The sequence below is a fragment of the Simochromis diagramma genome, unplaced genomic scaffold, assembly GCF_900408965.1.
Source record: "Simochromis diagramma unplaced genomic scaffold, fSimDia1.1 OVJJ01000732.1, whole genome shotgun sequence".
NCBI lineage: Eukaryota > Metazoa > Chordata > Actinopteri > Cichliformes > Cichlidae > Simochromis > Simochromis diagramma.
In genome coordinates, this window is record NW_024387183.1 from 144,628 (window position 1) to 268,222 (window position 123,595).

Below are 123,595 nucleotides of genomic sequence, written 5' to 3' on the forward strand. Positions count from 1 at the left end.
ACAGGTGATTCTTTCCCCACAAATGTGTTTTAATATTGTTGTCCTATATAACCCACCATCACATAGTGTCTCATTTTATGATCAGTTACAAGATGCAGTAAAAGAATTGAATTGTTGTAGAGAAACAATATTTTATGGTGACTTTAACATCAACTGGCTGGATAAAACTAATAACCAAAAATTAAAAATTATTATGTCAAAATTTCAATTTAAGCAAATAATTAAAGGACCCACAAGAGTCACCAAAAATAGTAGAACTCTAATTGATATGGTATTCACTAACAAAATAGATCGGATAACAAAAACATATAATTTATTAACTGGTCTGTCTGATCATAATATGATTTTAACTGTTAGGAAATTGACTACAAATCGATTGCAGTATTATAGTACAAATAGCGCTGACCACGTAAAGACATTTATTCCCAAGTCTGAAATTGGAAAGTTTGAACAGGAGCTTGCAAATTGCAACTGCACAGCAAATCCAGCATGTCCAAATTAACACTGTCGGATTTGATTTCAACACTATTAAAGTGTCTATATGGGTCCACACCAGAGAGTGTTAATTTAACTCCTTTTGGAGAGTTGGTACGTTAACTCTGATTTAGTGTTAAACACCAAATCTGTCTGGAGTTGATAATTTAACACTTGGTGTTAAGAGTTTATATATTAACTCTCAAAGAGTATTTTAGTTTAACTACGTAAGAGTTATCTTCTAATTCATTCTAAAAAGCGGGAATTTTACTGTTCTGAACTTCTAGAAATTTCTTTTTGGAAATAAACATTTACTAAAAAGATGCAATGGTTTTTGAAAAACATTTATTCTGAACTGTGCACCACAATTTCAAAACATTTTCTGAAAGATGTAACAGTATACATGTTCTCACTTTCATTAGAATTTTGTTTATCAAAAGGTCTGACATAAATAACAGCATTCTCAACACTTATTTCTTCAATACAATATGCATGTCCTTCATTCATCCCTTTGTGGAACTTCAACGCACTTCTGCTCTCCCCCATATTCCATCTTCACAAGCATATCCTGTGCGGAGATTGAATAAAAATTAGTTGACACTAATTAATGGCACAAATAATCCAGTAAACAATTGCAGCACAGTAAAAAAAAAGAAAAAAGGAATCCTCTTTGAGCCATTACTTGTGTAAAGTATTTTCCCAAAAGACAAAGACACAGGCAACAGATAATACTGAACTAAATGTAAAACCTCAACCTTTTTAATTTTTACCTAAACCATGTGCACAAAACTCTGGAGGGATCTAATATAGAATCCAGTCAGGACGTCAGCTACTGCTGTTTGCTCGTTTTTTTTTTTTTTTTTTTTTTTTTTTTTTATGGGCGATCGTTTTCAGGCTTCAAGTAGCACCATTATACCAACATTTCACATTCTAGACATTGTTTTAGGTGTATTTGACCAAAAGTTTGACTGAAAATTCACATGCAAGCTTTTTTTTCAAGGCTGTGGTATTTGCCCGCAAACAATACCTTTCAGCTAGCTAAAACAGAATATTATGCTATCACCGAGCAACATGGCTAATGCCTTTCACACAGCTTTGTCTCAACTCCAAAGAGCCACAGAAGTAAAAGCTCATAATAATAATTGAAACAATCTTTGAAAAAATGACTTACCAAGCATGGCAAACAACTCAAATATGTAAAGCAAAATGTTCTGAAACGGCTTCACTTCAGCTTCGATTGGAGCCGTGCTGGGGGCGGAGTCTGTGAATTTACTCTATTGGTGTCATAGCCCCTCTAGGAGTTCAGAGTTAAGAGGTCAAGAGTTAATGTTTCCATTGTAACACCTCCAGATTTGACAGAGAAACACTCATTTTTAACACTCGATTTTAACTACTATCATTTTACACCTCAGAGTTACATTAAAAGAATGTGACTCTGCTTAGAGTAAAATTAACTCTACTTTTGCAAGAAGACTATTAACACCAAAACATTTAACACTTTTGAATTTGCTGTGTGGGATCATCTTATAAAAATAGATGATTTGGAGTTGTGTTGCAATTCCATGACTAGCTCTTTGACTGAAGTAATATCTAAATATACCAAAAGTATCAAATCTAAGCAAAGGAAGCGAAATCTACCATGGTTAAATAGTGAAATGCATAAACTTATGAAAAAACGAGATTTGGCTTTAAAAACAGCCTTAACTACTAAAGGTAATACGGATTATATGATCTATAAAGGCTTAAGAAATAAAGTAGTCATGGAATTGCGTAAAGCTAAGGCTTTATATTACACTCACATTATAGAAAATGCTAAAGGTCATAATGTCTCCCTCTGGAAGCATTTAAACGATTTAATTAACAGATCATCTAGCAGGAAGGAAATTGAGCATGTCAGTATAAATGGCACAATTATTATCGACAAGGGTTCCATGGCATACGAATTTAACAAATATTTTATACAATCTGTAGAAGAACTAATGCAAAATTTCAGCTCTCCAGTTGTAACTATTAAAAATAGCCCTATCGATTCATCAGACTCATTTTTTATTCAAGAGGTAAATGAAGCAGAGATCACAGAGGTTATTAAGAAATTATCAGATTCTAGGGCAAAGGATATTTATGGCTTGGATACTTGTTTTATTAAAAAATATAGAGTTTTATTGACAAAACCATTAACACATCTTATAAATTTATCGATAAGAAATAGGACGTTCCCAAATGACTGGAAAAGGGCTGTAGTTACTCCAGTCTTTAAAGGAGGCGAGTGTGATTTGATATGTAATTATTGTCCAATTTCCATACTCCCTGTTCCTTCGAAGGTGCTTGAGAAGGTTGTGGCAGCACAGTTAATTGATTATTTAGAGACTAATCAACTGCTTCATCCAATGCAGTTTGGTTTCAGACCAAAATTTTCCACAGAAATGGCAAATTGCTATTTTGTTGAAAATATTAAGTGTAATTTGGATAATGGTAATGTTGTGGGTGCAGTGTTCCTTGACCTAAAAAAGGCTTTTGACACTGTCAGCCATGACATACTTCTTTCCAAGTTGATAAAATTTGACTTTTCAAAGCAAGCAGTTGATTGGTTTGAGTCCTATCTTCACAAAAGAGAACAGTGTGTGAGGGTTGATAAAGACAAGTCGTCTGTGTTGGAAAACAGAATCGGTATTCCCCAGGGATCTGTTCTTGGCCCATTGCTATTTAGTTTGTTTATAAATGATTTGCCTGCCAGTTGTCCAAAAGCTAACTGCCAACTTTATGCAGATAATGCAGTTATACACGTACCAGCTAAGTCACCTGGTGAAGCAGCAGACACCTTAACGGTACATCTAAATGATGTCCAAAAATGGCTGGAAGAAAATCCTCTTGTATTGAACTTAAAGAAAAACTGTTTCTATGTGTTTTTTGATTAGGAAACAAAGTTCATCTGATAATTTTAAAATCAACCTAGGGAACGAAGAAATAAAGGAGGTCAAAGATTTTAAGTTTTTAGGAATAATCTTAGATCCACATCTTAAATTTGACAAGCATGTAAAGAAGATCTCTAATCACCTATTTCCCTATCCATCCACAAACAACACTGTCTATTTCTACATGCTCACTCTGCACGATCACGCACACACATGCGTTTAAAGGCAACACATTTACAACAGCCACACAGCGCACACAGATATAGGACACACCCACACGTTTGCTCATTTTAATTATTATGCACACACATAGTCAAACCTATGGAGCTTCTCGCCGCACATTTTCTTCTCTTTATTTACAAAAAAAAATGATGTGTTTCCATTTTCCTCACCCGTCTAAGCGAGACACACAGCGTACATCATTACACACAACTATGGACACGCTAAGGTTTGTCACATGGAATGTGCATGGAGCTGGCTCTAGGGAAAAAAGGTTAAAAATACTTAACCAACTTAAAAAATTGCAGGCAGACGTTGTTTTATTACAAGAGACTCACATGCCTGTCACAGGTTTGAATAAACTTAAAACACCTGAGTTTCCCAATGTGTTCTCAGCCTGTTATAATTCTAGACAAAGAGGAGTAGCAATTTTAATACATAAAAATATTAATTTCACAGTACTCGATACAGTTATAGATCCAGAGGGCAGATTCCTAATCGTCAAACTATCTATACTTAACCAAAAGCTATGTATTGTAAGTATATATGGTCCAAATGTTGATGACTCCTCATTCTTCCACAGTTTTTTTAGTACACTCTCCAAACACCTAGATTGCACAATTGTTCTTGGGGGAGACCTCAACCTGGGACTAAATGAAGAAATGGATAGGCTCAATACAGCAGGAACTCAGCGTAATTGGCAGTCCACAAATATAATCAAACAGTATATGAGCGATTTTGGTCTTTGCGATGCATGGCGCTCCCTTCACCCCAACAGTAAGGAATATTCTTTCTTCTCACATGTTCATCACTCCTACTCTCGTCTGGATTATTTTCTGGTCAGCAGCTCACTGCTGAGTAACATTTCAGACACTGAGATTCATCCTATAGCTGTCAGCGATCATGCTCCTGTATCTTTAACACTAATACAGAAGAATAATACTACACCAAGTAAAAACTGGAGATTTAATACATCACTACTTAAAGATGAAGAGTTTATCAAATATTTTAAAAAAGAATGGACTCTATATTTAGGCTTTAATGACATTCCTGGAACATCAGCATCTGTCCTCTGGGAAGCAGGGAAAGCCGTGATGAGAGGTAAAATAATCTCTTTCTCATCACATAAGAAGAAAGAAGAAAACAAAAATATTCAGGAACTAGAAAAAACACATCAAATTCTTAGAAAAAGCCTATGTGTCACACCAAGATCAAGAAATATTAAACAAAATACGCAAGACAAAACTAGAATTAAATGAAATTATTAATAAAAAGACTAAATTCTTAGTACAAAGACTTCGCCTGCAAAATTATGAACACGGTAACAACAACTATATCTGCTGTTAAAGATTTATCTGGGAATACAATATATGATCTTAAAAAAATAAACAACATTTTTAGGGATTTCTATGAAACTTTATATACACCACAAATAAACCCATCTAAAAACGAAATTAATCAATTTCTCGACAACATAACTCTTCCAAAATTATTAGACACCCAAGCAATGGCACTGGATTCGCCACTGATGCCAGGTGAACTCCAGGAAGCTCTGATAAGTATGCCCAATTATAAGGCTCCAGGTCCAGACGGTTTTCCAATAGATTTTTACAAAGAATTCTCGACGATTCTGGCACCAGTTTTTCACAGGATGTTGCAGGAAATCAAAGAAAATAGTAGACTACCACCAAATATAAACTCTGTAAATATCAGTCTCTTACTAAAATCCGGCAAAGACCCTGTATTTCCTTCAAGCTATCGTCCAATATCCCTTATAAATGTAGACCTTAAAATAATCTGCAAAGCTCTCTCAAAAAGATTAGAGAAAACAACCCCCCTTTTAATTCATCCTGACCAAACTGGTTTCATAAAAGGTAGGCACTCATCAACAAATACACGTAGATTACTTAATTTAATAGACTACTCATGCAGTAAAAACATTGAAACCATAATATTTTCTTTAGATGCAGAAAAAGCATTTGACAGAGTTAACTGGAAATTTTTATTTGCAACTTTACACAAATTTGGTTTTGGATCCTCTTTCATAAACTGGTTAAAAATATTATATAATTCCCCAACAGCTTGTGTCAGAACAAATGACCAAACATCCTCCAGCTTCTCTCTCCTGAGGGGCACCAGACAGGGATGCCCACTCTCCCCTTCACTGAGCCACTAGCAGCAGCAATTAGACAGGCTACAACAATTAAGGGCATAAAATGTAAGAATGTAGAACATAAAATCAGCCTTTATGCGGATGATGTGTTACTTTTTCTCCAAAATTCACAAACCAATCTCTCTGGGGTAATTGCATTGATAAATTCTTTCTCAAGCGTCTCAGATTATTCAATTAACTGGTCAAAATCTACAGTTCTTCCGATTAATTGCTCCTTCCATAATTCTTCTCCTTTCCCACTGCAATCTGGAAATATAAAATATTTAGGTATTAATGTCTCTCCTAAGCTTTCAGAATTAACTAAATTAAACCACATCCCACTTCTAAAGACAGTAGAAGGCGATCTGGCTAGATGGAAATCTTTACCCATTTCACTCATGGGAAGGGTAGCCGCTATAAAAATGATGGTCTTGCCAAAAATAAACTATTTATTTTCAATGATCCCAAATAAGCCATCACAAGATTGGTTCAGATCTCTAGACTCGTATATTTCTAAATTCCTTTGGAAAGATAAACCCCCACGTATCAGCTTAAAAACACTACAAAAGACCAAGGATAAAGGAGGATTAGATCTGCCTAACTTTAATCACTATTTTTTAGCCAACAGGCTTCAGTTCATCTCTAGATGGTTTAAACACACCCTCTTAGATGAACCTTGGATAGATGTAGAACTGGCACTATGTAATAATCTAGAGATTTTAGGCCTACCATTTATCAGCTCAAACATCAAACGACATGAATGCTTTAAAAGCATCAACATCAGCTCTTCTCTGACAGCATGGTGGGAGTTTCTAAAAATGGCAGTCTTTTATTAATCCCATGCAAACGTACACCTATCTGGAACAATCCGGACATATTACAAAACATCCATCCATCCATCCATCCATCCATTCGCTTCCGCTTATCCTTTTCAGGGTCGCGGGGGGCGCTGGAGCCTATCCCAGCTGTCATAGGGCGAAAGGCGGGGTACACCCTGGACAGGTCGCCAGTCTGTCGCAGGGCTAACACATATTACAAAACAATAATATGATAAACTTTCCAGATTGGAGTTGCAAAGGAATTAAATACTTGGAACATATATTGGAAGGAACAGACTTTATTTCGTTTGACAGACTAGTTACACAATATGGGATCAACAAGAAACGATTTTTGGAATATCAACAAATTAAATCCATAGTAAAAAAGAAATTTAATCCCAGTGAAGCTGAATTACAAACACCACCAAGTTTGGTACAATTTTTTAATCTAAAACACCCCAAATTATTGTCTAAAATATACAGAACACTTTCTAAAATAGATGAATCAATATCCCTTCCTATTGCAAAATGGGAAGCAGATTTATCGATCAGCTTAGACAAAACCTTTGGTCTCAGATATGCTTAAAAACCTTTCAATGGATCAGAAATCCCAGTTTGCAATTAATACAATACAAAATATTACATAGAGTGCACTATACTGGTCATAGGATGTTCAAGATGGGCTATACGCCTTCCAACAACTGCTCACACTGTCTAGCAAATACACCGGACAATTACATCCACGCTCTTTGGTTCTGTCCACCAGTTCAGAAGTAGGGATGGGTATCGTTTAGGTTTTATCTGATACCGGTGCCAAATCGGTACTTTTGAAACAATGCCGGTGCTTAAACGGTGCTCAAACCGGTGCTTAAAGAATGGAGAACACAAAATTGGTCCAAAAACCTCTCATGTTCAGCTGGTTTTTTGTAAAAAGATAACAATGTTAGCCTTTTCTGCAGCTATGGGGCATATATGGTATCACTCTTGGCTGGAAGCAGTGCTTAAACAATGGAAAAAACACAAACTTTGTCCAAAAACCTCTCATGTTTAGCTGTTTCCCTCTTTTTCTTTGGTCATTTTAGCCTTTTTGGCCAGGGTGAAGGGAGTATCTCCCATCAAACAAGAAGACAGCCGCATGTAGCTATGATGATGTTTACTAGTTCACCTTACATGCATTAATGTAATAACGTGGTTAGCCTACTCAACGTAAATTACACACGAACAACATTAAGCTACTCACGCAGAGAAGAACGGCTGCTGCTGCCATCATCATCCGTCATCATTTCTGCTACACTGGCAGGGCTAGGGGCCAGGACTCTCCTCTTCGTGTTTTTGGGGGATGTTGCTAAATCCGGGTCCGATAACAGGCACCACACCCGCAGTAGATGTGCTCGGTGTGAGGTCTCGCAGCAAGCTATCAAATACGGCGCATTTCTCGGCTTTTAAAAAAAAAACACTATGCGTCGCCAGGTGTTTCATCGGATTCGAGGTGTTACCTCCTTTGACAGTATCACAGTATCAGCTTAAAGCACTTGTTGCAGGCTGCTGAGTTTGCATATTTTGCTGTGAAGTACAGCCAGACCTTTGACCGCTTCGCCTTGGGCATTTTTAATCTGTAGCTCTGCTCTAAAAGAACGTACGTACCTGGACCCGCCTACTATCCTCGGAAACATAAAATGATTGGCTAGAAGTGTATCACAGCTCAGGGAAAAAAGGCACCGAAATAAAGCACCGAAATGTGCGCTGCTTTTCGGTCTGGTTACTAACGACACCGGTACCCATCCCTATTCAGAAGTTTTGGCGTGAGATATGTGAAGACTTATCAAAGTGTCTGAAATGTAACATTCCAGCCTCCCCTTTAGTATGCTTGCGAGGTCACTGCAGAAATAAACGTTGTTTTTACGGCCCTATGCATTGCCAAGAAAATGGTCCTCATTAACTGGAAAAAAAAAAAAATCTTAATTCTAACCAATATAAAAACCATCTAATAGATCACATTAGTCTTGATACAGCCTCTGCCATCACATTTGATCAATCCCTTTGGGCTCCTTTGATCGGCTTCATCACCTAGTGGGGGTAGGGGGTCATGGTTTGGTCCTGCCTTCGCTATTGTGGTTGATATGGGGCTAGGGACAGCCTTAGGGCGTCTGGGGAGTCCCTAGGGACGTTTTCCCTGGAGGGCCTAACCCGGGGGATGTGGCCATGACCTGGTTAGGGGCTCTGGTGGCTCTTAGATGGTGTTTTCCTTGTGGCTGCGTACAATGTAGATTGGGGAGGGTCTGTGCTGGTGGACGTTGGTTACTGGCCTGGTAGCCTGGCTGCCCCTGGGTGGGTCCGGGACGGGCGTGGAGGCTTGGGGGTCTGGGGGTGCTCCGCCCCCAGTCTGGGGTGCTGGCTGGGCCTTGAGGGCTTGGGTCCTGGTGGTTGTGTCGCCGGAGCTGTGGGCGGGTGGGTGCAGGGGGCTCAGCCCCAGTGCAGGGGACCTCTGGTGCATCGGCCCAACTAGGGGGCTCTCTAACTGGTGGGGAGGCTGTTATATCTTTGCAGGTGGTCTCCTCTCTACAGGAGCTCACTCTGCAGATGGGGGAGAGATATAGGAAAGGTAGAGAATGAACTCAACCTGGGTGTCTATTGTCTTGTGTAGTTTGGGAGATGATTGGATGATGGGGTGGGTGCAGTTTTCTCTGGGGTGGGGTCAGGTGGGCCGCCCCAGACTCTGTGGGGCTGGGCGGTGCTGCTGCTGCTGCGGGCCCCGGTCCGGATGGGCCTGGGCCCCCTTGCCCTGGTGGGTTCCAGAGTGTGGGGGTGCCTACTGGGGTCAGCGGGGGAGCTGGCCCCAGGGAGGGGCCGCTTGCCCCTCCCTTTCTTCCCTCCCCATCCTCAGCTGCCTCCCTATTCCTGCTCTACCACACCCACACACACAGGCTTGGGGTGCAGGTATGTCACCAGGGTGCAGGGGAGGCACTCCCCCTCTGTCCCTTTCTGGCCGCCTGTGCCTCAATTTTATTCTGCAACCTAGACATCCACATTACTCACACTCTCACATAACACATACAATATAGGGCCTTGGGGGTCGGCACGTTTTACAGCATCCAGAGGATGGTTGGTGTATTCCAACCCACCTCTGGCGCTGGTGCCCTACCCTCAATTTTAAATGCATATCGACACTGAGGGTTTTCGGGAGGAGCCGTGCTGCTCTCTGATAGGACGCAGGAACCATGCTCTCCTATGTTTTAAATGCACTTTAGAACAGCACACAACAACACTACATATGAGCGGGCGGAGGGAGGTTTGGGGTCTTCACTCACCCCAGTTCTGTTAGCTGTCAGGGCTGGGGGGCTGGGAGGAGGTGCTGGCCGTCAGATTGGGGTCTGGGATGCGGGGCCTCCCTGCTACTGCAGATAAGGAGGTGGTCCGCTTGCCTCCACCCCAGAGAGAAGGGTTACATCTCCTGGGTCTAGGTGCGGCTTGCCCCTCTGGGGGCGGGGGTACCTGGACCTGGGATATAGAGTATGTTTGGGGAGTGTGATTGTCTGTGCAGTGTCTATTTGTGTCTGTCTACACGTTGGGTGAGTGCCGAGTATTTGGTTGTGTATATGGGGGTGGGAATGCATGTTTGTGTCCGCGTGCGCCTGTTCGTCTGTGTCTATATGTTAGGTTGGGTCTTAGACTCCACCTCTCTGGGTACATCTCAGGCCCTCCAAAGTACGGAGGCCTATCTCTCCTCACCACACTCCCTACCGGTGGCTGATGCCCTCAGATGTTGGTGTGTTGGTGGTTCTTGTCGACTGGGGCTGGGCGCTCATGTATGTACCAGCTCACTCCTGGTGGCCGATTGGCGGGGCCTGGCGCCTGTGGCCCGGCTGGGCCCCTTCCTGGGGGTGGGGTGCCCTCAGGACTCTGGCCTCTGGGCCTGAAGCTCGGTCCTCTCTGGCACAGCTGAGTGCCGGCAGAGCCCACAGGCACGCCACTGCAACCCCCTCTGGCCTCTGCTCCGTAGCTGCTGGGTGACCTCTCGTTTGGGGCTCTACTCAGCTCTTCCCAGGAGGGTGGCACGGTTCCCCCCCTTTGGTGGTCCTGCCCGGGTCCTCGTACTCTGGGGCCTCTGGATGTCTGGGGCCTGGATCTCCTCCATACCTGCTTCATGCCCTGGGGGATGGGGCTATGGCTCCCCACACTCCCTAGCAGATCGTTACATGGAGAAACCTTTGGAATACAAGCATGCTGATCCACACAGGTGTGAACACAGGTGTACACACGGGTGTTCACAGACGCGGACTACACCTTTCATGGCTGCTGCCTCAAAGCACATTGTGCGCTGTCTATCTTGCGTGCTGCACAATAGCGTTTAATATTTAGTATCTACTGTTATCTACTGCTAGCTAGTTTATTGTGATGGTGCTGTATTTATTATGTTGCTCTTTTTTGTTTGTTTTCTCTTCTGTTTTTTTTATCCATACAGGTGATCCAGGTGTTTTGTTTGTTTTTCTTTCTTTCTTCCCCCCTTTCTCACCGTCTCTTCTCCCCTCTGTTTTTCTTTCTCTCCCTCTCTTTCTTTCATTCTTTCTCCCTGTCCTATCCCCCAGTCATGTCTGTCCCGTTTGTAGCAACTGAAAATAAAATAAAATAAATACATAATTATAATAAAGGTCAATCAAATGGACCAATATGGCAAGGCCATGACGATCCACTTGGTAAAATAAATCCACTTGGCATCTTTCTTGGCCTTAAGACAACAATTCTGATGGCTAAAGATCCAAACGGGACAAAAAAAAAAAAAAAAAAAAAGATCTCTAAGACGGTCAAGGCTAATCTGAATTGTTTTACGTTAATTCGGCACTATATACCCACTTCAGTAGCTCAGTTATTTATGCATTCTATGATATTTTCTCATTTTTCATATTGTATGACAGTTTGGACCCAAGCAGCACCATCTACAATTCAGCCTGTGGTATCCTTATATAATCAATCTTTAAAAATAATGGATAAAAAATCTGTTCGGTGGCATCACTGTCATGTTTTAAAGAAATATAATCTACTTAGTTTTAAGAGTTTTAATCATCTGTGTTTTCATTAGTTTTTAAATGTACAAATAGGATGGTCCCAGAGTGTCTCAATAAATACATCCAGAGACAAGATAGTATTCGTATTACTAGGAGTAAGGTGAACGGCAACTGCAAGATATTATATCTACATTCGGTCAGTCAGCTTTTTCTCTAAAGGCCTGCCATCTGTGGAACACACTTCCAACCGATACCAAATTGATTACAGACATTAGATCTTTTACATTGAAGGTTAAAGTGTGGTTAAAGGGAAATCAAAGATGTAGTCATTTTAACTAATGATTTTAATTTTATTTAAAATTATTATCGAGTAACTGTAATTGTATTTATGATGTAATTTGGTTTTATGAAAATGTATGTTTTATTGTAAAATGTATCTATTTAGATTGTAAGCCCAACAAGGGACAATTGTTGAAAATTAGCAGTAGCTATAAACCTATGTGCGGCACATCAGTTTCATGTCTTGCACTTGAACTATGTTAAGCTGCACTGTCCCTTTTAAATAAATAAATTCAAAATAACGGGGCTACGTGCGGTGATGCTAGCATTAGCCATGTTAGCACGTTACCTTCAACAGGTGGTCAGACTGTGTAAACAGGCACTCAGTCAGAGGTTGACTCTCCGTTTCGCTGCAGGGTCCCTTCATTCTTCACATATCTGTGTCGAGCCGAGTGTAAATCCCGAGGCTGAACGGCATTTGTACAAGCCATTGACTGTAGAAAACATGGACGACGCGACAGCACCTCAAAAATGAAGCCAAAACGTGTTAGCGGACGGGACTGGGGTCAGACTAAAATAAATTTATTCTCCTCAGATAATTTTTTTCCAAAGATCCTTTCTTTTGTTTTCAATAGCTTCCAAGGGGTCTCCTTTCCCATAAGTTTGATTCTAATTCCGACAGCGGTGATGTTAAAATGGGGTGTAACGTCATCATAGCAGCTTTGACTGGCAGCTGCAGTCACGGAGAAACTTGCGTATCTCTGTTCGGGAATAGCAGATAGAGCATAGGCTCTGAGAGGAGTGTCACTAACCGATCAGTACCGGAAACCCGATCGGTACCACGCACGTGCGAAAGGCTTCTACTTCCAGTCAAAGCATTTTACGATAGTTACAGGTCAGAGTATCTGTTAAAATGTTAAGAATAATAAGCATATCTTAAAATGTTTGCAATATTAAAGCATTTCAGTACAATGTAGACAAAAACGAAAAGTAAAAAGATAGTTACAGATCAGGACTCTCCGATCCTTACTGCGCATGTGTAAAGTCAGACCGTACAAATCGGGTCTACCCGATCTGTACTGCGCATGTGCAGATGTTTTCTTCTTCTTCTGTTCATTTAATGGCAGTTTACTCCCCAGTGTACGAGGATACCGCCACCTGCTGACCGAGTGAATGAACCCTATTATAAACTGAATTAGCGTCATTTCAAATGCGTGTTAAATTTGATTTAGCAATAGTCAAGTGTGTTTATGCTTGTCTGTGAGGAGAGGATTGTTGGAATAGTGATGATGATGTCTGCTATCACTGTCAATTGTCAGTAAACACTTAATCTGGCTGATGAATCTTCACGTGACATATTACAAAGTCTGTATTATTAACTCTGTAATTAGGCGCCAATCTTCTTATTTTATGGCGCTGTTGTTCAATCTGGGGACGCTCTCTGTTGAGGAGAAAAGCGTGAATTTGTTTGTATACGGATTATCCATTGTTTAAATGTCCCGGTAGTCGAAAAGGAGGCAGAGCTGTTGAGAAATGCTAGGAGCTAACTGGGCGCTAACCGTGTCATTCAAATATATTGAATGTCGCAATGTTGGCAAAGAGAGGAAGTGACGTAAGATTTGCGCATGCGGGGTACTGATCGGGTTTCCAGTACGGATCGGGTAGTGACAATGCGTACTTCGAATTGGAACAGTACTTGGTCTCCGACTGATGACGTATCACGAGTACACGAGAACGCAAGTACGCACAAGTACGCATATTGAGAAAGGGCCTATTAGAGTAACAGGTGTGTAGCATCGCTAACTAGCTAGCAACAAGCCTCCAACACAGTGCGTATGCTAGCGGCTAATCTAGCAAACGAATTAACAACAGGGTGATTTCAGAACTATAAGATGTTAAGCTGTGTGTCTTTTTTTTAAATAACAGTGACATGGTTGTATTTACCTTAATTAAACGAGTCGTCAGTCGCGGTAAACCAGCAAAAAAGTGTAGAGGGGCGTGTTTGCGGTCACGTCCAGCAGGTGTGTGGGCGGGAGCGTTACACAAGCTGTGTCCTAAAACGTCGGCTGCATCCTTCGGAGGACCCGGCCTTCGCGGTCTACGTGGGCCGGGTCCTTCGAAGACCGAGAAGGCCGGAAGTGCGGGGTTGTGAAATGGGACGGTCTAGCCTTCAGATTTGCGTCACCACTGTCTTGGTGGAGTTTAATAAACTCGGCCGTCTGCTCCTTGCTATCTAAAATATAACAGGACACTGGCGTAAATTCTCGACCGTCTCACACTTCTGTTTAATCAGTTTTCTGTTTAACGTTTTATTCAGCTGCGTGAAAATCCCGGAGGAACCCATCCGATGGACTAATAAAGTTTTATTTAATCTAATAATCTAATAACTTTGATCTCAGCCAAACCGATTTACTCCGGAACAAATAAAACACAGAAAAGAGGCAAACAATTAAATTTTTATGGTATCAGAGTGACTTATATATCATGTTTAACCTGAGTAGCAAAGGAGCGGGGGTCTGAAAACGATGAAGCCGGGAGTCCGCTGCTCTCGCTGGCTGGAGTGACCATTGAACCCCCCGGCTTGCTATCAAGCGGGTGGGTAACAGACGTCTCCGAAAACGTCGGCACACTTTTGCAAATATACGATGTCTTGATAAACCAAGCAGATATTTGTAATTTACACAGCTACTTTCTTGCCTGAAAATATGTTAAAAGTTTATTTTGTGACCCAGAAAGATTAATAAGACTAATTTTAAAACTTAGTAGCAGCCGCCATCGTTGGCAGCTGAAATTTGGCTGGGCCGCACTATGAATTCTGGGATATGGTGGGCCACGAAGGACACACCCGACCCATCCTTCAAATTCGGGGAAATGAAGGACGCATTTGTCGGCCGCATTTGAAGGAGTCGACAAATTGGGACAGCCTTCGTCGCCTGGCTGTGACGTAATCGGCCTTCAAATGCGGCCTCCGGAGGATGCAGCCAATGTTTTAGGACAGAGCTACAGTCGCTCCACCTCAAGTCACTACTGCGCAGACTCTGGCTCCAAATTTGCAAGATGGCAATCTCCAGAAGCGGGATATTTTGGCTTCATTTTTGCTCAATGGGAGGCGGCAGTGTCGCGTCGTCCATCTTTTCTACAGTCACACACACTTCTTAGCAGGGCAAAGCTATGAGCTAGAAAAATCCAGGCTGGCAGACAGCCTGTGTCTGACCAACCAATCAGAGAGCTCCTTACATCCCACGGTGTGGCTAATTTGAATAGCAGCAGGATTTTTAAAATGAAGTTGTTAATCCAACTGCTAATCCAAATGTTAATCCCTGAGCGAACAGGAAAGGGAAATGGATTTTGAAATGCAGTTTATTAAAGGGCAATTGGAAAAAGGTTTTTGAAATGAAGTTTATTAAAGTGCAATTCAAAAACGGTTTTTGAAATGCAGTTTATTAAAGTGCAATTGGAAAAAGGTTTTTGAAATGCAGTTTATTAAAGTGCAATTGGAAAAAGGTTTTTGAAATGAAGTTTATTAAAGTGGAATTCGAAAAAGATTTTTGAAATGCAGTTTATTAAAGTGGAATTCAAAGAAGATTTTTGAAAGGAAGTTTATTAAAGTGCAATTCAAAAATGTTTTTTGAAATGAAGATTTAAAAACCATTTTAAAAATCAGTTTATTAAATTGCAATTCAAAAATGAATTTACAAATGCAGATTTTATTCTACAATTCATTATTTAAGCACAGAATTCTTTATTTCGATGCGCGTGGCTCTTGTGGTACTTTCCCAACACCTTTTTCTCCCCAACCCTGGAACTCTGTGTCTGACTTTTCTGGTGTAAATAAAGCATTTCCCCAAATAGGACTAAACTGAGAGAGATTATTCTTAATATTCATCATTTCTTTTACTGTAAACCAAACTTCAATCATATTTTGGACAAAAGGATTATTTGTTTGTTTCTTTAATTGTTTTGGCTGTGCAGAGTATACCCATATGGAAAAGAAATAGTAAAAACTTATATGTGATTACTCATGAAAGTGGCCACTTTCATGAGTAAATCATATAAGGCTTACATGATTTACTCATGAAAGTGGCCACTTTCTCATTACTTTCATATATTGTTTTAGTAAGTATCCAAAACATACAAGTTTCATTATATAATTTTTCAAGGGATCTTTTATCTGTTTTCACTCTTATATGCTTTTCATACAAGTTTCACACAAGACAGATACAAACTTTATAAGATTTATATATATCTTTTCCATATGGGTAAGTACAAGTTTAATTGCTTTTTAAGAGAATTTGCTTCCATCTCCACCCAAGAAGGGGTATTTTGGGATGAAAAATAAAACATTATTGTCCATAGTTGAGTAGCCAGATAGTACCAGTAAAAATTAGGGCATTTCAACCCCCCTGTATCGAAGGGAAGATACAACAGAGACAAGCGAATGCAGGGACGCTTCCAAATAAAGTCTCTGATTAATGATGATAGTTTGGTAAACAATCCAGTAGGAGGAGCCAGTGGGACATTCTGAAACATATACATGAGTTTAGGTAATACATTCATTTTAAGAACACTTACCCTTCCAATAACAGTTAATGGTAAACTTATCCAACGCTCCAGATCTTTGGAAATTTCTGTAAAATTGTATTATAGTTCCTTTTAGTGAAGGAACTATTTTAATGCCTAGCATTAACGATGATTTTGTTACATACAACCTGAGAACGCCCCAAACTGTTCTATTAAATCCTTTACTGCAGACACAGAAGTTTTTAGTTGCTTTAAAAATAAAATGACATCAACAGCAAATAAAGTGATTCTATGCTCCTTTCTACCAATCTTACCACCTTGTATTTTTCCTCTGGTTTTAACAGCTATTGCCAAAGGTTCAATAGCTAAAAGGAATAAAAGTGGAAATAATGGTGAACCCTGTGGGAACCCTCTTTTAATGTCAAATGATTCAGAAATTATCTCGTTAGTCATAACCTGAGCAGCAGAATGACAGTAGCTTAACCCAATGCAAAAATGATTTACCCAACCCAAATCTAACAATGGCATCAAAGAGATATGGCTGTTCGATTTTATCAAAAGCCTTCTCTGCGTTGAGCGAGAGAATGGCTGTATCTTCCTGTCCACTTTGATTATGAAGAATGTTGAGGACTTGCCTTACATTATGAAAACCCTGCCTATATTTAACAAATCCATTTTGATCATCTATAATAACTGGAAGAACATTTTCTAATCTTTTGGAGAGAATTTTAGCATCTGTTTTGATTAAGCTTATAGGACGGATATTTTCACATTTGTTATTTAGTTTTCAATTCAATTCAATTCAATTTTATTTATATAGTGCCAAATCACAACAAAAGTTGCGTCAAGGTGCTTCATAGATACAGAGAAAAACCCAACAATCATATGACCCCCTATGAGCAAGCACTTTGGCGACAGTGGGAAGGAAAAACTCCCTTTTAACAGGAAGAAACCTCCGGCAGAACCAGGGTCAGGGATGGGCGGCCATCTGCTGCGACCGGTTGGGGTGAGAGAAGGAAGACAGGATAAAAGACATGCTGTGGAAGAGAGACAGAGGTTAATAACAGATATGATTCAATGCAGAGAGGTCTATTAACACATAGTGAGTGAGAAAGGTGACTGGAAAGGAAAAACTCAATGCATCATAGGAATCCCCGGCAGCCTACATCTATTGCAGCATAACTAAGGGAGGATTCAGGGTCACCTGGTCCAGCCCTAACTGTATGCTTTAGCAAAAATGAAAGTTTTAAGCCTAATCTTAAAAGTAGAGATAGTGTCTGTCTCCCGAATCCAAACTGGAAGCTGGTTCCACAGAAGAGGGGCCTGAAAACTGAAGGCTCTCCCTCCCATTCTACTTTTAACCCTTGTGCGCCCTGGACCAAAAAAAAAAAAAGAAGGGGGGTTCACGCAGACCCCGGCAGCGCGGACCCAGGTCTCGTCGCGAAACAGGGCGCCGGTTCGCGGTGGGGGCAGATGGGGGTCAGGCGGACCCCCGGCTATAGCGGGTCTCATCACAGCGTCGGACAAAGGCACCTAAATGGCTGTAACCCTCCATCGATCGCGTAAGTTACGATGGCAAACCTTGGGGTCTGGAGGGACCCCAAAGCGCCACGGCAACAACTCTCAACTTCACATCATCATCGTCTCCTTCTTGAGAGTGTTCGCGTACACCGGCCTCAGTGAGGACCTCGGACTCTCCGTTCCTGTCACGGTCTGGCTAGGGCAGACCGTATGTTGCAGGGAAGGACTCAAGCGCAGACCGAAATGAGATATGAATAACAAAACAAGCCGTTTATTAAGGCAAGAAACGAGGGTACAAAATAATAGGGAATCGATGAAAACTAAACAATGACCTAAACTGGGTGAACTAAAACGAAACATACAAAACTCTAAACATAACGAACTGACAGGGATACCTGGAGCGGAGACATAGGAACAACGGAGCAGTACAACGGACGAATACAACAGACGACCTGACAAAGAATGACTGAGAGCACACAGACTAAATGGACACAGGAGGATAATGAGGGAAGTGGCAACACATGGGGACCCAGCTGACACATGAACATAATTACGTCACAGGGGGAGAGTAACTGAACATGATGAACACAGACACGCCAGACCTCTTCACAATAAAACAGGAAACAGTGAGATCTAGACATGACAACCTGAACTTGACAACATAAGCCACAGACATGAAATACATGAAAAGCAGGGGAGACTTAACATAGTGGGAACACGAGGGGTAAACATTAACTGGAAACAACTAGGCATGATAACGATGAACTTAGGAAACCTGAAGGCTACATAAACTAAAACTCAAAACGCTGGGTCAACAGACCCAGGATCATGACAGTTCCTCCTCGACCTCCTTCCTCCTTCTCCCCCGTTCTCCTGCTCCCCGCAGGCGAGCGCTTAGCCGGATGGGCCCCGGGTTACGCGTAAACCGGCCCAAGTGGGGACCGCGGGCGCTCCGTGCTCCGTGGGTACTCTTTGACCCCTTAGTGATCATGATGGGGTATTTCGCCACCCCACACCACATTCGTAAGTTACGATGGCAAATACTGGGGTCTCGAGGGACCCCGAACCACCGGAGCAAACATCTCTCAACTTCACATAATCATCATCATCATCATCGTCTCCTTCCTCCTTCTCCTTGGTCCTTCTACCCTGCGCTTGCAAACGCTCAGCTTTACAGAGGGTAGTCTTCACGTAAACCGGCCCTCTCCTCAGTTCTCCTGGGCCTCGCTGTTGGACGCTTGGCTTTACAGAGGGCAGAGTTCGTGTAAACCGCCCTCCTTGAGGGTCTCAGACTCTCCCTGCCACCTTCCTACCTCCTTCTGCTCCATTCTCCTGCTCCTCGCAGGCAAGCGCTTAGCTGGGTGGGCCCCAAGTAACGCGTAAACCGGCCTTCGCGAGGAATGGGGGTGCTCTCTACTCCGTGGGTACGCTGTGACCCTTTAATAATGGCGATGGGGTATTTCGCAACCCCAATGCACATTCGTAAGTTACGATGACAAACACTGGGGTCTGGAGGGACCCCGAAACGTCGGAGGAAACAACTCTCAACTTCACATCATCATCATCATCATCGTCTCCTTCTTGGCAGTGTTCACATAAACCGGCCTAAGTAAGGACCTCGGACACTCCCTGCCTCCTAGTCCTCCTTCCTCCTTCTCCTCGGTTCTCCTGTGCCTCGCTGTCGGACGCTTAGCTTTGCAGAGGGCAGTGTTGGCGTAAACCGGCCTCTATGAGGACCTCGGACGCCCCCTGCATCCTAGTCCTCCTACCTCCTGTTCCTCGGTTCTCCTGCTCCTCGCAGGTGAGTGCTTAGCCTTATGGGCCTCGGGTTACTCCCTCTCCATCATTCTCAAGTGCCTCGCTAGTGAACGAGCAGCCGTTTGGCCTGCCCATTATGTGAACACGGCCCTCCGTTTATGCTCCTCATAAGATACTGGAGATACTGGGAGATGCGGAGTGTGATGCGGCGGCGGCGGCGAGCGGCAAGACGCCGAGCTTGACAGTTGGGCGTCTTCTTTACTCGTCGATACCGTGAAAACTGCGGTGTATCACCTACTCGACCTAGTGATCAACGAGTACTGCACCGAAGCGTGCAACGGGTGCAAGACCAATCACCCCAGCCAGAGACAACACGAGTGTCTGCGAGTCTTGGACGATGACTTTTACGCTGAACATTATTACAGCATCAGGAAAAGACTCCTCATGCCTCGTTTCATTCCTTCCATTCAACGTCTCCTGATCGCCCGCAACATGGAAGTGGACGACGTCAAGGTCGGCACCGTGGCGGAGATGCTGTTGCATGAGCTGAAATCGGCGAGGAAAATCTTCGACGCCATCACCAAGGCCTACGACAAACTGGTGGGAGAGGATGTGGTGAAAATCGGCCAGCTGCGGCTGGTCACAGAGTGTTACAAAGGAGATTGCTGAGATTCGTTTGTCACGAAAGGCTGATTCTTTCAATGCACGCATCCTACGGTGACATTTTTATCATGTATTCACAGCCACCGGAGATGCTGTACAGCACCAAGCGCCTGAAACACGGACAGTTTGTTGATATTGTAATCAAAAATACAGCCCCGGGGGGGAGGGGAGGCATTTTAAAAACGCACTCCCCCTATTGCGCATGTCCCTAAATGGTATGGCCTGGATAGGTCATAATTTCCCTCTGTGGCTGCCACTCCCGTTTCAATTTTTCTCCTAGGTTTGGGCAGGCTCTATGATGTTTGTCCACAGGAGGCGCTGTACAGCACCGAGCGCCTGAAACACAGACAGTTTGTTGATATCTTTTCATGTAAACCTTTTTTTTTTCATGTAAACTTGTTCTTGACATATCTACTGAGATTCCTTTTGTCTTGAAAGGGTGATTCAGCCCCGTTGTTGACTTTTATTTTGCCTTCCAGATTGCCTCAGTTGTATCGTGAGTGTAATTTCAAATAAAATAAAATAAAACAAAACTCAGAAGCATCTGTGTGTTGTATTCTTCTTCTTCTTCTTCTTCTTATTATTATTATTATTATTATCATTATTGTGATTATGCTTCATTTTCATGTACTGGGGTATCAATGACCCCCACGCTGCCGCAGCAGCTTCTGTGCATGGCCCCCAAGTGCTACATTTTCTTTCCCGATCCCCTGACGAAACCCATTAGAATCGCTCTGGGGCACTCGACGACCCCAAATGATCGTTCTGTTTTTTTTTTCATTTTCATTCACCTGTCTCTACTAAGGGTGGGGTACTCTGGGACCCCCGGGGTCTGGGGCTGCCCCGAAGGGGAGCACAAGGGTTAACAGCGGCCTCCCATGGACGAACGTGATAGAGCCTGCCTGAAACTAGGAGAAAAATTGAAACGGGAGTGGCATTCAGGGAGGGAAACGTGGGTGTACGGGGCGCGGGGGCCAACCCTGATGCGTGGCCTGTGAAATGCGACCCAGGGGTACTCTGGGACCCCCGGGGTCCGGAGCTGCCCCGAAGGGGAGCACAAGGGTTAAATACTCTAGGAACAACAAGTAGTTCTGCAGAGCGAGAGCGAAGTGCTCTAATCCGGTCATTAAGTCTGACGTCACTAGCCGTGTCTGGGCCTAAACTCCGCTGCAGGTCCATATATCAAACGATCACTATGGCATTACTGAGAGTTGAAAAACTGTCTAAAGTCTTTCATCTTTAATAAAATTATCAGCGTTCTGCTCTACCAGGTGTAACAATGGAGTTTAACATCCAGGCATGCATGAAAACGGAATTTATGACATTTAACTGAGTTAGAAGTTACCAGGAAGTTAGCTCGCTAGCTTCTATCTAAATACAATATAGCATGTGCTGACTGCAGGGTTTTGGAAACAAATTAAAACGTACAGCTCTGTTATCACTTCCAACATAAATGAAGACAGAAAACGAAACAGCAGTGACGTTTGTAGGGTTACTGAAGTTGGGCTAGCTGGTATATAATGATGTGCTACGTGGCTGCTAGCGACACAGCTATGTTAGCATAATATAAACAAGCTAACTTTTTTTTCACTCGATAAAAGTTAACGTGAGTGTTCTCGGTGGCCAGGAACAAATGTAATCGCATGGCAGGATGCTGTAAAAGGACCAAACTTCAGCCAGGAGAACAACTGAGGTTAGTCATTCATATACTGCTGCATGGGCTGGGCTGTAGTTACATCCTAAGGTTTTAAAAACTGAGCTTATAATAATAATAATAAACTTTATTTATAAAGCACACTTAAAAACCAAGGGTATGCCAAGGTGCTTAACAAGTAAGATAGAGTATAGGAGGAAGATAATAGAAATAGGACCAAAGCAAGTACTAAATATGCAAGCAGATAACTGTCACTAATACATAGGAAAGCAACAGGTACAGAGCAAACAAGAATTTAAATGAGCATAAAAGTGCATGATATAAAATCATAAAAGAAATATTAACTAGAGGGAAAGGCAAGATTGAATAAGTGGGTTTTTAATCGTGATTTGAACAGTACAATGGAATCAGATGCGTGGAGGTCAAGAGGAAGGGTATTCCACAGTACCGGGGCAGCCAGAGCAAATGTACGGTCACCCTGGGACTTCAGTCGAGATCTGGGTTGGGTCAGAAGTAGTTGAGTGGCAGATCTAAGTGTTCTAGCAGGAGTATGTGGTTTGAGAAGTTCACTAAGATAACTTGGCGCTAATTTATTAATAGTTTTGAAAGTAAGGAGTAATATTTTAAATTGAATACGTTACTTTATGGGCAGCCAATGCAGGCTAGCTAGAACAGGGGTAATTTAATCATTAAATAAATGATTAGCGATAATAAAAGCCGAGGGAGGTCAACAGTGATCACTGACTGTTTTAGGAGCTTTTTGAGATTAAATAGAAGAAAATACAAAGCATTAAACATGTTAACAACACAAAAGCCATATTAAATGCAGACTACTTTAGGCCCGGAAGTAGGATTCATCACGTCATAACTTAACAACCGGATAGGGTGATATGGTACTACAAGGTCATTAAGATAAGATGGGGCCTGATTATTTAAGACCTTGTATGTGAGGAGCAGGATTTTGAATTCAATTCTGGATTTAACAGGAAGCCAATGAAGGGAAGCCAAAACAGGAGAAATATGCTCTCTCTTTCTAGTCCCTGCCAGTGCTCTTGCTGCAGCATTTTGGATTAGCTATTTGTTTAATATGTGCGTTGAAGGACATATCCTGGTCAAAAATGACTCCAAGGTTCCTCACAGCGTTACTGGAGGCCAAGGTAATACCATCCAGAGTAAGAATCTGGTTAGATACCATATTTCTAAGATTTTCAGGGCCGAGTACAATAACCTCAGTTTTATCTGAATTAAGAAGCAGAAAGTTAGCGGCCATCCAGGTCTTTATGTCTTTAAGACATTCCTCAGTTTAACTCATTGGTGTGTGTTATCTGGCTTCATAGATAGATAGAGCTGGGTGTCATCTGCATAGCAGTGAAAATTTATGCTATGTCTTCTAATGATGCTGCCTAGGGGAAGCATGTATAGTGTAAACAGAATTGGTCCTAGCACTGAACCCTGTGGAACTCCATAATTAACCTCAGTGTGTGAAGAGGACTCTCCATTTACATGTACAAATTGGAGTCTATTAGATAGATATGATACAAACCACTGCAGTGCAGTACCTGTAATACCTACAGCATGTTCTAATCGCTCTAATAGGATATTATGGTCAACAGTATTGAACGCAGCACTAAGGTCTAGCAGAACAAGCACAGAGATGAGTCCACTGTCAGAGGCCATAAGAAGATCATTTGTAACCTTCACTAAAACTGTTTCTGTGCTGTGATGAGCTCTGAAACCTGACTGAAACTCTTCAAATAAGCCATTCCTATGCAGATGATCTGTTGGCTGTTTGACAACTACTCTTTCAAGGATTTTTGATATGAAAGGAAGGTTGGAGATTGGCCTATAATTAGCTAAGTCTGCTGGGTCTAGAGATGGCTTTTTGAGTTAAGGTTTAACTACAGCCAGCTTGAAGGCCTGTGGTACATAGCCGATTATTAGAGATAGGTTGATCATATTTAAGATCGAAGAATTAATTAATGGCAGGACTTCTTTGAGCAGTTTTGTAGGAATGGGGTCTAAAAGACAGGTTGATGGTTTGAAGGAAGTAATTATTGAAGTTAACTCAGAAAGATCAATTGGAGAAAAAGAGTCTAACTTAACATCAATGGTACTAAGAGTAGCTGTAGATAATATTACATCTGTGGGATGATTATTGGTAATTTTTTCTCTAATGATAAAAATTGTATTTGTGAAGAAGTTCATGAAGTCATTACTAGTTAACGTTAAAGGGATGGTTGGCTCAAAAGAGCTCTGACTTTTTGTCAGCCTGGCTACAGTGCTGAAGAGAAACCTGGGGTTGTTCTTATTTTCTTCAATCAGTGATGAATAGTAAGATGTTCTGGCTTTGCGGAGGGCTTTCTTATAAAGCAGCAAACTATTTCTCCAGGCTAAATGATGATCCTCTAAATTTGTGACACGCCATTTCCTCTTCAGGTTAGGAGTCATCTGCTTTAGGCTACGTGTTTGAGAATTATACCACGGAGTCAGGTACTTCTGATTTGAGGCCTTAGTTTTCACTGGAGCTACAGTATCCAGAGTCGTACGTAGTGAGGAGGTGAAATTATTAACAAGATAATCGACCTCTGTTGGAGTAGCGTTAAGATAGCTGCGCTGCTCTATGCTGATACAGGGCATTGAAGATGATAACAGTGGGTGGATTATATTCTTAAACTTAGTTACAGCGCTTTCAGAAAGACATCTACTTTGATAAAGTCTACTCTCCACTGCTGTGTAATCAATTATTGTAAATGTAAATGTTATCAGGAAATGATCAGACAGGAGAGGGTTTTCAGGAAACACTGTTAAATGTTCAGTTTCTATGCCATATGTTAAAACAAGATCTAGAGCAGTGGTTCCCAAGCTTTTTTCGCTGGGCCCCCCTTTGTTTTACAGAAAAATGTTCGCGCCCCCCCCCCTCGTGCACGCGCACACACGCACGCACTTACACATCCTCCAACAACACACACCCATATTTTGCTCAATTGAGGTTTATTTCACACCTCAAACATTTCGTAAACAATTAAGCAAATACAAGTAATCTGCAGGTAGTAAGAAAATAAACTACTAACTCTTTTACGCTACGTCCGCACCTACACGGGTATTTTTGAAAACGCAGCTGTTTCATCCACACGTAAACTGCGTTTCAAATCACCGAAAACTGAGATTTTTTAAAACTCTTTTTTCGCGTTTACGTGTGGACAAGGAATACAGACTTCTCCATGCAATGTCAAAGGTATGTGCCTTTTTTCACGTCACACTGTGCGCCATGTTATTGCTTACAGGAGATGAATTGCAGAATGGCAAATAGTCAGATTAACAGTATTTTGTCTCTATCTTCAGGTTTTACACGCTTACATATAAACATGCAGTTACTGTCCATCCATTTAGAAAGGCAGAGGCGTCACGGTGTAATTATTTTACATGTAGTAGTTTTTTTCCTGTGTAATAATATTCAACATTGCTATCAATAAATTTTTCAAAAAAAATGCCTCTGTCCAAAATGGGTTTAAAAACATAAACAGCTGTGGGATACTGTTTGTCCGTGATTTAGACAGGGGGAACAAATCGTGGCAGGATCAGCCTAATATTATTTGTATCCCACTGTATCTTTACTGTATAAAGAGCTAACATCTCCAAAATGTCAGTAGTAGTTAGTCATTACAACAAGTGTTTGTGAACTAAAAATCAAGAATGTGGGATACTGTTTGTCTGTTATTTGGAGAGCCCAGCGTGTGCTCCCGATGAAGGGAAAACCAATTATGCAGGGGAGACCTACCTCGGCACTTGAGCAGGTGAAGCCAAAGGGAAGACATGCTTCACCATATTTTCTAGTCTTTGGCTTAGAATGAAGTTGGTTTGGAAACATATTCAGCAATGCTTCATCTCCTGCTTTGCGTTTGTGTGGGCGCCCCCGTGCTAGCAGTGTCCAAGGGTTGTTGTTTTTTGGGTTTTTTTGTTCCCTTTTCATGCCGCGCCCCCCCTGCAATGGCTCCCCCTAGGGGGGGGCAGGCCCCACACTTTGGGAAGGTCTGATCTAGAGTGTGATTAAAGTGGTTGGTGGGTTCTTTTACATTTTGAGAGAAGCCAATTGAGTCTAATAACAGATTAAATGCCATGTTGAGGCTGTCATTTTTAGCATCTACATGGATGTTAAAATCACCCACAATAATTATTTTATCTGAGCTGAGAACTAAATCAGATAAAAAGTCTGAGAAATCAGACAGAAACTCTGTGTAAGGCCCAGGTGGACGATAGAAGATAACAAGTAAAACTGGTTTCTGAGTTTTACAGCTGGGGTGGACAATGTTAAGCATCAGGCTTTCAAATGAATTAAAAGTCTGTCTTGGTCTTTCGTTAATTAATAGGCTGGTGTGAAAAATTGCTGCCACACCACCACCTCGTCCTGTGCTTCGAGATTTCTGGTAGTTAGAATGACTCGGGGGTGTTGATTCATTTAAACCAACATAATCATCCTGCTGCTGATCCAGGTTTCTGTAAGGCAGAGTAAATTGATTTGTTGATCAATTATTAAGTCATGTACTAACAGAGACTTGGAGGAGAGAGACCTAATATTTAATCATTCTCATTTCACTGTTTTACTCTTTGGTTCAGGTGTGGATATTGTATTGTTCTTTCTTTGTGATTGTTTATGTTTAAGTTGTTTATTGCTGGTTTTTAGTTTGTTTTTTGTCTTTTTGGGAGCTGACACAGTCTCTATGGAGATGGGTTTTTGGGGGGATAGCAGGAGGAGAGAAGCTGCAGAGAGGCGTGTAAGACTGCAACTCTGCTTCCTGGTCCCAACTCTGGATAGTCATATTTTGGGGGGTTTAATAAATTTGTCCATATTTCTAGAAATGAGAGTTGCTCCATCCAAAGTGGGGTGGATGCCGTCTTTCCTAACAAGTCCAGGTTTCCTCCAGAAGGTTTGCCAATTATCTATGAAGCCCACATCGTTTCTGGGACACCACTCAGACAGCCAGCAATTTAAGGAGAACACGCGGCTAAACATGTCACTCCTGGTCTGATTGGGGAGGGTACCAGAGAAAACTACAGAGTCCGACATTATTTTGGCAAAGTTGCACACCGCTTCAATATTGATTTTAGTGACCTCCGATTGGCATAACCGGGTGTCATTACTGCCATGAATTATAATTTTACTGAATTTACGTTTACCCTTAGCCAGCAGTTTTTTAAATTTCCTTCAATGTTGCCTGCTCTGGCCCCTGGAAGACAATTGACTATGGTTGCCGGTGTCTGTAGCTTCACATGTCTGAGAACAGAATCACCAATTACCAGAGTTTGACCCCCAGCGGGTGTGTCGCTGAGTGGGGGAAAACGGTTAGACACATGAACAGGTTGGTAGTGTACCTGGGGCTTCTGTTTAGGACTATGCTTCCTCCTCACCGTCACCCAGCCGCCCTCTTTCCCCAGCTGCTGGGGGTCTGCCGGGGAACAGCTAGCGGGGCCTACGCTATCTTCGGCTGTACCAGCTACAGGGGCCTGGCTAGCTACAGGTGAATGAAGGGTGCGAAGCCGAGTCTCCAATTCAGTAATCCTGGCCTCCAGAGCTGCAAATATGCTACATTTGTTAGAGATATCATTACTGCTAAAGGAGGCCGAGGAGTAACTAAACATCTGACACAATGAGCAAGAAAGTGCAGGAGGGACAGGTGAAGTAGCCATGGTGCTAACGAGTCGGCTACGAGCTAAGCTAAGCTAGCGAAACAGTACAGCGACAGTGAGTGAATACTTTGGCTATAAATTAGGTAGTGAGTACACAGAAAGTGTGCTTCGGATGAAGCACGTGAAGATTATACTATGAAAAAAGAATGTATTTAAAAGTTTTTAATTAAATTGCTAAGCAGATAAGCTACTCAGAAACACCACTGTGTTTGAGCAGGAACAGGAAGTGATACTCTACCACAGAGCGAGCGAACACCAAGTGACAGCGCCACCAAGTCCAGCCAGGACTTCCAGGTTTAGGATGCAGTATTATCAAGGACTCCCTCAATATGGCAGTAAGATTACCAGTATTAAAGCATCCTATATACATATCTAAGAGGGGCTGTGGTAATCTATCTTTAAAGTATCTGTAAAGGTCAATTGGCTGTCCGTCTTGGCCAGCTGTTTTACCAGCATTTAGAGAGTTTATAGCATCAATAATTTCTTGTATATTCATTTGCCTGTCAACATTTTCTTTGACTTTGACTAGAATTACATTCAAGTTGCATTGTTGTATTCATAATTATATATTGTTTCATAAAACATTTTAAATGCACTGTTTATCTCTAATGGGTCTACTGTAATGTTTCCATTTGAAATTTCAAGGTTTGTAATTGCCTTTTCAGATTCCTGCTGTTTTATACACCAAGCCAGGAGCTTGCCGGGTGTTTCACCTTGATCATAGAATTGTTGCTTTAATCTCAATAAATTTGCAGTTGCTTTCTCGCTTGTCATTTCGTTATATTGTGTTCTCAGTATTTCGTTGGAGACTCTTTTTTCAGCCTCGTCAGTTCGCCCTCCACAATTCTGTATATCAGCTTGAACAGCTCCAAATACTGACACAATGCCACCCATTTCAGTATGTGAGTTGCTTTTCTTGTTTGTGTCCGTGCATGGCGTCCGTCTTCCCGTCCTCCACGCCGCTTTCGTCTTGTGTCTCATTTGTAGTTTTTTTGTTTGTCCTTGCTCGGAAATTAGGCATTTTAACTTTCTCATATATTCACCAGACAAACTGTGTCAAAACTGAAGTTCTTTTGTGGATTTACAGAGAGTATCTAATGAAAAAACAACTGAGCATGCGAAGCACGCTTCTGCTCACGGTGCTGTCATTACTGGAAGTCCTTGGTACATCCTTTAGCTGAATTTGCCGTTTAAAAAAAACGTTATTGTTATTAAACATGTACAGGGAAACTGCTTTGCTATGGTGTTTGCCGAAGTGATGAGGAGGTCTATTCTCACCCTAAAAGCAACCAGACAGGAAACCCTTAATCCAAAGGCAAATGGGTCTATCAGGTCTGTCACTTTGGTCATCAGTTGGTCAAACAGGAGCCAAGCAGAGACCTGCTGAATCAAGAAATCACTTAAATTGAGCTTGCCTGACGAAGTGAAGTTGACTAAAGGATCTCCAAAAGCAGCGCCTTAAGCCACAATCTACTGAAGAACACATGAGAAACAGTCATATCAGTCTGGAATAGCTTACAAAGCATTTCTAAGGGTTTGGGATTCCAGTGCATCACGGTGAGAGAATTATCCACAAATGGAGAAAACCTAGAACAGCGGTGAACATTCTCAGGAGCAGCTGGGCTACCAAAATTACTCAGAGAGCGCTTAGACTAATCCAGGAGGTCATAAAAGAAACCAGAACATTTCAAGAACTTTCAAGAATCACTTGTCTCAGACAAGAATCACTTGTCTCAGTTCAGGTCAGAGTTCATGATTCAACAACAGGGAAAAAAAAGTTGACAAAAATGGCATCCATGCGAGAGTTCCAGGGTGAAAGCCACTGCTGATCAAAAGGAACACAAATCTGGTGTATTTTGATGGTTCTCAAAACTTTTGGGAAAATTAGGTTTAACAAGACAAAAGTTAAGTGTTTTGGAAGGTTCCAGTCACATTGCATTTGGCATAAAACTAACACAGCATTTCATAAATGGTAAATAATAAATGGCTTGTATTTGTATAGCGCTTTACTTGGTCCCTATGGACCCTGTGATATTATTCTGTTATCATATGTTACCTTATATATGTAATCAAAGTAGTTGAATTATGATAACAGCTGTAGGACATATATTATCCTTTAGTTTAGATGGTGTGCTGTGTATGTAGTTTAGTTCTCATTATACTTTTGGGTTAAAAGAACATAATCTTTTTTTTTTTTTTTTTTTTTTTTTTTTGCCTGTCCCGTTTGGCTCTTTTGCCATCAGAATTGTTGTCTAAAGGCAAAGAAAGATGCCCAACGGATTTACTTTACCAAATTGAGCATCCCAGCCTTGCCGTAATGGTCCATTTGATTCACCTTTTATTGTTTATTTATTTTCACTTACTGAATACGGGACAGACTTGACTGGGGGAAAGAAGGGGAGAAAGAAAGAGGGAAAGAGAAACAGCTGAGAAGAGGGACGGGGGAGAAGGGCAAAAGACAAAAACCAACAGAACGGGCAGAAAAAAAAATGCATATATCGATCACCTGGATCACCTGCTGAGAAAGAAAAAAGAAAACAAGCAGAAGAGAACAAGAGTAATAGAATAAACAACATCACAATGATATATGGGAATATGACAGTAAATACTAAATATTAAACATTATTGTGCAGCACATAAGATCAACAGAACACAGTGTGCTTTGAGGTAGGAGCCAAAAAGGGTGTAGTTTGTGGGTGTGATCACCCGTGTGTACACCTGTGAGCATGGACGCGCTTGTTTTTTTAAAAGGTTCCTTCATGTAATGATCTGCTAGAGGGTGTGGGGGGACCACGGCCCCGTCCTCCAGGGCATGAAGCAGGTATGGAGGAGATCAAAACTCCAGACATCCAGAGGCCCCCAGAACACAAGAGACCAAGGAAAACCAACAGAGGGGCAGCCGCGCCACTGTCCCAGAAAGAGCTGAGGAGAGTCCCAGATGAGGGCTCACTCAGCGGCCGCGGAGCAGAAGCCAGGGGGAGTTGCAGTGACGTGCCCGTGAGCTCCGCCGGCAGCCAGCCGTGCCTGAGTGACCGAGCCCCAGGCCGAGAGGCTGGGGGCACCCCACCTCCGAAGTGGCCCGAGCGAGCCCCAGGCTCCAGGCCCCGATAAGCGGCCGCCAAGGAGTGAGCCGGTGTGTACCTGGACGCCCATCCCCGGACACAAAGAACCACCAACGCACCGATGTCTGAGGGAGTCCGCCACTGGCAGGGGAAGTGGTGGTAGGGGGATATAGGCCTCCAAACCTTGGAGGGCCTGAGATGTCCCCAGAGAGGTGACGCCTGACACCCAACCTGACATATAGACACAGACATACAGGCACACACATATACAAACATCCATTCCCACCCTCATGCTCTCATATGCACTTACTCCACACTCAACCAACGTGGAGACAGACATAAAGAGACGCTGTACACACGATCACACTCCCCAAGCGTACTCTACAAACCGGGTCTAGGTACCCTTGCCCCTGGAGGGGGGAACTGCACCCAGACCCAGGTGGTGTTATCCTTTTCCCTGCGGTGGGGGGAGGCAGATCGCCCCGACTCCGCAGCAGCAGGGAGGCCCCACACTCCAGACCGCAGTCGGACGGCCAACTCCTCCTCCTAGCCCCCCCGCTCCAGCAGGCCGCAGAGAATGGGGGTGAGAGAAGACTCAAAACCTCCCTCCACCCGCTCATTGTAGTGTTGATGCATGTGTGTTCTAAGGTGCATTTAAAACCCAGGAGGGGATGGAGCTACCTGCCAGAGAGCAGCAGGTAAGCGCATGGTCCCTCCTGCTAGCCCTCAATGTCTACGTGTATTCAAAATTGAGAGGTGGGCAATGACGCCAGGGGTGAGGTGTACACCCTGATGATACTTTGGATTCCATGTATCGTGCCCACCCCCAAGATCCTATATGTATGTGTAATGAGAGTGTGAGTAATGTGAATGTCTAAGTTGTGGGATAAAATTGAGGCAGAGGCAGCCAGAAGGGGACAGAGGGGGGAGGGGGGGGGTAGCCTCCTCTGCACCCTGGTGACATACCCCTACTCCAAGGTCCTGCATGTGTGGGTGGTTGTGGTGGAGCGGGAAGAGGGAGGCAGCTGGAGATGGGGAGGGAAGGAAGGGAGGGGCAAGTGACCCCTCCCTGGGGCCAGCTCCCCCGCTGACCCCAGTAGGCACCCCCATACTCCGCGACCCACCAGGGAAAGGGGGCCCAGGCCCATCCAGACCAGGGCCCAGTGCAGCAGCGCCTCCCGGCCCCACAGAGCCCGGGACAATCCACCCAACCCCACCACAGAGAAAACTGCACCCACCCCACCATCCACTCATCTTCCAGACTACATAAGACAATAAACACCCAGGCTGAGATCTTCCTCCACCTCTCCTGTATCTCCCCCTCCTGCAGAGAGAGCTCCTGAAGAGAGGAAAGCTCCTGCAAGATGTGACAATCTACCCCACCAGTTGAAGAGCCCCCCAGGTGGCTCGATGCACCGGCAGCACCCTGCTCCAGGGCTGGGCCCCCCTGCACCCACCCGCCCACAACCCCGGCAACACACCAACCAGGACCCAAGCCCCCGAGGCCCGGCCCGGGCCCCAGCCCAGAGACGGAGCGCCCCCAGAACCTCACACCCATCCCGGACCCACCCAGGGGCAGCCAGGCTACCAGGTCAGTAACCCACGTCCGTCAGCACAGACCCTCCCCTAGCCCCGCTGCACGCAGCCGTGAGGAAACAGTCACCTGAGAGCCAACAGAGCCCCTAACGGACATGACCGCTACCCCGGGTTGAACCCCCCAAGGAAGATGCCTCCGGGGAACCCCCCGACGCCCTAAGCCTGTCCCTACCCCCACACCAATCACAACAGTGAAGGCGGGACCAAACTATGACCCCCCACCCCCACTAGGTGATGGAGCTGATCAAAGGAGCCCAGAGCAATTGATCTGATGTGGTGGCAGAGGCTGTATCAAGACTAATGTAATCTAATAGATAATTTCTATATTGGTTAGAATTAAGATTGTTTTTATTTTTCCAGTTCATGAGGACAGTTTTCTTGGCTATGCATAGGGCAGTGAAAACCATATGGGCGATATTCTTTTCTGAAGTGACATTATCTAAGCTGCCCAACAAACACACTAAGGGGGAAGTTGGAATGTTACATTTCAGACACTTCGATAAGTCTTCACATATCTCGCGCCAAAACTTCTGAACTGGTGGGCAGAACCAAAGAGCGTGGATATAATTGTCCGGTGAATTGGTTTGGCAGTGTGAGCAGTTGTTGGTAGACTTAAAGCCCATCTTGAACATCCGACGACCTGTATAGTGCACTCTATGTAATATTTTGTATTGAATTAATTGAAGACTGGGATTTCTAATTAGATGAAAGGTTTTTAAGCAAATCTGAGACCAGAAGTTTAGGTCTAAGTTAACTGATAAATCCGCTTCCCACTTTGCAATAGGAAGTGATATTGATTCATCTGTTTTAGAAAGCATTCTGTATATTTTGGATAGTAATTTGGGGGTTTTAAGAGTAAGAAATTGAACCACACTTGGTGGTGTTTGTAGTTCAACTTGACCCGGTTTAAATTTCTTTTTTACTATGGATTTAATTTGTTGATATTCTAAAAATCTTTTCTTGTTGACCCCATATTGTGTAACTAGTCTGTCAAATGAAATAAATTCTGTTCCTTCTAGTATATGTTCTAAATATTTGATTCCTTTACCACTCCAATCTGAAAAGTTTATCATATTATTGTTTTGTAATATGTCAGGGTTGTTCCAGATAGGTGTACGTTTGCATGGGATTAATGAAGACGCCGTCAATTTTAGAAACTCCCACCATGCTGTCAGAGAAGAGCTGATGTTGATGCTTTTAAAGCATTCATGTCGTTTGATGTTTGAGCTGATAAATGGTAGGCCTAAAATCTCTAGATTATTACATAGTGCCTGTTCTACATCTATCCAAGGTTCATCTAAGAGGGTGTGTTTTAGCCATCCTGAGATAAACTGAAGCCTGTTGGCTAAGAAGTAGTGCTGAAAGTTAGGCAGTTCTAGTCCTCCTTTATCCTTGGTCTTTTGTAGTGTTTTTAAGCTTATACGTGGGGGTTTATTTTTCCAAAGGAATTTGGACATACATGAATCTAGAGATCTGAACCAATCTTGTGGCGGTTTAGTTGGGATCATTGAGAATAAATAATTTATTTTTGGTAAGACCATCGTTTTTATAGCGGCAACCCTTCCCATGAGTGATATGGGTAGACATTTCCATCTAGCCAGATCATCTTCTACCTTCTTTAAAAGTGGGATATGGTTTAATTTAGTTAGATCTGCAAGCTTGGGAGAAACATTAATACCTAAATATTTTATATTTCCCGATTGCAGTGGTGTAGAAGAGGAATTATGGAGGGAGCAATTAATCGGTAGGACTGTAGATTTTGACCAGTTAATTGAGTAATCTGATATTCTTGCAAAAGAGTTTATCAATTCAATCACCTCAGAGATATTGGTTTGTGAATTTTGGAGAAAGAGTAACACATCATCCGCAAAAAGGCTGATTTTATGTTCCACGTTCTTGCCCTTAATTACTGAATTCTGTCTAATTGCTGCTGCTAGTGGTTCAATAAAAATTGCAAACAGTGAAGGGGAGAGTGGGCATCCCTGCCTGGTGCCCCTCAAGAGACATAAGCTGGAGGATGTCTGGTCATTTGTTCTAACACAAGCTGTTGGGGAATTATATAATATTTTTAACCAGTTTATGAAAGAGGATCCAAAACCAAATTTGTGTAAAGTTGCAAATAGAAATTTCCAGTTAACTCTGTCAAATGCTTTTTCTGCGTCTAAAGAGAATATTGTAGTTTCTAGGTTTTTACTGTATGAGTAGTCTATCAAATTAAGTAATCTACGTGTATTTGTTGATGAGTGCCTACCTTTTATGAAACCAGTTTGGTCAGGATGAATTAAGAGGGGGGTTATTATCTCCAGTCTCTTTGAGAGAGCTTTGCAGATTATTTTAAGGTCTACATTTATAAGGGATATTGGACGATAGCTTGAGGGATATACAGGGTCTTTGCCTGGTTTTAGCAGGAGATTAATGTTTGCAGAATTCATATTTGATGGAAGTCTGCCCTTTTCTTTAATTTCCAACAACATTCTGTAGAAAACTGGTGCTAGAATCGACCAGAATTCTTTGTAGAATTCTGCAGGAAAGCCGTCTGGACCTGGAGCCTTATTATTGGGCATACTTATCAGGGCTTCCTGGAGTTCCACTGGTGTCAGTGGTGAATCCAGTGCCATTGCTTGAGTGTCCAATAATTTTGGAAGAGTTATGTTGTCCAAAAACTGATCAATTTCTTTTTTAGATGGGTTTATTTGTGGTGAATACAACGTTTTATAGAAATCCCTGAAAATGCTGTTTATTTGTATCGGTTCATATATTGTGTTCCCAGATGAATCTTGAACAGCACATATAGTTGTTTTTTCTTTATTTATTTTTAGCTGGTTTGCTAGAAATTGACCGGATTTATTACCATGTTCATAATTTTGTAGGCGTAGTCTTTGTACTAAGAATTTTGTTTTTTTATCAATTATCTCATTTAATTCTAGTTTTGTTTTGCGTATTTTGTTCAATGTTTCCTGATCTTGGTGGGACGCGTAGGCTTCTTCTAGTGATTTGATGTTTTTTTCTAATTCCTGAATATTTTTGTTTTCTTTTTTCTTTTTATGTGATGAGAAAGAAATTATTTTACCTCTCATCACAGCTTTCCCTGCTTCCCATAGAACAGAAGCTGATGTTTCGGGAGTGTCATTATAGTCCAAATATGAAGTCCACTGTTTTTTTAAATATTTAATAAAGTCTTCATCTTTAAGTAGTGATATATTAAATCTCCAGTTTTTTTCTTGGCGTAGTATTATTCTTGTGCATTAGTGTTAAAGATACAGGACCATGATCGCTGACAGCTATAGGGTGAATCTCAGTGTCTGAAATGTCGTTCAGCAGTGAGCTGCTGACCAAAAAATAATCCAGACGAGAGTAGGAGTGATGAACATGTGAGAAAAAAGTATATTCCTTACTGTTGGGGTGAAGGGAGCGCCATGCATCGCAAAGACCAAAGTCGCTCATATACTGTTTGATTATATTTGTGGACTGCCAATTACGCTGAGTTCCCGCTGTATTGAGCCTATCCATGTCTTCATTTAGTCCAAGGTTGAGGTCGCCTCCAAGAACAAGTGTGCCATCTAAGTGTTCAGAGAGTGCACTCAAAAAACTGTGAAAGAATGAGGGATCATCAACATTTGGACCATATACACTTGCAATACATAGCTTTTTATCAAGTATAGATATTTTAATGATTAAGAATCTGCCCTCTGGATCTATAACTGTATCGAGTACCATGAAATTAATATTTTTATGTATTAAAATTGCTACTCCCCTTTGTCTAGAATTATAACAAGCTGAGAACACATTGGGAAACTCAGGTGTTTTAAGTTCATTCGAACCTCTAAGAGGTCTGTGGGTCTCTTGTAATAGGACAACATCTGCCTGTAGTTTTTTGAGTTGGTTAAATATTTTTAACCTCTTTACTCTGGAGCCAGCTCCATTTATATTCCATGTAATGAACCTCAGTGTACCCATAGATGTTTGTGTATAACTAGGGATGTATGCTGTGTGCGTCGCTTAGACAGGTGGAGAGAATACGTCACTTGTTCATAAATAAAGAGAAGGAGAGAGAGAAAAAATGTGTGGCGAGATGCTCCCTGAGTCTGACTTTGTGTATGGATAGTTACTAATATGAGTAGGCTTGGCTTAAGTGTGTGTATCCTAAACGACTGTGTGCACTGTCTGACTGAAGTAAATGTGCTGCCGTTGAGCGCATGACTGTGCGTATGTGTCGAAATAAAGGATGTTTGTGTCGAAGCAGGTGATCGAGGCAGTGAAAGGAATAAAGAAAGAAACCAAGGACAGGGGTGAGCAGCATAAAACCAAGAGGGGGAAAAGAGAGGAAAGAAAAAAAAAACGAGAAGAAAAAAAACCAAAAACAAAACGTAAACATTCCAATTAAATCACTGACGGAGAGTGACGGTGTTAATTCTGCTATGAAATCACACTTTAAGATGCGATTTGATACTGGTAAGTTAAACAGATGTTAATGCAAGTTAGTGTGAGTGGATAGGGAAAGGGTGTAGCTGATTCTTATCTGGTGTGAGGTTAATACAGCCACGGAGTGATGTTGGGGTCGCGGTGGAGCTGTCCGTCCACGTACAGCCGGTCCACAGCGATGACAGCGCGGGAGCCCTTCTGGATGAAGCCGCGTCGGATTGGGAAGAGGACCCTGCGTCGTTCCAAGATCTCTTTGGGGAACTGGTCGTTCACGCTGAAGTCCGTTCCTGTTAATTCCCTGCCGCGGCTTTTCACATGTTGCTTTTGTTTGAAGTGGCCGAATTTGGCCACAATAGGACGTGGTCTCCCGGCCGTAGCCCGAATGGGGCCGAGGCGATGTACCCGATCGAAGACGATGTTCTTCACAGTGTCCTCCGGCAGCTTCAGGTGGGTTTTGATGAAGCTTTTTACCGTGGTCTCCGCGTCCTCTCCAGCGGCTTCTGGAATACCAGAAAATACCAGATTATCACGCATGCTACGAGCTTGTAGATCGATAACTGTTTCTTTTATTTTTTTATTTTCTCTATTGAGCTGGGTAACATTTTCTGTGAGACATTTCACCGACTCCCTTAGTGTGACATTTTCAGCAGCAAGCGTTTCCACCTGCTGCTGGCTGAACTCCAGGGATTCTCGCAAGCATTTAAATTCTCGGTGAAGAACCTCCACCAAGGACAGCCTTGTGTCGAAACTGGACAATCGCTTGTCGATTGACTCCAGTATGTCAGCAATATCTTTGCCGGCTGGCGATGTTGAGCCGGGGGAATCTGCCGGGCGTTGTCTTTTCGACGACGGCGTCTCAGGTTTGGCCGGGGAAGCTGCACACTGGGCCTTCTTCATCACGAGATCCTGAAAGCACTGATCAATATAATCTTGGAGAGCCTCTAAACTCTCCTCGTTGTTCTCCAGGGTGTTGGAGATTATTTAGACAAATAGTGTTAGTTATAAGACAATTGATAAGTGTATTTGGTAATACTGAAGCTTAAATGAATTTGTTCAAATCTAAACTACCATTTGCTTTAATTTTCTGCCAAAATCTCCGGCGTCTGACGTCAGTTACAACATGAGTCGCTTACCTTGTCCGTCACTTCCGTCACTTACCTCTCCTGTAAATTTCTTGCACTCTCTGTTGAACATAATCATTTTTGTAGTTCATTAGATAAGTGTGCATCACTCTGTATCCTTGATCGGCGGTGAATGTATTACACTGTTTTCTTGACATGCTTTATTGTTGAATCATAAAAAGAAGGTTGTAAGCAGGAGACTTTGTGTCTAGGGCAGAAGAGACAGACCACATTCCATACCCCCACCTTACAGAGAGCAGAGGAGCAAGGAGCCGAGGTCATAACTTAGGCGCCGTAAGAGAGAAAGAATGTGAATGTTTAGGCTTTTACGACTAGGTGGGGGCCGCTAGGAACTATAAAAGGCTGTGTAACCCGTCACCATTTTGAGACTCGCTGTGACCCTCTGCAGGCAGGTCTCCCCATCATGATGGTTCTAATGCTCATAAGTGTTGAATTGTATGGAAATAAATGATTGTTGATTGAGCATTTATACACCGAGTATTGTCCTTCCTTCAGCCCAAAGATCAAAAGAATTGGGAGATTTCAACAACCCCAAAGCGCTTAACACTACATTCAGTCATCCACCCATTCACACACACATTCACACACTGGTGATGGCAAGCTACATTGTAGCTACAGCTGCCCTGGGGCGCACTGACAGAGGCGAGGCTGCCGGACCGTGGCGGCACCGGACCCTCCGACCACCACCAGTAGGCAACGGGTGAAGTGTCTTGCCCAAGGACACAACAACTGAGTCTGTCGGAGCCGGGGCTCAAACCGGCAACCTGACGAACTGCCAACTCTTGAGCCACGATCGACATCATACCAACAGTCAAACATGGTGGTGGTGGTAGTTGGATGTCTAGGGCTGCTTTAAGGGGGTGGCGTGTGTAATAATGTGAATTATTGTTTGCAAGATGGTTTGTTCCACAATGGATTTTGTTGCTGCACGAACGTTTTAGAGTGTCACACAAGTAAGGAGTGTTGGGCCAGATTGTTAGGCTGTATGTTGTTGTTGTACATGGCAGAGGACCAATCAGAGTCGCATGGCTTGTTAATAAACCTTACTACCCCGTTGGGGAGGAAATAGATATTCTGGAGTCTGTCGTGAATAAGACCAGAATATAACATGGTGGCAGCAGAGCCGACAGCGAGCAGGCAGCAGAGTAAGCTGCACGGCCGGAGTGGACCTCCGGGAGACACCTGTCGGAGCGGTGAGCAACTAGCGGCTAATCGAGTTAGCACCGCAGCGAGGCATGGAGGGCCTTAAAGCGCCGCCGACGCTGGTACTGGACTCCAGTAACCTATCACGGACATGGAAGACCTGGAGGGACGAGTTTATGCTCTATGTGGAGCTGACCATGGACTCAGAAGGCGAACAGAAAAAAGTAAGCCTGTTCAGTTATCTCGTTGGTGAGAGCGGCAGGGAGCTGCTAGACATGATAATGGGCGACACGGCGAGAGATCGGTGGACAGTTAAGGACATTATTGAGAAGTTTGATAATCATTGCAATCCTGTAGTTAATGAAACTGTGGAGCATTATCGGTTGTTCACGAGAAACCAAGGCGCCAGTGAGACAATCAGCAGCTATGTGACGGAGTTAAGGCTGCTGACAAAAACGTGCAATTTTGGAGTAATAAGGGACTCACTGATTCGTGACAGGATTGTATGTGGACTTAACAACCTGAGTTTGAGGGAGAGACTGCTGCGTGAGAAAAACGTGACACTGGATGCATGCATACGGCACTGCAGAACCGCAGAGCTGTCGCGGGAAAACAGCAAAACCATTTCGGGAGCTGCAGTGGAGGAGCTGCATGCTGTGCGTGGAGCTGCGCGCCAGAAACGGATCGGCGACGCAGTGCACTGTAAGTTTTGTGGCAGAACACATGAAAAAAAGAAAGAAAAATGTCCAGCATACAGGAAGAAATGTAAAAAGTGTGGCAGAGAAAACCACTTTGCAGTTAAATGCACGGCACATTCAGAGCAGAAAAGAAGGACGAATGTACACAACGTGACAGCATGTGAGAGTGATGAGTATGAGGACATTCTCTGTGTTACAGAGGCAGACACACATGATTCAACTACAAAGAACGCTGACAAAGTGAGAGGCACTCAACTCTTTGCAGGCATGCTGATGAGCAAAGAGATTTTTCAGATTGACTGTGGTGCCAGTTGGAATGTAATGCCAATCCACATGCTAAGCCCAAACACACAGTTGGAGGACACACAGACAGTCTTGATTATGTACAACAAAAGTAAGATAAAGCCGTTGGGAAAATGCAAAGTTAAGCTATGTAACCCGAGAAATCAGAAACGGTATCGGTTGGAGTTTCAAGTGGTTGACAAAGACTGTAAAGTACCACTGCTGGGCAAGAGAGCCAGCGAAGCGATGAAACTCTTTTATAAGTGCACTATGAAAACTTTTATAACTCTTTTATAAGTGCACTATGAAAACCTCTTGAAACTGGACAACATCGTTAGTCAAAGGAGCTTGCAAAGAAAAGCGTCTGGACTTCTTTATGTTGCTTGAAGACGTTTCACCTCTCATCCAAGAAGCTTCTTCAGTTCTTAGGTCAAATGGTGGGGAGTCCCAGATTTAAACCTAGTGGGAGTGTCCCCCCACAGAGGGACAAAAGGACCCCCTGATGATCCTCTAATCGCCTGAGCCAAGGTGTGAAACTGGGTGTGGGTCCCAATCAGCCAGGGTTTCGGGTGAGCTCATTGTGAAACCTGGCCCCAATGAGCTCACCCGAAACCCTGGCTGATTGGGACCCACACCCAGTTTCACACTGAGAACCTTCACAGACAGACAGCATCGTTACTTCAGAGCACCCAACAGCCAATGAGTGGAACATGGATCAGATTAAAGCGGAGTATGCCGATGTCTTCACAGGAGATGGCTGTTTGGAGGGAGAGTTAAGGCTCGAGGTGGATGAAACTGTGAAACCAGTGCAGTTACGAAAACAGCGTGTCCCTATTGCAATGATAAAGCCGTTAAAAAAAGAGCTTCAAGATCTTCAGCGCAGAGGGATCATTACACCAGTAGAATGCAGCACAGACTGGATCAGTGGGATGGTTGTGGTCCAAAAGCAGAGTGGGGACTTAAGGGTGTGCATAGATCCAAAACCCTTAAACAAAGCCCTACAACGGAGCCACTTCCCATTGCCCACCATTGAGGACATTTTGCCAGATCTGTCAAAGGCTAAAGTGTTCTCTGTCTGTGACGCGAAGAGTGGATTCTGGCACGTGAAACTTGAGGAGGAGTCGAGCTACCTGACAACATTTTCGACTCTGTTTGGACGCTACAGATGGCTGAGGATGCCAATAGGGATAAGTCCAGCTCCAGAAGTGTTCCAGAGGAAGCTCACACAAGCTTTGGATGGATTGGCAGGGATCTACATCATTGCAGATGATGTGCTGATCACGGGTCAGGGGGACACAGATGCTGAAGCAGTACGTGACCATGAGGAGAAGCTGAGACAGTTTTTGACTCGTTGCAGGCAGAAAAACATTAAGTTAAACACAGACAAGTTTAAACTTAAACAGAAGGAGACTACGTACATTGGACATCAGCTGACATGCAACGGTCTGAAAATAGACCCAGAGAAGGTTAGGGCTATAGAACAAATGCCCAGACCTACAGGCGTGAAGGCAGTACAGAGACTGTTAGGTATGGTGAACTACTTAGCAAAGTTTTGCCCACATCTGTCTGACCACTGCTACATACTGAGACAACTGACACACAAAGACAGTGAGTAGAACTGGACGACTCGACATGAAGACGCATTCCAGAGACTGAAAGAGACTATAGCAGAGGCTCCAGTCCTGAAATACTACTGCCCAGAGGAAGAGCTGACAGTACAATGCGACGCTTCTGACAAAGAGTTAGGTGCAGCACTCATGCAGAAGGGTAAGCCTATGGCTTTTGTGAGTAGAGCACTTACACGTACAGAGCAAGGTTATGCCCAGATGGAAAAGGAGCTTTTGGCTGTAGTTTTCAGTATGGAGAAGTTTCATCAGTACACATATGGTCGTAAAGTGGTAGTACACAGTGAACAGTGATCACAAACCATTAGAGACCATTGTAAGAAAACCACTGTTGAGTGCACCCAAACGGTTGCAAAGGATGCTTATGCGCATTCAGAAATATGACTTTGATGTGATGTATGTGACAGGCAAAGACATGTTATTAGCAGACACGTTGAGTAGGGCATATCTTCCAGAGTGCTCACCACAAGGCTCCATAGAGGAGGAAATAGAGAGCATTAACATGGTCACTCATGCACCCATCTCACCTGACAGACTACACAGCATAAGGACTGCTACACAAGAGGACAAAGCACTACAGATCCTCATAGATACAATTCACAGAGGTTGGCCGACTGACAAAAGAGACATTGACGATGACATCAGACCATACTTCTCATTCCAGGATGAACTGAGTAGTCAGGATGGACTTGTGTTTAGAGGTGAACGTGTTGTTGTCCCGACTACCATGAGACAGGAGATCATAGCTAGACTACACTTGACACACCTAGGTGTAGAAGGTTGTCTAAGGAGAGCCAGGGAGTGTGTGTATTGGCCAGGCATGAACAAACAAATTAAGACTTATGTGAGTAAGTGTGACATCTGCAGGTCAGTTGACTACAGACAGCAGAAAGAGACTTTGGTCCCACATGAGATCCCGACTAGACCATGGGCTGGGGTATGTTTGACAACAAGGACTACCTTATCACAGTGGACTACTATTTAAACTTCTGGGAAATTGACTATCTCCCGGACACTAAGTCCACCACAGTGATTAGAAAGTTGAAGGCTCACTTTGCCAGACAGGGCATCCCGGACATTGTTGTTTCCGATAATGGACCACAGTATACTGTTAGATTTATATTGTTGATTGTCATTTATGCTTAGAAATATTTAACCATATATGCTTAGAGGTGTATAATCGATTGTGTAGTGATAGGATGTCTGATCCTTAGTAGTCTGCAAAGACTTTGTGTGCATTCCAAAGTGTTCTGGCATACACACTCAGATCCTAGGGTCATGGCAAGAGGTTATATCTTGTCTTACTGATATATGGTATAGCAAACACATCTATATCTGTTTTAGTCTAAGTGCCTTTTGTTTAGATGAACTGCTGGACGGTACTCTTTGTTCACATATGTATCTATGTTAATGAGCCTATGCATATTCATGTAACCTCAATAAAGGAGCAGTGTTACGAGGGAGTAGACGAGAGCAACTGGGGTCAAGCAATGGAATGGCGCTCGTCCAGTCCTCTCCCTCATGCATGAGTTACACAAAGAACTGTTCCTACCTGGTGTTCAATGCTTTTGCTGTGTAGTTAAATTGTCTCGTTCCAGCGGTGGGCCTGTGCTAGACAGACCCATCATATACGTCTGGCGAGTTTCTGAGATTTAGTCGACTGTGGGATTTCCAGCACAAAACATCTTCACCAGGTTACCCTCAGAGTAATGGGAAGGCTGAATCAGCAGTGAAGACCACAAAGAGGCTGCTGCTAAAGGCAAAAATGGTGGGGCAGGGCCCGTATCTTGCGATTCTGGACCATCGCAACACACCATCACAAGGCCTGGAGACCAGCCCAGCTCAGAGGCTGCTCAGCAGGAGGACACAGATGCTTTTGCCAACCAGGACGAGCCTGCTAAGGCCAAAAGTCATTCCAGCCCTGCGGGAGTTGGAAGCGCCAAAAAGTGTGCTATGACCGATCAGCACAAGACATGGACTCTTTGAAGCTGGGGGACAGCGTCAGAGTTCAGCCTTTTGACCGCCATTCCACTTGGAGCAGGGGAGTGGTGATTGGGACTGTTGACGAGTAGGATGAAAACAAAACTGTCATCACTGTCTAAAAATGAGCGTATTAAGGGGAAATTTAGGCATCCATATTAAAACCCTTGTGTCATGGTCCCCGTGTCTCGCCGGCTGACTCCGTCAGGCAATATGCTTTTTTGTTTTGCTTTCTCTCTCTCTCTCTCTCTCTCCCTCTTTCCCTTTTCGCCGCAGCGGCACTCATTGTGGGCTCCCACTGCTGGCCCACAAACCTGCTCTCATCACCACACCTGTTGCTGATTCAGGCGGATTGCGGCACTATTTAAGATGGCGGACTTGCGCTAGTCTTCGTTGGATCGCTCAATGAACCTGCGAACCTGTTTAATCTGAATTCATAAGTTTTGTGTGACTTTTGCCAACTGGACTCTCTGTGTGCTTAGATCATCCCCGAAGCTGTTTTGGCTTTATTTGGACAGATGAACAAGAGGAGTGGCTGTGGAGAGAAATTGGACTTTGTAACAAGAGAGTGAAACTTTTCTCTGAAACAAGTGTAGTAGTGCACGCAGTATCAGTGAAAACAGGTGGGACAAGACTTTTAGGAAACAGGACAAGTCATTCTGGCACAACATGGAAATCTTTTGAATACTTTGGTTGAAACAGTGTCAAATTTGTAATTTTGGCAAAGATGACTTATTCACTGACAACAAAACTTCATTCAGTCACATGATTTAAAGGTGCTCAGTTTGTTACGGACTTCTGCATTTTCACTATAGTGTTTTGCCGGATGCATGAGGTCTTGTGAATAATAGACTTTTCTGCATGTGATTCCAATGAAATATTTTCATCAGTGTCCTGAAACATTTGCAATCGATAACATCTAACAAAAAACAATTTGCTTTCAAGGATTTTACGTCCAGTTTTGAAAACACAGTGTCTTTTGGGAAACCAGAAAAAACTAAAAGCATGCTCAGCCATTCTCTCTGTCTCTCTGTGCATGTGTCCGTGCATGTGAATGAACCACACCTTGTGTTTCAGGGGCGGGTCCTTCTTTTGCTTCCCGCCCTTCAGTCCTGCACACCTGGGTTGATGAACTCACCTGTTGGTATTGATGTGATTTTCTGCTCCCTGTTTAAGAAGAAGGAAGACCTTAATTCGATGCCTGTCTGAACTGGAGCCTCAGAATGACTAACTGGGAATCCTCTTGCTGTCACACCTTGCTTTTGTTTTGCCACTTTGTAAATAAATGTGTTAACCTTTATTCCTCTGAGTCTGATTTCTGCTCAAATCTGGCTTAAATGTCCCTGTCCCTCATAATCAGATGATTTTGTGACCCTTAAAGAGGAAAAATCTGGAAATGCATCAGTGTAAAACTGAAACATTCAGGTGAATAAACAAGGAACAAAACCCATGCTTTACAACGCTATCTAATGGGGAACTCTAGCCACAGTGCATACTGTAAAAGCAAAGTTTGAAAGATAATTGGCAGCTCGGCCTTCATTTCTCTCATATTTTATAAAACTGTCTTTACGAAAGTTGTTGCTGGGTTCTAGAAACAAACCCACATCAAAGCCAGAAACAGAGACAGTCAGATGATCGAGTCAGCACCACCTTTGTTTGGGTGTGTGTGTGTATGTGTGTGTTTAATTCCACAACTTTGCTTTATGCCTTTGTTTTCATTTAGGAATAAGCATGTCTAACCACAGGGTGTGTTTGCGACCTGTGTGGTCGTCTGACTGCTCGTGTTCCTCGCCCTGCCTCACTTCTTTTTACAGATGTTGCTCTAACTACCAAAATAATAGACCCAAGTTGTAATAAAGCGGAACTACCCTTTAAAAGGAATTACGACAGCCGTGATTAAAATGTTTGCCAGGCTGTGTGTGCTTGCGGCTATAGTAGATGCTTGTGTGTGTCTGCTGTTGAAGCATATGTGATTTAACAAACAAACAAACAAACAAACACGTGCATCTGATAACGGCTTTGCACACCTATACACAGTCTCTCTCTCTCTCTCTCTCTCTCTCTCTCACTCACTCACTCACTCACACACACACACACACACACACACACACACACACACACACACACACACACACACACCAATCTCCTCTCCACCGTAGTGGCCTGTTTATAACTTCACTTCTATATAAGGCAGCTTCACCTAGTAACTGCTGTTTGAGAATATGTGTGGCCCTGTGGCAACACAGGCTGTTTGGCCCACTGAATGTTAGCTCTGCATTGCAGCATGACTGAGCAGCTGCGTAGGTCAAGGCAAGCGCTATGTGTAACATGCTCTCCGGCTTTGCTCATTTGTGTCTTCGCATTAATCTCTTCCAGGCTGAGGTCCTATATTAAGAAGGATTGAATCAAAATCTTGATTTTACATTGATTTTCCCTTCATTCCGAGTGAGTCACTGACCCACTTACACTCTCTTCTTCCCCCACCAGCAAAAAGCAAAGCGGCACGTTTCATCCCTTTATCCCCCCCCCCCCCCCTTTCCTCCCTGTCCACTGTCTTCCTCTCCACGTGCAGGGCAGATGGAGCTCCGCTCTCATATCGGCTGCTATTTCCAGAAAAGTCTGTGGCTATAAGTGTGCCAGCTTGCGTGCGTATGCAGACTGCTCACTAACAGCTTGTCTGACAGGCCACAGAGCTGGGCATATTGTGTCTGGGTAGCTCGACAGCAGGACGGTAAATGGGTGGGTGAGGGGTTGAGAACAGATGACTGAGTGGCTAGCTCAAGGAGCCATGTTTGCTCCACTGACACACATGGGACAGTTGCTGTCCCTCTCTTGGAGCCGGATACCACAATGAAAGATTAAACCAGTGGAACCCAGGACTAGGGATGGGTACCAGTATCCGGTGCCATGATGGCACCGGTTCTGACATAAACGGTAGTACCCAGACCGAAAAGCAGCCCACATTATATACATAAGTCACTCATTAATAAATAGCTGGAAAAGAAACGTGTAGTTGTAGCAGTAACCAGTGTGTTAAGTGGATGCGTTGTACAGGGAGATGGCCACAGGCAGGAAAGATTTCCTGTGTCGTTCAGTGGTGCTTTTCGGTAATCTCAGTCTCTCACTGAACGTGCTCCTGTGACTGACCAGCATGTCATGGAGTGGGTGGGAGGTGTTATCCAACATTGTCTTTATCTTGGACAGCATCCGCCTGTCCAACACCACCTTGAGGGAGTCCAGCTCCATCCCCACAACATTACTGGCCTTACGGATTAGTTTATTAAGTCTGTTGGCATCTGCTACCCTCAGCCTGCTCCCCCAGCATGCAACAGCATAGAGGATCGCACTGGCCACAACAGACTCATAGAAAATCCTGAGCATTTTCTGGCAGATGTGGAAGGACCTCAGTCGCCTCAAAAAATAGAGACGACTCTGGCCCTTGCGGTAAAGTGCTGTGGTGCTTTTAGCCCAGTCCAGTTTATTGTCAATGTGTACTCCAAGGTATTTATAGTCCTCAATGGAATACATGGAATACATAATAATGGAATACATGTACCGGTGTTATGTATTTAAAATACAAAATATGAGTAACTGTATTCCTCTACAGTTACTGTTTAAAAAGGTGGTATTCAGAATACAGTTACTTTGTTGAAATATGTATACACACATGGATGCTAGCAGGCAAGGCATACATGGAACGCCATAACCAAGTGGCTGGCATAGTGTACAGGAACATCTGTGCCGAGTATAACCTGGAAGTCCAAGGTCAAAATGGGAGATGCTCCCAAGGGTGGTGGAGAATGACCGAGCTAAGATCCTGTGGGACTTCCAGATACAGACGGACAAAATGGTGGTGGCTAACCAACCGGACATAGTGGTGGTAGACAAACAGAAGAAGACGGCCGTAGTGATCGATGTAGCGGTTTCGAATGACAGCAATATCAGGAAGAAGGAACATGAGAAGCTGGAGAAATACCAAGGGCTCAGAGAAGAGCTCGAGAGAATGTGGAGGGTGAAGGTAACGGTGGTCCCCGTGGTAATCGGAGCACTAGGTGCGGTGACTCCCAAGCTAGGTGAGTGGCTCCAGCAGATCCCGGGAACAACATCGGAGATCTCTGTCCAGAAGAGTGCAGTCCTGGGAACAGCTAAGATACTGCGCAGGACCCTCAACCTCCCAGGCCTCTGGTAGAGGACCCGAGCTTGAAGGATAAACCGCCCGCAGGGGCGTGCTGGGTGTAATATATATATATATATATGTGTGTATTAGGTTATGCCCTAGGCTCTAATGCTTGTGTCGCAGCCCATGTCATCTCTACTTGTGGCCGCATAATGACGTGAAGAAATATTTTTTTTAATTATTATTCAAAAAATGACCGACCTAAAACGGGAGATTTAAGTATGTAAATATAATAATAACCACTGCAGACAAAACGAGTGCCTGACGAGCCCAGTTGTAAGTAAGCTATTAAGACTCGACTGTATACTGTGTTCATGTTTTCCTCCGAAACAATAAGTTCCTTTTTTTTTTTTTTTTTTTTGTGTCCCGTTTGGATCTTTAGCCATCAGAATTGTTGTCTTAAGGCCAAGAAAGATGCCAAGCGGATTTATTTTACCAAGTGGATCATCATGGCCTTGCCATATTGGTCCATTTGATTGACCTTTATTATAATTATGAATTTGTTTTATTTTCAGTTGCTACAAACGGGACAGACATGACTGGGGGATAGGACAGGGAGAAAGAATGAAAGAAAGAGAGGGAGAGAAAGAAAACCAAAGGGGAGAAGAGACGGTGAGAAGGGGGGGAAAGAAAGAAAAAACAAACAAACAAAAAAAACAAAAAACAAAACACCTGGGTCACCTGTATGGAGAAAAAAAACAGAAGAGACAGCAAACAACAAAGAGCAACATAATAAAAAAAAAGAACGGCACCATCACAATAAAGTAGCTAGCAGTAGATATCAGTAGATACTAAATAATAAACGATATTGTGCAGCACGCAAGATAGACAGCGCACAATGTGCTTTGAGGCAGCAGCCAAGAAAGCTGTAGTCCGCGTCTGTGAATACCCGTGTGTACACCTGTGTGCATACCTGTGTGGATCAGCATGCTTGCATTCCAAAGGTTTCTCCATGTAACGATCTGCTAGGGAGTGTGGGGAGCCACAGCCCCGTCCTCCAGGGTATGAAGCAGGTATGGAGGAGATCAAAACTCCAGACATCCAGAGGCCCCCAGAACACAAGAGACCAAGGAAAACCAACAGAGGGGCAGCCGCGCCACTGTCCCAGTAAGAGCTGAGGAGAGTCCCAGATGAGGGCTCACTCAGCGGCCGCGGAGCAGAAGCCAGGGGGAGTTGCAGTGACGTGCCCGTGAGCTCCGCCGGCAGCCAGCTGTGCCTGAGTGACCGAGCCCCAGGCCGAGAGGCCGGGGGCACCCCACCTCCGAAGTGGCCCGAGCGAGCCCCAGGCTCCAGGCCCCGATAAGCGGCCGCCAAGGAGTGAGCCGGTGTGTACCCGGACGCCCACCCCCATACACAAAGAACCACCAACGCACCGACACCTGAGGGAGTCCGCCACTGGCAGGGGAAGTGGTGGTGGGTGGAGATAGGCCTCCAAACCTTGGAGGGCCTGAGATGTCCCCAGAGAGATGGCGTCTGATACCCAACCTGACATATAGACACAGACATACAGGCACACACATATACAAACATCCATTCCCACCCTCATGCTCTCATATGCACTTACTCCACACTCAACCAACGTGGAGACAGACATAAAGAGACGCTGTACACACGATCACACTCCCCAAGCGTACTCTACGAACCGGGTCTAGGTACCCTTGCCCCTGGAGGGGGGAACTGCACCCAGACCCAGGTGGTGTTACCCTTTTCCCTGCGGTGGGGAGAGGCAGACCGCCCCGACTCCGCAGCAGCAGGGAGGCCCCACACTCCAGACCGCAGTCGGACGGCCAACTCCTCCTAGCCCCCCCGCTCCAGCAGGCCACAGAGAACGGGGGTGAGAGAAGACTCCAAACCTCCCTCCACCCGCTCATTGTAGTGTTGATGCACGTGTGTTCTAAGGTGCAATTAAAACCCAGGAGGGCATGGAGCTACCTGCCAGAGAGCAGCAGGTAAGCACATAGTCCCTCCTGCTAGCCCTCAATGTCTACGTGTATTCAAAATTGAGAGGTGGGCAACGACGCCAGGGGTGAGGTATACACCCTGATGGTAATTTGGACTCCGTGTATCGTGCCCACCCCCAAGATCCTATATGTATGTGTAATGAGAGTGTGAGTAATGTGAATGTCTAAGTTGTGGGATAAAATTGAGGCAGAGGCAGCCAGAAGGGGACAGAGGGGTAGCCTCCTCTGCACCCTGGTGACATACCCCTACTCCAAGGCCCTGCATGTGTGGGTGGTTGTGGTGGAGCGGGAAGAGGGAGGCAGCTGGAGATGGGGAGGGAAGGAAGGGAGGGGCAAGTGACCCCTCCCTGGGGCCAGCTCTCCCGCTGACCCCAGTAGGCACTCCCATACTCCGCGACCCGCCAGGGAAAGGGGGCCCAGGCCCATCCAGACCGGGGCCCAGCGCAGCAGCGTCCCCCGGCCCCACAGAGCCCTGGACAGTCCACCCAACCCCACCACAGAGAAAACTGCACCCACCCCGCCATCCACTCATCTTCCAGACTACATGAGACAATAGACGCCCAGGCTGAGATCTTCCTCCACCCCTCCTGCAGAGAGTTCCTGAGGAGAGGAAAGCTCCTGCAAGGTGTGACAATCTCCCCCACCAGTTGAAGAGCCCCCCAGGTGGCTCGACGCACCGGCGGCACCCTGCGCCAGGGATGGGCCCCCATGCACCCACCCGCCCACAACCCCGGCAACACACAAACCAGGACCCAAGGCCCCGAGGCCCGGCCCGGGCCCCAGCCCAGAGACGGAGCGCCCCCAGAACCTCACACCCATCCCGGACCCACCCAGGGGCAGACAGGCTACCAGGTCAGTAACCCACGTCCGTCAGCACAGACCCTCCCCTAGCCCCGCTGCACGCAGCCACGAGGAAACAGTCACCCGAGAGCCAAAAGAGCCCACAACCGGACATGACCGCTACCCCGGGTTGAGCCCCCCAAGGAAGATGCCTCCGGGGAACCCCCCGACGCCCTAAGCCTGTCCCTACCCCCACACCAATCACAACAGTGAAGGCGGGACCAAACTATGACCCCCCACCCCCACTAGGTGATGGAGCTGATCAAAGAAGCCCAGAGCAATTGATCTGATGTGGTGGCAGAGGCTGTATCAAGACTAATGTAATCTAATAGATAATTTCTATATTGGTTAGAATTAAGATTGTTTTTATTTTTCCAGTTCATGAGGACAGTTTTCTTGGCTATGCATAGGGCAGTGAAAACCATATGGGCGATATTCTTTTCTGAAATGACATTATCTAAGCTGCCCAACAAACACACTAAGGGGGAAGTTGGAATGTTACATTTCAGACACTTTGATAAGTCTTCACATATCTCGCGCCAAAACTTCTGCACTGGTGGACAGAACCAAAGAGCGTGAATGTAATGGTCTGGTGTATTGCCTTGACAGTGTGAGCAGTTGTTGGAAGATGTAAAGCCCATCTTGAACATCCGATGACCTGTATAGTGCACTCTATGTAGTATTTTGTATTGTATTAATTACAGACTGGGATTTTTAATCAATTTAAAGGTTTTTAAGCATACCTGAGACCAGAAGTTTTGGTCTAAACTGACTGATAAATCTGCTTCCCACTTTGCAATAGGAAGGGATATTGATTCATCTAATTTAGAAAGTGTTCTGTATATTTTAGATAATAATTTGGGGGATTTAAGAGTAAGGAAATGTGCCGCACTTGGTAGTGTTTGTAATTCAACTTGACTGAGGTTAAATTTCTTTTTTACTATGGATTTAATTTGTTGATATTCTAAAAATCTTTTCTTGTTGATCCCATATTGTGCAACTAGTCTGTCAAATGTTCCCTCTAATATATGTTCTAAGTATTTAATTCCTTTACAACTCCATTCTGGGAAATTAATCATATTATTGTTTTGTCATATGTCAGGGTTATTCCAGATAGGTGTACGTTTGCATGGGATTAATGAAGACTCCGTTATTTTTAGAAACTCCCACCATGCTGTCAGAGAGAAGCTGATGTTGATACTTTTAAAGCATTCATGTCTTTTGATGTTTGAGCTAATAAATGGTAGGTCTGAAATCTCTAGATCCTTGCATAGTGCCTGTTCAACATCTAGCCAGGGCTCATCTAAGAAGGTATGTTTTGACCATTCTGAGATGAACTGAAGCCTGTTGGCTAAGAAATATTGGTGAAAATTAGGCAGATCTAATCCTCCTCTATCCTTGGTTCTTTGTAGCGTTTTTAAGCTGATACGCGGGGGTTTATCTTTCCAAAGGAATTTGGAAATATATGAATCCAGAGATCTGAACCAATCTTGTGATGGTTTGTTAGGGGTCATCAAAAATAAGTAATTTATTTTTGGCAAGATCATCCTTTTTATAGTGGCGACCCTTCCCATGAGTGATATGGGTAAAGATTTCCATCTAGTCAGATCGCCTTCTACTTTCTTTAGAAGTGGGATGTGGTTTAATTTAGTTAAGTCTGAAAGCTTAGGAGAAACATTAATACCTAAATATTTAATATTTCCGGATTGCAGTGGGGCAGAGGAAGAATTATGGAAGGAGCAGTTAATGGGGAGAACTGTAGATTTTGGCCAGTTAATTGAATAATCTGAAACTCTTGAAAACCAGTTTATTAGAGTAATTACCTCAGAGAGGTTGGTTTGTGTGTTTTGCAGAAAAAGCAACACATCATCCGCATAGAGACTGATTTTATGTTCTATGTTCTTACATTTTATGCCCTTAATTGTTGTAGCCTGTCTAAATGCTGCTGCTAGAGGTTCTATAAAAATTGCAAAAAGTGAAGGGGAGAGTGGGCACCCCTGTCTGGTGCCCCTCAGGAGACAGAAGCTGGAGGATGTCTGGTCATTTGTTCTGATACGAGCTGTTGGGGAATTGTATAATATTCTTATCCAGTTTATGAAAGAGTTTCCAAAACCAAATTTGTGTAAAGTTGCGAATAAAAATTTCCAGTTAACTCTGTCAAATGCTTTTTCTGCATCTAGAGATAATATTATGGTTTCGATGTTTTTATTGTATGAGTAGTCTATTAAATTAAGTAATCTACGAGTGTTTGTTGAGGAGTGCCGACCTTTTATGAAACCAGTTTGGTCAGGATGAATTAAGAGGGGGGTTATTTTCTCTAATCTCTTTGAGAGAGCTTATTATTTTAAGGTCTACATTTAAAAGAGAAATTGGACGATAGCTTGAGGGAAATAAAGGGTCTTTGCCTGGTTTTAGCAGGAGACTAATGTTGGCAGAATTCATATTTGGTGGTAGTCTGCCCTTTTCCTCGATTTCCTGCAACATGCTGTGGAATACTGGTGCCAAAATTGTCCAGAATTCTTTGTAGAATTCTGCAGGGAAGCCGTCTGGACCTGGAGCCTTATTATTGGGCATACTTATCAGGGCTTCCTGGAGTTCACTTGGCGTCAGTGGCGAATCCAGTTCCATTGCTTGACTGTCTAGTAATTTTGGAAGAGTTACGTTGTCAAGAAACAGATCAATTTCATTTTTAGATGGGTTTATTTGTGGTGAGTATAAAGTTTCATAGAAATCCCTAAAAATGTTGTTTATTCTTCCAGGGTCATATATTGTGTTCCCCGATAAATCTTTAACAGCACATATAGTTGTTTTTTCTTTATTTATTTTTAGCTGGTTAGCTAGAAATCGACCTGATTTGTTACTGTGTTCAAAATTCTGCAAGCGAAGTCTTTGTATAAGGAATTGTGTTTTTTTATTAATAGTTTCATTTAATTCTAGTTTTGTCTTGCGTATTTTGTTCAATGTTTCCTGATCTTGGTCGCACGCGTAGGCTTCTTCTAGTGATTTGATGGTTTTTTCTAATTCCTGAATATTTTTGTTTTCTTCTTTCTTTTTGTGTGATGAGAAAGAAATTATTTTACCTCTCATCACAGCTTTCCCTGCTTCCCATAGAACAGAAGCAGATATTCCGGGAGTGTCATTAAAGTCTAAATATTAAAATATTTAATAAAGTCTTCATCTTTAAGCAATGATGTATTAAATCTCCAGTTTTTACTTGGCGTAGTATTATTCTTGTGCATTAGTGTTAAAGATACAGGAGCATGATCGCTGACAGCTATAGGATGAATCTCAGTGTCTGAAATGTCACTCAGCAGTGAGCTGCTGACCAGAAAATAATCCAGACGAGAGTAAGAGTGATGAACATGTGAGAAAAAAGTATATTCCTTACTGTTGGGGTGAAGGGAGCGCCATGCATCGCGAAGGCCAAAGTCGCTCATATATTGTTTGATTATATTTGTGGATTGCCAATTGCGCTGAGTTCCTGTTGTGTTGAGCCTATCCATTTCTTCATTTAGTCCAAGGTTGAGGTCACCGCCAAGAATGAGTGTGCAATCGAGGTGTTCAGAGAGTGCACTAAAAAATCCGTGGAAGAATGAGGGTTCATCAACATTTGGACCATATATACTTACAATACATAGTTTTTTGTTCAATATTGATAGTTTAATAATTAGAAATCTACCCTCTGGATCTATAACTGTATCGAGTATTGTAAAATTAACATTTTTATGTATTAAAATTAGTATATTTGGTAATACTGAAGCTTGAAAAACCTTTGTTAACACTTAGAGTCCCCAGAGAGCAGCCATTTGGCTTTTCTACCTGTGGTGGTCAGAGGGCCCGGTGGCACCAGTGTCTGGCAGCCTCGCCTCTGTCAGTGCGCCCCAGGTTGGCTGTGGCTACAATGTAGCTTGCCATCACCAGTGTGTGAATGTGTGTGTGAATGGGTGGATGACTGGATATGTAAAGCGCTTTGGGGTCCTTAGGGACTAAGTAAAGCGCTATATAAATACAGGCCATTTACCATTTACCATTTGCTTTTTTTCCGGTCAATTCTCCGGCGTCTGACGTCACCTACAACATGGGTCGCTTACCTTACTCGTCACTTACCGTCACTTACCGTCACTTACCGTCCTCAGATGAAAGGCTGTTCCGTTGGAGCAGCCTTTCAACACCTCTCTCTGTCTCTCGTTAGCAAAGTTGACCCAGACAACAAAGCAAAGCTACTTTTCGGCTACGAGCCCGAAACAGAACCCGTTGTATTAACCAGAGGTCCCTTTACTACAGTTTGGAGTTGCGGACCTGTTTTATATATGGGCGGAATACAAGATTGCTGCAAAAAGTGCAGCCTTACTCAATGTCCACCCTACTGTTACTCATTTTATATTAAGATTTAAAAATCTAGTTGCTATTGGTATGGCGATTAGCCTTCAGTAATAGTAATAAATCACACAGCTATAGTACATTTAGGTAGTTGTAAAAAGCGCGACAATATATTAAGTAATCCAAAGTATTCAGAATACGTTACTCTCATTGAGTAATGCATTGAGGAATACGTTACAAAATATATTTTGGGGCATGTATTTTGCAATCTGTAGTGGAATACATTTTAAAAGTAACCTTCCCAACACTGGTGGTGTTTTATCTTAGGGCCAAACCGGATTCTTGGTTCCACACCTTTTTAATTTAAAACCAAAATGTAGCGATGACATAGAGAAAGCTGAAGCGGATTTACAAACGAGTGTTAGATTTGTCATTTTCATTATCAAATGTATGATAGTGCTTCAGATACTACTCTCTCAGTCACAGAGTAGCTTCCTTTATCTGTTTTCCCCATAAAAATCATACCTTGGATCCCACGGAGAGAATGCAGAACTGAAAAGGCTGATAAATGATTCATATGCTGGGCTCCAAGACTAAGCAATTTCTAAAAATAGCAAAATACATTCAGAATACCCCAGTGCCATTTTGGGAGAAATGGAGTAACCATCTAGTATAATGTAAACCAGAAAATAGAACAAAAATATCGCCTGGTCTGACAAGTCTTGGTTTCTATTGCAAGATTCAGATGGTAGAGTTACAATTAGGAACAAATGACACAAATGACTAAGGCCTCTGGAGCTATGTGTAAAAAGCTGAATGTGTGGTGTGTATCACACAAATTGTCATCAGCAAATGTAAAGATGCAGTAAAACTACATTTAAACCTTACATTAGAAACATTCGTCAAGTTCTGACAGAGATTTCGGAAAAATGAAAAGGTAGAGCTCTGATATCACTTTGGACATAAATGAAGACAGAAAATCAAACTGCAGCAACATTTGAAGGATTACTGAAGTTGGGTGGGCTAGCTGGAATGTAATGGTGTGCTATGTGGTGGATAGCTACTAGAGATGGCACGATACCACTTTTTTATGTCCGATACCGATATCATAAATTTGGATATCAGCCGATACCGATATGAATCCGATATAGTGTGTTTTTTTAATCAATAAAACTGTTTTTTTTAATATCTTGCTGCATTTTGTACAAGTTCATACTCAAGTTTAAAACAAAACACTAAGGCTATTCTGTTATACCTGTATGTAAAAAATACACTGCACCCAAAATATTTCATAGTTCAGCAACACTGATCAATTTAATAAACTTAAACCTACTCCATCCTCTTTATTCTGGTAATTTAAAGAGTAAGCAACCTAACTAATAGGGTTGCAAACTCCTAGCAAAAAAAAAAAAAAAAAAAAATAGGGAACCACAGAAATCAATTATTTTTCAAGGATAATTAAATAGATTCAACACCTTTCTTCAACAGAACTGCAGACTGCACAGATTGTACCTTCCCAAAGGAAAAAGTACTAGCTTACTAGGGTATACAGGGAGTGCAGAATTATTAGGCAAATGAGTATTTTGTCCACATCATCCTCTTCATGCATGTTGTCTTACTCCAAGCTGTATAGGCTCGAAAGCCTACTACCAATTAAGCATATTAGGTGATGTGCATCTCTGTAATGAGAAGGGGTGTGGTCTAATGACATCAACACCCTATATCAGGTGTGCATAATTATTAGGCAATGTCCTTTGCTTTGGCAAAATGGGTCAAAAGAAGGACTTGACAGGCTCAGAAAAGTCAAAAATAGTGAGATATCTTGCAGAGGGATGCAGCAGTCTCAAAATTGCAAAGCTTCTGAAGCGTGATCATCGAACAATCAAGCGTTTCATTCAAAATAGTCAACAGGGTCGCAAGAAGCGTGTGGAAAAACCAAGGCGCAAAATAACTGCTCATGAACTGAGAAAAGTCAAGCGTGCAGCTGCCAAGATGCCACTTGCCACCAGTTTGGCCATATTTCAGAGCTGCAACATCACTGGAGTGCCCAAAAGCACAAGTTGTGCAATACTCAGAGACATGGCCAAGGTAAGAAAGGCTGAAAGACGACCACCACTGAACAAGACACACAAGCTGAAACGTCAAGACTGGGCCAAGAAATATCTCAAGACTGGTTTTTCTAAGGTTTTATGGACTGATGAAATGAGAGTGAGTCTTGATGGGCCAGATGGATGGCCCGTGGCTGGATTGGTAATGGGCAGAGAGCTCCAGTCCAACTCAGATGCCAGCAAGGTGGAGGTGGAATACTGGTTTGGGCTGGTATCATCAAAGATGAGCTTGTGGGGCCTTTTCGGGTTGAGGATGGAGTCAAGCTCAACTCCCAGTCCTACTGCCAGTTTCTGGAAGACACCTTCTTCAAGCAGTGGTACAGGAAGAAGTCTGCATCCTTCAAGAAAAACATGATTTTCATGCAGGACAATGCTCCATCACATGCGTCCAAGTATTCCACAGCGTGGCTGGCAAGAAAGGGTATAAAAGAAGAAAAACTAATGACATGGCCTCTTTGTTCACCTGATCTGAACCCCATTGAGAACCTGTGGTCCATCATCAAATGTGAGATTTACAAGGAGGGAAAACAGTACACCTCTCTGAACAGTGTCTGGGAGGCTGTGGTTGCTGCTGCACGCAATGTTGATGGTGAACAGATCAAAACACTGACAGAATCCATGGATGGCAGGCTTTTGAGTGTCCTTGAATAGAAAGGTGGCTATATTGGTCGCTGATTTGTTTTTGTTTTGTTTTTGAATGTCAGAAATGTATATTTGTGAATGTGGAGATGTTATATTGGTTTCACTGGTAAAAATAAATAACTGAAATGGGTATATATTTGTTTTTTGTTAAGTTGCCTAATAATTATGCACAGTAATAGTCACCTGCACACACAGATATCCCCCTAAAATAGCTAAAACTAAAAACAAACTAAAAACTACTTCCAAAAACATTCAGCTTTAATATTAATGAGTTTTTTGGGTTCATTGAGAACATGGCTGTTGTTCAATAATAAAATTATTCCTCAAAAATACAACTTGCCTAATAATTCTGCACTCCCTGTATATTAGACTTAATAGTTACTATATACAGTAATGGACTTCTATACATTTTACATCAGATTAAAACTTTGGGTGTAAGATTCAGATAATTATTTATTAAAAGCTAGACATTTTAAATGAGAATAAGAAAGAAAAGTATGTATTTGTGCCCCCCTTTTCCATGTTAATGCCCTATAGGCCCCCCTGGCTAAACTTTGCTAGATCCGCCCCTGCACAGTTACCAGCCGTCAGCTACGTAGAAGAGGATCCTGGTGTAGAAAGTATTACTTTCTATAATTTACCATTTAGAAAGTAATATTAAATACATTCTAACAACAGCTTATCAAGCTTAAACGTGCTGCTGTTGTTCAGCCGCTGGTTTCCTCTTTCTGGCGTGAAGTGGGCGATAAACAAACAAGAGAGACAGACTCGCGACAGAAAAGCCGATCAGCTGATCATTGATCAGTTTCACGATTGAAGTAGCAGCAGGAGAGGGAGGGAGAGAGAAGAGGCAGTCGCTCCATATATTGGTTGTTAAGCTTAACGCTGGAATGCTTTACAAACATTCAGAGATGAACTTACACACTTGCTTTAATTCTCTCTGAGATAACTTTCTCGGAGATGAAATGCCGGTTTGGTTCCGAGGCCACAAATACACACAGCTGCGCTATCACGTGACGCATACTGCTCCAAAGTGCTATGGTTATGAGCCAAGTTACGCCGTGTCGCAAGTTTTGTGAGGTGCTTTTTTGATATTTAATGGATCGGATTACATTTTTTATTTCTCTCCAAAATCTGATCCAGTAATTTAGGTCAGTATCAGACCGATACCGATACGTAATATTGGATCGGTCCATCTCTAATAGCTACAGGGCTACGGTTAGGATAATATAAACGTATTAGCACAGTGAAGCTAGAGGATGAACACTGACTTTTTCCCCCTCAATAAAAGTTAAGTTAAAAAATTAATGATCCTCAGCTTCATGTACTCATTCAAATCTTTGTTAGCCACAGAGTGATTCTTTTTTGACCTGATCAAATATTGGATGTCTGGCTGTAGTTACATTGTACGGTTTTAAAAACTGAGCTTTAAAACATGCTGCTGATGAATAGTGGTAATAAAAACCCAGAGAGGTGGACAGTGATCACTGACTTTTTGTTAGGGGCTTGTTTAGATTAAATAAAACAAGATACAAAGAATTAAAACATGTTAAAAAGAGAACAGCCTGAATAAACACAGAGTTCATAAGTCATCACTTAACTGCTGTCCATCCCTTTATGACTAGCATGTAGTCATAAAGGGATGGACATGGTCAGCAACAATACTGTATTTAAATATGCCTGTGAAGGTTTTAAGTCATCCAGGTCATCGTAATCTAAGAAGCTTGGAAAGGAGAACATCTGGACTTCTTTAAGTTTCCTTGAAGTCGTTTCACCCCTCATCCCAGAAGCTTCTTCGACTCTAAGAGCAACTGATGGAGAGTCCCAGATTTTAAGCCCCATGGGAGTTTAAAACTAGTTTTATTAGTTTTAATCTTTTAACTTTATGCATCAAACAAAAATTTAATTATATGCAACATTCTCTGACTGGAAGCAATTTGTTTAACATTTAAACCTATTTTATGCATATTCCAGCATATAAAGTAAAATAGTTTTTGTGTTTACACTCACTCTTTAAAATAGATGCAAGTAAAACAGCAGAAAATAAATAAAATCAAAGACTCAGCGGTCCTGTTGCTCTATTTTTACCTGTTTAGCAGGAGTGGGGCAGGCGGAGGTTTGCCCTGGTGCAGCGGTCATTTCAGTGGAAGGATCCAGGAGTTTCTCTGTGCATTTCACATTTCCGTGGCAGTGCACTTGGTGCTTGCTCGTAGTGATGGTAAATTTGATTCTTTTTACTGAATCGAGTGTTAATGAGTCACTCACCAAAGTGAATCGGGTTTTTTGAGTAATTTGATTCACTGAGTCAGTGGACCAGAGAGTGCAAAAAATTTACATTTTCACTCAAACTTAATTTGTTTCTCTTTTCATGTAAATCCTACTGCTAAGATGAATGATTCTAAAAAAACAACAACTATTTTATAGAGCAAAAAAGAGCAAAAACATTTCAAAAATTAAGCAATTTCCTATCAAAATTGCTTAATAAACATTTATTTGGTTTATTTTTAATTATTAGTATTTTCCTTAGATGTTAAATATATATTTTCTCATCTAAATGTCCACTGAAATGTGAGCCAGGGGGCGGTAATGCGCCTTAACATTGGTTGCCAACCAAGAAGAAGAAGAAGAAGAAGCTGTGAGCCAGAAGGGAGGAGGTGAGTGAGTGAGTGAGTGATTCGTTTGCTCTATGATTCAGCACAGGAGGGAGGGGTGAGCAAGTCCTGAGTGATTCGCTTACGCTTATGATTCAGCACAGGAGGGAGGGGGTTAGTGAGTGAGTGAGTGATTCCTTCGCTCTATGATTCAGCACAGGAAGGGAGGGGGTGAGTAGCTCAAATGTGCGGTTAGCATGTTAGCAGAGCGATGCTACTGTGAACCGAGGAGCTATTTTCTTGATGTGAGCTTCTACTCAGGGTTTTTTCTTCCAGTTCAGCGCAGAATGTTTTTTGTTAAGATACTGGATGTTGTGTTTTTCTCCACAATTTAATTATAAGCTAGATACATTGCTGCTAACAGCAACAGGGATGAGTCAGTGAGTCGGTTGGGCTTGTGAATCATGATTCATGAGTCAGTAAAGTGATTCTCGAGTATTGAACGATTCGTTCATGATTCGCGCATCACTACTTGCTCGGAAGTTTACGGGGTTTTCGCTGTAGAAAAGAAAAGAAGTTTTCTTCCTACGCAGTGCACAGATGCTAATGTTTTTGTCACTTTTTACAGAATCAAACTCAAAGTAAGGTCAGTACTTCCACGCTTTAAATGCTGCACAGTCATACTATCTCCCGCACTCGTTATATTATCCATTCATTACCTGAAAAAAGTAATCGAATCGCGTTACTGCCCATCTCTGCCAACAACCATGCCATTATCAAATTCACTTAAATCACCTTTAATTCCGATGCTCTGTTTGAACTTGAAGAGCTTGTCTAGATCATGTCTACATGCCTTAAATGATTAAATACTTGTATAAAGAAGCAGTTTAAGTGTTCCTTACACCGTAAATAAATTGGGTTTTTTGTAATTATGTGTAATTTAAATACGCAATTTAAAAACACTTTTTGAGCCTCCAAACGTGGCAGATTCAGTACTTACAGCTGAGAGGAGCCATTTTTCTTTGTTTGGCCCAACACAGAATCGCAGGTTTGTAAAAACAAGAAAAACTATTCATTTATCATTTCAAAACATAAGATAGATAAGCTAGCCTTTATTAGTCCCAGGGTTGGGAAATTTACCCATCTAGTTGGACAGTAGATTTGAGAGACACTTTGAGAACAGCTGTGGCCGAAACTGTAATTGTCTAGCATTACATAAATTTAAGCATCTTCATTTACTTTTCCAGAAAAAAATACTGGTTAAGGCTGTGACACCATGACTGTACATGGGCACACTGGGGCTAACTTGGCTACGACAGGTGTCGTTTTTACTGTGACTAATACAGCAGAACGCCTTGTCTTTTAAAGCATGTTACATAACAGCAGACTGTTGTCTTATACACTCACTGCACACCGAGGACACTGTCTTGACATTGTTGGTAACAGCCAGGGGCGGAGCGTGGGGGTGGCTTACTGGGCTTAAGCCCGGGTTGTTTTGTCAGAAGCCCGGGGTCTTTTGGAGTGTAATTTTTTCATAGTTAGATGCCTGGCTGACACTGTATAAAACAAAAAGTACACACAATATTCGAAGCACATAGTGCACACTGTGGGAATTTACGACTGTGTGTGAATCCCCCCTGATATTGGTATGATCCGAGCTCAGGCACTAAGTGACTGAGCGAGGGGGCGGGGCAGCTGCTGCCTGTGAGTGCGCTGTTGGAGAAACGGAGCCAGCCATACTAAGGAGAGCTTAAGTTTGACCAGGTACCAAAGCAAATCATTCATACCGTACAAATAATGTAAATATGACGGTGAATCACGAAAGATTGATATCAAACTGATCACTTGACCAATATTACGTTACTTGCTCTTCAAGTTAATCAACAAATGGCGAAATGAAAAGCCGAACAAATGCTATTTTTTTTAGAGTCTTAGCTTACGTGTGTTTATTTCATATTTTCAGTTCTTACCCTCCCCGGCTAAATCGGTTTCAGTTATGTACTGAAATATAAGAATGGACATTAGAGGGTTCTTTCAAAGAAAAAACTCAGGTAAATGTTATTTTATATATTATGCTTTGTATGTTGTTCAGTATATTTCTATGCAAAACAAGAGGGATTTCAGTACACAGCAGGATATTCACATTTGTAACCAGATATTTACATACACTTTAGGGAGAAAACATAAAACATTTTTACTGTACAACATCAATTTAGAGTAAACTTTTGTTTTAGATAAATATTGAAATATATTTTGAATTAGTTAAATGTCAGAATAAAGAGAGACAGAGCTGTCTATTTTTTATCACTTTGATCAAATTTAGGAGTACATATACACTAAGTTTGTTAATTAATAAGAAAACTCCAGACGATTCCATTCTGAGGTGAAGAAGCTTCTGATAGGTTAGTAGAGTCCATGTGAGTAAATTGGTGGCACAGCTGTGGATGCATATAAGGCAAAACACAGAGCCTGTTTCTTTGACATGGGAAAATCAAGAGATGTCAACCAAAACACCAGGAAAAGAACTGTGGAGCTCCATAAGTGTGGCTCAATTTTGAATACAATTTGGTGCCATTTACAATTAAGAAATACAGATAGTTTCCCTCTTTACTCTTAAAGTTAACAAATATGTTTTTTATATTTATCAATCTAAAAAAATAAACATTTAGTCTGATTTGATGTTACAATTAAAAAAGTGTTTGTGTTTTGATCTGAAGAGTACATAAATATGTAGTTTCAACTGTATATTTGATGATTGTCAGCACAAAGAGGGAGAGAGAGTAACAGAGAGGGAGATGGAGAATGAGGACAGAACAGAGATGGAACAAGAGCAGGTGAGACACACATGTTAGTCAAATGGTTGTTTACCAAAAGTATCACCGTATCATAGGTACTCATGTATCTCGTACCTAGTGTTTCTTTTTAGGTTTGCTATTTTTCAAATTCTATATTTATTAAGTTATGCAGGCTTGTTTGCACAACAAGGCTAAATAATTATATAAACTTTTCTCAATCTAAATAGTGTACTTTGGTAGAATTAAAAAAATAAGTGTAGTGTGGTATATATATATATTATATATATATTTTCCCTATATGAAGTCATTCTTTTTTGAACAAAACTCAAAACAGAGCCTATTAATCTTTCAGTCATTTCTAACCCCCCCCCCCCCCAAAAAAAAAAAAAAAAAAAAAATCCCACATGCATACTACCCTTTAGGGCTAAGCCCTGGGTGTTTCAAATGTCTGGCTCCGCCTCTGGTAACAGCCTTAACTCACTTCCACTGCAACCCCTGTTTTCCTAACCAGAAGCGGGGTTCAATACACGTGCACGACTCATTCGTGACTGGGATTGGCCGACAGCCCTTCGCTAAGTCCCGCCTCTCGCTTTACGTCAGCAGTGTCTGTGGAGGACTGCAGAGCGGACGGAGAGCCGCACTGCACGCTGACAAGCCAGGACAGGGCGAGGCGGCGGTCCCGGTGTATGCCCCCATCCATCATCGCTATGGGAATTACCACAGCGTTGTCTGTGAAGCAGACCCTCACCTCGCATCTAAAACCGGTTCACCTGGAGACACAGACTATAAAACACTGCAGTGGAGACTGTCGCTGCTCAGAGCCGGGCTCAGCTTCTCTCCTCCGGTAAACTGAGGAGGACGATGATGATGATGATGACTAACATCTATAGATGAGAAGTCTTTCTCAGGCCGTCACCTTGGACCTCTGCTCGACCTTCATCTGTATACTCTAAATGAGGACCATGCCTGCCATGTGTGTATCCGCAGTGGTGAGTACATCCCATTTCAATTCACCTCCGTGCATGTTTTTCTTTCTTTATTCTAAGTACTGCTCTAGCAGGTTCTTCATTTAAAGGGCCAGTGCCTGTTTTTTTGCCCCCTGCTCTGATTCAACTTAAAATGAATTATCCAAATTTCTTTAAGAGTTGACACGTGAAGAATTTATTTCGTTATTTTTTCACTCATTTATTATTTTTTCAGCTCAACGTTTGAAAACTGTGTCACGAGTCTCAGTCAGTGGAAAGATGGAGAAAGAAATGCCACTCAACAGTCTGTTGTTTAGCCCTGTTGCACTGCGAACAATTAAAACGTCAGTCAGCGGAGTTTAAACTGATAGGTTTTTGTCACAGCTGATAAAGAATATGGCTCTAGATATTTAAACACACAAACAAATAATTAAATAATTTAAAACTGTAAAAAAAAAAAAGTAATGGTTGTTTTACAATTCCACTTGATTTTCATTTTAAAAAGTCAAAGTATTATTATTATTATTATTATTATTATTATTATGGCCATCACTCAAGTTTTAGGGATGGGTGAGCTGATGTTTTCATGCTTTTTAATATAGTTAGTGTCATCATTCCAGCCTTCGGGCAGATGAGACTGTGCCTTTGTCTCCTCCCAGTCATGTTGACATGTGCTAAAAAGAGTGAAGTGTTTCCCTCAGTAGACATCATACTTATTTCATCAGGGCAATTTTATGGAGTTCATAGCTTCGAGCTTGGTGTATTTCTAGCGTTTAAAAAAATAATTTATTTGAAAAAAAAAAGCTTTTGCCATGATTATATATTATATTTGATTTTTATTTTCAAACGATTTAAAGCTTTAAACCTCTGCTTTACTGCAGTGGGTAATGCATGTGACTAAGGGGTAATAACAATTTAACATCTCCACTAGGAGTTTCAAACAAGCAATTAAAAAGTACCATCTGCTATGATCTACTGCAATGCAATATAAAAGGTTTGGAGCATGCTGGCAGGACTAACACACAATTTATACTTAACACTACTGCATGGCTATACCTCTATGCAAGGGTCTGTCTGTGTGATGTTAATGGTGTCATCTAATTATCTCCATAAGAACTGATTTGTGTGGACCTTACACGTGTTAGGCTACAAACACTGTCAGCTGCATTCTGTCTATTGTATATCTATTTATGCATTTTTTAAAAAAAAGTGTCCCAACAAAAGTGAGATCAGGTTTAGTCCGAGTTGTTGCATGAAACTTTAGTTGTTGCTTTGAATTTGCCAGTTGCCTGTGTCATGTCATGTTGCCTGTTGGAAAACAGACAGACAACTGCTAGGGTAATGGCATGTTTTACAATGTATTGCATTAGACTAGTGGGCTAATAGTCTGCAATGGATGATGTAAAGTACAGATACAACTTCAAATCCTTGGTTTGGTCATTAATAAACATGCTCAGGTTTTGGGTTTCACTTTTAAGCTTTTATGCTTTTTTTTCTTCTTTACAACATATTTTAAAATAAGACCACAGCCAATGTAAAAGTAAAATCTCTAAAATGTATAAAAAGTAAAGCCAATGCAAAGTGCCTTAAACACGTTTTCTGTTTATTGGCCACCAAGGTTTGATGCTTAGCAAAAAACTTGCAATGGAATCTTATAGAAGTCTATAGGAAAATGGCTTTCTGACTTTATCCATGGAAACACTTTCCTACTTAACTTATGGGCTCAGTAAATTGTGCATTTATGACACGCCCCTTTCTCATCACATCTGGTTTCAAAAGACCAGGATGTGAAAACTGTGAAAACACTCAGCCTGATGCTTCAAAACATGAGATTATAAATCATTGTCCAATAGTGAATGATATCACAAGAAATTCACCTTGTATGATACCAGAGACAGTTTAAGAGAGAGGCATGGCATGTGAAAAGTCAGACATTAGCAAAGATGGCAGTGACATACAAAAAAGTAAATAAATAAATAAACACTTTTAATTATGTTATTTTCCATTTTGTTCTGCGGTGATGTTAAATGGAATCCAGCCATTAATAATATCATGACAACTAATTAACTTCCTTGAGCAGTTATTTTGAAGCATTTTCTAAATTAACTAGTGGCCATCCACCAGCTCCCAGAGAAGAGTTGTGTAAACAAGTCGTGTGTGAATATTATTCACACTCACCTTTTTTTAATGCAGTACAGACTGCGTGTTTTCACAGGATGAATTTGTGGAATTAATGTTTTTGGATCATACTTGATTTTTCAGATTGTTTGGACGCAAAAAACAGACCAATGAGACCATTTGGTGCGCTCGTAGTTCAAACGTACATTGGTACTGAACATACAACGATATAGAAATAGTTAAATATTACTATTTTACATCAGACCCGTGATCAGATAGAATATTACTATTTTACATCAGACCCGTGATCAGATAGAATCAGTTAGAACCTGTTGTGGTCCCAACTCTGTCACGAAAAGCTTAAACTGACCCACTGACATCCTAAAATATGCACAAAAGTGTTATAGCTTTAACTCATGGATCAAACCATGAACTTCTCCCTGGTGCTGCCTTCTTGTGAGAATTGGATGAACCATGAATCTCTGTTTTTTTCTTTTTCAGGACCGGCTCATCATCACTTTACATTTTTTCACAGTGCATTTTTCGAGGACAAATTTTTCATAAACACTCAATGCTGCTGATGTTTCTATATGTTACCCAACAAATCTGCATCCAAAATTTCGGGATTCCGTGACATTTTTTCACTAGGTGGCCTTTAGGGTTCAGCTTTAGTAGGGTTAGGGATAGATTGAGAAACGAGAACAAATTCTGTTTGTGTATGCCAACTAAAAAAATCCATACTTCAATTGGCATTAAAATATGAAATGGCAGATGGCCATCTTTCCCTGAGCTTGCCTAGTTCTGTCGGTGGTTTCTTCCTGTTAAAAGGGAGTTTTTCTTTCCCACTGTTGAAAAGTGCTTGCTCATAGGGGATTGTATGATTGTTGGGAGTCTTTACCCTACAATATAAAGCGCTTTGAGGCAAGTGTTGCTGTGATTTGGCACTATTTGAATGTCTAAAAGAGTAACCCATTTTATTAATTTAATAAGACAGACCACAGTCAATCAATAGCAACATAAAAAAACTACATCACTTAATTTATTGACTGCATCCATCTATTTTTTATTTAAATTATTAGATTAGTACTGATTAGTGCTAATGACATAAAATCATCGGTACTGCTGAATGGCGACCCCAGCTAATGGCATATTTCAGTACTGTTTAACCTCAAACACTCTAAAAAAAACCAAATATTCTTGCAACACTTGAAAACAAACACAATGAGCCCATCAGGCAGTCCTGCCATTATTCACTCATTAGCAATAAACTCAATAAGCATCTACAGGAATAATCATTGCTGCCTATTGTGAGTGATATGTTCAGCGCGACTGAATCCAAACAGAGTCTCTTTCTCCCAGTGAGCAGTGACACGAGGATATGCAGCAACAGGTGCTGGGTAAATGTGTGTGTGTGTTCGCTGGTTAATAAGACCATGTGCAGGTGCAAGCATGTGTGTTTTTGCTCACTGTTTGTTTGCTAGTGTGTGTCTATCCATGCATGTTTGCTTATGTGCATTACTTAAATTTGGATAGTAGTTACAGTCTAATGTTGTCTGCCACAAACATCCTACCCATGTAGTGTATGCACGCACCTTGTTACATAACAGTTTCAAGCACACACACACAAAACACGCACAACATCCTAAACAGTAACTGATTGTTTCTGTCATGACCGACTGTGTGCAGTTAATGAAGTCATTTATTAAAATGAGTCATGTATTTCTATTATGTAAAAAAAATGCGAGATTGATGCATGGAAAAGTTCTCACCAACAGTCCACTTCCTGTTCTGTTGTAATCCTTGTAAGCACTAATCATAAGTCTTGTCACAGGATGTGTTCACGTTGTGCAGCACAGCGGCAGTAGCTTCAGATCACAAGTCTCGAAGACAGTCACTATGCCTCTGACGGGGTGAAAGCAGTCACACGTTGCGTATTTTACCTGCATGGTTTTGACCATTGGTGGGATGTGTAAAAGCATTTAAATGTGCTTCTGTCTGTCTGGGGTGGCTGTAGCTCAGGTGGTAGAGCAGGTCAGCTATTAACTAGAAGGTTGGGGGTTCAATCCTTGGGCAAGATACTAACCCCATGTTGCCCTCTGATGCATCCATTGGAGTATGAATGTTAGATAGTGAGCACTTACAGCTTAGAAAAAGTGAATGAATTAGTTGTATTGAGTGCTCAGACAGAGTAGAAAAGCGCTATATAAGAACCAGTCCATTTTGCACATATTTCAGGTCAGTGGGTTCATTTGGAATTTGTGTAATTTGGAATTTGCCATATTTACTTCAGCATAAATATTTAAGCCTTAATTTAAAGTCTTGCATAGAGCATTGCAAAGTCCAGTACTGTATTGATTTTGGGAAATACATTAGAATGAATAGCTATGACTCAACAGTTTTGCCTCAGCATCCACAAAAGCATTTACTCACAAAGCACTTCTAGTATCCAGTAAATCTTTGAACTAGTGCAGCACTCACTGTTAATGGAAACCTTATATGGGATTGTTTTTTCAATAAACCTAAGTTAGGAACCACTGGTTACTAAAAGTAACCAACCGTCAATTTCTAGGGATGAAAAATGTAACTATCGCAGGGACAAAAAATGCAGTTTCTCTACTGGCGAGGAAGTGAGTCAGTCCCTATAGACTCCTATGCTAAAATGCCTGGCTTTTTAGAACAGTGATTAACAGTGATTAGCCTGGTACAAACAATTGTCTTGAGGGCTTTACATATCAAGAACATCACCTTTCAGATGCAAACGTCTTGTGTAACAGATCAAACACCACACCAAAAGCCTTGTGTTTTTGGAAAAATTCATCTTTGTTGAACATGTTAAGCAGTGAAGTGTTCCTGATGTTTCTAAACAAGAAAATTAAGGAGAGATTTGTGGTTCATTATATTCTCAGAAGAAGGCAGCAACAGGGAGAATATCATGGTTTGATCCGGGAAGCCGATGCTGTATCACAGCCGCTTTTATACATATTTGAAGATTTCATTGCAGAAGTCTTAGCAGAGCTAGGACCACATCTGTGGAGACAGAGAAATAATTTCAGAGTCGACTGGCCAAGTTTTAAGCTACAAGCATGCTTGTTGTCAAATGAATCTGATTGGTCAGATCTGTTTATTTACATGTGGGAGATCATCAAAAAATCATGATTGATCTGAAAAAAAAAATAGTTGCTGCAAATTTGTGGTATGAATTTGCACTGAACAGCTGTAATAAGAAAAGGTCAGCGTGAAAAACAATATTCCATCCATTCGCTTATCCTTTTCAGGGTCGCGGGGGGCGCTGGAGCCTATCCCAGCTGTCATAGGGCGAGAGGCGGGGTACACCCTGGACAGGTCGCCAGTCTGTCGCAGGGCCAACACACAGGAACAAACAATCATTCGCACTCACATTCATACATTCACACCTAGTGACAATTTGGATTATCCAATTAACCTATTCCCCCCACAAGCTGCATATCTTTGGACGGTGGGAGGAAGCCGGAGTACCCGGAGGGAACCCACGCAAACACGGGGAGAACATGTAAACTCCACACAGAAAGACCCCGGCCTGATGTTGGAATTGAACTCAGGACCGTCTTGCTGTGCGACAACAGTGCTAACCACCGTGCCACCGTGCTGCCTGAAAAACAATATTCTTACAGATTATTGCATCCTGAGTGTAAAAGCCTTTTGTCTCTAGAACCAAATTTTTACACAGCTGTATAATAAAATTTCAGTGGTGACCAATTTGAGTGACAAGTGGCTACTGCTTTTCAACTCAACAAGCTAGCTAGTCAGCACTAGAATAAGAACCAAGAATAAGAACTGCAAGCTCTAAAATCCTATCTGATGGTAGCCATAAAAATATTCAGAGAGGTGAAAAGCTTACTGAATAGCTTTGTTTTGATAAAATGTTAGCCTTCACTGTTAAAGATGTGTGAGTACCCTCTATCTAATTAACTGCTAAGAAGCTAATACTAGCGATGTGTTATTATACTACTGTAATTAGCTGCACTTGGAAGCATAATACCATTACTCATGGATTTCTGAATCATCCACATTCCACTGGAACAGAAAGAGTTCACTATCAAAATGCTTTAGCTTAACTTACAGAAATATGTTCTCTGCCTCACATTTTATTTATTGCTGCTTCCTACTCTTACTTTTTAAAAATGTTATTGCTTGAGTTGGAAGTTGCACTTAGTTGCCTTATTATTTCCCAAGATATAATGGGGTGTCAGAATCTTTTAAAAGTGAGATGTGTTGTTGGGACCTATGTGGCTGTGTGTGGATCTTCATAATACAGACTCTATGAAAAAGGGCGAAACTACCTTAAGGGGTAATTGCAGTGGTTCAGTATTGCACTGACATGTTGCTTGATGGCTGAAACCTAGAGCTTAAATAGGAAAAACATTTAAAATAGAGGCAATAGAATTGTTAGCATGACCTATAATTGACATGCTCATGTGTTCCAAACCTCTAAACACATTTTTTCCCCATGATTTCTTTTTTTGTTTGAGAGCGTAAGTCAGTTAAAATGTTAAATTGACTTTATTGATAGGAAAATACTGTGGTTTAGCTACTCAAAAAATCAAATGTAGTGTCTATGTAATACTGCTAAGCTATGGAATCGGTAAGTATGCTGAAAATGGTCTGACCTATCGGCTCTACTTGGGAGCAGAGTGGGACCCAGGCGTCTATGCAGTAGCTGCAGTTGGAAGTAGAATTACAGGTTTTCTGCTTAGGGAGTCACAAAGTCGATTGTGTTTTCCGGAAGTGACTGTGTGTGTGTGTGTGTGTGTGGCGGGTGGGAGTGCTCAGTGCGATCCTGCTCTGCAGTGGTGGTGCAGTGGTGTCACACTGATGCCTCTGTGATGTAAATACAAGCTTCCTGGCTAAAGACTCCACCCTCAGATCTTTCGCTCTATCCTCTGCTCTGTGCTTCACTCTGTGAGTCACAGAGACATCAGCCAAATATCCACTGGGATTCCCTCTACAGTTTCTACCAGCAAAACTTTAACCTTCAAGTTCAGCTAGCACCAGCTAAACATAAATAGATCCTGAATGTCTCAGAAAGTTGATTCTGTTCATTTGGAAGTAACGTTGTCAGTGGGAGAAACATTTCGTCACTCACCCAAGTGACTCCTTCAGGCTCAGCTGACTGCAGGTTTCCCCAACCTTATAAACAGTACCGCTGCATAATAGCACTGCATAATAACATGCACCATGTGCACTATTACCTAACAATGAGTCACAAGCCACAATTTCACGATTGTTAATATACAAATTGTCATGAGCATTAATCAAGTGGCCATGAGTTCTGTTCACGGAAACTTAGGGAGTGACTGTAACATGGTGAACAATGTATTCAGAGGAGGGGGCCTAACGTTTAAAATCTTTCAGCTCAACTTTGAGAACTTGTATCTCTATTTTTATTAATGTGTATTCTCAAAGTTGAGATCATCAGAGTCAAAGCTGTACAATGCTTCTATGGGGGCAGGGAGGACGTTATAAAAAACATTTAGATGTTTTTTCACACAAGTGTGTGACTGAAGAGGGGAATCAGATCGCACAGCATCTTAAGTTTTTTATTCCCTTCTCTGAAAAACAGTCAAAATGAATTTATTTCACCTGCTTTGGTGCAAATGTAAATGGCCACAGGTGCATGTGAGGCGAAACAGCAAGACACACCCCCTAACAGGTAGTTATTTAGCAAGTGGTGGTTCGAGACTATTGCAGTGAATTAGGTGAAATGGATTCACAGTTTGCTTACATTTTTTGGAGCAGTGCATATGCATCCAAGTTCCCCACTGTTCCAACTGGCTTCAAAGAAGCCCTGCGACTGCTCCTGGTTATGAGTAGTAAACTGGATTTCAGATTGTAAAGTTGGTTTACCTCTACTTTATGAATATGTGAAGTAGCTATAAATGAAGATTTAGGTCAACGGGTCAGGCTGGAAGCTGGTGAGGGTTTCCCTGTATGTTGTTAATGCCTGTTAGGTTGAGTAACTTGTGGAGACTGCCAGACAACAGTAATGTTTGCAGAGGCAGGACTACAGAGATGGAACAGAACATACATATGATAGCCCAGGTCTTTTCCAATCCATTTGTGTCTGACTCTCTTATTGAAGATCTGTGCACCAGGCAAATGATGTAGTTCATCAACAGTGTGGACAGAGAGAGAGAAGGCTGTTGTAAAAGGAGGAGTGCTGGCAGAGGAAAGACAGAAATTGATTCACACACTAAATCTGCTGAGGTTTTATTGTGGATCTTCAGACAGCGTCTGTCTGTCCTGACAAAGTCCCATTACTGCACTTTGCTTCCTCTTCTGCTCCTGTGTGTCTTTGTTGCCAGTTTGTCTTGTATCTAAAATGCAGAAAGAGGGAGGATTAAAAAAAGCAGAGGGCACACAGCCAAATGGGACCATGTGCTTTGCTGCCATTAGCTTACTCACCACTTCCCCAACATGCTGACTAACAGCCGTTGCAGTAATTACCTTCATTGGCTTAAAAGCATAGATGCAAACAGAAAAGGGTCATGAGGTCAGTCTGCTCCCTGAACAGCTTTACCATGAGAGAAATAGAATACAATAAAATCCTTCCCTTTACCAGGAGATGTTCTGTTTTTTGTTTAAAGGTCCAAATGTTCTGTTTAAGCAGTGTTCTGCTTAACACACACTCCGGGGCCTGATCAACCCTGGCAGGGCCTCTTTGGATGAGGGTGTCTAGTGATAATGGCCGAAACACCCGATGAATCCAAGGTTCACTACTGACGATGTGTCCCAAACTGGTGAAGTGTCTGGGCTGCCTTTCCTCATAACAGCCATCCCTCAAGATTTTCTCCATTTAAAGCAATGCATTATCAGGGACTGTAACATCTGGTCCTTATTACTGAATCTCCACACCTTTAAGAATTGTTCAATGTTACCAAGCTCCCATAAATCACAAGGGCATATAATAGAATTAAATAGGTATGAATTCAGTTGATGGTTAAGCAAGAAAGTATTCAGAGCACCTCACTTGTTCCACATTTTGCAATGTTACAGCCTTATTCCAAATTGTATTAAATTCATTTTCACTTCAAAATTTTACACACACATAATGCTCGTAATATCCAGTTAAAATTCTTGCAAATTTATTAAACATATCTGTGGCGGAGGTGTGGTCCCTAGCTCAGCTGCAGTGGACGAGTGGTACAGTGAGCTTAACGGGGCGGTGCCTGGGAAGCAGGTGAGAACACAGCTGGTGGCGTTTGGACTGATGATGGTCTTTTTTCCCCTTTTTAGTGAGGCGGGAGACGAGAAAGGGGGTTGTTGGAAAAGCTGAGACCAGCGCTGACTAGACTGTGGGTTGTTGCATAAAGAACCCTAAATAAACGTGACATCTGTGAGCATAAACAGTGTGTGTGTGGAGTGAATTCTACAATATCAAACAAAAGCCATTTTCGGATCTCTACAGAGATGTTCAGGTTAAATCAGGTTCTGGGAAGAAGGTCATCTTCCCTTACATTCCTATAGAACTGGACGATTTTTTGCAATCACACTTGCTGCCCCCTTGTTGCCTTTAAAAAGACTACAAGTTTCAGGCACTTCTGTGTTGAATTTACTTTTAAGACCTGGAAGTCGCTACCATCTGCGGCTGTGTCAGGCTTACAGGGTCACAGACTACTTACCATATTCTATGAAATTAATGGGGAAACATGTATAAGGAGTATATGCTTTATAGTCCAGCATGACGAGAAAGTACAGTCATCTCTTTTACATATAACAAGGATAATCAGTGAACATAAGTGGAGATCTTCATGTTAAAAAAAACTAAATTAAGTAATAATATTTTCCTATTTAGTTTCATGCTGTATGATTTTATTTGTGAAGAAAAGCTATCGAGAACAGTAGGCAAACAAAATATGTGAGCTAGCTTAATGTTGAACAGCTAGCTTAATGGGATGAAAAGCGGTCCAAGTCAGGTGGTGTTGCTCATGATCCCTTACTGTACCTTAAAGGTGCACAGGGATATATACCAAATGGTAAATTTTTATTTTTTCTTCCAGCATAACAACATCAGCACCAATGGTAGGGGAATGGGATAGAAAATTTCAGAATGCTCTTGATTAATACCATCACTTGTGGTAATCTCCAAATGCTTACTGTGTCAGTAATCAAATTCTATAAACAAACAGTAGGTGCCGTGGTGGGGAAATATCCATTGTGTTCTGTAACAAGCAGAATTTCTCCATTTACTGCTGCGTGTGTTTTCACTTTGAACACTGATGTGAGTGAATGCATTGACATGAGTGACGCAAGTGAGTTATGAGTAGCGCCTCGAGAACATGCTCTAATGTTTATGGATGAGGTTCTTGGAGCGAACACAAAGAAGCAAAGGAGTGGTGTGGCAAAGGGCAACAGAGTCCTGAAAGAATGGAAAGCTTTATCCTTTTTAGCACTAATCATAGAAAGAGTTTGGCTTCCATTGACTGTTTAATTGCAAGTAGTCTGTGGTAAGTTCCTTCACATATTCATATAAGTAATTTCCAATGACCAAAACATACATGTGTGGTCCGTTTATACCCACCCATTCCTACCACATTGGTATCACTCTGACCCCCTGCTTTCACTGAAAGATATAAATCTATGCTCACGGTTGACAAACATTCAAATGCGTCATCAGCTAAATTCTCCCCTCAGTGCATCACTTCAAACCCACCAGCCCTGTTAGCTCTGCACACACACATTCTGCTGTGGTGAACACCACTAAACACACATTTCTGCAAGCAGATCCACAGTTAGCCTGTTCTGTCTCCATCCTTGTCTGTGTTTGTCTCTGTCTCCCACTGTGTGTCAGCACTTTTGCTAATCCTCCTCCTCCCTGGCTTTTTTATTTCTGTTGTGACACAATAGCAGCTAATCCTTCATAAAATCACTTAGTTGTCTTCTCCAGACTGCACTGATACACATACTTTGGGCTGCTCTCGTCTGATAGTTGCCCCAGCATCAGACCACATGATAGTTATTTTTTAAGCCATGTTCACTGTGTGAACTTCACTGCTCACTGTGTGAGAATAAAGTGCCAAACTGTGACATCAACACAGTCTCGTCAGTGTTCATACTGGTGCTTAAGGGCTCACTGGATCTATGTAGTCTTTTCCAGCACAATAGGTGTTACCACTCAGCTAAAACCTTCCTGGTACACGAGTAGATGTATTCTATACAGCAAGCTGGCAACCTGTTGGCTGTTAACCCCCTGAGGTCTATTTCATCATCAGTAGTGACTCTAACAATATATCTTTTTCTTCTTTGGTTTCTTCCAAAGCAAAGAATTAGATAACTCTAATTCTTTGCTTTGGAAGAAACCAAAGAAGAAAAATATATCAATACAACAGTAGATTAAAATACATTATAATAAATTAAAATTTGTGCTGTCAATAGATTAAAAAATGACTAATTAATCTCACAATTTTCTGTAATTAATCACTATTAATCACAATTACTTGATCAATAGTCTGGCTGCAATTACACTTTTTTAACTTTATATTTAAGCTTGTAAGAGACATTTATGCAGTATAATGAAGTAAATGGAGAATAAACACAAAGAATGTATGCTTAAATTCAAAGAGAATTTGAATAGTTTTCTTCAATCTTTTAGCACAGGTTCTCTCCTGTAAAATGTAACTTTTTAAAAAACCTATACAGGGAGTGCAGAATTATTAGGCAAATGAGTATTTTGTCCACATCATCCTCTTCATGCATGTTGTCTTACTCCAAGCTGTATGGGCTCGAAAGCCTACTACCAATTAAACATATTAGGTGATGTGCATCTCTGTAATGAGAAGGGGTGTGGTCCAATGACATCAACACCCTATATCAGGTGTGCATAATTATTAGGCAATGTCCTTTCCTTTGGCAAAATGGGTCAAAAGAAGGACTTGACAGGCTCAGAAAAGTCAAAAATAGTGAGATATCTTGCAGAGGGATGCAGCAGTCTCAAAATTGCAAAGCTTCTGAAGCGTGATCATCGAACAATCAAGCGTTTCATTCAAAATAGTCAACAGGGTCGCAAGAAGCGTGTGGAAAAACCAAGGCGCAAAATAACTGCCCATGAACTGAGAAAAGTCAAGCGTGCAGCTGCCAAGATGCCACTTGCCACCAGTTTGGCCATATTTCAGAGCTGCAACATCACTGGAGTGCCCAAAAGCACAAGTTGTGCAATATTCAGAGACATGGCCAAGGTAAGAAAGGCTGAAAGACGACCACCACTTAACAAGACACACAAGCTGAAACGTCAAGACTGGGCCAAGAAATATCTCAAGACTGATTTTTCTAAGGTTTTATGGACTGATGAAATGAGAGTGAGTCTTGATGGGCCAGATGGATGGGCCCGTGGCTGGATTGGTAAAGGGCAGAGAGCTCCAGTCCGACTCAGACACCAGCAAGGTGGAGGTGGAGTACTGATTTGGGCTGGTATCATCAAAGATGAGCTTGTGGGGCCTTTTTGGGTTGAGGATGGAGTCAAGCTCAACTCCCAGTCCTACTGCCAGTTTCTGGAAGACACCTTCTTCAAGCAGTGGTACAGGAAGAAGTCTGCATCCTTCAAGAAAAACATGATTTTCATGCAGGACAATGCTCCATCACATGCGTCCAAGTACTCCACAGCGTGGCTGGCAAGAAAGGGTATAAAAGAAGAAAAACTAATGACATGGCCTCCTTGTTCACCTGATCTGAACCCCATTGAGAACCTGTGGTCCATCATCAAATGTGAGATTTACAAGGAGGGAAAACAGTACACCTCTCTGAACAGTGTCTGGGAGGCTGTGGTTGCTGCTGCACGCAACGTTGATGGTGAACAGATCAAAACACTGACAGAATCTATGGATGGCAGGCTTTTGAGTGTCCTTGCAAAGAAAGGTGGCTATATTGGTCGCTGATTTGTTTTTGTTTTGTTTTTGAATGTCAGAAATGTATATTTGTGAATGTGGAGATGTTATATTGGTTTCACTGGTAAAAATAAATAATTGAAATGGGTATATATTTGTTTTTTGTTAAGTTGCCTAATAATTATGCACAGTAATAGTCACCTGCACACACAGATATCCCCCTAAAATAGCTAAAACTAAAAACAAACTAAAAACTACTTCCAAAAACATTCAGCTTTGATATTAATGAGTTTTTTGGGTTCATTGAGAACATGGTTGTTGTTCAATAATAACATTATTCCTCAAAAATACAACTTGCCTAATAATTCTGCACTCCCTGAATACTAATAGGTAAGTATACTCTAATACATAACATATATTAGTGCTTTCAAACAACAGTTTTTAATCAGATTCATCAGAGGGTTACGGTGGATTAATTTTGATTAATCACAATTAAATATCATTCATTTTTAATCTATATTAATCACATTTCATTTTGCTTTAGCAAACAGACTCGGAAAAAAAGGGGAAAATCTACGCACTTAACATATTTATTGAACATCTTGAACATTCATGTTAACAAAAAACTCTGTAAACATTTATCCACTCTCTCTGTCACTTTTGGGGAGGCACTTCAAGTCCTTGAAACGAGAAACCAAAGCATGTGTAAAGCATGTGTTCTCAATGATATTATTATGTCTGCAGTTTGTTGCAATCCACTTGGCATTGTGTCAGTCAATATGTCCGAGGTAGACTCACTGAGTCGACGATGCTCTGTAAGTGGTTTAAACCACTCACGGAGCATTGAAAGAAGAAGAAAATTCCTTCTTGAACAATGTGCATAATACTTTATGTCGGTCGACTGTTCCATCTTGTTATTTTTTTTAATACTCAAATTTCCCATCAAGAGGGTCAATATGTGTTTATCATCTTCCAAATTGAGTTGATTGGTTCAACTGCCCATCACTACCAGATCAACTGCCCATTTGCGCATGTGCAAAGGTAACTCTACTTGGACAAACTGCCCGAAATGCATTGACAGAAACATTTCAGGGATTGTGAGTCATTCTGCACTCCAGATGTGTTAATAGCATAAAATGTTTTGTATCACGTTGTCGCGTGATGACTGCTTAATCTGCGTTAAGGCATTAATTTTGACAGCACTGATTAAAATTCAAAAACCAACAAATAAAAACAAAACAAAAAACAAATAAACAAGATTTGACAGCAAGTAAAATCTATATTAAAGTGAGTAACAATGAAACAACAAGATGGTGCCGCGTATGGATGCCCTGGTGCTTCAGTGGTGCTTCAGTAAGCTGGTTTAAACAAGTCAATTTTGAGTTGTGACTTAAATAAGGGAAGGGAATCTATATTTCTTAAGACTGAAGGAAGTGAGTTCCAGAGCTGAGGAGCAGAGCGACTGAAAACTCTGTTCCCCATAGTGATAAGGCGAGCAGAAGGAACAACAAAATGAGTGGCAGATGAAGATGTGAGAGAGCGGGAAACAGTGGTGATATGAAGCAGATCATAGAGATAAGCAGGGGCAAGATTATGAATGCACTTAAACATGAGAACTAAGATTTTAAAGTTTATCCTAGCTTCTATGGGCAACCAGTGAAGCTGTTGAAGAATTGGGGTAATATAGCCTCTTAGGGATGTACGAGTTTTGACCGGAGCTGCAGAATTCTGAAGAAGTTGAAGTTTATGGAGGGACATGTTGGGGAGACCAAATAAGAGGGAGTTGCAATAATCGATCCAGGAAGTAATAAGACTATGGACAAGGATGGCAGCAGCATGGGGAATAAGGAAGGGATGAAGTCGGTTAATGTTACGTAAGTAAAAGTATGCAGACCGGGTTACGTATTAATACGTATATAAGACTGAAATGAGAGAGTACTGTCAAGTATGACACCCAAACTCTTTATCTGCGGGGAAGGAAGGATGGAGGAATTTTCAATATTAATGGAGAAACTGTGAGATTTGGTTAAGATAGAGGCTGTGCCAATGAGTAAAACTTCTGTTTTATTATTGTTAAGTTTGAGAAAATTGGAAGAGAAACATGATCTAATCTCCATAAGACAGTTCGAGAGGGCGGTAGATGGAAGGGATGAATTAGATTTGGAGGAAATATAGAGCTGGGTGTCATCAGCATAACAATGAAAATTGATATTATATTTTTGGAATACATGACCAAGAGGGAGCATGTAAATAATGAATAAAAGAGGCCCTAATACTGAACCCTGGGGCACACCAGCAGAAACAGGATAGAAATTTGAAGAGTGTGATTTAAATTGGATAAACTGAGTGAGGTCTGAGAGACATGATGTGAACCAGGCAAGGAGGGTATGATTAATGCCAATGGATGCTTATCTGCTTAGGAGGATATTATGAGAAACGGTGTCAAATGCCGCACTAAGATCGAGAAGGATGAGAATGGTTAAAAGACCAGAATCAGCTGCCATCAGAAGGTCATTAGTAATCCTTAACAAAGCCGTTTCTGTACTATGATTGGGGCAGAAACTAGGATGAAATTGTTTGTAGAGATTATGGTCATTGAGGTATGAGTGAAGCTGGGAGGCAACAACTTTCTCAAGGATTTTTAAAATAAAGGGCAGGTTTCGAATAGAATAGAATAGAATAGAATAGAATAATCCTTTAATTGTCCCACAAGGGGAAATTTGGTTGTAACAGCAGCCAAAAAGACACATATACAAACAAACAGTACACAGGACACGGAACAGAAACATACACAATTTTTCTTACATATTTACATTAAGGACAGTGGTCACTATAAACAGAATACTGTACAGTTATTAAATTAAATAAAAATAACTACAGATAAGAGGCAAACCAGGTTGTAGTGCGAATCGGTTAATTAACTTATTGCAGTTACATCGCAGATGTAAACATCTATGTTTGTTGGGAGCAGTTCTGATTGTAAGAGTAGGTTTGATATAGGGCGAAGATTATCAAAATTATTGGGATCTGCACCAGGCTTTTTGAGAATTGGAATGACACAAGCAGGATGAAGGAACAATTCCAGTGTTAAGGGAAGAGTGGATAATACTAGTTATGAGAGGAGCCAATGAGGGAAGACAAGCTTCAGCTAACACAGTGGGAAGAGGGTCAAACTGACAAGTGGATGATTTAGATTTTTGAATAAGATTTGATACATCAACTATGGAGGGAAGAGTAAAACTTGAAAATGACAGTGAGGAAAACAGAAAGTCTACTTCACAGTTAGAAGCTCCCACAAAAGGTCAGGTGTTGGTGGATATCAGTGATTTTATGAGTGAAAAAAAGATATAATAGAGTTGCAAAAGTCAGCAGAGTCCATATGAGAGGGGAATGAGCCAGGAGGTTTTGTAATTTTACTTAACAATGAAAAGAGAGACCTGGAGTTACCTTCACTAGAACTGAATAAACCAGAATAGTATTCGGATTTGGCTGAAGCAATGCAGTCCTTATAAAACAAGATATGATCGTTATACATTTCTTTGTGTAGGGTAAGTCCGGTTTTCTTGAACAGACGTTCCAGTTGGTGTCCTTTAGCTTTGAGCAGCGCAGATACTGAAGGACCCGTCCCATCCTGGCAACAAACTGTTCCAACTTCTGCATTCTGGTAGAAGGTTCCGCATCTTCTGGGCAAGGACAGAGAGACTCAAGAGGAGCTTCTATCCCCAAGCCATCCGTGCCCTAAACAAACACACCCGCCCGCTCACATCATCTCACATCATCTATAATTGACTGAGACAGGACTCTCTTCCAGACACTAAACCAAGGAACAATGTACATTTCAAATTCCTTTAATTTTAAACATGTTTATATTGTCTATCCTGTAAAATAGTCAGATGTCTATTCTTATTAATGTACAGAATTCACCTGCTTGCTGCTACTACTGCACATTCACCCAATGTATATACTATATACAGTATATATATATATATTAGGGGTGCAACGATACACAAAATTCACGGTTCGGTTCGGTTCGATACTTTGGTGTCACGGTTCGATATTTTTTCGATACAAAAAAAATGTTCATGCCTTTTTAATTTGTCATTTATTAAAATTATAAATATATATTTTAACTCAAAAGTACAGTTTTTAAATTTAACCCTAACCCTTGTGCGTGTTTTTTATTTTGACAGCGAATGCGCACCTGCGGACCACTTATGTGCAGCCCTGGTTATTTAGCTCGTCATATTGCAGCCACAGAAATTATTTTGTCCATGAAACCATAAAGCTGCACTTTCTTTTTGCCTTATAGTCTGATTTGTCATAACTTCTCCGTTTTGTGGTAAGCTTTTCTTTGGCTGTCACTTCTTCACCCTGACCTGTCTTATTTGGCTCAGCAGAACTAAAATATATATGCTGCTGGTTTTACACACGCACTCACATAAGCTCAGCGATTCTCTGCGCGATCAACCTCTCACATGTTTAAGCTTGCTGCGGGAGATTTCACTTGTCATGTTTGCATAGTAAGCTAACGATTAATAAGACGATGTCAGAGGAATTGGTGCACAAATTATCATCACTCACAGATCAGTGCTGTCGCTCTCTATACACAGTTCGCACGATTGCAAAGTGAAAGCAAAAAACAAGCGCAAATTCAAACGCGACTTCAATACGTCACATATTGACAGTGGCTCACCGATGCCAATGACATAATTACCCAGCTACATTTCTGAAAGAATGCAAAAGCATTGACATATATTTTTACTTCCTACAATAGCCCGACGGGCAGGGCAGAGATAGATTTTGGTAGCCCGACTGAAAAAAATCGCTAGCTCCAGGACGTCGGGCTAGCGATATTGCAAGCCCTGTATCTGATTGAGGAATCACTCATCTTTGGAAAAGAGAGTTTATTACAGAGAAATGTCTCTTTCCAAAATAAAAGCTATACTATACGCTTCTTCTGGGCTATATTCTCAGCAGCATAAGGAGAATCATGTGCTAACAGCTGTCTAAATGACTCGGCTAAAGTTAGTAGCATGCTTGTTGTTTTTGTCTTTGCACTAGGATGATGTCGGCGTAAATGTGCAGTCATATTCGTTGTGTTCCCACTAGTGCTTTCAGGTTAATCTCGTTGAAATGACCTTAACGCCACAACACGGCAAATCTCCGTTAACGAGCTACCGCCGATCGCCCCGTGCATGGGGCTAGACGGCCAACACGTTAACGAGCTAACTGCGCTAACACACTAGTTCCCACCCATGTAATTGAGCATTGCATGGCACATCCAACATACTGTTTTACTTTAGTCCATGACTCGCTTACCTTCAGGGTCATAGTCACATGAAAACCAAAATAATTCCAAACGCCAGATCTGAATGAGAGTGGGGGAGGTCCATGTTGCAAGGAGAGCTTAACTTCTGTCTTGCTAGCTTGCCCTGCGCTCTTCCTTCTGACGATGCTGTCTGTGTTGAGCGCTCAGTGGATCTGCGCTCGACAGTGCAGCCTAGGCGGAATAGTCGAACACAGATTCACTGAGCGCTCAACACAGACAGCATCGTCAGAAGGAAAGTTGATAAAATAAATTACAAATGTTGTATTGTTCGATACATATGCGTACCGAACCGAAAGCACTGTATCGAACGGTTCAATATCGATACGAATATCGTTGCACCCCTAATATATTAGGGGTGCAACGATATTCGTTGTATTGTTGCACCCCTAATATATATATATAATGTTCTTCCTCTACAGCCCCCCCCAATTTTTGCACATGTCGAGGAGCGTGTCAGGCTACATTTCACTGTGTGTTATACTTGTATAACTATGCATGTGACAAATAAAGAACCTTGAACCTTGAACCTTGAGATGGCGCAGGTTAAGAGTAAACCATGGTGCTGAACGGGAAAATGAGCCAGTTCGGTGTTTAAGTGGAGCAAATATGTTAAGAAGGTTATGGAGGTTGACATTATAGTATGAAACAAGTTCACCAGGGGATAAGAAGCTGTGAATGAATGGAAGGTCATAAATAGCAGATGAAAGATCTGCAGGGTTAATACTACTAATTTTCCTAAATGTGATGTCACAGGGAGTATAGCTTTTGGAGGCTGTTGTATTTACAATAAAAGAAATAAACATGATCAGATTGGGGAAACAAATTGCCTTTACAGTGATATTACTTAGACTTCACATGAGTAAGAGGTTAATGTTATAGCGTCCCTAAAAATCTTATGATTGGTTGTTTTGAAGTAAATAAGTGTAAAAGACTGCAACTGGTTGTTTAAAAGTATAAAATGGTAAAGCCATGTATGGTCTGTAGCATTTTCTGATAACATCACTCTGGCATGACTCAGCTTGGGCCTGTGTAAATGTGTAACCCTAGACATGTGTGGGTTATTCCCCTAAACCCGCTGAGCTGAGGTTCCCAGCAGCAGTGAGAGGGAAGCCTTTGGGAAGAAAAAAGAACAAAGTTCCCCATGATACATCAGTTAAATTCTTAGCTGTGGAAATGAATGCACACCATTTGACACTAAAGTTGTGACGAGCATGATGAGTCAGTGTAGTGACTAAGTGATATTAGCGATACCAGATGGAGGTATGAGTGTATCCATGTAAGCTGACTCATATTAAGGTCATGTCTTTTCTGTCTGGTGAGGGATGTTGAGTACTAAAAAAGGCAATGATAAACCAGAGAATGTTCACAGACTTACTATAATGTATTAATAAATTAATGAATAAGTATAATATGATTTCTCTATTTAGTTCTAATTTGTGACTCTGTAAAAAACCTAATATTAAAGTACATGTAGTATTTTAGGCATAGGAGTTGTGTCATTGTTTGACTGAGAGGGCCTGGACCTTCTGTGCTTCTCCCAAGTCTTTTTTTTTTTTTTTTCCGAAGGACAGCAGAGGTCTCTTTATTGAAGGTCTTGTCTGATGATAGTCATTCTTAAGAGGAAAACAATAGGTGACCTTAACTCAGGAATAATCAATGCAACCATCACCTCACAAAGAGATCATGTAATCATTTTTAGTAAAACATCAGCACTTCTCAACATCATATGAGAGATTGCATGTTTCAATACATCACACCTGCGCCTCCTTGTATTTCAGAGGAAATGTAACTACATTCTTCAGACAGTGTTCATAACAAGTCATTTTACATGTTTACACAACAATATTTATATTTACAGTATGTAACTGAACTGCACACTATACACTTAAATGCAAGTGATTTGACCATTCGAATTGTATTGTTTTTACCTTTGAAATATTGTTTTAAGTAAAGTGTTTTGTCTTATGGAGAATCAGAAATGAATACTTTTAAAAGACTACAATACTGATATAACCTATGGTTTCTAATTAGCTTTACTATACAGTCATGACCTGTAAAAACCAAAACTTTCTTAGGCATCAGAACCAGGAAGTCTAGAAGCAGTCATAGTGAGAGGTAAAATAATTTCTTTCTCATCACACAAAAAGAAAGAAGAAAACAAAAATATTCAGGAATTAGAAAAAAACATCAAATCACTAGAAGAAGCCTACGTGTGCAACCAAGATCAGGAAACATTGAACAAAATATGCAAAACAAAACTAGAATTAAATGAAACTATTAATAAAAAAACACAATTCCTTATACAAAGACAGAATTGCAGAATTTTGAACACAGTAACAAATCAGGTCGATTTCTAGCTAACCTGCTAAAAATAAATAAATAAAAAATAACTATATGTGCTGCTAAAGATTTATCGGGGAACACAATATATGACCCTGGAAGAATAAACAACATTTTTAGGGATTTCTATGAAACTTTATACTCACCACAAATAAACCCATCTAAAAATGAAATTGATCTGTTTCTTGACAACGTAACTCTTCCAAAATTACTAGACAGTCAAGCAATGGAACTGGATTCGCCACTGACGCCAAGTGAACTCCAGGAAGCCCTGATAAGTATGCCCAATAATAAGGCTCCAGGTCCAGACGGCTTCCCTGCAGAATTCTACAAAGAATTCTGGACAATTTTGGCACCAGTATTCCACAGCATGTTGCAGGAAATCGAGGAAAAGGGCAGACTACCACCAAATATGAATTCTGCCAACATTAGTCTCCTGCTAAAACCAGGCAAAGACCCTTTATTTCCCTCAAGCTATCGTCCAATTTCTCTTTTAAATGTAGACCTTAAAATAATCTGCAAAGCTCTCTCAAAGAGATTAGAGAAAATGACCCCCCTCTTAATTCATCCTGACCAAACTGGTTTCATAAAAGGTCGGCACTCCTCAACAAACACTCGTAGATTACTTAATTTAATAGACTACTCATACGATAAAAACATCGAAACCATAATATTATCTCTAGATGCAGAAAAAGCATTTGACAGAGTTAACTGGAAATTTTTATTCGCAACTTTACACAAATTTGGTTTTGGAAACTCTTTCATAAACTGGATAAGAATATTATACAATTCCCCAACGGCTCGTATCAGAACAAATGACCAGACATCCTCCAGCTTCTGTCTCCTGAGGGGCACCAGACAGGGATGCCCACTCTCCCCTTCACTTTTTGCAATTTTTATCGAACCTCTAGCAGCAGCATTTAGACAGGCTACAACAATTAAGGGCATAAAATGTAAGAACATAGAACATAAAATCAGTCTCTATGCGGATGATGTGTTGCTCTTTCTGCAAAACACACAAACCAACCTCTCTGAGGTAATTACTTTAATAAACTGGTTTTCAAGAGTTTCAGATTATTCAATTAACTGGCCAAAATCTACAGTTCTCCCCATTAACTGCTCCTTCCATAATTCTTCCTCTGCCCCACTGCAATCCAGAAATATAAAATATTTAGGTATTAATGTCTCTCCTAAGCTTTCAGACTTAACTAAATTAAACCACATCCCACTTCTAAAGAAAGTAGAAGGCGATCTGACTAGATGGAAATCTTTACCCATATCACTCATGGGAAGGGTCGCCACTATAAAAATGATGATCTTGCCAAAAATAAATTACTTATTTTTGATGATCCCTAACAAACCATCACAAGATTGGTTCAGATCTCTGGATTCATATATTTCCAAATTCCTTTGGAAAGATAAACCCCCGCGTATCAGCTTAAAAACGCTACAAAGAACCAAGGATAGAGGAGGATTAGATCTGCCTAATTTTCACCAATACTTCTTAGCCAACAGGCTTCAGTTCATCTCAGAATGGTTAAAACATACCTTCTTAGTTGAGCCCTGGCTAGATGTTGAACAGGCACTATGCAAGGATCTAGAGATTTCAGACCTACCATTTATTAGCTCAAACATCAAAAGACATGAATGCTTTAAAAGTATCAACATCAGCTTTTCTCTAACAGCATGGTGGGAGTTTCTAAAAATAACGGAGTCTTCATTAATCCCATGCAAACGTACACCTATCTGGAATAACCCTGACATATTACAAAACAATAATATGATTAATTTCCCAGAATGGAGTTGTAAAGGAATTAAATACTTAGAACATATATTAGAGGGAACAGAATTTATTCCATTTGACAGACTAGTTGAACAATATGGGATCAACAAGACAAGGTTTTTAGAATATCAACAAATTAAATCCATAGTAAAAAAGAAATTTAACCTCAGTCAAGTTGAATTACAAACACCACTAAGTGTGGCACATGTTCTTACTCTTAAATCCCCCAAATTATTATCTAAAATATACAGAACACTTTCTAAATTAGATGAATCAATATCCCTCCCTACTGCAAAGTGGGAAGCAGATTTATCAGTCAACCTAGACCAAAACTTCTGGTCTCAGATTTGCTTAAAAACCTTTAAATTAATTAAAAATCCCAGTCTGCAATTAATACAATACAAAATACTACATAGAGTGCACTATACAGGTCATCGGATGTTCAAGATGGGCTTTACATCTTCCAACAACTGCTCACACTGTCAAGGCAATACACCAGACAATTACATCCACGCTCTTTGGTTCTGTCCACCAGTGCAAAAGTTTTGGCGCGAGATATGTGAAGACTTATCAAAGTGTCTGAAATGTAACATTCCAACTTCCCCCTTAGTGTGTCTACTGGGCAGCTTAGATAATGTCACTTCAGAAAAGAATATAGCCCATATGATCTTCACTGCCCTATGCATAGCCAAGAAAACAGTCCTCATGAACTGGAAAAATAAAAATAATCTTAATTCTAACCAATATAGAAATTATCTATTAGATTACATTAGTCTTGACACAGCCTCTGCCACCACATTAGATCAATTGCTCTGGGCCCCTTTTATCAGCTCCATCACCTAGTGGGGGTGGGGGGTCATAGTTTGGTCCCGCCTTCACTGTTGTGATTGGTGAGGGGGTAGGGACAGGCTTAGGGCGTCGGGGGGTTCCCCGGAGGCATCTTCCTTGGGGGGCTCAACCCGGGGTAGCGGTCACGTCCGGTTGGGGGCTCTTTTGGCTCTCAGGTGACTGTTTCCTCGCGGCTGCGTGCAGCGGAGCTAGGGGAGGGTCTGTGCTGACGGACGTGGGTTACTGACCTGGCAACCTGGCTGCCCCTGGGTGGGTCCGGGATGGGCGTGAGGTTCTGGGGGCGCTCCGTCTCTGGGCTGGGGCCCGGGCCGGGCCTCGGGGGCTTGGGTCCTGGTTGGTGTGTTGCCAGGGTTGTGGGCGGGTGGGTGCATGGGGGCCCGGCCCTGGAGCAGGGTGCCGCCGGTGCGTCGAGCCGCCTGGGGGGCTCTTCAACTGGTGGGGGGATGGTCACACCTTGCAGGAGCTTTCTTCTCTTCAGGAACTCTCTGCAGGAGGGGAGATACAGGAGAGGTGGAGGAAGATCTCAGCCTGGGCGTTTACCGTCTTATGTAGTCTGGAAGATGAGTGGATGGCGGGGTGGGTGCAGTTTTCTCTGTGGTGGGGTTGGGTGGACTGTCCAGGGCTCTGTGGAGCCGGGGGGCGCTGCTGCACTGGGCCCCGGTCTGATGGGCCTGGGCCCCCTTTCCCTGGCGGGTCGCGAAGGGTGGGAGTGCCTACTGGGGTCAGCGGGGGAGCTGGCCCCAGGGAGGGGTTACCTGCCCCTCCCTTCCTTCCCTCCCCATCTCCAGCTGCCTCCCTCTTCCCGCTCCTCCACAACCACCCACACATGCAGGGCCTTGGAGTAGGGGTATGTCACCAGGGTGCAGAGGAGGCTACCCCCCCCCCCTCTGTCCCCTTCTGGCTGCCTCTGCCTCAATTTTATCCCACAACTTAGACATTCACATTATTCACACTCTCATTACACATACATATAGGATCTTGGGGGTGGGCACAATCACGGAGTCCAAATTACCATCAGGGTGTATACCTCACCCCTGACGTCGTTGCCCACCTCTCAATTTTAAATACACTTAGTCATTGAGGGCTAGCAGGAGGGACTATGCGCTTACCTGCTGCTCCTTGGCAGGTAGCTCCATGCCCTCCTGGGTTTTAATTGCACCTTAGAACACATATGCATCAACACTACAATGAGCGGGTGGAGGGAGGTTTGGAGTCTTCTCCCACCCCCATTCTCTGCGGCCTGCTGGAGCGGGAGGGCTAGTAGGAGGAGTTGGCCGTCCGACTGCAGTCTGGGGTGTGGGGCCTCCCTGCTGCTGCGGAGTCGGGGTGGTCTGCCTCTCCCCACCGCAGGGAAAAGGGTAACACCACCTGGGTCTGGGTGCAATTCCCCCCTCCAGGGGCAAGGGTACCTAGACCCGGTTTGTAGAGTACGCTTGGGGAGTGTGATTGTGTGTACAGCGTCTCTTTATGTCTGTCTCCACGTTGGTTGAGTGTGGAGTGAGTGCATATGAGAGCATGAGGGTGGGAATGGATGTTTGTGTCTGTGTGTGCCTGTATGTCTGTGTCTATATGTCAGGTTGGGTATCAGACGCCACCTCTCTGGGGACACCTCAGGCCCTCCAAGGTATGGAGGCCTATCTCCACCCACCACCACTTCCCCTGCCGGTGGCGGACTCCCTCAGGTGTCGGTTCTTTGTGTCTGGGGGTGGGCGTCCGGGTACACACCGGCTCACTCCTTGGCGGCCGCTTGTCGGGGCCTGGGGCCTGGGGCTCGCTCGGGCCCCTTTGGAGATGGGGTGCCCCCGGCCTCTCGGCCTGGGGCTCGGTCACTCAGGCACAGCTGGGGGCCGGCGGAGCTCACGGGCGCGTCACTGCAACTCCCCCTGGCTTCTGCTCCGCGGCTGCTGGGCGAGCCCTCATCTGGGACTCTCCTCAGCTCTTACTGGAACAGTGGCGCGGCTGCCCCTCTGTTGGTCTTCCATGGTCTCTTGTGTTCTGGGGGCCTCTGGATGTCTGGAGTTTTGATCTCCTCCATACCCTGCTTCACACCCTGGAGGACGGGGCTGTGGCCCCCCCACACTCCCTAGCAGATCATTACATGGAGAAACCTTTGGAATGCAAGCATGCTGATCCACACAGGTATGCACACAGGTGTACACATGGGTATTCACAGACGCGGACTAAAGCTTTCTTGGCTGCTGCCTCAAAGCACACTGTGCGCTGTCTATCTTGCGTGCGGCACAATATCGTTTATTATTTAGTAACTATTGATATCTATGACTAGCTAGTTTATTGTGATGGTGCTTTGTTTTCTCTATTATTATGTTGCTCTTTGTTGTTTGCTGTCTCCTCTGTTTGTTTTTTTTTGTTTGTTTTTTTTTTTCTCCATACAGGTGACCCAGGAGTTTTTTTTTTTTTTTTTTTTTTTTTCTTTTTTTTTTCTCTCTCTTCCCCCCCCTTCTCACCGTCTCTTCTCCCCTTTGGTTTTCTTTCTTTCTCTCCCCCTCTTTCTCTCATTCATTCCCCCTGTCCTATTTATTAAAAAAATAAATAAATAAAAAATTTAAAAAAATTTAAAAAAAAAAAAAAAAATGACAAAGGATGAACTGAAGCTCTGCCATCACGTAATGTCGCATACTGCTGTTTCTGATGTCATTTACAAAAAAAAAAAAAAAAAAAAAAAAAAAAAATAGAAGCAGTCATAGTACCATTTAGCAGAGCCACAGTAGCTGTCCTCCTACAATAACACCCTGGAAAATGCAGTACTTGCATAATCTAACTCTGGAAAGCAAACTGCCATGTAAATCAAACTCAGCACAAGGGTTAGCAATGTTTCATCTTACACAACTGCAAGATGAAACTACAAATCATGAAAAGAAGCCTAATGAATAATGAGAGAATACAGTTTGATCAGATGAGACTAAAATACATCTGTTTGACTTATGTGGGACCAACATTTTTGGCATAAACCTGACCAGGACACTCAAAGCATATTCATGACAGAGAGGAAAGGAGGCGGAAGTGTAATTAAATGTATCTAAAATTTAAAACTTCTGATCGAGTACCAAAATTACAAACCATGACAACATACTGCTAAATACACTGGACAGATGCATTGTCATTCTTAAGGGAGAACCATTATCTCTCCGTGATTGCTTCCTGTGTGCCGAGGTACCAACCAACAGAAAAAAAAGTCCATATCTGCGAGAGGCCAGTAGCATTTGCCACAACACCAGCATATTTGATTTCCCAGAATGGAACCATGTTGGTAGAAATTAAAAAATCAGGAAAGGAGAAAAAAATAATAATTAAAGGGGGGCGGGGTCATCATGCAAGAAAGATATGTTAATGGCAAATTTTCTTTTATTGGATAACATGGATAAGACATTAATATATTTTTCTCTGAAGTACAATAAGATTATCTGCACAAGTTAGACATTTCAGTTTCACAGTTGTGAATTTAATTGCAATCCAATTAAATCCAATACGAATCACAAAGGCTACTTTTTTCAAAATGAAAAAGTTCATCTTTAAGGCTAATATAGTGTGGTATAGGAACAGAAAACCAGTTATTTTATTAAAATAAATAAAAATTAAAACAGGAAAACATAAAGAAACCGTATCCCCTGTAAAGTATGCCTGTAGGCATTTAGGTTATGAGGACTATTCACCCATATCATGTAACACACATGTACACAAACGTGGCACAGACACACAGTTTGCAGCCAGCTTTCACTGAGACCTGCAGACTAACCTTTGTGATCCATAACCAATTGAGAATGATTACAGACTTCTGAGAAATATAATTTGAAAGCCTAATAATTACTAAAAGGAAAGCAGGTTAGCGGCATAATAGATCAAAAACCTGCTACATTAACTTAAAAAGAAACTAAACAGTACTTGGTGCTTACTTGTAAATCTGTTAAACACCTGTGTTGGCATTTACATTGGCTTCATAGTATTCATTATTAACAGACACATTCCATGGGGACAGTATTAAGTAGGGAGCTGCAGATACCCGAGCAACAGGAGGTCTCTATTTGGACATTTCAAGGTGAGTTAGAGCCCCTGACCTTAGTCACCTTTCCCATGAAGGGGTCTGATCACTTTTTAAGGTCTTAGCATTCACGAATGTCCCACATTCACATGTGAAGTCTGTAAGAATGGAAAAGGTAGATTTAAGGCCAAGCTATAGTTATTGGTTGGTGTGTTTCAAATGACAATTACCAGTTGCTAATTTTAGCGGCTTTACAGTTAGGAAGCTTATTAAGCGATTATTTGAGACAGGTTATTTTTTAAAATTCATTTTTCCATTTTTTGATTTTGCAAAAGAGAGGTAATTTTTATTTTGAAGGCTAAATTATTGATAAATGGTAGGAAAAGGAATCAGTAATGTAGGAATAATGTAGGAATGTTAGAATAGTATGCACCAATTCAGAGCTAGCTGTTTCCTCATAAGCTAAATTGAAAGCTTATGGAATAACATAAGGAGGAGAAGAAAAAACAAGTCAGAGAACAAAGAAAAATGAAAATGACAATTAACTAACAAATAGAAAACAGACACATGTCTCCAAATTCAATAAGGAGGAGGAACTAGACCTTAAACACTATTATGTTAGCATCTAGGATGTGCACGCAGGGATTTATAGAAATAGCCACTTTTGAAAACAAGTGAAAAAAACAACAAAATACTCAAAACATTTGCCAATTCACTGTCATTTGCTTTAACTTGGATTTATTATATCAACACGTTAAGTCTATCTTGCTGATTATCTGATGTTAATAAGGGTATTCGTCATCTCTCCCAAGTCTTGTTATCACGGGACAAGTAATCATTTTAACTGACACACATAAAAATGTATGTTTTTTTCTTCTAAAATTTTTTGCTTAATTCCAAAGCAGGTTTAAGTTTAGGTTTTAGGGCTAGGGTTGAGACCATCACTGATGACAATTTAGACCTCAGATGGTTAACCTCTTACCATCCACAATGCTTCAGTCAGGGCAAAATTTTATAAAAAAGCCATGGACAGCATAAAAAATAGTAGATGGTAAAGGAAATAAGTACCATAACAGGATATTAGTTAAATGGACTGGTTCTTAAATAGCGCTTTTCTACTTTGTCTGAGCACTCAAAGCGCTTTATACAACTAATTCATTCACCCAATCACACAAGCACTTCTTCTAAGCTCTTAAGTGCTAAGTATCTTACATTTATACACATTCACACTTGGATGGATGCATCGGAGAGCAACATGGGGCGACCGTGGCTCAGGGGTTTGGGAAGCACGTCTGTAACCGGAAGGTTGCCGGCTCGATCCCCGGGCTCTCTGTCCTGGTCGTTGTGTCCTTGGGCAAGACACTTTACCCTACCGCCTACTGGTGTTCGCCAGAGGGGCCGATGGCGCGATATGGCTTCTGTCAGTCTGCCCCAGGTCAGCTGTGGCTACAACTGTAGCTTGCCTCCACCAGTGTGTGAATGTGAGAGTGAATGAATAGTGGCATTGTAAAGCGCTTTGGGTGCCTTGAAAAGTGCTATATAAATCCAATCCATTATTATTAGTATCTTGCCCAAGAATTATTTGGCATTTTGCACAGACTAGAGCAGTCTGGGATCAAACCACCGACCTTCTGGGTAGTGGTTGACCTGCTCCGCCACCTGAGCTACAGCCTTAATGTGGGTGGTTCTTGTAAAATTAAGTTACTTCATACTCCATCTTTAAGTGGACAGTACTGACAAAACCGCCTAATGTGTGAAACTGACATTGTGGATCCCAGTCTTAAGAATTCAGATAGTGTTTGGTTTTTGCTTTAAACACTTACTGCAGTATAATGAATGCAGCATCATTCAGGGGTTGACAATCTGTCCTGATGCATAAATTTCTACACCAGAACATTTTTCAAAACATTTTTAGTCTTTCGCCTAATAGCTGCCTTCTCTTTTCCCCTCAGCTCTTATGTACAGTTGTGGTTGATATCTCAGCTCGAGTTTTGACCACATCCAGCACAGATGACCAGCCCATTCTTTCTCAACGGCACTATCAGCACATCGACCAAGACACGGGCACCCAGCTGGTCTGTGATAAGTGCCCGGCTGGCACCTATGTCTCCATCCACTGCTCTCCAACATCTGTGAGGGAATGCAGCCCCTGTCCCAAAGGCACCTTCACACGGGGAGAGAATGGAGTTCAGCAATGCCATCGCTGCAGGAGTCCTTGCCCAGCTGGCTTTATTGAGAAAACGCCTTGCACAGCCACCCAGGATCGAATCTGCACATGCCCACCCAATACATTCCTGTCAGGGGATGGTGCTGCTGTGTGTAAGCCCCACTCCTTGTGCCCCCCAGGCAAGAGGGTGAAAAAGCAGGGCAGTGAGAAAAAGGACGTGGTCTGTAAGCAGTGCTCTGAGGGAACTTTTTCAGATGTGAAATCAAGTGCAACACAGTGCAGAAATCACACAGACTGCCAGGTTCAGGGGCTGGTGCTGCTCTCACCAGGGACTAGAGAGAAAGATAATATCTGTGGACCCCTTTCTACAGCTCCATCCTCTGCCTCCACCACCGCTTCAGGTGGCTCAGGACTTGTACAGGAACCCATTATTTCTTCAATCTTTCCAGCACCCCTGGCTGGACCTGCACAAAAAGGTGAGGGATGGGAATTCTGTTTAATAATCTTCTATTTGAATTTATATAGTTTTCAACTTTAACTGTTTTTTATTTTAATGTTTCTTTACATTTATAAAAGTTGACCTAATAAAAGTTGCATTTTTCAAACATTTTCCATGTGAAAGATATGTTACGGGTTTCCTGCGAAATTTCAAAGGTGGCATTTATTGTCTCCTCCATTATTGCCTTGCCTAAAGGCCTCTTTTATGCTTGCTTACATTATCAACAGCAAACAATATTAGCTACCAATAGCTTAAAAAGTGCTAATCATAATAATAATAATCCTGTTAATAAAACAATAACAATAAATATCTGGCTTGCAAGGTTCCACACACTAAATGTGACACAGTAAGCAAGGCAGAATTAGGCAGCAAGCAGCTACATTGAACGGCTAGCAAGTTATTTGAGTTAGAAGGTAAGCTAAGATTAACCGTCAGTCAGAATAAAAAGTCTCTTTTTTGGGGGCAAATTATTATAATAATAAGATAATAATAATAATTGCTATTAAAGTTAGAATATGAAAACCAATAAGTTTATTTGTACAGTGCCTTAAAAAGCACACAAAGTGGTTTACAGGAGTTTCAATTCATTGAGGTACCTTCATTTGGCTTTCTTCTGGCTTAGGGACTAGTAAAGCGCTATATAAATACAGGCCATTTACCATTTACCATTTAGGTAAGGTACTGCTGGTTTCCTTACTAATGTAGTGGGAGCATGTAGGGTGCACATATAAATTAAAGCATAAAGTAAAAGTGCTTATTCTTCTTTATGAATTATTGCTTAGAAATTCCCAAAGGGAAGGACATCTGTAGGCATGGAAAAAAAAACTAGCTTTAGTTCCCTTTCCCAGTAATGGTACTGTTTGTGAAGATTAGGACTTACGGGAATTTCTCTCTTTTTTCCTCAGCAGACTTAGAAAGCAAGTAGAGTAACTGCAAGTAGAAAGCAAGAAATCTGCTCCCTTTTTTTTGTTTCTCCCCTATGTAGAAGACCAGTTCTCAATATGTCTTAAACTGCTTCTACATCAGCTGTGATTCATTCAGTACGTCAGTCATTTCTCAGAATCAACCATCCAAAGTCAGTATACTCTTCCCCTGGGTCAGCCCTACCACATCTATAATACTGTCACTGCTGTTTGTGTTGGCATGGGATCGATGGCTTCACAGTCAGTTAATCTGACCTGATCTGTGCTGCAGTAGTGGGGCCGTTACATACTTGCGGTTGTTCATTTTCACCTGTCTCTTATTGTCAGTAGAAGTAAAAGGCATTCTGGGAAGAAAAGGATTGGCAACTGAATTGTAGTGGGTGTGTGTACTAAAACGTCATAGCACAGTGCTAACAGAAGTGATAAAGTACTACATCAACTAGCTATATGAGGTGTATAACAAGTTAGTGTAGAGGGTTTAATCTCCTAGAAACCAAATATATATATATAGAGGTCTTGGAAAACAATGATCTAATACTTACAGAGGCAGATAGTGATATGATTCAGGATGTAGGATCTACATAAAAAATTTAAAAAATTGAATCTGTTGCTCACTGCCAAATTCATATTTCTCATTTAGAAATTATTTGCTGATCAAACATTATAAAGCCCATAAATAGTTATTTTGAGCCCGAATGAACATTTGGGCTCAAAAAAACTATTGATTGACAGCTACCTAACATCATCTAAATGCTCTTTTTCATCTTCATGAATATTCAGATTGTAATAACAATTTTAAAACGGTGTACACGGCCCACTCAGTGATGAATAATAATAAACAGCTGGAAAGTCAATAAAGCGCGTTTGTGCCAACTCATAGACATTCTGTTGTAATGAAAGTTAAAAGCCACCACCTAGTTTTTTTTCACCAACACTTTACCATTACGTAGCTTTAGTTAGTGTACGACGCTCACGCCATGTTATAATGATGCAGTGTGTTAGTGCCAGCCAAAATATCACACTGATTTTGAGGATTTGTCTTGCATAAACAGAAGCCAGTTGCTTCTGTGAGCAGCAGGGTGGTACTGGCTGACACACTGATAATCAATAGTGGTAAATAATGCACTGATATTGATTGATCATTGGTTTGTTCCAGTGTCCACAAAGCACTGCTCCACTTTTATGTCAAACACATTGCTAATTGTTCTACCATTTCAACAGACTGGAAGCAGTTTTTAAGTTGTTCTGTCTGACTAGTTCCCTCTCTTTTTTTGATTTAGCACTGTTCCTCCACCCAGGCTGATTACAATGTCCCTCACTTCTTAATTAATGAACAGACTGTGGAATGAGCAATTTAGAGCTCATCTGCTTTGAGATAACAAGAAGGAGCACAGCTTTATTTGCAAAGCAGAAGGAGGAGAAGGATATTAGGGGAAAGTTTGTAGTTACATTTTGACGGATGATTTACCTCTTGAGGGATGCAAACATACTGTAGTCACCCAAGTCAGTTGTGTTCACACTAAGTACGACTGAAACAATATTCAGCACCTCATCATCACTTCTGTGCAGTCCCTTTGGAAAGCTGTGCCTTTTCAGGCTTCTGTCTTGGATATTATTATTTCATTTTCTTCACTTGAAACCCACTCCTGCACCTAATGTAAGAACAAAATTAAAAAAATTTCTGTTTGTGCACCAAGCTATGCTAATTGCAGATGCTCAGATTAAGCTCTCTGGTCATTTTTTGTGTGTGTTGTGTACAGCTTCTCCTTGTTCTCCCCAAATGTGGGCATATGTATTAGAGACGGACCGATCCGATATTACGTATCGGTCCGATACTGACGTAAATTACTGGATCGGATATCGGAGAGAAATAAAAAATGTAATCCGATCCATTAAATATCAAAAAAGCACCTCACAAAACTTGCCACACGGCGTAACTCAAGTGATAGAGCGGCTATGTGTATTTGTAGCCTCAAACCAGCATTTCATCTCTGATGAAGTTATCCCAGAGAGAAGAAAAGCAAGTGTGTAAGTTCATCTCTGAATGTTTGTAAAGCATTCCCACGTTAAGCTTAATAACCGATATATGGAGCGACTGCCTCTTCTTGCTGCTACTTCAATCGTGAAACTGATTAATGATCAGCTGATCGGCTTTTCTGTCGCGAGGCCGTCTCTCTTGTTTGTTTGTGGCCCAATTTGCACCAGAAAGAGGAAACCAGCGGCTGAACAACAGCAGCACGTTTAACCTTGATAAGCTGTTGTTAGAATTTATTTAATATTACTTTCTAGACCAGGATCCTTTTCTACGCAGCTGATGGCTGGTAACTGTGCAGGGGCGGATCTAGCAAAGTTTAGCCAGGGGGGCCGATAGGGCATGAACTGGGAAAAGGGGGCACAAAGACATGCTTTTCTTTCTTATTCTCATTTAAAATGTCTAGCTTTTAATAAATAATTATCTGAATCTTACACCCAAAGTTTTAATCTTATGTAAAATATATAGAAGTCCATTACTGTATATAGTAACTGTTAAGTCTAATATACCCTAGTAAGCTATACTACTTTTTCCTTTGGGAAGGTACCATCTGTGCAGTCTGCAATTCTGTTGAAGAAAGATGTTGAATCTATTTAATTATTCTTGAAAAAGAATTGATTTCTGTGCATTTTTTCCACACTGCATCAAATTAAAGTTGATTACGTCAATTAAGCATCATAAGGTGGAGGGTGGGGGGTGGTTCCCTATTTTTTTTGCTGGGAGTTTGCAACCCTATTAGTTAGGTTGCTCAATATTTCTGCTAAGTACTCTGTAAAATACCAGAATAGGAAGGATGGAGTAGGTTTAAGTTTATTAGATTGATCAGTATTGCTGAACTATGAAATATTTTGGGTGCAGTGTATTTTTTACATACAGGTATAACAGAATAGCTTTAGTGTTGTTGTTTATTTAAACTTGAGTATGAACTTATACAAAATGCAGCAATATATTAAAAAAACAGTTTTATTGATTAAAAAAACACACTATATCGGATTCATATCGGTATCGGCCGATATCCAAATTTATGGTATCGGTATCGGACATAAAAAAGTGGTATCGTGCCATCTCTAATATGTATATAGATTTTGACATCTGTCAGTCATTTACACTGGTTTGCAATTTCTGCAGAGTATTAGTATTAGTATGCTCAACAATGACTATAATGGCCACTGCCTGGAAAACAAAGGAGATTTTGACCTCTGTGAACATCATCTAAACACTCTTTTCGTTTTCATGAATACTCAGATTGTAATAACAATTTCAAAAAGGTGTACACGGCCCACTCAGTGATGAAGTAAGTCAACAAAGCGTGTTTGTGCCAGATTGCTTGGATGGATTAAGGTGTTAGGATCCCCCTCCCGTGATACCGTCTGTTTTTTTATTTTGTCTTAGTTAGACAGAACTCCCAAGTGACTGAGTTTAATTCCCTCTTTCTCTGTGTCACTGTTGTCTCTCATCTGCTACTTCTATACTATCTACTATCTTTGCTTTCCTTGTCTTTCTTATCTCTCTTCTTGCTTGTTCTGTCTCCATCAACCTCTCTGCCTCTCAACACAGGTACCCACAGCCAGTCAGCAGCCATTCAGCTGAAGGAACCCCAGGGTGGAAAAAGCCAGCGAGCAGAAGAGCACCTCCGAAGCCATCCCGGCACTCTCACCCCACCAAATTGGACTCCAGTTCTCCCAGCTCATGAGGAACCAATGGACCATGAGTTGCAGAGGGGGCAACTGAATTCTGAACCAAACCCAGGGCCTAACAAGAGGGCAATGGAAGATCTGGGGACTGAAGAAATAGTCAAGGTTGAAACAAGCATAAGAAAGATTAATGGACAAGATAGCGCAGGTGGGGCCTCCAGCTCCTACAGGCCAACTCGCAGGGGATTCCCAAGACCAAGCGCCCATAATCACTTTGACATAAACGAGCACCTGCCCTGGATGATTGTACTGCTGCTGCTGCTGGTGCTGGTGGTGATCGTAGTGTGTAGTGTGAAGCAGAGCTCTCAGGTGTTGAAGAAGGGCCCAATGCAGGACCCGAGCAGCATCATGGAGAAGGCAATTCAAAAGAAACCACCTGCACCACTAACTCAAGCCCGAGAGAAGTGGATCTACTATTCCAACGGACAAGGTAAACCTACTGGATCTTTTGGTGTTGGAAACTGCTTTTCAACTGAGGTAGAAACACAGTTAGATCTTCAGAAGAGTCTCTAAGACTTTGAAATTGCACACATTCAATTATTTTGATAACTTGGGGTTTGGTGCTGAAGTTGTGGAACATAAAAATCTATCTCTATCATGTCTCTTAGTTCGAGGGATTAGGGTTAGGAGTTAGGGTCATTCAGTTAAAATTCAGCGACATGGATGAATAAAGGGAGAATTAATCATTTGATGTGAATTTGGGGCTTCAGAGTTAATCTACTCCTAACCTTTAATCAAGTGACTGAAGAAACTACTAACATGACAGGGTCTTACCATGGCCATTGTGTTTTTTGTAAACTCAGCATTGTTTCTACTAAATGCTCTACATCTGCAGCTCACAGGAGGCTGCAGACTCTTAGTTACTTAGTGCATATCTCAGGCCAACGTTATAGCGTGCGTGAGTTCTGCTTGTGAACTGCGTAGATCCCCATACCGATTCCACCCTCCCCTCCACAGTTTCTTATTGCCACTCTCTGTAGCTACAGATTGAGATGTAGGGTTGAATGTTTTCTACAAGTAGAAAACATTCAACCCTACAGCACAGATCTTGATTTCACACTGACTCAGGACAAGAGACCCAGACTCAGGGAACATATCCTGACAGAGACACTCAAGTCTCAAGTAGAAATCTGTGTATGTGTGCATGCAACCTTGTCTGTGTGTGTGTTCTTTGATCAAGCTGAGACATCCGCTACCCTCTCTCTGCTCCCTCATTGACTGACCACAGAGAACTGGAATAATCTGGTTTCAGCTGCATCAGAGTTGTTGTTTGGTTGGCAAGGAACATTAGTAGGTCAATCTGGTCTCTTACAGAGTGACAAAGAGATATATGGAGAAAAGGAAATGAAGAGGGAACGTGAGATAGTGCTGGAGTTGTGTGTGTGTTGTTTGGAGGGGCTAAGGTTTTGACACAGGAAGTGTTATACTGTTGCTGGCTAACCACATTGGGCTTTCCCTGCTGTTACCTAGCAGCCCTGATACTTAAGATGCCTGTTATAGAAAGGAAAGGTAGGCAGTTAGAGAAACACAAGTACATTTTATGAAGCTATCAATTATCATTCAACTTTACAAATCCCAGCTTTACCAACATGGTAAATGTGATGGTCTTGAGTTGAGTCAAAGCATTTTTGACTTATACAGTTACTTCTTTTTAATACTCTTGATTTTTTAAAATATAAAAATAGGTCTTTCTTTTAGAAGTTCATACATTGAACAAATGACTAATAGCAACAGTAGACCTATTAGATATATGAGCTAACTTTACAATTGTAGCAAATCTTCTGTGCTTATTTATAGTGGGTGGACCTAAAATAATCATAACGGCAACCGCCTGGCGAAGTTGGAAACAAAATATTTAAATAAGGGCCAAAGTTTCAAAGATTGATGTAATCTCACAGCAAATCAAGATTCAGTATACTTCAAAAACTGTTTTCTATAGTTCATTATGAGTGCAGGAAGCCCCACCCAGCTGCTAACCTTGCTTTTTGGGTTTAAGCGGGAGGAGTGAAAAGGCCACCTGAGTGGCTGGGAGTCCCAGTTTGATATAAATAAGGATTATTATGGGTACTATGGATCATGCAGGTCTACTTTAATGTAAAAGAAGTTAAATTATGAGCTCCTGTTTTGGAGCTTGTTTTGTCTCTGTTGGATGTGCAAATAAGCAGTTAATTGCTGAAGTTTGTCATGTTAACTTTATATGGTAATAATAGTTTTGTGTTTACAGCTTGTCCTGATTCTGCCAAGTGACAAAAGAAAATGAAGAAACAAAAAAAACCCCAGTTAATTGTGCCTCATGTTGTTTTGTTTTATTTCAAATGGGTCTAAGATCAGATTATGTTTAACAGGAAATGATCTGGACTGTGTTACCGCCATGTTTCTCATTCCTGGATCTTGTAACCAAAAACCCTACTGGTGCTTAAACCGGACAAAACAAACATTGCCTTGACATGGCAATGTGAGTACATGTTAGTGTTCTTAAAAGAATGCTGACAGATAAACAGCACCTGCTAGAATAGATTGATGTCATAATCTACAACAACAGGTGTCCCCGAGGATACAGTTCCTAAATGCACGACTATGGGCAAATCATTTGAAAAAAAAAACTACTTGATGAAACTCATTAAACACATTAAAGTGAATAAAGTCTGGGTTTCAAATGAACCTATTTAAATGATTCTGTGTTTTTGTGCATTATGTTTGTGTTCTCCTGATTAGATGAGTAATCCACTGCCCATGTGTATGCATTTAGGTGAAGATATATGTGTACATGTGCAACCCCCAAATAGCCACTTTTCTCTGCTTTTTACTCTCTGGAACCTTACAACAAAACAGCTTCTTAATACTTCCAAGGTGTGTGGCTGGCTTTGCTTCAAGGTTGTAACGCCCCTTTACTGGGGCCGTTAAAGCATTTGTGCAATAAAGGGAAAAAGAAAGGGAAACGTCAAAGCACAGATCACACACATACAGTGTTTGGCATTTGGTCAGGGCTGGCAAGGAAGTAGTGAAATGTGCTACTTCTCCACAGCAGGGGTTGAATGGGGCTCTCAAGGGCTGCAGCCTAGATTTGTGTTATTGGGATCTGAGAAATATATTTATTTTCTGAAACAAAGGCCAGCAATTAAAATGAAATGAAGGTCAGTGAATATGCTGTGTTATTCCAACATCAAGTCACCTAGAAGTGTCTGAAATGACCTTTCAGATTGTGGTTTGAATTTACATAGTGATTAGCCAAGTGTGCAGAAGTCAAATCAAATCAAATCAAATCAAATCACTTTTATTGTCACATCACATGTGCAGGCACACTGGCACAGCACATGCGAGTGAAATTCTTGTGTGCGAGCCCCACAAGCAACAGAGATGTGCAAACACAACAACACAAACGAGCAAAATACAAGAATGGCCAACCTGAAACTAATAAATATATGTACAATATATAATAGTGTATGCATTTCTGGATGTGTATACTAAATATTTTCCTACGTGTGTGTGTGTGTGTGTGTGTGTGTGTGTGTATACACATTTTTACAAATTAAATAGTAAAAAAAAAATAAAATAAAATAAAAAAAAATAATAATAGTAATAATAAAATATATAAAATATACAGAGTTGAATATGTGCAAAACAAGTGGCATTTATATACAGTGTGGAGTGCATAATGTTGAAGTTCCAGTAGTGAAGCTGAGGTGTCTATGAAGTGTTCAGCAGTCTGATGGCCTGATGGAAAAAGCTGTCTCTCAGTCTGCTGGTACGGGACCGGATGCTGCAGAACCTCCTTCCTGATGGAAGCAGTCTGAACAGTTTATGGCCTGGGGTGACTGGAGTCCTTGATGATCCTCCCCGCTTTCCTCAGGCAGCGCTTCCTATAGATGTCTTGGAGGGAGGGAAGCTCACCTCCAATTATCCGTTCAGAGCACCGCACTACTCGCTGGAGAGCTTTGCAGTTGTAGGCGGTGCTGTTGCCATACCAGGTGGTGATGCATCCAGTGAGGATGCTCTCAATGGCACAGTGATAGAAGGTCCTGAGGATGCGGGGGCTCATGCCGAATCTTTTCAGTCTCCTGAGAAAGAAGAGGCGCTGCTGCGCCTTCTTCACTGTTTTGTTTGTGTGTACTGACCACGTAAGATCCTCAGCCAGATGTACACCAAGGAACCGGAAGCTGCTCACTCTCTCCACAGCAGCGCCGTTGATGGTGATGGGGGTGTGTACTTCTCTGCACCTCCGGAAGTCCACTATCAACTCCTTTGTCTTTGCGACGTTGAGGGTGAGATGGTTGTCTTGACACCAGTGGGTCAGGGCGCTGACCTCCTCCCTGTAAGCCGTCTCATCACCGTTGGTGATAAGACCCACCACTGTAGTGTCGTCCGCAAACTTCACAATGATGTTGGAGCTGTTAGTGGCTGTGCAGTCGTAGGTGTAGAGTGAGTACAGGAGAGGGCTCAGTACACACCCCTGTGGAGCACCAGTGTTCAGTGTGATGGGGGATGAGGTGATGCTGCCCAGTCTGACCACCTGGCGTCTGTCAGACAGGAAGCTAAGGATCCAGCTGCAGAGGGAGCTGCTCAGTCCTAGATCCTGCAGTTTCCTGTCCAGCTTCGAGGGAACGATGGTATTGAATGCTGAGCTGTAATCTACAAACAGCATCCTCACATACGTGTCTCTCTTCTCCAGGTGTGACAGGGCAGTGTGTAGTGTCAGGGCTATGGCATCATCAGTGGACCTGTTGTGGCGGTATGCAAACTGTAGAGGGTCCAGTGAGTCGGGTAGTGCAGAGCAGATGAAGTCCCTGACCAGCTTCTCGAAGCATTTGCTTACGATGGGGGTCAGGGCTACAGGTCGCCAGTCGTTCAGCGAGGAGATGGTGGAGGATTTGGGTACAGGGACGATGGTGGCCATTTTGAAGCAGGCTGGGACTACAGACAGAGAGAGGGAAAGGTTGAAGATGTGCGTGAACACTCCAGCCAGCTGAGCCGCGCATGACTTGAGGACGCGGCCGGGAATCCCGTCCGGACCAGTAGCTTTGCGTGCGTTCACCTTCCTGAAGCACTTCCGCACATCCTCCTCAGACACAGTGTGCGCACTGACGTCATCCGCGGTGCGCACACTGTCCGGTCTCATGGTGTTCGCTGCGTCGAATCTAGCGTAGAATACGTTTAGATCCTCACACAGAGAGGCCGTGGTCTGCGGTGTGCTGGTTTTCCCTCTAAAGTCTGTGATCGTGTTTAGTCCCTGCCACATACTCCGAGGGTTGTCAAACTGTTGCTCCACCCTGTCCCTGTACTCACGTTTGGCTGCTTTGATCGTCTTCCGGAGTTGGTAATGTGCGTCAAAAAGAAGGCTTATGGTCTAACTTCTAGTACACATTCTACGCGGCAGTGTTTGTGAACACCTAAGAATATGAATGCCTGTAAGGCATAGCCCAAAGATTCATTCATTCATTGTATTAATTATTCCATTAAGACACAAATGACAGACTGAGATCAAGGAACTAAGATCCAACCAAGAAGATACATTTTGATTAACAGTTCCATGGATTTTATGCTTGATTCCTCTCTATTTGAAATGATCTGGAAAAGAGAGGTACATAAAGACTTGGCATTTTGGCTCAGTCACAGAGTCCTAGAGATCAGTCAGTGATCCACTGGGAACCACTGATTACCAGCTTCCAATAGCTGCTCTTAGTTGCTGTGAAGTTTCTAAAACCCAGTTCATGCAGGCCTAGAGATCAGTTGGCAACTATCTGGTAACAACTGGTTAGGAAAAATGCTGATTCTGCAACTGGTTGGTGAGTGGTTGCTGGCAGTCTCTAGCATGGCATTCAGAGTTGCAATGAAAAGCAGGTTGCTGCAGTGAATAGTAGTTTGCATGGAAAACACAAATTTGTCTGCAAATACTTGCAAACTACTTGCCAAGTTGTAGTGAAAGAGTGAGAAATATGAAAAAAAACTAGAAATGTTAACCTCCCAAGTAAAAGCTTTGCTGTTTCACTACCACTTGGTAGAAAATTTCACTGGGCGACAGCCAGCGGCCTCCAGCCAACACTCGCCAATAGGGCTGGGGGATATATCGACTTTTTAAATGGGACGATCGTGGCTCAAGAGTTGGCAGTTCGTCTTGAAATCGGAAGGTTGCCGGTGCGAGCCCCGGCTCCGACAATCTCCTTCATTATGTCGTTGGGCAAGACACTTGACCCGTTTCCTACTGGTGGTGATCAGAGGGCCCGGTGGCGCCAGTGTCCGGCAGCCTCGTTCTGTCAGTGCGCCCCAGGGCAGCTGAGGCTACAATGTAGCAAGCATTGTGCAGGTTAAAATGAATGAGCTCATATTAGGCAACTTAAATAAACTGCTACAACCTACTCTTTCTAGAGTCTACACCCTCTTCCTCCATCAATGCATTTCCCAATAATTGCCACTTACATACTGAACTGCTAACTGATTTGCTGAGATGAGGGTTGTCCCACCTGTCCCTAAAAAGTTATTAAACTATTAAAATTAGGAAGGATATTAACCTGTTGTTGTGCTGGGAATAAAACCTTTACAACTGCTATTTTGTGACTTTTGAGGTTATTTTTACCAGACTTGACTGGTGATCCTGTACAAGAAGTTATGTCCCATTGGATAGAGTAACAGAATATATAATTTCAGAATATGTGGGGCCATCATGGCTCAAGAGTTGGCAGTTCGTCTTGTAATCAGAAGGTTGCCGGTTTGAGCCCCAGCTCCGACAGTCTTGGTCGTTGTGTCCGTGGGCTAGACACTTCACCGGTTTCCTATTGGTGGTGGTCAGAGCGTGGTCAGTGGTGGCGCCAGTGTCCGGCAGCCTCGCCTCCAGCCAACACTAGCCAATAGGGCTGGGGGATATATCGAGTTTGTAAATGGGGCGATCGTGGCTCAAGAGTTGGCAGTTCGTCTTGAAATCAGAAGGTTGCCAGTGGGCCTCTGTCAGTGCGCCCCAGCGCAGCTGTGGCTACAATGTAGCTTGCCATCACCAGTGTGTGAATGTGTGGATGACTGAATGTGTAAAGCGCTTTGGGGTCCTTAGGGACGAGTAAAGCGCTATACAAATACAGGCCATTTGCCATTTAAATATATATCGATATATTTTTATATGAGATGTGACAATATTGTTTATATCGATATAGTCTATGTTGCATTATGATTATACTTGTGGACCCGCAAGTTTGCCTCTCTTTCGTCCATTTTTGTCTCTAAGCAACGCTACTCTGCCTCGCCTCTCTCCTTCACTGAACACAACTACCCCTCCCCCATCACTTCACCTGCAGGCAATAACAAGATGGACACTGCAACTATACAAGAGGAGCTGGTCGGTAAAAAGAAAACATTTGAAAATTAGTAATTTAGAGATCCACGTTAGCGCGGTTAGGTCGTTAATGCGTTGACAAAGTCCAGCCCCACGCAAGGGGTGATCCGCGATAACTCGTTAACTGCGTTAATGCAGTTATGGCCTTAATGTCATTTTAACAAGATTAACTCTGGCAGCACTAATTATTATTAGTATTATTTGGAGTGTCAGATGAGCAGCAGTGTATTCTGTAGAGAATGTTGAGAAAGCGTCCCGACTAAAGGTTGGAGCACTACTAGTATTTTCACTATTTACAACAAGCGCCATGAAGTGCAAAATGAAGAGTGTGTGAAACTGCGTCCTGTATCCCGGACCGCGAAGTCTCACAGCCTCCTGCACCGAAACAAACCACCTTACAAAACTTGTGTACCGTATTTTTCGGCTGTAAGCTTACACTAAAATCCTTTCATTTTCTCAAAAATGGACAGTGAGCCTTATGTATGAATTCTGGTTATGCTTACTGACCGCAAACTGATTTTATGTGGTACACGGCGCTCAGAAATCTGTCAAAAAAGGTTTTATTACGACTTTGGCAAGCTACGAAGCCACACTACTTAATGCATTGTCAAAGCAATATGGCTACCATAGTCAGGAGCCTCGCGGAGTAATACGTACTGTGCTTCAACGTAATATTGCGCGGATTATTATCGTGTGTGTATAAGGACCACAAATGGCACCTGTTAAGAGACATGGTTACGAAGTAGATTTCAAACTCGAGGCTGTCAGTCATGCAGTAGAACATGGGAACAGAGCAGCTGCAAAATCTGTCAGTCTTTGTTATTATGCTCAGCGTCTTTTTAGTTTACATTTTGAATGCACAATTGTGAGCTTTTTGATATGCACAAAAACAACATTTTTTATTTTATATATGGAGCATTATTATTTAATAAATGCTGATAATTTATTTCTGAGTAATTTTTTCATGTACATCTACGTTGTATGTTAACCCTTTAGAGCCGATCGGAGTGGACACGCTCTGTTTTGCGTAACTAGTTTTAAATCCCAGTAGCACTGCAACCACGTAAGCTAGCGCAAAATTTTTTTTTGCATATGAAACCGGAGGAGTTGTACTTACATCTTATGCCATCAGCTTGTCCTAGGTCACGGTTTCCTTCCACATAAAGCTTTGCAAAAACTGCATAAAAAGCGCTTGCAGGAACAAAAACATAATATTCCAGAAACACGCTTTGCCGATCCGATCAGCTGTTCATAACACTTCCTACGTTGGAATAGACGTCAGCGCGAACTTTTGCATTTCCGCCATTACCTGCCCGAAACCGGAAGTGACGTCATTTTCGCGGAAATGTAGTCTTTTTTACCATCAGGGCCTCAGGGCATATACTGGTCTTTTTAAAAGTTATCTTTGACTTTATGACTTTCTGTGTCGTTTCTGGGATGCTTAGGACTCATATTGCACTGCTCGAAATAGTTTATTTTGATGCATATGCTGCTTTTTTGCAAATTTGCAGTATAATATTTATTTTCGCTTTTCCTGCAGTGTATAAAAATTGGTGTATTTCAAAAATAAAACTATGAAGACACTCAAAATAAATTTCCTGTGGTGGGAAACTATTTTGTGCAACTTTTTTGTATTTACAGTTTTGAGGGATAAGCCTCTTAAATTTCTCTAACTACAAATATATGTTAAAAAAGCAAAAACGATTTTCAATTTTTTTGTAGTTTATTGCACTTTTTTGCAATTTATGTAATTACTATGCACTTAATATTTACATATTATTAAAATCTGGGCTATAATGGTTGTATTGATGTATAGCAACTTGAAATGCTCCCAAAAATGGCTCCACAGCATGTAAAAATATAATATAAGCTCTGGCGGACTTGGTTCTATGGTAGGTCTTAAAGGGTTAATAAAAGTGCCTGTGTGAGATCTGAGACACAGCTTTGACTAAGAACTCTTTTTGTTCTTACTTTATGGCAAAAAACCCCTTCTTCAATATATATCTTCTCCGAGATATATATTGTATATCGCCATCCAGCTAAAGAATATCAAGATATGAATTTTGGGCCAATATCGCCTAGCCCTACTCACTAACTAGTTAGAAGATAAATTTTTTTCTCTAGTTACCAGATGTTGCCAGGGGGTTGCCAACTGATCAGTTGCTGTGTGTCACTGAGCCAGAGGCTACAATGTTGCTAGATATGTAAGCATCTGTTAGCTTTAAATATGATGACTAATAGCCCTCCTGTTGTGTGCACTCCAAACCCCCTTACTTTAGTGTTCTGGTCACCATTGAACGGTCTGTTTTAACAGTTCTCAAATTAAAAATTCAAAAATTCAGTGGCTGGGTCACTGGGTCGTTCAGTCGGTTGTTCAGTGGTCATTCAGTGGGCCATTCAGTGGGTGGTTCAGTAGATCATAAAGTGGGTCTTTTATTTTGTCATTCAGGGGGTCAGAGGCCAAAGGGGTTGGGGGGTGGATTCCCATTCATTTTCTATGATGGTCGGGAACACCACAGATGTAACAAAGTTGATTAAAACACTCAAAATTCAAAGAAAGAGGTGCTCATCACTTTTATATGTTCAAGTGCATAGTGTGGAGGATGTCATAAGGCCTCGAGCCAATGGGACATTTTTTAATTTGTAAATTGGTAAGATTTGACCTGAGCATGACAGGAAAGACAGTGAAGTTCCCACTTTATAAGAATTACAGTGCATTGTTGATGTTTCAAAGAGAAATCTTTGTGTTAGTTCTCAGTTTGATCTGGAAAGAGCTGTTTCGATACAGCTTCACTGTTCCATCTGTGCCAGGTATAGCATCATAGCATTTCAGCAAGTGGATAGTGCTACAACTTAAAACTGCACCTCCGTTCTTACTACTTGGACAGGTTGCAGTTGCCTGGCTAACAGCTTTCATGGTTGAAACCCTGCCTTTGCAACTGCTTTTTCTCTATTGTCAACAGATTGTCAAGACATCCATCTATTTGTTGTAGTTGTAGATGTTGTTGTGCCAACCAGCAGTTGGCTAATACATGACTTTAGCGTTTCTGTTTGTGATGCAAATGCATACAGAAGATATAGTTCTTGGAAAATTCGACAGTGATCACGTAACCTAGGGGAGTCCCTAGAACTCTTTGGACCGAAAAGTGCTTTTTGACACTGCATAATGAAACTGATATGTGTTCCTTTAATCGCTTGTGTTTGAGTATGTAATAATGTGAAGTGATGTGATTATGTTTCTCATACAAGGTTTGTTGCATTATCAAAACTGCTCTTTCCAATCAGTCCAAAACAGCTGTGACATTTTGTGTATGCAGTTTTTAGTGATGGCTTACAAAGATGGAAAAACACATTGTGTTCCTGTAAGATGACATCAAATAAAGGCAGGCTGCACTTAGTGTGGTTACCAGCCATATTATTTACAACCTATATTTCCAAAGTAAGTTGCACACTGTTGAGGAAAACATGAAGGAAAACAACATTCTAACTACCCACCATCCTTTCTCATTAAACATCCACACCGTTAATAATGCCAGGTTCCACATCCAAGCCCAGTGGGGAGTCGTGTTAGAATATACTTTGTGCTGTAACAGGGTGGGCTGGGGTAGCCTGCTCTCTGTTCAGCCTGGGATTGATTGTGGAGTAGAGTTTGAGGGGTTTGTTGCCTGGTTAGAGGTACACAGTTCCTGTTGCACTCCCACACAGCCACATAAACAATTCACTAATTTATTGTTTTGTGTTTCTAAATTGGAATGAACGTGAGAGGACTATCTGATGTGATTAATTCAACAAAATGGTATTTGTAAAGACGTTGACGCACAAAGCACCCTGCTTCCCATCATGCTACGGTACAGAGGTGAGACCACCTGTTGGATCTAGTGTTTGTTTTCCCCAATTTCCCAATTCTCAGTTGGGTTTTAAGGAGTTTCCTGGACGATGTTCTGTAGCAATATTATCAGTAATTGGGGCTTACTGCATGTCCATATTACTGAGAACTCTAATATTCTTGAATTCTAAAATTTTAAGTGTTAACTGCTTAGATTATGCGTTTATGCTAATAAGTCTCAGAAGTGGTGTCACTAGCATTGCAATCAGGTCAAAATATTCATTATGTCAAAATCATGCACAAGTCAAGAATATACTTTTATGTTGTTTCTATGGCTCTCTTGTCGGAGGATTTATTGTGAATGCGACGTTCTGGGAACACCTAGAAGATATTACTTTAAACAAACATTCAGGTAAACTCAAGGATGAACTGATTTGATTTTCTTGGTCAAAAAGTCAGTGTCACGGTTATAAAATAGAATACAGGGTGGGCCATTTATATGGTTACACCGTAATAAAATGGGAATGGTTCGTGATATTAAAGTCCTGTTTGTGGCACATTAGTATATGTGAGGGGGCAAACTCCTCAAGATGAGTGGTGACCATGGTGGCCATTTAGAAGTCGGCCATCTTGGATACAACTTTTTTCAATAGGAAGAGGGCCATGTGACTAGGGCTGGGCGATATGACACAAAATTCATATCTCGATATTTTTTAGCTGGGTGGCAATATAAGATATATATCTCGATATTTTTTAAAGCCATAAGTTAAGAACAAAAAGAGAGTTCTTAGTCACACTGTGTCCCAGATGTCACACAGGCATTTTTATTTACATACAGCATAGATTTACATGAAGAAATTACTCAAAAATAAATTATCAGCATTTATTAAATAATCATGCTCCATAAATAAAAGAAAACAATGTTGTTTTTGTGCATAACAAAAAGCTCATAATTGTGCAGTCAAAATGTAAACTAACAGACGCTGAGCATAATAACAAAGACAAATTTCACAGCTGCTCTGTTTCCAACTTCTACTGCGTGACTGACAGCCTTGAGTTTGAAATCCGCTTCATAACCATGTCTCTTAACAGGTGCCATTTATGGTCCTTATACACACACAATACGGTAATATTACGTCGAAGCACAGTACGTATCACTCCGCGAGGCTCCAGACTATGGTAGCCGTAATGCTCCAACAATCCATCAAGCGCTGCAGCTCCGTAGCTTACCAAAGTCGTAAAACATTTTTTGACAGATTGCTGGGCGCCGTGTACCACCTAAAATCAGTTCGCGGTCAGTAAGCACAACCAGAATTCATACATAAGGCGCGCTGTCAACTTTTGAGAAAATGAAAGGATTTTAGGCCGTGCAGCCCCTGTGGGCAGCATGTTGTTAGCGTGGTTAGCTCGTTAGCGCGGTTAGCTCGTTAACACGTTGTCACTACCCGATCCGTACCGGAAACCCGATCGGTACCCCGCATGCGCAAATCTTACGTCACTTCCTCCCTTTGCCAACATTGCGACATTCAATATATTTGAATGATATGGTTAGCGCCCAGTTAGCTCCTAGCATTTCTCAACAGCTCTGCCTCCTTTTCGACTACCGGGACATTTTTAAACAATGGATAATCCGTATCTGCAACAAATGTTTGCTTTTCTCCTCAACAGAGAGCGTTCCCCGATTGAACAACAGCGCCGTAAAATAAGAAGAATGGTGCCTAATGACAGAGTTAATAATACAGACTTTATAATATGTCACGTGAAGATTCAGCAGCCAGATGAAGTGTTTACTGGCAATTGACAGTGATAGCAGACATTATCATCACTTTTCCAACAATCCTCTCCACACAGACAAGCATAAACACACTCGATTATCACTAAATCAAATTTAACACACGTTTGTAATGACGCTAATTCAGTTTACAATAGGGTTCATTCGCTCAGTCAGCAGGTGGCGGTATCCTCGTACACTGGGGAGTACACTGCCATTAAACGAAAAGAAGAAGAAGAAAACCCCTGCACATGCGCGGTACGGATCGGGTAGACCCGATTTGTACGGTCCGACTTTGTACATGCGCAGTAAGGATCCCGATCTGTCACTATCTTTTTATTTTTTTGTTTTTGTCTACATTATGTTAAATGTTTCATTATCGGAAACATTTTAAGAGATACTTGTTATTCTTAACATCTTAACAGATACTCTGACCTGTAACTATCGTAAAATGCTTCAACCGGAAGTAGACCCCTTTCGTGCATGCGGGGTACGGATCGGGTTTCCGGTACGGATCGGGTAGTGACACACGTTGACGCCGTCCAGCCCCACAACATGCTAACGGAGATTTGCCATGTCCATCTGGTCACTGCCTGCAGGTGAAGCTATGGGGGAGGGGGAGTTGTATTCAGTGAAGGAGAGGCGAGGCCGAGTAACGTTGCGTAAAGACAAAAGTGGACGAAAGAGAGGCAAACTTGTGGCTCCACAAGTATAATTATAACGTAACATAGACTATATCGATATAAAGGATATTGTCACATCTTATATCTCGTATGAAAATATATAGATATTTTTTAAAAACTCGATATATCGCCCAGCCCTACATGTGACACATCAAACTTATTGGTAATGTCACAAGAAAAACAATGGTGTGCTTGGTTTCAACGTAACTTTATTCTTTAATGAGTTATTTACAAGTTTCTGACCACTTATAAAATGTGTTCAATGTGCTGTCCATTGTGTTGGATTGTCCATGCAACCGTCTTCTCCCACTCTTCACACACTGATAGCAACAACGCAGGAGAAATGCCAGCACAGGCATCCAGTATACGTAGTTTCAGGTGCTGCACAGCTCGTATCGTCACACCATAGATAATTGCCTTCAGATGAACCCAAAGATAAAAGTCTAAGGGGGTCAGATTTGGAGACCTTGGGGGCCATTCAACTGGCCCACAATGACCAATCCACTTTCCAGGAAACTATTCATCTAGGAATGCTCGGACCTGGCACCCATAATGTGGTGGTGCACCATCTTGCTGGAAAAACTCAGCGAACGTGCCAGCTTCAGTGCATAAAGAGGGAAACACATCATCATGTAGCAAATTCAAATATCCAGTGGCCTTGAGGTTTCCATTGATGAAGAATGGACCCACTATCGTTGTACCCCATATACCACACCAAACCATCACTTTTGTTGTTCCAACACTCTTGGAGGGATCCATCCAATGTGGGTTAGTGTCAGACCAATAGTGGTGGTTTTGTTTGTTAACTTCACCATTCACATAAAAGTTTGCCTCATCACTGAACAAAATCTTCTGTGTGAACTGAGGGTCCTGTTCCAATTTTTGTTGTGCCCATTCTGCAAATTCTGTGCGCCGATCTGGGTCATCCTCGTTGAGATGCTGCAGTAGCTGGAGTTTGTAAGAGTGCCATTTGTGAGTAGCTAATATCCACCGAAGGGATGTTCGACTAATGCCACTCTCCAGTGACATGCCGTGAGTGCTACGCTGTGGGCTCTTGCTGAATGAAGCTAGGACAGCCACTGATGTTTCTTCATTAGTGACAGTTTTCTTGCGTCCACATTTTGGCAAATCCAACACTGAACCAGTTTCACGAAACTTAGCAAGCAGTTTGCTAACTGTAGCATGGGAGATAGGTGGTCTTGTAGGGTGTCTTGCATTGAAATCTGCTGCAATGACCCGGTTACTGCGTTCACCAGATATCAACACAATTTCAATCCGCTCCTCACGTGTTAACCTCTTTGATATGTCAATGGCTGTGAACAAAGAGAAACTTGTAAATAACTCATGAAAGAATAAGGTTACGTTGAAACCAAGCACACCGTTGTTTTTCTTGTGACATTACCAATAAGTTTGATGTCACATGGCCCTCTTCCTATTGAAAAAACGAAAGTTGTATCCAAGATGGTCGACTTCTAAATGGCCACCATGGTCACCACCCATCTTGAGGAGTTTGCCGCCTCACATATACTAATGTTCCACAAACAGGACTTTAATATCACCAACCATTCCCATTTTATCACGGTGTATCCATATAAATGGCCCACCCTGTAGAATAGAATAGAATAGAACAGAACGCCTTTATTGTCACTATACAGATGTACAGTGAAATACGGAGCATCTCCTACGCAGTGCAAACGTACGTGTGTGTGTGTGTGGGGGGGGGGCACAATTCTGCAGCACTATATATATATGAACAGTATTTAGACAAAAAAAAAAAAATCAACTGTGAACACCATGCCGCCAACTTCAGGACTTCCTCTCTGTAGACTGCCTTGTCCCCCATTTCAGATGAGTCCGACTACCGTAGTGTCATCAGCAAATTTGATGATGTTGTGGGTCGAACTGCATTTGCGGTATTGAGAGAATACAGGAGGGGGATCAGCACACAGCCCTTTGGGGAGCAGGTGCACAGTGAGCATGAGTCTTACAGTCTGGGCCAGTTTGTAAGAAAGTCCTTTATCCAGGCACGTGTGAGAGGGGGGAGGCCAAGAGTGACCAGTTTAGTGATGAGGATGTCCAGGATGATTGTAATGAAAGCTGAGCTGTAGTCCACAAAGAGCATTTGGACGTAGCTTTGCCGCTGTTCTAGGTGGCCCAGCACAGAGTGGAGGTCTATGATGATGGTGTTTTCTGTGGATCTGTTCACGCGGTATGCAAACTGGTAGGGGCCAAAGTCTGGGAGGAGGTAGTCCTTGATGTGTTGAAGGACTAGTTTCTCGAAACATTTCATGATTGTGTGTACCCTGGGTGTGAGGGCCACAGGGCAGTAATCGTTCAGGCTAGTGATGGGAGACTTCATCGGCACTGGGATGATTGTGGCTGACTTTAGACAGGATGGGATGGTTGCCTGATCCAGTGAGAGGTTGAAGGGTCTGGTGGGTACATGCTCTTAGCACCTTGCCAGGTACTCCATCTGGACTGGCAGCCTTCCTGGGGTTCACTGCTAGGAACACATGTGTGACATCATGTTCTGTTACAGTGACTGGAGAGCGGTGCAGGAAATAGGTAAGGATGGGAGCAGAGCTGAAGTAGATGAGTGCTGCTGTTGTGGTGTTTCAAAGTGGGGAAAGAAGCCGTTTATTTCCTCTGCCAGCTGGAGACTCAGATTTTCTGTCTTCGCAGTGCAGCCTTGTGGTTTATGATGTCTTGTATACCCTGCTACACGTTACATGTGTGTTGTTGCTGGACATGTAGAACACTATGCTTTTTTTGTGGTCTGTCTTGGCTTTTTTGATTCCCCTTTTCAGATCAGGTCAGGCAACCCTGTACAGAGCTCTGTACATGTTGTATATGTCTGTATATGTTTTTTATATTTTGTTAAACAGACATTACAGAATGCCTGGATGGAGTTGAATTATAGTCAGCACAAACACCCATTCAGACTTTAGGATAAAATGACCAAGGTTTAGCTCACAATAAGAGCAGTGTCTTGAGTTAATTTCTTCTGAGTTGGCACTGAAGTTAACTTGAACTCAAGGATAAACTGAATAGAATTTGTTGTTTAAAGGTCAGTTTCACTGTGACCTCTATGAATTATTCATTAAATTTTATACAAATATCCAACAGGATAAAATGGAGAAACGATGATATTTTAATCTTGTTGTATTTCCTGTTCCAGGGTCCTTAAACACTACAGTTGTCATTCACTATAACATGGTTCATCTCATGCCATGTCTCCTGAACAGTACAGAATGCGTTCGCTTGTCAAATTTACATAAATTTTCGATCGCTAGAAGTGTAACTCTGAAGTGCTGTGCTGTATGTTTGTAAGGTTTCTCCCTAACAAACATAACAATGTTGTGATGAAACGGTTTGCACTGCCTTGCCTTTGGTTTGATTCTATAATATTGGACTTATTTTTCTACGAAGGTTTGAACTTTGAAAGTGTTTAAACAAGAGAGAAAAGTATGAAAATGTTCATGCCTATCTGAGAAAAGCATATAGTGTGTAGTGAGGGGTTTTACAGCCTTAAAACATCTATAATAATTGTAAAAAATGAAGTTGGCTACTGAGGAGATTTCACCTATCCCGAGTTATTTTTGGAACGTAACTCTCGTGACAAATGAGAGACCACTGTACTTCTATTGTCAGTTATCAGTTATTATCAAGTTGGTTTTAACAGTAACTCATTTTTTTAAAAATCTGACTCAATAGCAAAGATTTATACATTAGTAAGATTTTGTAATTATGCATACAACAGTTTTGAACTTTCAGTGATTTAGAACACAACATTTAAAGCAAATCTCTCACAACTGTTAATCAGTGCTTTTGACCAATGGAGGAAGAGAAATAGGTAAAACAACCCCTTCCAACCTTTCATCCATTCATGCAAAAGTAAAATACTTACTTAACCCTGTGAAGTCATCAGTGATGACACTAAACTTTAACTCTGTGGTATCAGAATACAAATTCACAGATTTTTCCACCAAGGTCATGATAATTATGGGACAAAGAAAGCAATCATGCCTTTTGCAAAGTGCACTGGCTGTAGCTCAGGAGGTAGAGCAGGTCATCTGCTCATTGGAAAGTTGCTAGTTTGATCCCTGGCTCCTCCAGTCTGCATACCAAATATCTTTGGCCAAAATACTAACCCCAAATTTCTGTCTGATGAGTCCATCAGACTATGAATGTGTGTGAATGCTAGATAGAAGAGCACCAAGGTCGAAAACGCATAGAAAAAAGTGTTTGTATAAATGGTTGTGAATGAAGAAAGTTGCATAAAGTCCTCTGAGGGCTCAGGTAGACAAGATAAAATCCTCTATCCAAAATATAGAGTACATGTAAACGCATCTGCCAACTGAAATAGTAAATCACGAGACCTATGTAGGTCATTTAAATGTGTCCAGCTAGCTTTGGCAGTGAGGCGTGCAGAGCAGGGGGATTTCTTGTCTGTTGTTGTGTTTTATGGCCAGCGATGTGGATGAGAGTCGACAGTCTCCCAGCCCAGAAGGCTGGCACACAAGGTCCTCTGGGTGACTCCAGCATTCGTGTGAGTGTATTAATCTAGAGTGTAATAGGGGATTGAGTGTGTGTATGTATTTATATATGTTTCCATGTGTGCACTCTTTCAGTCATGAGTTGTAAAGCCTTTTGGACTGGGGAAAGCTTGTAAAATGAGGTCAAATGAAACTGATCTGGTCACTTCTTTATTGGGTTAGTTTAGAGTTAGGGCTCCGATTTCAGCTTAGATTTAGCCTCATACGTTTGGGTAAGGAAAGGGTTCAAGATTTCAGATGGAAAATTAGAGTAAAATTTTTCTCTGCAAACGTGTATAGACTTCACATGTCTGTGTATACCTGCTTTTTGGCTTGGGTGTTCTTGCATCTTTGTGTGTATACATTTATGTGCACGTGAGTGTGTGTATGTAGATGCAAGAACCTTCAAGTACTATCGCTGGCTAAAATCCTTTTAATCTCTCAGCTCCAGTCTCTCTAAATAATCCCAGATTTATGCACTTTACTATTAATCAGAGATCAAATTGATGCTTATTGAAAGTGGAAGAATTAATCCTTTTTTGATGCTGTGTTAATGTAGTACAAGAAGCTTCTGTAATACGGTTTTGCTGTTGACAATCCATCTTTCTCCTGCACCTTTTTTTCATTGATTATTATGCAATTTGACAAACATAATTATCGCTGGAGATTCCAGTAGTCATCAGTCCCGCACTTCACTGGTCAAACTCGTCTGCCATTCTGCTGACATAATAAAACAACAGATGGCATTTTAATAGCTAATCAACTGTCATTTTTAATCAAATGGATACAAAGGGACAACTATAACAACTTGTAGATAGATGTAGAACAAAATCAACTCAAAACATTTCATTTATAGACCTCCTCTTCCTACTGTCCTTAATTTAAATAAATAAATAAAATGCAGAAAACTACCTGAATGCAGTTATTGCTTCTCTGACAGCCTGGTGCAAAGCAAACAATATTACTAGTATTTACCTTGAGAAAATCAGAATGATTATGTTTGTTGAACTGACTGCAAATAGCAGACCTCATGGTTGCAGTGTGTCTGTAATCTATCTGTACTCATGTAAGACTGCAATTATTTGGAAACTTTTGAAAATCTGCCTGAGAGCGGTTGCACTCTGTCTTTGGAGATCAATTGTCTCATACCAGGCGACTGGTGTACCTTGCGACCGAATACAGTCATGCAGATGTTGAGGGTTTTGCATGTCATACCTCTGGGTGTCCAGTTGGTTTCTGCAATAATTTGCAATTAATGCAATTTTATAAAGAAATGTTGTTTATTTTAACTGTAAGGTGTGACCATACATGCCAACCCTTTTTCATTGCCCCTCCCGAAAATCTCCCTGAGCCACCATTCTCCCGAATTTCTCCCGATTTTCCACCCGGACAACAAAATTGAAAAACCATATCCCAGAATTCATAGCACGGCCCAGCCAATTCAGGTTTCCAACAATGGCCGCAGCTGCTTAGTTTTAATATTACTCTTATTACTCTTTCTGGGTCGCAAAAATTTTTTTAAACATAATTTCAGGTGATAATGTAGCTGTGTAAACTTCAAATTTCTGAACAGCGAACTCCCGGCACATCATTTTTAAACCTCTGCAGCATCAGCATGCCTTTACCATTTTAAGGCCCAGGGAAACGAGCCTGCAAGCGCTCTGTAGCGGTCACTGGTGATAAGGAAAGGCTACTCCTCATAGAGGACTTACGCTCGGGCACACATTTTTTGGTTGACTCCAGCTCCCTCGGGAACCCAGAGTGCCGGCAGGCTAGTTTCCCTGGGCCTTAAAACTGCAAAGACAGCACGGTGCTATCATGCGGCTGATAAAACACAGCCCTTTTCCGCGGTGCTGCCGTGCCGCGATCCCAGCCACCATTGATGAGTTGGAGACCCCAAGGAGGATCGTGGGGGCGGGGGAGATGCTGTTGGTGGGTCGGGAACTATCGCCTGGACGCCAAAGCTCCTGGTAGCCAGGAGAATGTAATCTGCTTCTTCTGTGAGTGAGCAGTAATCCTTTGTGGCCAGTAGCGGGGGGTTGGCGAGGCCAGTTCGCACCAGCAACTGTTTGAGGAAGACAGGTGAAGAGTGAAGAGGAATCCATTCCAAGCAAGGACATGAGCTCGAGAGCAGTACCATCACCCAGGCCTAAGAGAGAGGATTTTCTTGGCCCGTTCTGCATCGGAGAGGGAGTAGTGCAGAAGCAGCAGCGCCTTGCAAGTGCTGTATTTCCCTTGGGTGGGGGTATATCGGGGGAGGGTCATCACACGGTTGGTGGACAGCAGATCCAGCGAAGACACCACATGATGCTATTTCATGTCGTCGGCTGAAATGCCACGAAGAGCAACCTGAACTTCGACGTGCACGAACCACGAAGGAGAGTCGTGAATCCAAAAATCTGGCAGCTTAACCAGCACAGCAACCATAGCAAAAATTTAAATTTACAGCTCTGCTATCACTTCAGACATAAATGAAGACAGAAAACTAAACAGCAATGGTGTTTGTAGGGTTACTGAAGTTGGGCTAGCTGGTATATAATGATGTGCTGCATGGTGGCTAGCTACACAGCTATGTTAGCATAACATAAACACAGTGAAGTTGGAGGATGGATGCTAACTTTTTTCCACTCGATAAAATTTGATGCAAGAGTTCCCGAAGGTTAGGGACAAATTTAATCACATGGCAGAATGCTGTAAACGAACCAAACTTCAGTCAGGCGAACAACTGAGATAATCCATCCACAATACGAGGTTAGTCATTAATATACTGCTACATGGGCATGTAGTTACAGCGTGTGGGTTAAAAAACTGAGCTTTAAAATGAACAGTGGTAATGAAAACCGAGATAGGCCGACAGTTATCACTGACTGTTTTTAGGGGCTTGTTCAGATTAAATAGAACAAAATACAAAGCATTAAAACATGTAAAAAACACAACAGCCTTAACAAATGCAGAGTAGTTTGGACCTGGAAGCAGGGTTCATCAGGTCATCACTTAAAGACCGGATATCCCACCTGCTGTGAATGTTTTAATCCAATACACTTGTTATTGTTATCACTTGTCACATCCTGTTTTTGACAGTAAAAATAAATAACATTCATATAAGAAATAAAATTGTCTGTGTAAACTATATAAACTGAGCAAAATGGTGCCACGGATGGCAGCCTCTGTACTGCGCTCTCTCGCACTTTTCTTTTTTTTGTTTATTTTCTGCACTTTTGGTCACTCAGACAACATCACTTTCTCCAGAGATCAACTGCTAAACATCAGGCAGTCGTCTCAAAATAGTTCTTATCCATTTTTCATAAACCCGTAAAGTTATTTGGAGATTTTAGTCGGAGGCGCAGTGGCTCTCTGTGGCTCCCAGAAGAGACACAGACGGGGGACTCGTGCTGGTGAAACTACGTCGGCGAAGATTCCACACGGCACTCCCCAAATGCATCTTGCGAATCTCCGCTCTCTTCCAAACAAAGTCGATGAATTACTGCTTTTAGACCGGACTAACAAGGACTTTGCACGCTCTGCTTCCCTCTGCTTCACTGAATCCTGGCTCATTGAGTGAATCCCAGACGCTGTCTTATATCTGCCAGGTTTCCAACTTCACCGGGCGTACCGCGGAATGGAGCTTTCAGGGGGAAAAAAGGGCGGTGGAGTCTGCTTCTGCATTAACAAAGGTTGGAGTACTGATGTCACAGTGTTACAGAAATACTGCAGCCCAAACCTGGAAACTTTTTTTCATCAACTGCAAACCTTTTTATTCACCGTGGGAGATTTCTTAATTCATGCTGGTCGGAGTTTACATCCCTCCTCAGGCTAACGCAAACAACGCACTGTGCGAGCTGGCTGACCAGATTACCACCCTGGAAAGGAAATTCCCGGATTCCTTTACAATTGTCTTAGAGGGTTTTAACAGAGCAAGCCTAAACCATAAACTTCCTAAATACAGACAGCATATAGACTGCCCCACCAGGGACAACATCACACTGAATCACTGTTACACCACTTTAAAAGATGCCTATTGCTCTGTCCTCCGGGCAGCTTTGGGAGATTCTGATCACTGCCTGGTCCATCTTATTCCAGTTTATAGGTAACAACTCAAACGTGCCAAGCCTGTAGTCAAAACTGTGAAGAAGTGGACTAACGCAGCAAAGCAGGAACTGCAGGACTGTTTTGACTGCACTGATTGGACTGCTTTTGAAGCTGCATCTGAGAACCTGGATGAGCTGACGGACACTGTGACATCATACATCAGTTTTTGTGAATATGTGTGTGCCAACCAAGACCTTTTGCACGTACAACAACAATAAACCATGGTTCACTCCTAAACTCCAACATCTTCATAAGGCCAGGGAGGACGCCTACAAAAGTGGTAATAGGGCCCTGTACAAGCAGGCCAGGAACACACTGATCAAGGAGATTGTTGTGGAAAATTTAACAATAACCTGCAACACACCCAGTGAGCTTGATTTGAAGTGGGTTTAATAAACACATTCCAATGTGGAGAGAGCATCCCAGTGAAACCCTAGGACCATCTCTGAATTTTGGCCACCGCCCTTACATCTTAAATACAGAGACACAGACAAAGAACATTCCACAAACTCTTATATGTTGGCCCCTCTTCACAGAGAGAATTATGACCTTGTTTTCTGCTTGGCCATTACCTAAGGATTTACATCCCTGATAAGGAGAAGGAGTCCCACTATCTGTTCAACGTCTCCCATTACAATGGCCTCACTGTGTTAACATTTCACATGCATGCAAGCTGGTGACAGGAGTGCTCTTACTATAGTAAAGTGAGAAAGTGATATTACTATAACTAATGTGATATGATTAAATATGTGATTAATACATGAGAAAAGAAATCTACCACCACAAGATCAAAGTAGCTAAAAGGATCTACTCCCAGAAGCTCAATGAACAGCTCTCAGCCAACGACCCTGCATCAGTGTGGTAGGGCCTGCGGGAAATCACCAGCTACAGACGCCCCCCACCCACTGTTGAAGCAAACAAAGACCTGGCCAACGGGTTATATATATTCTACTGCAGGTTTGAGACAGACAGACTCTCACCCCTCACACTCCCCTCCCGAGAGACATTGTTTCAGACATTGACCCCTAACACACCTCTCCCCCCTCACCCTCCTCAATCCAGACTCAACAAGCTGCTTCAAACGCTCCACCATCATCCCGGTCCCCAAGAAACCCACCATTACAGGACTGAAAGATTACAGACCTGTTGCCTTGACGTCTGTGGTCATGAAATCCTTTGAACGACTGGTGTTAGCTCATTTGAAGGACACCAGTTGGACCCCCTGCAGTTTGCCTACTGGGAAAACAGTGAACATGGGGCTGCATTACATCCTGCACCAATGTGCCTGAACTTTTCTCCTCCAAACTCTCCCAGCTCAGCGTGTCACCAGCTACCTGTCAGTGGATCACCAGCTTCCTGACAGACAGGAGGCTGTCAGGAGTGAGGCTGGGGGAGATCACCTCTAAAACTCAGTCCCTCAGTATTGGTGCCCCTCAAGGTTGTGTCCTCACACCACTGTTGTTCTCCCTTTACACTAAAGACTGCACCTCCAAGAACTCGGCTGTTAAACTCCTAAAGTTTGCAGATGACACCACCATCATTGGCCTCATTCAGGATGGTGATGAGCCTGCATACCGGCAGGAAGTTGAGCGGCTGGTAATCTGGTGCAGTCAGCACAATCTGGAGCTGAACAAGCTTAAGACTGTACCCATATGGAAAAGATATATATAAATCTTATAAAGTTTGTATCTGTCTTGTGTGAAACTTGTATGAAAAGCATACAAGAGTGAAAACAGATATAAGATCCCTTGAAAAATTATATAATGAAACTTGTATGTTTTGGATACTTACTAAAACAATATATGAAAGTAATGAGAAATTGGCCACTTTCATGAGTAAATCATATAAGTTTTTACTATATCTTTTCCATATGGGTAGAGATGACAGTAGACTACAGGAGACATCCCTCAACAATGCTCCCCCTCACTATATCAGACAGCCCGGTGTTGACTGTGGAGATCTTCAAGTTCCTGGGTACCACCATCTCCCAGGACCTGAAGTGGGAGACCAACATCAACTCCATCCTCAAAAAGACCCAGCAGAGGATGTACTTCCTGAGACAACTGGGGAAGTACAGTCTTCCACAGGAGCTGCTAGTCTTCTAGTTCTACACTACAGTCATTGAGTCTGTCCTGTCCTCCTCCATCGCAGTCTGGTATGGAGCAACCACTAAACAGGACAATCGCAGACTGCAGTGGATTGTACAGGCAGCAGAAATGTTCATCGGGGCCCCCTGCCCTCCATCCAGGACCTGTACCTCTCAAGAACCAGGAAATGCGCAGGGAAAATCTTCACAGACCCCTCACATCCTGGACACAGACTTTTTGACCTGCTGCCCTCTGGCAGACGGTATAGCAGCCTGCAGACCAGGACCACCCGACATGGGCACAGTTTCTTTCCTCTCGCCATTTCCCTCCTAAACAGTTGAACTGTCACACTGCTCCCACTGCCAGACTGCAACTGCACCTTATGGACATTCTGTGGTATTCATTTCACATTTAACTAGGTTGTAACTGGAAGGTGTGACATTAAAACTACATCTGGTAAAAACCTGTACAAGTGCACACACACAGACACAAAACAAACACACATGTCAAACAAAACAAGGGAGTTACTGTATATTTACCCTACAAACAGATGAAGCAGTGTTTAAGTTTCACTGAAAAGTCACATAAGAGTCAATGAAAGTAGAGCAGAGAGAGTCTGAAGAGGCAGCAGTGTGTGTCTGAAGGAGATTGTGAAGTACAATGTGACGCCTAAGGCTATTTGAGAGAATTT

General features: G+C 42.1%; 1 protein-coding gene and 1 long non-coding RNA gene across 2 annotated transcripts; one reads left to right on the forward strand and one right to left on the reverse strand.

The window, feature by feature from the left end:
• Positions 1–63,496: 63,496 nt before the first annotated feature.
• tnfrsf21 (tumor necrosis factor receptor superfamily, member 21) lies at positions 63,497–99,294 on the forward strand. The gene is made up of 3 exons (XM_040049644.1): positions 63,497–64,032; positions 93,233–93,923; positions 98,459–99,294. Exons 1-3 carry the CDS (start codon positions 63,997–63,999, stop codon positions 99,106–99,108), a joined length of 1,377 nt encoding a protein of 458 aa, XP_039905578.1. The 5' UTR covers positions 63,497–63,996; the 3' UTR covers positions 99,109–99,294.
• A 22,600-nt stretch (positions 99,295–121,894) lies between these two features.
• On the reverse strand, positions 121,895–123,384 carry LOC120745040. Its single transcript, XR_005698546.1, has 3 exons — positions 123,375–123,384; positions 122,315–122,318; positions 121,895–122,001 (listed from the first exon to the last, which is right to left on the reverse strand). It is a non-coding gene; the product is annotated as an uncharacterized LOC120745040 (long non-coding RNA).
• Positions 123,385–123,595: the final 211 nt, after the last annotated feature.

Excerpts from the sequence above, each read along its gene's own strand:
- tnfrsf21 (XM_040049644.1), top strand. The coding sequence starts at position 63,997 with ATGAGGACCATGCCTGCCATGTGTGTATCCGCAGTG. Across the intron at positions 64,033-93,232 it reads CCATGTGTGTATCCGCAGTG|CTCTTATGTACAGTTGTGGT; the intron begins GTGAGTACATCC and ends TTTTCCCCTCAG. Across the intron at positions 93,924-98,458 it reads GGCTGGACCTGCACAAAAAG|GTACCCACAGCCAGTCAGCA; the intron begins GTGAGGGATGGG and ends CTCTCAACACAG.